This window comes from Styela clava, chromosome 1 (genome assembly GCF_964204865.1).
Source record: "Styela clava chromosome 1, kaStyClav1.hap1.2, whole genome shotgun sequence".
In the NCBI taxonomy this organism is placed as follows: Eukaryota; Metazoa; Chordata; class Ascidiacea; order Stolidobranchia; family Styelidae; genus Styela; species Styela clava.
Window position 1 is genome coordinate 3,469,949 of NC_135250.1, and position 123,893 is coordinate 3,593,841.

At 35.2% G+C, this 123,893-nt stretch overlaps 2 protein-coding genes across 2 annotated transcripts in view; both read right to left on the reverse strand.

The window, feature by feature from the left end:
* Positions 1 to 514: 514 nt before the first annotated feature.
* LOC120340194 (uncharacterized) lies at positions 515 to 63,141 on the reverse strand. Its single transcript, XM_039408490.2, has 9 exons — positions 62,808 to 63,141; positions 33,776 to 33,847; positions 33,019 to 33,213; positions 32,330 to 32,473; positions 8,348 to 8,662; positions 7,406 to 7,750; positions 6,407 to 7,033; positions 3,435 to 3,823; positions 515 to 3,170 (listed from the first exon to the last, which is right to left on the reverse strand). Exons 1-9 carry the CDS (start codon positions 63,028 to 63,030, stop codon positions 2,448 to 2,450), a joined length of 3,033 nt encoding a protein of 1,010 aa, XP_039264424.2. The 5' UTR covers positions 63,031 to 63,141; the 3' UTR covers positions 515 to 2,447.
* A 58,110-nt stretch (positions 63,142 to 121,251) lies between these two features.
* Positions 121,252 to 123,893, reverse strand: part of LOC144425072 (uncharacterized) — a 7,199-nt gene continuing 4,557 nt past the window's right edge. The window contains exons 2-4 of the mRNA XM_078114337.1: positions 122,556 to 122,696; positions 121,752 to 121,853; positions 121,252 to 121,354 (exon numbers count right to left, since the gene is read on the reverse strand). Of these exons, the coding sequence (XP_077970463.1) occupies positions 121,269 to 121,354; positions 121,752 to 121,853; positions 122,556 to 122,696 (329 nt within the window). The 3' untranslated portion in view covers positions 121,252 to 121,268. The remainder of the gene's footprint in view (positions 121,355 to 121,751; positions 121,854 to 122,555; positions 122,697 to 123,893) is intronic.

A 123,893-nucleotide genomic window follows, 5' to 3' on the forward strand; every position in this document is an offset into this window, starting at 1 on the left:
TTGCTACGTTCTTAGGGTCTAGTATAGTTTCTTATCACAAATACTTCTAGTGGGCGTAGCATAAAGATTTTTGCTTATGTTATCCCTAACTTGACTACCCCATCCGAAGATACGTCACAATCACGTCATAGAGCTCGTTAAAGCATAGCCACGATCGCCCGAAATGTCATCCACGCCGACGATAACGAACTCGCGAACGCCAGCGATCTCTCTCATGTCGGGATCGTTACGAGCTTGCTTAATTTCGGTTATTCGCCTGCGCGTTATGAACGACCAGTCGTATACTTTGGAGGGCATTATTACGACGTCACTGTGGCGTATAAGTGACGTGATTTTTGGATGACATATTCAGGTGGGAGGAGGAATGACATATGCGAAAATGCTGAGTCACGCCAACTAGAAGTCACGTGGCATGAAACTACACACACGAAACTACAACAAAACGCTGATGTCATGACTTTCTAAGAACAGGTTCGCAGGAACCCCGAATCCTTTCACTGCATTAGGCCGATACTAAAGTGTATTCATTTTATTTGTCGCAGAATGTACAAAAATGGTGAAGTTAATATACACATTTTCGAGAAAATTAAACAACAAAAAGGAAAAACAAAACAAACACCGATAACCAAAAAAATGAGGCATAAAATAGAAAAAAACTTATTGAAAGTGTATATACAATTTTGATGTCACAATGCCACCAATTTGACAACGTATTGTGACATCAGTGCAAATAAAATAGTGCCTTTCCAAGTTGGCGAATATTTGAAGGCATGGTGAAATCATTATTCGAAATATAAAAAGATTAATTTATTTTAGTAGTTTTTTTACATTTTTTCATGAACTTGGTAAATAAAAAAGAAATAATAATTACAATTTTAAATTAATTATAATTTGACAAAAAATAAGGAAAAATGAATGAATTCAAGTATTCCCCGCGATGTTAATCAATTTTGATTATTAAATAAATTTCAGATTTTGTAATGATTTTTTGTTCAAACAGATAACATTCAAAAATTACATCCAATTGTCCCGACGATTCAAAACAAATTAAGTAGTGCAATGTGTATGAGCGTGTTTGCAATATATTAAAATCCATTTCCTAAGAAGTCTCCAACAAACAATGTTATCAAGGATACTTATTTCATAGATTCAAAATTGGCATTTTATTAAATGCATTTAAAATTTTTTCAATAAAAACTATTTTATAAGAAGTCTCTAACAAACAATGTTATAAGACTACAATATTTCATTGATTCAAAATGGACATTTTTCCAAAAATGCGTTTTGATGAATAATCTATCGCATATGTATAGCGAAATAACCAGATCTTTTCCCCCTTAAGTCTTCAAGAAGACCTTGTTCTGATTTTTATTTGAAAAAATACTATTTTTAGGATCATCTCTAATAGATTGATTAATCAAAGTAGAGTCGCAGATACTCATAATGAGGAACCTATCAACGGGTATCTCCTTTTATGGGTAGCTCGTGCCTGTATTATCCTTCCTATCAGTAATCTCTTTTGAATTATAGGGGGCGATTAAAAGGTTGCATTGTGCTAGGTGGGGAGGGAATAAGGGTGTTGTGTAATTAAAATAGAAAAATTAGGTTCGAATTTTAGTTTTTCATAGATAACTTAAGGGGTCCAATACAATAAAAATGAGAAACAGTAAACAATATATCGAAACTGTTGTGAAATTGTATATATTGGTAAACACTTTTTTTTACAAAAGTTCAAACAGAGACAATTTGTTTATAATAAAAACAAAAAACTAAAGCAGGAAAAATACAGAAAATCCTAGACTTATTGATTTATGTGAATAAAAAAAAACTTCGATCAAGAATAAATGTGTAATAACATCAGAGGTATTAGCGGCTGAGTTGTGTCTATACTTGAAGTAAAATTGCTGGAGAAATCCAGCAGAACAAACGCTTGAAACCCTATTTAGTTTACTAATTTAGTATCTATCCTCTCACGCAAGGCAAAATAGAAAACAGTTACCATTATTAATTCTACATGTATCATGTAACCTCTTGGTTTACCAGGGTTCAAAATTTTCACATCGTTACCTTTAAGTATGAGGGAAGGGAGGGTTACCCAAATCCAATTGTCAGTTAATGTTCACTGATACTAAAAATTCAAGAATTTGATCCCATAATGATATTGCAGACAAGTCTATTTTTATAACACATTTATATAAATTTTTGAACAGAAAAAATCGAACATTGAATGCGCTCGATCAAAAAGCTTTTTATGTTTATACTTTAAATATATATCAAGTTCTCGTATATTTTTCCCACGATACTCGCTACTAGGAGGGTATCAGTTATGGCGACACGAGGGATGCCATATTTCATGTTAGTTTATCGTTTTCTCCTTCTCTTCCGTGTCTTACGAATCGGGACTTGGTGTATTACATCTGGCAACTCTGGCCAAATCGCGGTGTTCACTAGATTGTTACGTCACAATCTCCGTTAGATACGGATGAATACTTTTTACTCTCATTTTTCATTCTCTCTTCTTCCTCTTCATAATTGGAGGTAGCATAACCGCTATCGTAACACGCGCCTGCAGCACCCCCCAGATATCGTGCAGCGACGATTTTTTCGCCTACATTTTCGCTAAACCGTAGTTTTGGTTGCTTACGCGGAGATAATTCGGATTTCTTGGGCTGAATAGAGTCCACGATGCCAGATTCAGCATCGCTAGCCTGGGACAGAAAAGCTTCAGTTTCTGGGCTAGTCTCTTTGTAGTCTTTTTTGGGCAATTTGTGTGGCGTGCTTTTCGGGGTTTGTTTGAGAAGTGACGTTTGTGAATTTGAAGACGTAATCGGTAACGACATCATCGATGACGTCACAGAGGACACTTCGCTTATTGGAGACAAAGGTGGTGCCAGCATCTGTTGTGTACTCGCATTACCTTTACAAGGGCGGAGTGAAAGTCCGCGAGTGTTTTTGTTACCACTAGGTCGCGATGTAGAACCGCTTTGATGGGGTTTTCCGTATTTCCCTTGATTGTGATGTGTTCGACAGGAATCTCCGTGTCTGTGTGCGCGATTGTCTTCCGAACATCCACAGCAATGAGGGCACGGACCAGGCAAGGGGGTTACGTCGTCCGATCGGAGATCATTTCGCCCTCCTTCTGCACCGTAGAAATGAGAACTTGATGGAATCTGAAAGAAAGTTGTTGGATTAGTAACTGTGGGAGAGGGGGGTCAGAAGTGATGACTCTTAATTTGGACAAATGGTTTTGTCAGTTAAATTTGCATTCCAATACAAAAAAGTTGAATGAGGTGGTTTAAAATTAATTATAAATCTGAACCATATTTAAAAAATGTTTCATCTCAAATGCTTCCATCCTACTCAATTTTTATCCTTGCTTGAAACATCCATGTAACAACTGTTACAATAATACAGAATATTTAAGTCGATGATACCTGTTTATATGGATCAGGTTCAACAGGCGGAGAAGTTTGTATTAGTCCAGGCTGACTTTTCAGAAATTCCATCAAATCCTTGATGGTTGTTGGGCTCACTGGTGGCGAACTGGACTGTGGGGGTCGTGGAGAATATTTAGAGTTTTCAGAATCAGTGAGAATGACCGATTCAGCTGTCGAACTTGAGGACACGTCTGAGTTGGATCCTGACTTCTCTTTATCGCCATCTTGAGGACATGTAACGACGAGACCACGAGTGAAGTTTTGTTTTGATTTTTCATTCTTCTTGTTCGATATTCCTCCCCGACGGAAAATTACTAACACCGCAGAAAGGATTAGAATTGTTGTTGTAGTTAAGAGCACAGCCAGAAGTAGTGGAATGGTGAATTCTAAAAGTGAAAAAATAAAGTTGGTTAAAATAATGAATTTCAAAAATATACAGAACACCGTGATTTCTACTGTCAAAAAAGTCCTTTCAAAAATAAATTTTATTTAATAATACGAAGAATAAGCTGGCTGTGAAACTTTTTATTTAGTTGACATTCTATAAATATGTGAATGGATTTTAAAAAATGTGCAACTAAAAGTCCAGGTTAAGTAAACAGTCATATGTCAATAATAAAAGTTTAAGAAAACCAAAAACAAATAACCCGCAAACACGTGTGCATTACATTATGTCATTCAAAAAGTTCAAATTATCTTATCGTGGAGAATTTCACGAATCCTGAAGTATTTATAAGCGCTTTCGATTCGTCCCAGTTTTTCGGCCATCCGTCAAATGCTTTATAATCTACGATCTGCGCTTTTTCAGACCGAAATGGTCAGTAAACGTCATGGTTTTGACATTGAAGATTTTTCTATCCGAATTTTGAGAATTCACATGTGTATGTCACCAAAACTTGCGCCGTAATTTTTTCATCAAACAGTTTACTACGTTAAGGTTGAAAGGTTATAATAGTACAGATAAAGTTCAGTCGGAATGTATTCAGACGCCATGTTCAATATTTCCAATTAAAGATGAAAGTGGTTAAGTATGTTTAGTTCAAGCAAAGAGATTAAACTATACTTGAGATGACGCCTCATTATTTCGTTATCAAGAACAGTAAAGTCTTAGAAAGCAAGATAAACCGTATCTAAATCTCATAAAGTTTGTAGTTTTACATCAATGTCTGGGTTTTATCATTGCAGACATATACTGCCTGGAAAAATTCCTGTTAAATTGGAAATTTAATCCCTTTATCTGGATTTCAAGTTTTGCACTCGTGTAATGAAAATAAATGTCCCCAAATCTAAGCCACATGAGGCCCATATTAGATTGACCACCAAAATAGATAAAGTCTTTTTAAAACCCGGACGACACTATTTTTAGCCAATCGATATTTATTTAATGGATTACCAAACTAGAACAACGTTCAGACCCCTTTAAAACCTAAATTGAAATAAGAAGGGTAATTTTAATCTTTTTGAAATTAAGCGGAAGATTTTGCTAATCCTCGGACATATTTTGCGTGGTATTATTTTTTCTTTTAAGGTTTTAAAAAAATGTCCCGAGAATTAATTTGAAAGGAAGTAAAAATAGTACTGATATAGGATATATCAGCAAAACCTGACGCGTTGTAGTATCTATATGTAAGTAATGAAGGCACAGTTAAGAATAAATGACAAGTTTAGATTTGCCGATGCCCAAAAGTAGTAAACGAGAATTTCTTTACTGTCTTTAATAAAAGTTTGTAAATTTTCGCTGCAACAGTTTCCCCAAACACAAAAAGTGCTGGATAAAGTGGAAAGCATTTTAATTGGATTATGGGTAATTTTGAAAAGGTGAAGAATTACGTCAAAAAGGGGGTAAAAGCGCGCATGCAACAGTCATTACTCGCGGTATTTCAAGCATGGTCATTGAATTAACCCACAATTGTAGGTGGAGTCAAGAGTATACGATGATGGCATATTTTTAAAAGCGAATGTGTGAGGCTTGCGGATCTTGCCCTATACTCTGTTGCAAAGATGTCTGACTCGGCTAAATGATTGATGGGTTCCGAAACATAAAGCTGGGGTCGTGTTTAAATTTTAAATCTGGGTAAAAAAGGCCAGTATTGGGGGTACTGGAAGCTTATTAAAGCGGCAAAATTAACCCACGCAAATTAGCGTGCGAGAACGCGTTACGTATATGGGATTATATTCACTTAAATTCCGTTTTACATAGCACAAAGTAAATGTAATGAGCGCTGCCTATTACAAGCCATTTAGGGAAACCCTTGTTCCGGCTGTACTCAATTACGGTACTAGTCCGATATAAATTTCAAAATTTTTATGAAGTCTTCATGCATGACCGAATTTGTTATATTCGATTTTTAGTTTGAAATTCATATTTTATTTCGTTTGTTAATCGGTATTGTTTCAATCGAATAAATTAGGTACAAATCTGGAAAAGTGTTATTAGCACAAGTAAAGGAAATTTGAAATTGTAAAGTTTGGTTTTGTGCAGTTTTATTACATATTTGACATTATCCTTATACACTTAAAGTCGAGACAAGATAAGTTACTATGCAATTCAAGAGTCCTGCTGCACACTAAAACAAATTTATTTCTGTAACGTTTCGTCTGACCAAAATCAGACTTCCTCAGACAAGCAGTTTACAACAATGACAAGAAAAGAACAATCACGTTGTTTAAATAGGCGGTATGATTGTTCTTTTTCTGTCATTGTTGTAAACTGCTTGTCTGAGTAAGTATGATTTTGGTCAGACGAAACGTTACAGAAATACACTTGTGTTAGTGTGCAGCAGAACTCTTGAATTGCATAGTATGGTATTTTTATTTCTGCTACAGCATCATTGCATTATATGCATTCACTAGCGCAAAGGTATTGAGGAAGGATTGGGAGTTAGTCTCGCGCGACCTCTACTAAGAGCAAGATAAGTTATGTTAGAAATGTTTGAATAATCTTTGATTTTGGAGGGTGACATTCTTACCTGACATTGCTGGTTTCCCTTCCGGCGGTTTCTCACTGGTCGAAGGATTTCCGGGTCTGGGTTCAACAATTACTTCAATTTTGATCGTCGATTTTGACCCTTCACTCCAGTCTGCGTCATCCGGATGATTCGCAATCGCGTCCCTGATCGCTGTTGCGTCTTCTTTTGAGATCTTGAAAAGAGTTTGCCCCAGTCCCATATCGGGGGTAAGAGTGTTTTTAGGGTGAGATTTGTCGTGGCCGTTGTCTGGCTTCCTCGGCTTCTTACGTCTACTGACTTTGTGTCGTCGTGCGCTACCAGTACCTGAATGTTTTCTGGTATTTTTGACGCCATCAGGCACGTTTGCGTCATCGGTTTTCACGTGGTGTACCTCCTCCGGAAAAGTAGCTTCGTACTCCAGTACGAAACGACTCCAGTCGGCGCTTTTTCGTTTACGGCGACTGCTTAGTCCCTGATGATGGTGGTCGAAGGCTGACTGCATTGACGCTATTAGTTCTGCACCACGGCGGAAACGAATTGCGAAGACCCCGCCCTCGATTGATACCATTGGTTCTAAACTATCGGCTGGTATGACGTATCTTGGCCATTGTTGTTTGGCTAGATTTGGAGACCATTGGGGCTTCTCATCTGCAAAAGAAAAAGATGGTGATGAAAAATGGCAAAAACATGATACCCTATTTCGTGCATTTGACATTTATTATATATCTCCTCTTTCCACTCAAATTACAAATACACATTCAAGTATTATTAAATTAGATTAGCAAGAAGATAAATCTCAGAAAGTCTAACTAAACAGATAAACTACAATTCTGTCATTTTTTTTTCATTTTATAATATACAGGTCGTTTAAATAAATTATGGGTGGGTTTGTCAGATTGTGACCCCAATTTTATAAATATCTTAATAATTACCAACCCTTAACAATTACACTACCAACCCCGCAACATACAACAGTAAATTCTGATAAGCCAAATTCAAAAGTGCACACTAAAATTCTACCTGGTTGAAATTCAGTGCTCCCATTTTCCGTTTTGTTGTCAGGAATGACAATATCAATTCCGTGCCTCGATACTGTTGAGTCCGTGATCCAAACTATCGGAGACTTTATTATTATTTTTTCAGGCGTTGATGACGTATCATTTAATGACGTCACGGACTTGGAAGGAACAGTGACGACAACCATGGCGCCTTTTCCAGCTTCGATTTCAAGTACGCCCCCCAATTTGCCTTTCAAATCGATTTTCTTTATTATAGTGTTAATTTGTGAAGCTTGTTTGATGTCTATTTTCCATTCGCAAGAATTTTCAGGCGAAGTTGGCAAATCGCTGCTTGTAGTTGTGTCGCCTGTATAATAAGGATTGTAATAATTAGTGAAAATCGTTGTAAAAATGTTCTGAAAACTGAGTATACAATATTTATCTTGTGTGAAATATTTATCTTGTGTGCCGAATAATCGCAAATGACGAAATGGTTTCAGATCTCATAATTTATGAATTTCCAAGAAGTCGGATATATAAGATTTACCATTATATCAGACTATAGACTGCAAATTAATTTGAAACCATAATTACAGAGTGATAGTCAACCTAATAAGACAGAACTATTTCATTTCAGCCTAATGTGATTTGCATTTGCCAAACATCATTGAGTTTATTTTATTATTTGCCTCAAGCATGGTCCTGCAGTGTATTTGTCCAGCGTGCGTTGTTTGGAGATTCTACATTAATACCAATATCATCACATCTTTATCTGAGTTATAAACATTTTTTCATAGAATATTGTGGATGTATCCTATTATGTTCTCGAAATTTGAGAAGTATAGGAGGCATACAGTTAAATTAACTGATCTAAAGACATGAGGATTCTCATCTTGCTCGCCTTTTACGACGGAGACTTGTAATAATAAGGGATAATGTAACAAAAGTCATGAAATTGACTTACTCTCGCGAGTAAGACCTTGTGCCTTTGCTATCTCATCTTTCAACTGCTGCATCATCGCTTCAGAGGCTTTCAACGATGTCAAAATATCATTGCTTGGACGATCAGGGTAACCCGGAGAGTAGACTGCCCCGGATGGCGTTAGAAGAGGAGTTTTTGTCCCACACGTCCCGATATCTGCTCTGTAAACGTCCACGTAACCATCACCACCACAAGGTTGACTTTTGTTCCCGAAACACTTGGTGGCGCAACGTGTTCCTCGTTCTGAAGACTGACCATAACGACCGTAACCATAGTTACCACAGTAGCAAGCATGACCTGAAATAGAATAAATGACTGTTAGTTATTTTCTGTTTTAAAAGCTTACTGGGAGCAAACAAGCGAGAAAGTGCATGACGAAATGTAGTAAGCAGTTGACCAGTTATTGTGCAAGGGCGCACTCGTTGTGGAGAGACTGACATTTAGCCACTAATCCATATTTCAGTCACAACACATTGGCAAAGAGAATTAATATACAATACACATTTGACGGTGTTATATTTAGTTTTTGAAGAACCCGCTTCAGTATGACATATCCAGAATACACAATCTATGAATATTAAACAGCATATCCAATACAAAAGAAGCTTATTCAAATCTAATCATTCCATTATTTGAAATTGAATTAAAGACTGTAATAATAAAAAATAATGGAATTTCAAGCGACAATATATTGTGGTTTCTGCGGTTTGAGTTCACAATCTGTGACCCATGTCTCGTCAAGGTAAGGGAAGATTTTCAGTCAACCATTAGAAAACAAGCAAACAGAATAAATTGCATTTTTATAGATTGTAGTAAATCATGGCGGCGATGGAGGAAATTAAACGCTTGTTTTGTAACAAAATACTCGAGTGTATGTTATTTTTATTTCCCAATTCTGATTTCTCAAGACAAGGTACGGTGCCATCAACTAAAAGGTGAAAAAATGAATTTGGGTATTTTATTTTCAATTCTTCAGTTTAGGTTCTCAAAACAAAATCGGAATAAAATACTTAAGTACATAAAATTTTTAATCAAAGCAAGACCCCGAACTTTAAACTAAAAGTGGGATGAGTATCATGAACGTAGCCAGCCCAAAATTTTGGGACGCGGCCATTTTTTTGGTATAATGACGTAATGACGTAATACGACGCTTAATCGTGCCTTTTGTTCAGAACGAGGCCAGATCACAATTCCAGTTTTCAGTAAACCGTTCAAAAATAGAGCAAAATAATATTGGGAATGGCGTAAAAATTTATGTCTCACTGCAAATGCCGCCAAATTGCATGGCTCCCAGCACCCTCAAGTTGCGCCTAAGAAGAGTTACAGTCAACTACTGTCTCGAAAAGAACTCTATATTTTTATTTTATAAGTTTCTTCTTGTGGCAGAAACGAGGCAGATTTGAATATACGGTTTTAATCTGTGACTAGCTAAGTTCGACGCTTGAGATCACAAGGCTATCACCGGGTTACGACTAAATTCTCGTTAATTTAACACTTTCGTCCAACTTTTTGTCTAACTATTGAACCCGTTTAGTTTTCCAAAAATTCTTGAGAATCGGCGTTTTCTGTGTTTGTTTTCATAGATGATTATCGCTTTTTAACATCTATTTTCGTTCATTAATCAAATCAATCGTTTTTAGGGCTAATGACAGCAGGAAAGGGCGTGTTAGTTTAGTGTTAATGTCCACTTTTCGGTCATTTTTTGGTTGTCTGAGGAATTGGAATGTTCCCTTTACATTTCGTTGACTTGTGGTAACTTAATCTTGGGACTTGATAGTTTTATTTTGATTTAGTCTGTCTAGAAAGGAAATTAAAAATCGTTATAATAAAATAGTTTGTTTTATGATTTAAAATGATATTTGTACATTAAATTTGCATTTCTTATTTTCATAAATTCTGATTTTGTTTGAAAAATTAATGACTTCGTTAAAAGGATTCCAAAACCATTTCCACGAACGCACACATACAAAAAAAATTCAGCATTTCAAATGATACTTTAGTTTGAAATATTAGTGTATTTAGTCAGAGTGAATTTTCGAATCATCCTAAAACGAAAACAAACTAGTTTGTATCATTTAAAATGACCTTCCGTAGTTGAATTTCCATTTTCAATTTTAGTTACTTTAGCTATTTATTAGCTCCACAATGAAGCAGTCTATAAAATATCTGAATTTTGAAGGGGAAATTAAGATTAGTATCGAATCGGATTTAGATCGCGGAACACGGCATTTTCGTGTTCTTCACACATACGTAATAACAATGTATCGTTTTAATTCCATATGTCCTCCACTTCAGCACGTTCATGTGTCAAGCTATGACTTGTGTTGTCACTGAACCACAAATAGCGACAAGCTGACCGACGCTTTCATCTTTTAAAATAGATTTCGTCTTTGAAGTGGAAAACCGGGCTGGAGGTGTGTTTAAGATTTTTATTTTTTGGTTTGGTCTATTCTGAATTAAACTATGTTTATGTTTTGGTGACCGTACATTTGAACCCATGTACATTTGACCCAATGCGTATATCCACGGGTTCAATCTATATGCGGGTGCTAAAACCCATGGGTTAGGGTGAGTATGGGTTTAACTATCCGTGAAACAAAAAAATTTCCATAGGTGCAATAGCATACAGGTGCAATTGTCATGGGTTCAAATGTACGTGGGTTCAAATGTAATGGAACCTTATGTTTTGAATCATACAAAAAAATGCCAAAAAAGATTGAACATCTAATTACAAGAAAATCCTCTTTTTTAAATCATTACATCAAAGTCGAATAGGGCAGATCCGGATAGTGTTATAAACATGTTCAAAAAGTTGTCATAAACATTGCGCATTCCTGATAAAAAAAATTTTTTTTTTTTCTAACACCTACATCAAAGTCCAGTTGACTGGATTGTCCGGGGAAAACTGGACGTGACAAATTTACTTTTGATTCTCAATGACCTGTAACGATCTTATTGGCCAATCCTACACGGAACTGACAAAAACAACCTGTTGAAAATCTGACCTTCATTCAGAAAAATCTTAGATTTTTTTTAATCTAATTTAATACGACAAGGTAATCCCCTACCAGCCACGTATCCATCCAAATTTCTCACTTATTAAGTATTAACTATTTCCGAGTTTTAATTCTTGTTCAACCATGCAAGCTAATGGTACAGAGTGGCACAGAAACAGAACCCATGTCATTTTGAACGTATTCTAGCGCAGGGGTTCTAAAACTTTTTAAGTCGCGCCCTCCTTTTTAGAATTTGTCAAATCTCGCGCCCACTTAAAAAATAACTGGCTAACAACAAGCTACAAATAACAGATAGTGAGACGAAAGTATGTTTTACTCAAAAACACGTTGAAAATACGTCGATGGAACGTAAATATCCAAAATAAAGCAGGCCAGATCAAATCGAACAACTATTTTTATTCTCCTCAAACAATTACACTCCTCTCGTGGGGCGCGCCCCATCGTTTGAGAACCACTGTTTTAGAGAGAACTTTTGTGCGAAGCGTCGAAGATTACTGAAATTTTTGGGTATAATCATAAACAAACATAAGTTCAAGTGTTGAATAAACTTTCATCGTTTTTGTAATTAAGAATTTTGAGAGTTCTATTTCTGGGTCACCCTGTACATTATATTCAAGGCCGATTCAGGATAAGGTTCGAATTTTTATCATTCAAATAAAATTTACCAACTTCAATGTTAAGTTAGACAAAATAGACGGGCGCGCCTCATTCAAATAACCTTTGCGCTTGAATTCCAAATACAAGACTGGCGAAATTAAGCTGTTTCCGCAGTGGAAAGCGGTTTCCGAATTAATAAACATAACATAAACAGGATATATTCAGGGAAAAGCTATTTCATCAGGTATTTAATCTCGCTTTGAACGTTGATACATTAGTGTTTCCTTTTACTTAGCGTTCTCTCGAACCATGGCCCTGAATGGAGGATGAACATGCTTTATTGGAATGCCATATACACAACATGTTTAATTCACGATACTATAAGCCCAGCCCAGCAGTGAATTCTTATAGCATTTTATATACAGTTTCCACTATTTTCTTGTAGTTGAAGTTAAAAAAGACAGCAGTTTGCCTGTTTTGTGCTGTAAGGAATAACCGAAAAAGCATGACATTATGCTTTATTTCAATTACATGGGCTCAGATAATATTAGGCAAGACATATATGATGCCAACACAGAGAGGTGCCGAACAAACGTATATTTTAAAAAAAATATTTTGATGTCTAATTTTAGAAACGAACACATGGGAAAAAAACTTTGTTACAACAATAATATTTAAATAGCAAAAAACATAAATTCACGAAATTAAATTCACAAATGAGGCGCGAACGTTATTTTGAAATTGAACCCCGATATTTTTTCAGTTTACCTGCTTTCATCTTTTTTTTTCAAGGTATCACCATAAAATTGGATGCGCTGTATTTACAAATTGACTCAAAAACTCAAAGTGGTGTTGAAAGATTTTTATGCAAGTTGGAACCGATATGTTATGTTTTGTAGTTTATGGTGGGAAAAGATTTCACTGTCACAAATCAATTGAAATTAATGATACAAATAGCTCACGTTAACAAGATTTAATGCCCAGTGTGTTCTGTGTAGCCAGTATGTATGGACTTACGACGTTGTGATTTCAAGTAACCTATCCCATTCTTTTTAAACATGTGGTAAATTCTAAAATCACATCAAAAGGCTTTGACGTAAATTTCGTATCACGGGTGAAACACACCCCCTAAACAGCGCGGTCTCGATCACTGACCCACGTATTTGTATCTATGAGCCTTTTCAAAAGCCGTATCGAACTATCTGTCATATATTGATGATATTAGCACGCAATGCAGCGATGAAAACAGATGTGGGATTGAATTTTAGTAAGAATCTTTTTATGATGTGTATTTATACCAGCGCACCTAACAAGACTATGTGCCGGAGTTTCTTAGACCTGGGCCCTCTGTAACAGAAAATTATATCAATTCAATATTTTTTCGTAAACATTAAACGTAAAAAATTTTCTAGGAATATCAAAATACAATATATCAGCAACTCTGTTTACTCCTGCTACAGCATCCTTGCATTATACGCATACGGATCCACCTTAGCAAAGGCATTGGGGAAGGATTGGGAGTTAGTCTCGCGCAACTTCTACTGATAGTTCTAGAATATATTATTTTATTCATAACATTAGGAAATCATGACGTCAAAGTATGTCAAAATATGGTTGTTTTTGTCACCGTTAAACCACAACAATTCTCCGACGTGCTTCAGATTTTATTACCATAAGACGGGAAACGTCATTGTTCAGAATGACCAATCATATTAGTTTATACATATTTCACGTCCTGTTTACTGGTACAACTTCACGGTTGAGTGAAAATTCACGGTTGAGTGAAGATTTACGGTCTAAAGATTCTGCGGTCGTTAATGTCGATTTACTGGTGGTGGAAATGAATAAAAATGAGTCTAGAGTGTGAATTACTTTATAAATTGATAAAAATTGGTGTTTTGAAAAGTTGTTGTTTATTGCAGAGTCGGGTTCAACGCAAGGACTCAACCAAGACTGTATCAAAATAGTTTTATAATAATTCGAACCATGGGAAAACGAAAAATTTATGAGCATTCAGCGGGTTGGACCGAAAGTATCGTATTATTAAACCGAAACGATATTCCACAATTTTATTTTGCAACTAACTACGATTTTTAATAGATTCAAATGAGGCAAATTTTACAAAAAAAGGGGGTATTTTGATTACCTACATTTCTGAAATATCCATCTTCGAACATCATCAATTTCTAAATTCGAAAAATTTCATTCTTTGGACAAGTGCATATAATTTATAATAATTCATAATTTTATATAAAAAAAAAAATTTAGTTTTCATCTGAGGTGATATCTATATATAGATATATAAAAGAGTGTCAGATGACAGTCCATGAAAATATATATATCTTTGTATATCAGATGACAGTCCATGAAAAGATATATCTTTTCATGGACTGTCATCTGACACTCTTTTAATGTAACATTCGCCACGTACAAGCATCTGAAACAAGGATGAAGGGCATAGTGGGCAATCCTGATAATCACACGCTGGACGAGGTGATGGAATTGGATCAAAGTGGAATACAGTTTGATATTATCCTTTTATTATCCTACCATAGACTTTGGAATATTCTTCCATTGATTCTGTTTACGTTAAGGATAAGTTATACAAGGTGGTGCTCCACCCTCTAGCTCAATGGTTCTTAAACGGTGGAGCGTAGACAATTTTCTGAGGGGACATGGAGCTGATTGAAAATAAAATATTTGTTAGATTTGATCTTGTCCGCCTTATTTGTTTTTAAAACTTTATATTTATTTCAATATTTACGTTCCATCCACGTATTTTCAACGCGTTTTCTGAATGAAACATACTTTCGCTTTAATGTCTGTCATTTGTATCTCATTGTTAGCTATTTATTTTTGAGGTGGGCGCGAGACTTGACAAAATCTAAAAAGGGGGCGCGACTTAAAAAGTTTGAGAACCACTGCTCTAACTTATCCTTACCTAATATAAACAAAATCAAAGTTAAAAAATCAGAAAATTAGCGATGGGGAAATCAAAGGATAGAAAGTATGGTTTTCATATTTATCATGAGGAGTAGTGAGGCCGATGAATTATATTTTCTACTTCATCCCGTTATCACAGTCAAGGTAGGGTATGAGGAATATTATTTAACCAGTCAAATTTTTTTAGAAGCAAAAGTCGGGTAATCCGAAGACTGATAAATGACGCCTCCCTACAAGCCGTGATTGAAAACCATTTTTCTCTCATTCAAACCTTCATCCACACCTCGCCGTCACGGTTGACTTAAATTCTGCAAACCGCAGGTATTCTGCGTAAAAATGCAATGATGCGTGTCACCTTTGCCAGCATATTGCGCTGATTGTCATACTCAACAATACAAATACGTGACTAGGTTAGAAAATTTGAATTGAAACACTTCAGCACTTATCCGCGGTGTAACAAATGTGGCATAAGCCAAATCGAAGTTATTCTTCTTTCTTTAGGAAATATATAGGGTGTCCATAAAGTCTTAAAAAAATTTAAATTGCGAAGGAAATTTATCGATACTATATATTGTTTTGGCCCTCACAGATGTATTAAATGAGGGAAAAATAATTGTACGATTACTGATTAAAAAACAACAAACCTGATTAAGATATATTGAGAACTTACTTTATAACAAAATTGAAATCGTAGGGGGATTTTATGGACCCTTCATTCATGTGTGCTAGTTCGACAATTGGAGAAAAACTACTAGATTTAAACTACGGCCAATCCAAATCAAGTCCATTTAAACACGATGAAACAATAAAAATGTGAAATTATTTCAAGTCTAGTGCTGACCGCTATCTATTTACATATCTGTCGGAAAAATAATCTCATAGATGTTAGTGCAGTGGTCGGCAACTTTAGGTACTACTGGGCCAAGTATGCACATTGACGGTAGCGCGCGGGCCACATTAATTTCTGCCTCAAAAAATGGCCGCATCAAACTTCAAATAAGAACGCACTCCTATTTAAGTACCAATTAGAACTAACAGTAATCACGTGCGACAAGTAAACGATTATACGTGAGTTCGTTCGAGGGCCCAAATGATTTGTTTGCGGGCCGCATTTGGCCCGCGTGCCGCAGTTTGTCGACCACTGATAGGTGAATCTGTTATATACCCTTCCCCCAATTTAGAGACTCGGGAAATTGATTCAAACAAATGTTTAAATATATCAAAATACATAGAGTGGTTTAAAAAAAAATACATTTAGGTAGAAATGAGAATTTATTGTCAAATTCGGATTTGACTCGATATTATCAACACATTGAATTTTGCGGTTATAAGATGGCTCGCATCTTCAAAGCACAAGTTGAACGGGAAATGGCCTTCGCAACATTAACGCCTTTCGGGTCTTGTTCGTGAATCTCGAAAACATGCAAAAGTAGGTAAAACCGCCAACAGATATGATTTGCCAAAATAATTATCAACAAAACAAGTAAAAATCGTTGATGAATTGGTCGTTTCATCTCTGAATCGGGCTTGGTTATTGATAATAGTTTTGAAGTCCAAGGTCGAGGCCGTTGTTGAAATTTGATGCCGATTTTTTGAGTGGATTGGGTTGATTTCGCGCGAACCAACAACAATAATTCCATGTGAAAACCTTCTTTATCACGCAAGTATGATTTGGGTGATATAATTCGTCCAAACGAGCTTTTTAGATGTTTTTGAACAAATTTTAAGAGACGTATTTGGTTTCGCTTTTGTCTGACAATGTCGGCGTCGTTTTATAAATGTTTGATTTTGGATTTTTAATGGATTCTAGTTTCAAAGTCATGTCCCAACTATGTAGATTACATGTTTACTCAACAATCACGTCTTGTCAAACGTCTGAAAATTTCATGAGTTGAAGAGATTTCAAATGCTTCGCTATATATAATTAAATGCATAACAAGCGGTGTAAGAATGTTTCTTATTTTTGCGGTAGCTTTGCAAAATCTGGCACAAACAATTGAAATGGTGTAAAATATTTTTACACTCATTTCACTGGAAGTGTCAAAAAGAATCGCTAGCTATTTCGCCCACCCGAACATAATTGGATTGCAAAGTTGGATCAATTCTTCATTAATTCCCAGGATTGGATAAATTGACAATAAACAATACGTTTATTTTGTCGTGCAAGAAATCACAACACAAATTCACAAATAAAAAATGTATGCATTACAATAACAATCATTGCAATTAACAGAAAGTCGCGAAGGACCAGAAATGGTCATCATAAGTCTGCGACAACGAGGTTTGTGTATAAGAAAACAATACTTTTGCTTTTAATTTTTGTCATTTGCATTGGGCGATAGAAAAACCTTCGGGCTTATAGTAGAAACGAAAAAAGGCGAAATTCACTTATAAGAACAACAACATCAGATAAAAGGGCCATCACATATAGAAGAGTACAAACGCACCATGGCAGACTATATATAAAAAAAAATAAAAAAAAATTCTATTTATTTTTATTTCTTTATCTTCAGCCTTATCACAGTGAGTCAAAAATTTCGTGGTGAACCATTACTTCTGAAATTCGATAGTTTCCAGGTGCGAGGGTTATGCAATAAACATTCGACTTTCTAAACAAAAGTCTATTAATGAACCGCAATACAATCGGGAGGGGTCAAAGTTTAAATTTTGTGGTGATCGTGACTTTGTTCCGCAGCATAGAAGAATACCGTTACGGTATATTTTTATTTCAAGTTAAATATCATTGTGAGATACCAGCGGTGGATTTTGGGGCGCTCCAAAAGTATGTGCACCAAGATGGCGCACAACCAGATAACCCCAACCTGGTACACATACTATTAGTCTATTACTATGTTTAAGTTGCGAGCCATCTTGCTGGTGCACACACTTCGGAAGCACCGATTTTGGCATTTTTGAGCTGGAAATTGAAAGGAAGCTACCACATATACGCCTTCACAGTTAGGGGTGCCATCGAAATGCTTGGTTTGGAAATATCTTTATTGGTGATTAAAACACAATCTGAATCAGCACTATTTTACATCAAGATGATTTGACCGCGCGATAGTTATGGCATATTTTTTCTTTAAACTTGGCTTGAAAGTTTGAAAGTGTATTCTGGGAAACTACATATTAAAATTCAGTTTAAATTAAATTTTTTTTTTACATTGAGCTATGCTATTTTGCTGCATAAACAAGTAATTTGAATTATTTTATCCATTTTTCAAAAAAAAATTGTTATCTATTCCAGTTTCACGCAAACATCCCAAGTTCGTATAGACCTTCAACTTGACAATAGAACCGTTTGAAACTATTTTATTTGCTATGCATTTTTTGCCATTATATTTTCACTTTTGAAAGATACAGAAACCTATTGTTTTATACTTCATCCTAACTCAAAAGGTCAAAAATTTATACAGAAACCCCAAACCTATTAACGTTGCATTGAAACAGGCGCAAATTTCATTCTTGTGGTAACAGGCTCAAGTAATACCCTTAAGCGTAAACAACACTGGCTTCCTTAGCCTGAGATTTCAGGCGTCACAGTTGACAGACTGTTTCCTGGCTTAACCAGAACGGTAAACATCAATTTAGAACCAAAACGAAACGATTTTACGGGGCGAAAATTCTACATTTATGACGGAAATTTTAACACAAAGGATTACCATTGGAATGTGCTGTAATTTGAGGTATAAATATGGATTTCCCCGTTCAGAATTATATTAAACAAGATAGAAATGCTCAAAAATATGGACACGAAAGACCAATAACCAACCACAGCAACGAATTTTTCTTGTTGTAGTTGACAAAGTATTAGGGGTCGTCAATTTCATAACTTACCGCTAAAGTAACTGAAGGATTATTTTATAAAACGTCAAGAGCAAGGTATATATTTGACAATACCACATAAATGTTTGCTATGCGTTTTTGACATTTTTTTAGAAATTTATATCGAAGGTTGCAACTCGTATTGTTATAGCTTGCAAAATATTTCATCAGTGATTCACGCGGTTTGTGACGTAACAACGCTGAAAGAAACATCCGCATTAAGAATGTTTGCGGTTATAGAACAAAATTCCGGTTTGTTTCGAGAAAGATTAGATCGAGAATAAATCCGATAGCGAGCAACGAAAATCTAACCCATGGGTTTTAATCGGTACCTCGGTAGTGTGTGTACCAGATTAGAGTTAAGGCATAATTTGATTCCGATTTTCCTTATTTTAGTTGTATTACGAGTTCGGGGACTTTCTGTGTTAGCCAAGTGAATATACCCCCTGCCCATGAGTTTCAGTCCCTTTACACAACTTGATGTAGAGTAGGCGAACAAAATTAGAAACATCCATGTTGGTACACCACTTCTGGAACGCATCATAATCTATATGACAATTTTTTTCGAAAGAGACTAATCGGATGAACATTTGTGATCACATCATTTGTCTATTTCCATATTACGCCTGTTTTTTTTGATTGAGAAATCTATACTAATTCTTATTTATTTGGTTATTGATTTGGGTCATAAGAATGAGGATAAGCAAAGAAGCTCTGAGGTAGTATTCATAATAATGGCGATAAAAATTGTTTTTCACGAAAGTAACGAATTTCAAATAAGAAATTCAGAATATTGTTTTCTCAAATCCCACTGAAATAAAAATAACTATATTTCATTGTTTATTTACACATATATATATAAATAACCGTTTCTTGTGCCAAAAGTAGCACGTTATCCTTTATAAAGCGACATGTTTCTTTCATCATACACGAGGCGTAGAACCAGGTCGTGAAAGTGGATGTGATAGTGGAGCATTCACGCGGATCGAAGAGCAAGTGAATATGCACATTCGAAAGTCAACCGCTATGAAATAACGCTTATGAGTTTACACGCCTAACATGTATAATTCTCGTTTAAAGTGCTCTTAAATGGGCCGAGCGATAGTTTCCCACGATCCCCTTTCACCTATACATATATTAGGTCAAGGTATAATTTAAAGTGAGCGACTTTCTTTGAGTTAAAGTGCGCGACTTTTTATGATTATATTTATATAACACAAGATGGTGCTTCGAATACGCTTCATCGGCGCCAAATTTATTCTGTGTTGTGTGTTTCTTAGATATTAAAGTAAAAAAGCCGAAAGTGGGATTTTACATACACGCAAGGACTTGAGTACATGTGGAGCCTCAATAACCTTACTGCTGAGTATGCCTTGAAAAAACTAAGCATGATTCCGTCTTTATCGGCTTTGAAAACCATTGTCACCAATATACAGAAATTTATGGCCAAATTGCAAAAAACTGCAAACTGCAACTGCAAAAAACTTAATCAGTGACATGAATCCAGTTCTCGTGAAATATTTTATTGTAATATTCGTGATAATTTAATATTGGTATTTTACTGAAAGCATTTGTCTTCATCGGGTTTAAGAAATATTGTGATAAATTTACAATTTCACATATAAATTCCAGTTTTAAAAAAACTTTAAATTCGCTTCAACTTTCATTAAATTTTGAGTGATAAAGGAAAAGATTCAAATACGTAATAGTCAAAAAAAAAATGAATAACTTTCTTCGGATCAACCCATGACCCCGGAAGGAAGTGATTATATTGTTTGTGAAATATTGCAAAATATGTTCTAACAGAAGAAGTTCGAGGTCAATTTCTTGATAAAAAAGCGTCTTTGTTATCTGGGACGGATACGCGGAAAACCTGAAGGGGAAACACAACTAAACACAAATTACCTGAAATTTATCACTTTCGGGTTCAAGATTTTTGTGGGGAGCGATGGTCACGACCTAACGTTGCCCTCCCAGGTTCAATCAAATTTTTTTGCATAATGACGTAACACGACGCTTACTCGTGCTTTTGCTCCGAACAAGGCTGGATAAAAACCAGCCATCTAACAATATTTTAAAAAATCTCTCTACAGACTTACTTTGCTATCGAAGTTATCCAAGATATACAAGCGCGCATTTTCGTCCATTTCGGCTGGTTCATTTGGTGAAAGGATTATTGATAGCAAGCCAGGAAAAATCTCACTTCAAAAGTGAACCCCGCCTGGGTGAATCCTTTTTCCTACTATTTCACTTAGAGCGTAATAAACTGAGCACTGAGCAGGTCAAGCGAACCCGCTTAAGACAAGAATCAGTAGTAATTTCACAGAGCCTTGCATGCGGTAATGATGTGAAAACGTATCAGAATACTACAATTAATATCATAAATGAACATGAGTTTAATTTGTCCAAGTTATAAACAACATTCGTTCAGTGAGGCGAATCAAATTGGTATATCTATGACAACGGTTTCCAAGTCGTGCGTAGGGACGTACTATTTCGTGTCAAATTGAATAAATGAGAATATAATATAAAACACTTTTAATATAAATGAAGTTAAAGCTATTTCTCAATGCGTCGTGATTCGGATTGGAAAAAATCCGCACATGCTATGGTTGGTAAGTTGATAAGTATGTGCACCAAGATGGCGGACATCGGAACGTAGTGTGTGTAGCAGGTTAAGGTTAGGCCATAACTTTATTCCAATTTTCCTTATTTTAGTTCTATTACGGGTTTGGGGACTAGCCAAATGACTCCCGTAGTATTTGTACCTAAAGTTATAGTCTAACCCTAACCTGGTACACATGCTACGTTCCGGTGTCCGCCATCTTGGTTCGCATATTACAGGAGTACGAAAATTTCTGGTCCATGAAAAGCCGAACAATTCGGATATAGACATCCTCAACTCCATATATAAAGGAACACAGTATCATTTCAAAATTCAAGCTTATGAGTTAGTTGTATCATACTTCAAGACCAGTTTTAACCTAATTATTGTGGTTTCCCAATAACGGAAACAACATCAGTCTGTTTGGTGCGATACGGCTTTGTCACGGTACTTTGAAGAGTGTATTGTTTCCTACAGCGCACCCCTTGGTGTTAAGCCAACCAATATCAAGACCAAAATGTGCTATTTTTAGATCAAACCCGTACGAAGCATTAACACTTGTTTCCATCGAAGATTTGAAATCTGGGTTATATCGGGACGATTTCTATATTTTGTGTTTAATGTAATTCTCCTGTTCGCAGTGACATTTACGAACTTCTATGACGATATCCAAAATGACGTCATGATTTTGATGACGTCATAAAACTAAAAAAACGCCTGGTAGTGCAATCAGGTTGGCTAATGCGATCAGGAAATATCCAGATGCAGTAACTCCGTGTGTCTTAATGACAGCTTGTGAAGAGACCTTTTCGAATAGCAGGTGTGATAGAAAGTCTCTGATACATCAAACCTCGAGACTTTAAACTTATAAAAACCAAACAAAGCTTGTTTTCAACCCACATACTTACTCCTTATTAATCGAGAGTGACGTAACGAAATTGTAAATAGCCTGTGGCCACAAGAGTCACGAAGATTTAAATTTTAATTCACGAACATCAAAGGATTTATATCGACGTTTGAGGGACGCACGTAAAGTCGAAATTAAAGTTGACGTGAGATCAAACAATTATTCACTAGAGTACTTACGGCTTTGATGAGGACGGGAAAACGATTTGGGGGATCTTGAGTAAAAATTTATGAAATATGACGTCATAATAGGCAACTTGACGTCATAATACAAGTTATATTGAAATTTACTTAACACGACGTCATAAAAGAAAACATGACATCATTATATAAAATTTTAAAGTTAATTTCACAAAACACGACGTTATAATAGAAAACATGACGTCATAATATAAATTTGAAATACGAATTTCCTAATGGCTTAAGATAAGAATAAGATAGAACTCGATTTCGCCCTGAGCAAAGCACTATACAAAAATCAAATTGTAAAGAGCCTCTATTGTGAGGAAATGCGCTCAGCCAACACTTTTATTTTTATTCAAAAACCAATTTCGTGACCGACTTACAAGCCTTGAACGACGCCGAAAAACCTAAAATTGAAGGATTAATAATAGATGGGCCTCGGCCGCTAACAGTCGCGTGCCTTGTCGTCTGTAAACCGCAGTTCAATTGAAGTAATGCCGGCGGAATTCTTCAAAAGCGCTTTCGATTAAAATTTAATTCACCTCAGACAATTGTTATTGATAATATCTTTCCGGTCCGGAAATTAGTATGGAACCAAGTTTGATGGAATATTGTTAAAGGTTGTGCGACAATATTCTTTTGTAAATCAAGTCTAGTATTGTTTTGCGCAAGGGTGGCCAGGATGATCTACCATTCCTGATGCATTCTACAAATGGTTCCGATCTTACGGGATTCACAAAGGTTCTTACATGACTAAATTCCATCAAAACGGGACGAAAACGAGTGAATTTCTTTCCAATTCTTGCAAGTTTTTGCAGACTTTCGAGTACAATAGTAACACCTTATATATAACAGTTTTAGCATAGACTGTTATCGAGCCAATTTTTAATATGCATTCATTGGTATACAGATGTTTTTACTTTTATACAATTTTGCTCAAAGCAGGGGCCCGGGTCTCCAACCGAAACTGGAACAAGGCCGAATAGGAGAGAGAATAGTACGGGACACAACACCAACTAATACACTAAAAGCTATTGTTGCAAATTGAATGGATTATACCAGAGGTGTGCAACAGGCGGCCCGTCGAAACATTTAGTGTGGCCCTTGTCAACAGTCAGATTTTCCCCATCAAACGTAAAATTCAAAACCAACAGGTTTATGTTTGAAAAGGCGATCACATGAATAAAAATACATGTTAATTCTCTTGTCGCTGCATCTAATCTTACGTCGTTTGCCCGGTGCTTTTATTACTGTAAGGCTAAGCAATAGCCGCATTCTCTTCTCTTGCTATTTTCGCTGAAATTTTTTGTGTGGCCTAGCTATTTCTTGGGTTGGTTATATGACCCACCGACAAGAAATGTTGCACCCATTGATCTAGATTTTCATTCTCAATATTCTATTCAAAAAAGTGTTGCCGAATAGAAGTGATGAAATGGCGAAAGAAAAGCCTCTATGTCATGTTTTTCTCAAAATTTGAGACGTTAAGTTCCCTTGTTTCCGTTTCGTGTCATTTTTATCTTGTTATTTCCAAACCATTCGTAAAAAAGTTATCACAAGAGAAACAACTGGCGCCAAAAACTGTCAAATTCGCGGGAAAAAGTCGATATTTCGTAGAATTTCGGTCAAACAGGTAATGTTTCCAACCCATGAAAAAGTGACTGACGACTCAAACTAGGCGGAAATATAGATAAATGGACACAAAATTAGTTGAAACTTTTAAACCGCGACCAAAAAGTTTTACAAGTCTATAGTACTCGCTCGCTTAACCATAATTTAGAAAAATATTGCATCATAGACTTGGGGTTGCAAAGAACAGCACGTAGTCAGAATAAATCAAATTAGTGTTTGAAAAACACGTCAACATTATCATTTTACTTATTTTGGTGTTTATGATGAAGTAAACGAGATGCAGACATGCAAAAGCAGCCATTCACATTTTAAGAAGTATAGTTCAATTATATTTACCAAGCGCATATATGACATAGTTAACTATAAACTTCTACACACATAATAGTAGGCCTTATTATCAGTGTGTGCTTGAGACGAGCCGTGTTCAGAGAGGAGAAAAACCAGTAAATACTAAATTTTTAAATTGAAAGCTTTATGAACATCATACTCCCGTAGTATGTGTACCAGGTTGAGGTTGGGCCATAATTTTTTTCCGATTTTCCTCATTTTAGTTCTATTACGAGTTTGGGGACTGTCTGTGTTAGTCAAGTGAATATACCCCCTGCCCACAGGTTTCAGTTCCTTGGTGTAGAGTATGCGAACAAAATTAGTTACCTACATAATGGTACACAAACTTCCGGAGCGCCGAAAGGCTTTATTTATGTGTATCATATATATTTAACTTCTCATAATGAATCTCGCATCTGATATATTAAATCAAATCTTGTTGTTTGCAAATGTTTTTGCAAGTTTGCATGCACATTGCACCAAAAAATTAATGCATTATATTAGCTGATGACATATTTATTTTATTTGCATATATCCAAGTTCATATTTTCTTGCAATAAATTCTTAATGAATGACGGTTATATATTGCATTATCGCATTCTCTGACAGAATTATTAAAGAAATTTCCTTGGGCGACAGGCGTATCATTTTTAATCATGTGCTGCCAGCGTGGATAATTTACTATTATATAAATGCAATTTTAAGAAAAGCACATCTGAATATGATATCAAAGATGAGTTCTCAGAATTTTTTTCACTATTGGTTTTTTAGTTTAAAAATTGGAATATAATTGGAAATAATTCTAAAGAGACATGTCTCATGACACACTATCAGATAGGATTTACATAGATTGGTTTTGGAGTAAAATATAGTCGAAAAGGCAAATTTATTCAAGCATTTTTTTAAGAAAACAAACTTTTCAATGTTCACTGCATTTACTCAACATTACCTAAATAATAACCCAATGATTGTATAGCCAACTTGCTAAAAAATGTAAAGCGCATTTTGTTAAGTTTTCTTGCATTACTGCACAAGAACGTCTAAGGTTCAAAACGCTTAAAAGCACGTTTTTTTTTTCTTCAAATTTTATTTTTAAAAAGCTCATAATTACTGGTTGTTTTTGTTGAGTAAACATCGTAAAGCCGGTCTTCCAGTAGCATTTTAGCAAAACAGGCTAACAAGAACTACTTAAAATACACAATATGAAAATTATGAAGAGTATAAACGAAAGACGAACGGAACCCTATAGCTATTAATTAACGTTAACAAGAAGTCAGAGTCAATAAGTTAGCTAATTAGGATACCAAAGAGGGTATGTTTTCGTTGAAAAAAAAAAATGAAGTGAATTCTTCAAACTCCGCAAGAATATTGTGGTAATGACGTTACAAGAATCTTAATGCAGTATATTTGCAAGCTAATCCTTGCATTAGAAACTCATCCTATAATTGTGTCCAGTAGGTTGGAAAAATTTAAACTACAAAGAGCGTTTGTGACGTAGTAATTCTCCATTATGCCGTGAGAATCGCCGGAAAATTTTGCGGAAGACCACCCTATTTTCAACTCGTAGAAATAAAGCCTTGAAATTCAAGAGAAGACAAATATTGTGAGCAACGTTTGGGGTCGTATTGATTAAAAATAGCGCAACCTCTTCTGTTTGATTTGGGATTAGGATTAAATTCAACAACCGTCGAAAGACATTTACCCCGAATCTCGAAATTACCCCACAATTCGGTCGTTTTCGTCTTCACGGTTTATATTTTTGATTTAATTCTTTATTTCTTGCAAAGCGAGAAAACAAATTTTCAAGTTCTTATAAGAAAATCTACGCCATATTTAAAATCCGAAAAACGTTTTTGATAGATCATATATTCCCTTATTGACATATCTACAAAATTTTGATGCATTGGTCATTGAAACTACGTCAAAATGAACTCAAGTGTCCATGTAATCACCCCTATTTAGAAATTAACCTTCACCTTTTAGTTAAACAAATATTACTTTTCGGCCAATAGTCACGGACACATCCTGTTCCTCCACAAAAACAATTCCAAGTCGTTCCGCACAATTTACCTGTCCGTGTTCTACCGATCACTTGTCGACAAAATTCTGCGTTTCAGAAGTATGTGTATCAATATGGAGGTAACTGATTTTGTTCGCCTATTTTACACAAGTTGTGTAAAGGGACTGAAACCTATGGGCAAGGGGTATATTCACTTGGCTAACACAGACAGTCCCCGAACTCGTAATAGAACTAAAATAAGAAAAATCGGAATAAAATTATTGCCTAACCCTGACCTGGTACACATACTACGGGAGTACCTAAAATATGTTCCAGATGACCTGGGTACAGTTTTTTGGGTCCCGCTGCAGATTAAATATTTGCCAACGCTGCAGATCATCTGTAAGTTCTTATATCTGTATACTGTATTTTCACATTTTTGCTTTTAACAAGGAAAACTTCCAAGTTTGAACAAATTAGCGAAACTTTCACCTCAAGTAACCAATTACCAATTATACGGAGTGTTGCCTGATAATTAAAAAAACAATTGCGGCTTCAGAACCATGGGAAAGACTTAGCAAGTGCGTCAGTGAGCGTTAGGTTGGGTAATCCTTAGATTTTAGATAAGGCAGGAATACGATGATTGAGACATTGTTTGTTTAGCACGTCAGTTGGGTGAGTTTCCTTTGCTCATCTGAGACATTCGAAATCATGCATGGACGATAAAATTCCCCATTTCAGTTAAGATATTTGGGAGCTTGCATCGCCAAAAAATGCAACTTTAACAAGACTGAGATGACCTTGGCTTAGTTGAATCCGGACTTGGCTGATACAAAATTTTCTAAATTGACAGAGTCGGTCAAATTTGTTACATCCTTGATGAGGTGAAAAACTCGAAATCTTTTTCCAATGTAAGTTCACTTTACTAACGAATTGGAATACCCCAAGACTATAAATCATTTAGCACTGGCCAATTTAGTCAAAGCTACAGCTTTACTAACGAATCCAAATATTTTTATTTATACTTTATAAACTGAAAGTCAATTAACAGTTATTCCTCAAGTAAAGCTATTTCCTGTTATACCCTCAATTAATATAGGGTGTCCAAATTGCAGAGGGAATTTATTGTATATTGTTTCGGCCCCCACAGATGTATTAAATGAAGTAAAAGTACTTAAACAATTACTGATTAAAAATAACAAATCTGGTTGAGATATATTGAAAACTGACTTCAACACAAAATTAAAACTGTAAAAAGGGACTTTATGGACATCCTGTACTTCCTTTTTGCACACTTTTTAATGGTTACAATTCAAAATACTCTTACTTGTTAATTGATTTGGAAGAAAGTTAACTTAAAGGTCAATTCAAATGTCTATTGCATAATAAGCATTTCTTTATGCATGTAAGGAATTCCACGGAATATTATTCGTCATGCTGAGTTACTGAAGCACCCAGATCCTTTCATCATGTTAGGTTGGTTAACGCCAGGTGTTTTAACGATATTTCGTCAAGTCACATATTTTTGTATATTTTTATATAAGAATAACTAGCATTTGGTGATTGCTGAAAGACAGATTCAATGTAATTTTATTAAAATTTACTTTAGTCTGGCAGAATTGTCGGACGAAAACGAATATTTAAATAAATTAGTGATAAAAATGAATGAAAGGGAATGAAATATAAATTTATATCGATACGAATAGAGGAGTGGTGTTATGCATCCCGCGTACTAGTGTGTATACATGTATTAATTAAATTAAAATAAAACAATAAAACAAAAAAAAATAAAAGTAATAGCCTTCTTGTGACTTTTTCCATAGTTGAGTTTTGAAAGTTTGTAATTAATTGGTTCAAGAATTGTAGAAAGAAGCGATTATTCCCAAAGACAACTCCAGCGAGAATTAAGCAAAATGATCCATAAGCCCACTCCGTGTCCAAAAATAGCTCTTTCTTGCTACACTACATTTAGTACTAAAATTCAAGTTTCAACACTTAGGATCTGATAGCAAACTTCCATAGGTCAAATCCCAGTAAAATATCCCCAAAATCACTGCGTTGAATGATTAGTCAGCTCTGAAACACTTTTACAAACAAAACTTCGTTACCGGCAATGTATTTTTAAGTTTAAGTCCATTAACTGAATAGTATTTTTTCCGCGATTTAAAAAAGGTTAAAGGTTAAGGTCTTATCCTGGATATCGGACACCAGGTCAGCTTCTGTTGTTTGAATTAGCATTGCGATATGGTGATGAGCTTCGGTAACAAAAAATAACGAAATTCTTTCTGATTGAACAAATATGGTGAAAGCTTGACGAGTTTAACTTAATAGGGAATATCATAGTTGATCTACGTGCGATGCTGCCTTTTCAAAAAGTAAATTTCGGACGCAAAAATTTGAGCAAAAATCACGCAAAGCAAACAAACTAGGGTGGACACGATGTCTACAAGCTATTCAAGCGGAAATGGTCGCGTTACGGACGGGCAGCGTTCTTCTACCTAATTGCTTTTACTCAATTTAAAGTGAGAAGATAGACACGCCATCTTCAATGTTTTCATAGCAACTGGGCTTCACAGATATTTTAGAAATACACGTTACAAACTTGTTTTACACTTTCTCATATTCACAAGCACACCGAATCATTAAAGATATAATACAGAAGGTATGACTGTGATTGTGACAACTGGAAAGATTGCAATGATACAAGGCGAGCGGATTTCCGAAACGAAAAATTGGGTCAAAATTTCACTGAAATTACGGTTTCAAATGATGCCGCTTCTATTTATGTTTAATCTTTTCGAGCTTTCGTGAAAACCCTGTAACGGTAATACTCAAAATTGACCAATTTCTTTAATCTTCTACCCATTATATTGGTCGAATTAAACGTACATAACAACAAAATTACGAGATGAAAGACACCGCTGTATATAGGAAACGAAGGGAGATAAGGAGGTAGTAATATACATTATTGCTTCAAATATATTCACTCGTTAAAACTCACAATACAGAGAAGGGGTGAATGAGGTTATATATATAATTATGTGAAAATACGGGCATATTGAAACACGAAATATTGTAAGCTTGGTGTGGCGTGGGTTATTTTCAGATTTCATGGATGTAGGTACAATCTTCAATAAAATAAACTAATTTTTAAATGATGTTACAATATACACGCATGCTGGGATATATAAAACCCATTGCAACACGGCATATCTCAATCCAAATATATAGGGTATATATTTTGAATTCAACAAAACATCGGAGAAACGAAATATGTTAAATTTGCGGCAACCTGCTATCTTATTTGATTTTCTTCTAAATTTTTTTCTCAAACTATTAACTCGACATTTCGAAATCAAATTCAACTTTACAACGCCAAATTAAGATTTGCCATATTTAATAAAGAAAAATAAGGAACAAGGTTTATAAAAGTTAATATAGATGTCATTAAAATCTAAGTTTCGAAAAATCGTATTGGGAGTCGCGTAATAACAAAATGGAAATGTCCACTATTAAAGCATCACTCGCTTAATTGAATTGTGAATTTTCATTAGTCGAGATGTTTTAAACTTTTGAGTTCATTGCAAACAGGTATGTATATATTAAACGAACGATATAAATAAATAAACATATGATCCCTGGCTTTAGAGACGGATATATCGCTTTCGTCAACGAGAGTGTAAGCAACTCCCTAACAATGCGGTAATTGACCCATATTGCGCCCTTTCTTTTCATAAACAACGGCTCATAGTCTTAGGCTGGACTAAGGGCAAAATAAGCATGGATTAGGATATTGTGTGGGGTACTCCATTTATAGGATACTATATGGCGCCGTGCTGACTACCACCCATTTTCTTGTGATATTGGGTTGGACAAATGCTGTTTCATGTTCCATATTCATGTGTTTTAAATGATAAAAATAAATTAGGTGTGTTAAATAAAGTACAAGTGCAATATATCTGTACTTTTCGTTTTTCTTTCGCTATTACATCTATGTTATTGATAATAAAGATTTGTAACCATCAGTGCGACAAATTAAAAAGTATCGGGGCTCAGTTACCTTAGTATATATTTAGGAGTCCATAGTTTGTTAATGGTTTGAATAGGCCCAGATACTCTTTGAGTGCCAATGGACTTGGATTATTCACCCGTAGCCCTGGGACATTTACCGATAACTTTCCTGGTTTAATATGACGTTGAATATATGGCGCTGTGTGTGTACCAATATGGAGTTAACTAATTTTGTTTACTTCACATCAAGTTGTGTAAAGGGACGGAAGCCTGTGGGCAGGGGGTATATTTACTTGGCTAACACAGACATTCCCACAGACACAACTAAAATAAGTGAAATCGGAATCTGTTGCACATACTACGTGAATACTGTATATATTGCCCACTTCGTAACTGGTTTTACATGCATAAATATGATCCCAAATTGAAAGAAGTTTATTTCCATTCACGTTCACAAAACAATCGTGCATTGAGATCAAAGGTAAAACCTCCTTATCTAGCTTTTATAGTTCTAATTCTTTCGCAAATAAAATGATCGTATACCAAATTTATTCTAAAAATAGTTTTTCAAAAAAACAACTTGAGAGTTTCAAGGTTAAAAAATAGCTCGCCGCCACAAAAGGTAATTTAAGTCTAATGTACGCCGCTTGTCAACTTGTATCGATTGTGTACAATTGACCTTCAACCCCAAGTTTTTAATTATCCCGTTTAATATGTATTATACTAGGCGTGAACCTTGACACCGGAAACGGAAGTATTAATTTGATTTGAAAATCATGTGACCACAAAAATGCACTAAAATTGTGATTATTTTGAAACAATACACCAATCATGACGGTAAAAGATTAACTTTTGACCAAATAACCACAATCGTTCACATAAAAACTGATCAATTTATCAAACGACGATAAGGCGAAGTTCCAAGTAGGGAAAAATAACGTTTAAAACGTAAGTAATCAAGTGGGGGTTATATGGTGTTAATTTATGATTTTACGTTCTATAATCATATGCTCTCAAAGATATTAATAAATTTTTTTTTCCTTTTTTTTTAATTTTCTGGAAGCAAGATCACTCACTCAGAGAGAAAGAAACTCTTCTGCTAGCAAATTTACAGGCAAGTGGCAAGAGTTACAAAAATATTTAAAAAATATGGCACTGACCAGTTAACAACCATGACTCAAGAAGTAGTAAATTTCAGAATAATTTAATACGCACTAAAAAAAAGACGCAAAAGTTTATTCGCAAAAGCTAGTAATGAACTTTGACACAGGAACCGGAAGTATTGATATGATTTAGAAAATTCTAAACTACAAAATTGTGACGTACTAAAACACGAGACCTTGAAACTCAAAATCTCCAAAAATTTAATTTCAAATTTTCGCAATTCAGTTTATCAATTATACATCATTGTTTATAAATTCTCTCGGGCACAATGTGATTTCATAAACTTCCTTTTCAAACTCGAAAATTGGGAAATTTATTCATTACTGCCACGCCTTTTGTTTAAGCATTGTAAATTATCCTGTTATTTCTTTTGTGTGAAATGATCCGAGAAATTAATTTCCGTCATTTGTGAAGTCATAATAGAAGAAACCGAAACAGGAAACATTAGCGCGGGATAAGAATGTCAGTAACTTTATTTGTAACACGGTAACCTTTTCGAACTTTTATTGGAAAAGTTCTAATTTCCAAACTTTTTTAAAGTATTTTATCAATTTCTTTAGAGCTGCTATTATACATACTGGACAACACAAATGCTGTAGAGTACTACAAAAGCTGAAATATGCAATGTACTTGGCGTTGGCATATTTTTAATTCGTATAAATTAAATTTTTCACTCTCACTTTTAAAAAAAATTTATTTTGAAATGTATGGTCTTCTTGCTAACTAGTTTTAACATGTCAATGCATGCGTTCGCTCACCTGCTTCTAGTCCTGCGTATTTGTAACCTTGACGTCTGCAGAATTCGAGACAGGACCCAACCGTCATGACTTTGTAGGTAACGTCGACACCGTCCAATGCAGGAGGATTGCCGTGGTCCGGGAAACATCCGAGATACCCAGGCACTAGAGAAAAATTAGGAAACGATTAGGGAAATCGAGAAAAAAACATAGATAATTCACAATTCTACTCAACTGAAATTCAATTTGTTTTATTCTCGTATATTCGATGAAATATTTAAAATAAGAAGGGTCTTATTCGATGGGGGTGAGAATTCAAATAAAAAATTTATTCAAATTGAAAAAGTATTCATCGAAAATGGCAACATGATGGTATTTTTGAAGCAATACCCTTTGTTTATCAATGTTAGATATTCGGAGCAACCATGATTTATACTTAAACATTACATACGTTTAAAAATATAATTCTAGCAATATTTCACAGCATTAAAAAATACATGCTGGAAATTTGCGAAACAACTTGTCAGAAGGTTTGTTCAGGTGTTCATTAAGCTGACTTTCCAAAAAGTTCTAGGACACCCTGGTAGTGTTGACTGTTGGGTCAGGTCTCTCCCCATTCCCTATCTAACAGAATGTTTATGAGAAAGACTATTAAATCGGTTTTATTCACCAGTCCTGCCTCACAGTATCCACAAACTATGGTTAGTTACCTTTGCATGTAGGCAGATGACAATAACCCCATGCTCCGTCGGTTCCTTGAACGCCATCGACTTTGCACCAAGGAAGAATGTCATTATCTGGGTTTCTACAGTAATTGTGATTCCCGATTCCTTTTTCCGGGGCGTTTTTCTTTCGACTTTCTTCTGACTGGTTCCACGGCAAGCAAGCGGCAGACGTAATGAGATCTAAAGACAAATATAAGTATTAGACTACCGGTTCTCAACCAGTGGGCCATAGCCAATTGCTGGGTCACTAGAACATTTTGAGGCGGGCCACTGTCCTATTAACAATTGCTGGTTTTACTTGTGTAACTTATCACTATAGGTTGAGAACTACTGCTCAGGAGTCCTAATGGTTCCATAGATTTCAGCCAATTTTGACAGCTATTCAATATACGACTCCGGATCGGAGTAATTGGACTCCAACTTCGGCAGAATAAAATAAAATTGTCAGATGTTATAACATCCAAAATACCAATATAAGTATCAGTCCAGTTTTATTACACAACTCCGGATAAAATTAATTTGATTACCAAATCCGGTGAAATAACAATAAAATTATCATTTCCAGTCAGACTCGACTCACAATTATTTAAAATACGACTCCTGTTTCGACTCTAATTCCGGGTCGGAGTAATTTGACTCTCAAATCCGGTGTAACAATAATTTGCTAAAATTATTATCACTAATCCCATCATATCAGAAAAAATTAAAAGAAATAATATTTAAATAACAGATATTTTCGTACCTCCGGCCACATCCGGGAGTTCTATTTTATCCTGTTTCCCTCTGTAATCATCGCCAGTTATAGTGTAGCATTCTGTAAAAAAAAATATTCCTAATGAAATTTTTGATACAGTAAGATTTGGTGAGACTTGCAACGCATTGGGCAAATATGCACAAATATCAGTTTTGTCGCACAATTTGGCAATTCATACAAAAATAATTTTTTATAAAATCTATTTACTGCTATATATACACGAAGCAAATGAAGATTCTTTTTCTGTGATTTGAATGATTGCCGCGACACAACATACTACATAATACTCGATCAAATACTGCTAAAGAAGGACTCGACAGAAGCGCTTACGTACATACAAGGGATTATATGACACAGTTCAACCCCAAGTCCTTACAAAAGGTCCTTGTTTTCACATTGTCATTGGACAATGCCGAACACATTTTTGTGTGATATTAGCGTCTTAAAAACCTGACAGGGAGTAATTGTGCGCGACTCAAGTTCAGGGCCAAACTTTTGAAAATGCAGCGAGGCGTCAGAAAGGTAGTAATTTGAGTCGAGTTGTACTTCAAAAAATATGAGGTAAAGCCATTCGGGTACAAAACTAAACGACTGATCCTACCAAACGAAAACACCAAATAAAACAAGGTTACAAACATAGACTGTGTTTGTAGGTGTGTTGGATTTTGTAAAACGATAAAGTTTCGGCCAAGTTTAATCAGAATACGATGAAATTGAGATGGGTACCAGGTTAGCAATGACGTTATTTCTAATGAGGCGCACCTTGCAAAGCACGTTTATCAGAGAGGGTCAAATATATTTCGACCTTATTCGATTTGTGTCATACCAGATTGAATTGTGCAACGAATGCACATGAAAACTAGTAATTTCGTGAACCTTGAAGGTTTTGGTGCGGCTTGCTCCTTGTATAGGAAGTTAGATATTGCAGCGAACCTATAGCGTACTTATTCGGTGTGATCAAAGATACATTGCGGGCATTTATTTTTGCTTTCACACTCTCCGAGCAAGACTTTTAACACGATAAGGTGCAATGCATTGATGTGCTTAAGAAGACATTTTTGTGGGAATTCATTTTTGGTTCGAAACGTTCTCTCAGAACAAGGCTCTGGATACTGTGCTTTACTGGTTATCGGACTAACCGGAATTCGAACCCTCATTTTTGATAGATGATTGGCAAGGACATCTCGTCTGTTACCTAACCGTTGGATAAGAATCTTACGCGGTATTCCCGTAGTATGTGTACCAGAGTTTGTGTAGAGTTTTGCCATAATTTTATTACGATTTTTTCTATTTTAGTTCTATTACGTGTCGAGGACTGTCTGTGTTAGCCACGTGAATATACTCTCTGCGCTTCTGGTTAGCGAACTCAAAGTGGAGTTGAAACTTTTGAGTATGATTTATAACCCCTATTAGACCCGAGCTACGAGAAATCGGATGATTTAAATGACAGTTTGTAAACATTGGAACGTTTCAATAATTTTCGTGCAAATTTCTCGTTGTACAATGAAACGTTTGAATACTTTCTCTCTATACAATTCAGACTTGAAATGAGAAATGTTTTCTAAAGTATAAGAAAATATGATGAAAAGTCAAAACTAACTTTAGGACTTTCTCAGCGTGAAAATCGGATAGTCGGCCAATTAGACCAATGACCGCGATGTGCATATCCGACAAGTCTTTTAGTGACCGTATACGTATCGTTAGCTGCATGTATAACGTCTCCTAGATTTGTGTGTGACATAAATTCCTCAAAAAATCCCGATTTATTACTGCAATGCATTTTGAAATTTCCAAATTGGTTTGATACGATAAGAAAAGTGATACTTGATAGATTGTACAACAATAATTTATAGTAATATTGTTTGATTAAACAAGGCACACTAATTTATTATTCGAAGCCTAGAACCCAACTCTTCGAAACAAACAACCATTTGACGAATATTTCTTCACTGAAATAAATCTCCGCACGTTCTCTCAATGACTCGCGCTCGGTTTGTTCTTTGTAGCAATATTTCACAATAACTTTCAAATTTATAGGCAATGTGACTGGTTAAACATCGATGTAATTACATTAAATATATGACAAAACCAATACACTCGGCAGTTTTGCAATCCCACGCAGATAAAATACGCCATAAAACTGCTTAATGTGGTAAATCTTTTTATTTGATTTAATGGGAACATAATGGTTGTGTCTTTGATGCCAAAATTGGCAATAAATTATGTTAAATTGTATTTTTACCGCTCGCGAAAGAATAGCTCATTTAAGACCGTACAAGTATGGACTAAACTGTTGAACTGGACGTTTATTATGATTCATACTTGACGGAAGAAAACTGATTGTATAAGAGCACTTGTAATACGATATTGTTATTTGTTGGAAAAGACCAAAATGGCGCCAATAGTGTAAAATTAAAATTGTGGCAACGGGGTTTTATTTTACTCTGATAGAAATGATAACAAAATTTTAAAGCTCAAGATATATTGCATTAAAAGTTTTATTCAATTTATCGAATCCTGCCAAACTATTACACACAAGTTTGGCGATGACAATTGGTTGAAACAAACTAAGCAGGGATGGTATCATACCAGCCATTGGCAATAGTGTTAGACATCTCTATGTCCATAACAGTAAATAATGACTTCTCGGAATCTTTAGGAAATGCCATATTCAAGTTATTTGTTTCTTTTATTCATATTTCGAAACCTGTGTTTATCGTTCATCAAAGCCCGAATTTTAATTACTTTCTGATGAGTTATGGGCCTTTTCTATGTCTCTTTTGATGTCAAATCGCGACAATATAAATTGTAGTAACTTGTAACCCAGATACTGTCTATTACTGCCCAGTGACCAGTAAATTTAGATTTTTTAATTGAGACGAATTGATTAAAACTTTATGTAGCCACCTGTTCTTGTTTACATAAGGTGGAAGTCTAATTTGACGAAATCGGGCAATATTAGAGTCAGTTAATTCTGTGATCTTTTGACGAGCTGGCACAAGTAATATTATATCCGCCAATATCGGCCGGTATCCGAAATTTGAAAAACATAACCGCCAAGTGCGAACCGGTACCCAAAATGTGAAAACTATACCCGCCATATTCGACCCATTATAAAAATTGTGGAAAAATATTCCCCCTTCCAGAAGTTTAATTAACAACGTGACATATGTAACCCTGCTTATTGTTCATTTTCATTAGTAAAAAAAATTATTCGAATACAAAACCGAATTTTCCTAGCTCAAAGTAAATATGTATCGTTAACTTGTCAGCGAGAAACACTTGACAGAACCAGGCCTATGCCGATCCATACTTGACAGCGTGTACCTTGGTAATTATATTTGTCTTGGGACATTTGAAAACATGAGAACTGGTTGAAATTTGTTTGCGATGAGAGCGTATAGCACTCCCGGCAACAAGATGTCGGTAAATACTAATCGAAAACTTCAAAGAATATTGAAGAACCTCGCAAAACAATCGGCTTCCACTACTGAAGGAATTACTGTTGGTATAAGGAGGGTAAATTAACCCGTTACTGACATCATACAGGTTCGATTTAGCCTCCAGAAAAACTCTCAAAATTCGCTATTCAATATCACGAAGAACAAGAAGGTAACTTTCAATTTAATTTGATAACAACTAACAAGCGTTTAATGCTATTTTATTTTGCATTTTATGCTTCTTATTCATAGACGAAAAGCAACACTGACAGCCTGCTATCACCGAGAAAAAAGTGGCGAATGCTTTAAAAAACTTGGTGTTATCCGCCTGAATAATTCACATAGAGAGTACCACACCACTTTCTGGTAAAGTCTCACTTTATTCAGACAAAACATAGAAATATATGTGTTAGCGTGCGATAGAACTCCCCAATCTAATGTGACCATTTAATAGGTATACATGCAAGCTTAATAATCGAATTTCACTTTCCAGGGACCTTTTGTTGACGACAGTTGTTGCATACAAATATTCAAGGCCGGATCTTTAGTGAAAGGATAATTAATAATATTGCGCAATTGAAAAATTATATTTAATTACGTCGCAGTAAATTTACTGACAATATCGGCTCCGAGAATCTCAGAAAATGTGAAAGCAATAAAAGTGCATAAAAAGCAATCTTAATATAACGCTGTGGTATGAAACGTAGAATTTCCTATATTTACCCACTTGGACAGATTTGCTGCGCACTCTATACCACCTACCTAGGTTACTGTTTACTGTGGTCAAAAGCAAATAATATGTCGAGAGGAAAGACAGCGATAAACACATTCAAACGTCCAGGCAAATATGATTACATTGCGTTTCAGTTACTCGCTTTCATCTACACCGATGCAGGTCAGAAGCACTAAATCTTCAACGCTAATTTCGAGAAGTGTTTGACTATTTAATCAGGGTAATATGAAAAGTGCCATTTTATTGCGCGAATTGGCATTATTACTTCCCATAAAAGTTCAAAGGTCAAACAGATTTAATGAAAATTTTATTGACTTACTCAATAACGCTTTGTGACGGTGTTTAATAAAATACCTTAATTGCGAACAATTAATTTCCTACTAACTAATACTAACCTCATTAATACCACACATTGAAAAATAGTGATAATTTGGATTTTGACCCTAATATATTTATTAACGCTAAGAATTGAACATTTAAGATAAGGCGAAAACAATATTGTTGAACATCGTGTCAATTGTTATGATTTTTCTGTTTCAAGAATAAATCTGTACATATATAGCACTTGTTTAGCAGTCGATTGCTACTGTTTGGCCAATACATTTTTGACTTTCAGTTAAGAGATCGGGATTTGCTTTGAACAAACATATTTAAAACACATTCTTGTGTGTCAATATCATCAAAAATTCCATTTTATATTTCAGAGATAATAAACACAATAAAACCAACTGTTGAAAATGGTAATTACCATTTTATCAGGTCGGACAATATCTTTCCCGTCTTAAATTATCATTTAATGTCCCTATTAACTCCTATTTTCTCTTTTAGGAGATAAAAAAAACAACTTAAAAGACTGTTTAAATAAATTATTGTTAGTACTTGTCAGGTCCTCAAAGCTTCCAAAAGTATCATTTGACCCCCGGGGTCAAGGTTTACGTTTGTAGAGTGTGTATTCAGAAGACTGCTATCGAACGTGCTATCTCAATAAGTGGTTTATTTAGCAGAGAAATGTTAACCCTGAATTTGCCACGGAGTTTTATTTTCTTTTGAAGTTTTTCGCGAATGACTTTGCTTGCATACCTAATTGAATACAGCACCCAAGTTACAGACACTACAGAGTCAGTTTTCCAGATTTACATAGTGTGGTGAATTGCTCATTCTATCACTTTGCAGTGTTGATAACTACGGACTAGGCAAAGCCAAAATCGAATTAGCGATATCAAGTTTGTGATGAATGATTCTGCTTACATACTGATATGAATACAACACCAGAGCCGCTGGTACTGAAGAACACAAGATTTCTGTACTGTACATAGCGGGATCAATTCATCATATTCCACCACTTTACAGCGTTGATAACAACCAATAGACAAAGCCAAAATCGAAGCCGCGATATGTAACTTTTAAATCATTGCACCTGGATTTTATGTGCATAGATGATACCTTACCACGCTAACAACGAAGTACTGACGCATACCTTGAGCAAAATCATACGTTCCAATTATGACTTGAGTCACTTGGGATGAGAAGTTTTGAAGAGCGGGCACAGGAAATTATTTTGTCTATGTAAAATGACACAAATACCCATAATATTGCATACATTTGTTATTACTCTATGATGCTTATGACCAATTCGACGTAAAAAAAATCTACTGGGTTAAAACGAGTTCCAGTTACATTATAGCCAATTATACGGATCTTAAAGATTTCCTCAACTATTTGGTCAGCTTTTGCGTAATTATGAGCAAACAAATGCCCCAGGAAAAAGGGTCGCGTGATTGGTCAACTCGAAAATTGAGCAAGTCATGCTTTACGATGAGCTGCCACTAGTACAAACAAACATATTCAAACACCGTGTTTCCAATGATAGTAAAGTGAAACCAAATTTATTGTTTGATATTATCTATTTTATATCATGCTGTATATTTTGTGAATCCTAATTCAATTTTCCGAATAGAACCGATAGATGTGTTGAGAAGTCTACTACATGAAACTAGTGCATTACTGGGATCTACATTTTGGAACGACTAGTTCTCAACAGTTGGTAGAGCTTTGACATTCCAAGGGGATTCTTACGTTTTTACATATTCCCATTCAATTTGCCAAATCGAAACCGATTGTCGAGTTGTTTTCATACGTTTATACCAAAAAAGGCCAAATATAGGCAGTCGCCGATATATATATATATATAATGCTTCGGTCATACCAAAATCTAACAGTTTTAAAAGCTCGGCATTCCGTGAGAAATTTTTAAAATTATGCTGATTCAGTCTCGCAAAGATTACGCTTCTTAAGTTACCGCGGTTATTAGCGGATCTGGTATAGAATATCAAAAAGATATGGAGGAATTTTCAAATAATACCAACGATTATGACGTCACAAATTACTACATTACATTTTCTTTTTATAAGAAAAATATGACTGTGACTCAATAAAACTTTACGAAATTGTGATCTATTTGACGAATAGAGGGGAAAATCTGTAATTCGAAGCGAAACCCGGAGCGTTTGAAAATATGGCAATTTTAGCATATCACGACTTTATTCATGGAAAACTATACATGGATTATATCATCTTAATAGCAACTTTTCTCTCGTTATTTCTAGTATTACTCTACTAGAAATAGACGTTTATTTACGCGACGAGCGACATCAAAGTAGCCAAGCCATAAATTCACTTGCTAAGAAATTAATATGTTTGCTTCCAGACGGTTTGACTGTAAATTTCGTTTGAAGTTGGCCCGCGGTTTCCTATCGGTGATGAAATACGAGGTATCTGGAATTGTAACGCTTCGCGGCTGCGTTTCGTTTCTGCTTGCAATACAATATTTAACTTTGCTCAGAATTTAGAGAACTGGGAAATAAAGAAGGAATTTTTTGAAATTTATATTTCCAATGTGGCATATTCGTCGCGAGAATATAGCTATAAAAGTGCGCAGTAATCGCGTGTGTTGTATGTTCTCTATTAATGCTCTTTCTACTTTAAAATTGCCTTGGTATTTTAGAGCAATAATGATTTCATTTTGTAAGTACGAAAATATGAACCAAAAAATAATTTTCAATACTATTAGCGAGGCCTAAGAGCCGATTTTTGAGTAAACATGCCTAGCAAATTGTTGGATTTCTATTATAATTAGTTTTTATAATGTTGTATAAATAAAATTCATCATTATCAAATAATAAGTAATGAATAATTCCTAACGCGGTAATTTTTCTCAAGTTTTATTAGCCTTGCTTTGAGCATAGTGAACATTTTTTCTCTTTTCTGACGTCATTGGTATAACTTGAAAAGCCAGCAAAAAGCTTCTGAAACCCATCATGAAAAAAGTAATGAAATCTTTTTGGCAAAGCATCAAAGATTTTATATCCAGGGTCCCAAAGGTACGCAGCATTCGCCAAATTACTAAACTACCGTTTTCAAGCGACATTATAAGATTGGACCAAAATCCCAGGGGTCAGAACAACGAGTTTCAGGCGTCGAAATGCCTGATCGCAAGGGACGGTTTATAGCGACAGACGCAGCCTTCCGAGTAATTACAACACGTCCGCCAATTCAAAACACTTATATGCCAGAGGAGCACGAAATAAGTGGAACATATAACCATACATGATATGGAAATTGTACCGATGCGAAACGAATTGAATGGCCAAACTAAAATGTGGATGAGGTACTTGAAATAATTTATATTATATTACAAATGCACGACCGGAAATAGTATAACTATTATAGTATACCCCCCCCTAAAACTCCCCCTCCCCCCCACTCCATTTGGAAATTCATGAAACACAAATGGACAACCGTCCTATTGTGTAAATATAACTGTACTCATCCAAGTACTTTGTGAAACTAGAAATAACAAGTTTTAAGTGGTCACGATTATTTCGAGTTCACAATATTAAAAACCAATAATCTTGATCTCCGATACCCATTAGCTGATTTTATCTCCAGGCGGACGAATAAATATTTCTACTATTGGCGAGACGCCGAGCCGACGGAAATAGCTTTCAATGCATTACTCCTTTGTCTGGGTTTCGATTACTATTTATTCCAAGGCCTGGCGAGGTTGATACAATACATGAATAGACAAGTTATACCGGTATTTCATTTTGCATCGGTAATATATGGTATTACGTTACGTTTGTCAACTATCATGGTCGCCAAAGTCGAAGTATACGGAAATTACGGAATTGTACGATAAGCGTTTACGCAGTGTCTATAATCTATTTTGAATTAATCTATTATGTATAGTATATTATGTATATTATAATCTATTATGAATTTTTTCCTCGGTAATACATTTGGGTAAATGCTCGCATTCAAAAAGCTCACAAACAAGGCCATCAGATCAAATGTGCCTTTGATTGAAGAATTTTGACGTACTTTGATATCGGCACTGTTTTTTTGTTTTATTTAGACAAAATAACGCCGAAACGACTGGCTAAAAAGATATTATGTCTCCGAGTTTTATGTGTCTCATACCAGACATTTTATGAATAAACATTTAATAAGTTTATAAATATTGCTATAAGTTGAAATAGGGAGTAATGTGGGTTTTAATCACTCCAAATATCTGGATAATGCCGTGGGAGCGATACATAAGATTTCACCGTGACATTTTCCCACCAAACCAATTACAAATCAAATCGTTTGACTGAATTGCAAAAGGAAGAAAACGAAAAGTCATATGGCAATAGATTATTAAACAAATTGTATTTTGACCTAACCAATTCTCTTAGGGCTGATTCTCGCATAAAACTTTTGGCGTTATAATAAAACTTCTTCGAGGCGAAAAAGCTTCAACATTTATGATGATCTCTAACGAAATGTTTACTTTCCTTTTGGTTTCATTGGGCTTATTTCTTGCGGTGAATCATTTTAAAGATTCCTAACATTATTTTATAATTATCAGCTGTCAAATCGAATCTGAAACATTTATTTTGCATAGGACTGCGACAAACGAAAAATATTTTTTCGAAACCAAACCAAATTACGTTTCATATACTGTTATACCTTCAGCATTTGTCACATTATTTCTGTTACACGCAAGTATTTGAACAATTTCGACAAATGTTCAAAGTTTTTTTGCACGATTTTGGGGCATTTTCGCCATAACGTCGCCGTAAAATTTAGCAAGATTTAAAAAAGATTTCCAGAGATTACAAGTAAATGACATAATTGGAAATTACGAAGAACGAACAAGTAAAAGTAAAACCAAAAACTAACCTAAAATTGTCCAAATAATTGCAAAAAATCACCCAATTTGAGACGTACACCGCGCGGTCAAAAAGTCAAATATTACATGTCATTATTCCGCGTAGTGGAGCAGAACTCATTCGGTGTCCTAACATAGATGTAACGACGTTCGACCACACGCGAAATAATTCTTTTTTTCTTTATGTTACTTAGTTGCCACAAATTATGTGAATAAGAGAAACTTCGCATACTGATTCATATATGTATGCAGGGTAGTGTTTGGTATTTTAATTTGATGGTGATTATTAATTTGAGAAAAAATACAAACACACCCCATGAATAAACAATATATCATTGCATTAGATCACAATGTGTACTTTAATTGCACATTTTCATGCGATCAAAAGACTTCTATAATTTCAACATTGCAATTTGCTTGCAACAGCTTCAGTGCTGGCGTCTAGGATGTTCTGCCCATTACGTATTTATAGGCTGCATTCAAAAAAAAAAATGCTACAAAGTCAAATTATAAGTTGTTTTCGTTTTTAGCGCAACGTAAATATTGTTCAAAGTGCTAAACGTTTGTTTACGGTGTTATAGTGACTCATGTCTTGACACTCAGGGATTTATAACAATTTTATTTATCCCCAAATGACTCAAAAGTCGTTCTTTTTGTGGCTTAAATGACGAAATACATAATCCCTTTGTTGTGAAATTTTTCATATTTATCTCAGTCATACGTTCGACGCCGATATATCAACTTTTTAAATCAAATTAGTAATCTTATTTCCAAAACCTTCTATTGAACAAAACTTAATAATGTATCATAGTCATACTCAGGGCGATGATCCGAAAATGAAAATATTAATTTGGACCATTGGGAATAAATTAAAAAATGCTAAATGCGAATAAAATTTTATTTTCAAACAATGATACCCCACCCAATTTGTACGTTTAGTATTGAAGAAACATTAAAATTTCTAGTATATTGAGTACCGTATATATTGTATTCATAACGTGACTTCGCATCAGATTATCCCAGTTTGGTTAACAACAATTGTAAAATTAATAAAGAAATAAAATCAAAGGTGCAAATAAGAAAGCTAAATAAAGTGCATTCCTAACGCAGTCAACGCCAAAAACTCAAAAGTAGGGATCGAAATTAAAATACGTCCTCTGCCCGTATTATATAGCAGTAAAATATAGACTGCGCTTACCAGAAAGTTGGGCGCTCCACTAGTGTGTGCTGTGTAAAGGGACTGAAACCTACGGGCAGGGGGTAGGTATATTCACTCGGCTAACAAAGACAGTCCCCGAACTCGTAATAGAACTAAAATAAGACAATAGGAATAATATTATGGCCTAACCCACTACGGAAGTATCGAAAACTGTACAAGTTGGATTCAAGTTTAATGATTCAACGTAAAAGTCGTTTGATCGGAACGAAATTAAATGAAAGGCGACGACGTAAAAGATTGATCGTAAATCCTTATATAAATAAACACAAAATCCTCTCGGCATCTGATTTAGAAATTAATATAAGGAGGACTGATACTGTTTATTTATTTAGTGATTTTATCCGTGGAAGTATCAAGTTTTCAATCGAACCGCTAGAGAAGTGCGATAATAAAAGTAACGTGTCAACAACTGTGGGCCGTAATTCAGCTCCACATAAATTACAGTCTTATTCTATGGCCTAATTTGACTTAAATATATCCGTATACAAGTACTTTGATGGAAGACCTATTCTTTTTTTTAGCAACGACGAGAAATATTATTGAATGTACTAAAATATGCTCGACTTATCCGACGCAAACAAATAAATCAACAAAAAACTAAATATATGTTTTCTAAATGTTAGAAAGTAACTTCATTTCTTTCAAAATATCGAGTTTTAAAAATAATGATTATTTGGTTCATCATTTTGGTTCAGAATCATTTAAAAATAATGATTTTTTTTTAACTGATAATCCGTCTCCCATGCTTTTGTACTGATGGATCCGTATGCACATTATGCAAGGATGTTGTAGCAAGAGTGAAGATAACTTTCCTATGTATGTCTGAAGAAGTTTGACCTCGGTCAGATGGAACGTTACAGAAATATATTTGTGTAAGCGTGCAGCAAGACTCTTAAATCACTATAACAATATTGTCGCCCCCTTGCATATCAGTGACCGCATGTTCAGACCCTTCTTTACTAAAGATTTGAAACTGTTTATAAAGAGCTATACATTTATGATTATATGAATTAAGTTTAAAAAAAAGTAGTGTATTAGTGGTAATTTTTTGAATTTCGATATTTTCTCCCCTCAATGATATATGCTCCCGACTCCCCAGCGCTATGACTAGAAATAGAAAAACTATGGCCACGCAAAAATGTTTTAGATTTTCAAAGTACAACAATGTAACCAGTACTCTCACATAGCATATCAAATAACCACCACCCAAAACCACCGGGCCCTAATTGCCCAAAGATAAGATCAATTTCACCAGAAAAATATCTTGAATCGTTCGTGTTATCATACCATGTTCAACTGTCAAATGAATGTAGCCTGGGGGGTAACAAATAATGACTTTGAAAACGTTTGGTGCCAAACGCATTTGTGCCATTTCGTGAAAATTGACAAAATCATGTTCTATATCAAATGGTATACAATAAAACTTGAGCAGAGATACCCATTTAATGGCAAGAAAATTTTAAGTTGGGAAAATGAGTGAATATAGGACCCTCAATTTGAAATCTTTATTGAATAGGGTACTTTGAAGTTCGATATCGAGCTGCCATATGTAGTGAAATGTGTCGCTAATTTTCTGTTGTCACTAATGATTTATTTGAAATTTGAAAATATTGACCACAGACTCTAGTTCTGTGTTATTTTAATTAATGTGGTTATCTACAATTCAAGACGTGCAATATCCATCGATCAAAACTTTACACAGCTTTCACATGTGGTTACGTTTTCGAAACTGATATTTAATAAAAACTAACCACAAATCTCATAACGATATTGACTTTACATTTAGTTTTGAAGTTATTTTCAATTTTGCATTATTAATATTTGGGCAATAATTAAAAAGATTGAAAATATGAATGAAGTTTCTGTTTTCGTTAAATGATTTAAGTATGTTACTTTTTTCTTTTATTCAGGCGTGGTGGTAATACGAATAGTTTAATTGGGAGTGGTACATTTTCCAATAAAATTTATTCATTTCGTAGTTTATGTTTCACCACATCTAAAGGCAACAACACTATTCTAAAATAGTGTATTTATTATTTTAAGCGCTGTATATCTTTCATATGTTATGTGAAAGCAGATACTGATACTTCGTCAGTTACTATTAAAGTTCTGTCATCGTTGACACAAACATATATTTAAGTTTGAATTGTACCTATCGTAAAAAACTTTTAAAATATAGATTTCCAAATTTGGCGACAATTCTTACATAAGGCCTACTTATGAAGGCGATAAATGTGAGAACGGCGAAACTTCGGCGAGAAAAATAACGAAACTTTGACTCATTTCGAATAAAATCTCAAAATAATTGATCTAAATTACCCAATTTAGTTCAATTTATCGCGAAATTTAAATTTAAATATCGGTTTCAGAGTTTCAACTCGAGCCAACATACAAAATTACATATTCCAAGCAAAGAAAACTAGTTTTTACCGCCGGAAACTTGACACCGTTTTTAAGAGTAGAAGTAGAAATTATCAAGAGGCAAAACTATTATATCAGAGTCACCAACAAACCAAAAACTAACCAACATTAGTCTGAAACAAAAAACTAGCATAGTACGATAGTTGTATTAATTTCTAAATTTACCTGGGTCTTCATGGAGGGCGTTGTTCAATCCCTAACCTTCGAAATTGAAAAATTTTGCCGCCCAAACGCAGTATCTATTAATTTGACTCTTTTGTTTTGTTTGGTTGATTTTAGTTTGCGGAATGGTTACTTGAAAACTACGCAATTTGATTTCTTGGAAGCAGGGGTTTCCGCCCAAATAAAGTTTGAACAAGCAATTAAAATTCTGATTCCAAAGGGAAAATTGAAATCATTCATCACCAGCATTTTCAGAAATTTAAAGCTGAGACATTTAAAACACGGCGCTCCCATAGTATGTGCACCAAGATGACGCACAACCTGAATCCTAACCTGGTACACGTGCTATGTTCAAGATGTGCGTCATCTTGGTGCACATACTTCTGGAGCACTCAAAACCCTACGTTAATAAAGACTAATCCAAGATTCAAGTTTATCAAAATTCAACAGAGTACACGTTCCTTAGGCTTTGACCAAGAATCATTGAGAACCAGAAATACCACAAACCATTATATCGTGGGAAAGCCAAACAAAGTTCAACAAATAAATTGCCTGGAATATCGTGAAATAATTTTTTCATTTGATCAGTTGTTTCATAAGTAAACAAATATAGAATTCACTGGTTAAGTGTAGGAAGCATCGAGTAGTTGTAGATATAAAACAAACAAATAGGCAAGTAAAACGAGAATTTTCAAAGCGCATTTTAAATATACAGAAGGTTCAAAAGTCAAAAGAATAATCATATTCTGCTCAATTTCTTATACCGTAAAGAAAGACCCAGCACTCAGGTAACCAAGTTTTATTACCAACTTAAACGTCAAGACCGGCAATAAATCAATAAACTCTATTTTGGAATCATTCCGATTTCTACCATTACCAAGGATTGCATCACAGTTACACACAACTATTATTATTCTGTAACGTTTCAATTGACCAAAGTCTAATATTTCAGACAAGCACTTTGCAACAGAAAAATCGAAAATCATGTGTGATATAGTAGAATTCTTCCTACAAATTAGAAATGGGTACAACATGGCGTTTGACATAGCATAGAAGAAAGTGAAGTTTTTTGACATCTTCTATTATTTGGTGTTTGGCAAAAATAAAACGCTGATGTGAGAATGGTCGTTCGTTCATTTTGTTCAAAAATAATAACGATGACAAAAGAACTGTATTTTACATAAAACGTGTTGTAGTAATACCGTGATGAAATCGTGGTGCGTCTTTGTAACCGAGATATGTCGATCAAGATCTTAACTTGAAGCGATTTGAAAAGTACAAATTAGTTTGAAAGGAAAAAAACAAGGCCGATAAGGTCGCAATGTTATGACCTTTTGAACCCACAAATCTTGTACAATATACAAGCTTGTTGCGCTTTTCTGATCAAACAAATCGAATCGGTAATCGTGATTCACTTATTGTGTAAACATTGTACGAAACACAGTATTTACATGAAATACACACATATTGAGTTAACTACATTGAATATGTACATTTAACGGCGCTCCAGAAGTGTGTGTACTAATATGGAGGTAACTTATTTTGTTCGCCTACTTTACATCAAGTTGTGTAAAGGGAAGTGTGTGTTGTGTAAAGGGACCTGTGGGCAGGGGGTATATTCACTTGGCTAACACAGACAGTCCCCGAACTCGTAATATAACTAATTACTAAAACAAGGAAAATCGGAATAAAATTACGGCCTAATCCTAACCTGGTACACACACTACGAGAGTGAATATATGCTCAACGTCATTTTAAGGTGAATTGCATTTTAGTCGAATACTTTGATATACCGGTACCTGCTGGCACCTACTCACTATATTCTAACTGGCAAAATAAGATATAAACTGAACGAACAGTATAAACAAAGTAATAAATTTAATACGATGACGGTATAAGCTACATAAAGATACGAGTCGCCTGAATTTCGGCATATTTTCTTTGATGTAGATAATATAATACGCCAATAAAGTTGGTCATAAATATTATGAACATTCGGTATCCGTTTCTTTTAATATAAGTGTCTGAGGGGGTTGACTGTAAATCAGGAATTTAGGAATCTATTTTATTATATTATTATTTCTTTTATAATTCTGAAAGTTTTGAAAAATAACTTTATTCAAGTCGCAATTTTATGATATTTTCACTTTTTACTTATGTTTAACAGTCCCACTTCAATAAATGTATGACTAATGTAAATTATAAGTCTAAAAGATCATCTATAGTTGTTTATCCCTTATTTTGTCTGTTTTAAGTTTTTTTTAAATGGTCAACTTACCTATTTCTGAAAATACCACGCCATCATTTTTTGCATTTTCCGTATTTGCCACCTATTTCAAATGAACAACCGATTTACCATTTTTCATTTTCTACAAAAAGCGCCATTAGTCAAAATTATGACCCTAGGTTAGCAAATACTGACATGTTTTCAACCCTTTTAGCAAATTTACAGCAAAGCGCTTCTGAATAAGGATGGGCAGGCAGTATTTACTTTTCAAGAATAACTTATTTAACGTCACGTATTTGTAATAATGCATATTGTGACAAAATAAAAGAGCAGTATTATTCGATAACAATACGGTATGAATTCAATTACGCAAGGGCATCATGATTTTTATTCGATGTAGGAAACAAGATCGACCGCCTTCCAGTAATTTTCTAACGACAACTTCGTCACGGCAAAACAATAAAACCGCACTGAGATCGAATAAATACCGTTTGACCGCATAATTGTCAAAAAATAAACGTTTCTTTTCATCGTCCGCGATCGCAAACAAAGAGTATTATGAACAAATAATGACTATGCTCTAACGGGAGTTATTTCGCAATTTCAATTCAATCAAATATCTCGCTGTGATGGTGGAAGGTACCCGATACCCTTTCGATGTCAAATTAAAGTGATTCACGGACAATACATATTAAAAATATAAGAACTATGAAAATGATAACATTCAACTTCTGGGTATTTATGTTGTTAATCAACGGATCGCTATAATTGTACAATTGTAAATATACAATCATCTTTATTGTCTATATTCTGAAAGAACAGTAATCTTGCAAGTTAAGAATTGGCTACAACATGTGTGAAAGAGCGGGAATGGGGCTGATGCCTAGATTTCTTCCTTGCGACGCCAACATAGCTAAAATCAATGTTTTCACCACTAGGCCATCGAGATTGATTCTCCAAGCTGGCGGTTGAGAGTCCACCACAAGTCCGATTCAGTTTACATATATGGGGTGTGTATAAAGTCCTAAAACTTGCAAAAGAAATTTATCGACACTATATATTATTTTAAATTTAAAAATAATTAAATAAGAACTGATTGAAAAAAAAAAAAATGATTTAGATATATTGAGAACTGCCTTCAAAACAAACTTGAAATTGTAAAGAGACTTTATGGACATCCTGTATATTTATTTATATAATCATTTTATATATGAGTACACACGAGTTTTAGTAAAGACAGACAGACTCACAGTGATTAGGATTTCACTAATACTAAGTCATTGGTAATTTCCTAAATTACACAAGAGTAAGCGTGCAAGAACGCAACTTAAACAAACTATTGAGTTAGAAGTGTGGGAAGTATTTCTTGTTTTGTACATAAGCTTACTACCATGTAAAGAAAACACATAAACATGTTGTCGGTTATACAGCGGTCGCGGTGTTGACTTATTATTTCAATTGTGAGTGACATTCTGATTGAAAGTTGCTGACTATGATTTTAATTATGATTGATGGCGGGATTATCTTGAAATTGTCTTTTCAAACTTGACCACTTTTTACACTTCTTTACTCAGAGCCGAATCGAGGTGATATGTTTTTACGCGTCGGGGAATGATGAAATAAAGTCGTGATATATTTCGATTAAAATAGTTTGAAACCGTTAAAATCACAAACAAAAGTACGAATACTGGATGTAATAAAACAGTTAGTCCTCGGAATGTTTGATTCAACATTGATATTCTAACCAGATTATGCATAATTCAAGATCGTATGATCATTTTCTAGGGTCGCTGCTCTCTCGAATCTTTGAGCTAGCATATTGCGAACAAATTGCAAAAACAAAAACGTGTAAGAGCACCCTAAAAGCACAGGAAAATATCTTTGGTTATAAGTACAATGTTATGGCCAATGCTTAAAAAACAAATATCTTGAACTAAGAAAAAGAATTTGTAATAATGTGTGTTGGGATGTTTCAAACTTGTGTCTGTAACCAAAATAGCAGTTGTAGTTCAAAAATCCTGTAATCCATCAAAGATAGCCCAAATTTGTTAAAATTATCAGAAGCAAATTGGCTATTAGTTGTGGAAGGATTGGTGCAGCACGACAAGTTAATAACGGCTTAAGTCATTACGTTTTGTCTTTGAACATGAATAATTACCACTAATCCCTCTCCTAATGTGTGGGAAAGTATTGACCTGTTCTCGGGTCGTAAGGGAACATGGAAAATTAATCGGTTGTATGAGAACGATGAGAAATGAGTATGTTAGAATTATATCAGGCTTAATTATGACATTCAGATTTAAGATGGTATTTCGTAATTTAATAAAGTGCGATTATGATATTCGGTCAAATTTGATATTTTAGAATTGTTAAGTTGAATAATGATTTTTGGATTTAAATCGAATATTTTGAAACTATATCAAATTGAATGATAAAATTCAGAATGAAATATTTCACCGATAGAAATGTGTTTATAGCAAATATAACACGAATTTATTTACATTTGTGTGACGAAAAATAAAGACAAATATCTCGTGTAATGAAAAAAATCGTTCTGCCTCTTATTCATTTGGTTACATAACGCACACTAATCATCATTTTTTAAAGAAGTCGAAAGAATACAAAATCGCAACAATTACAATTGAATATTGTTTTTAAAAGTAGTAGATGAGCAGTAAATATATAAGGTGTCTATAAAAACTTGAAAAAAATTAAAATTGGAAAAGGAATTTATCGATACCATATATTGTTTTGACCCTCACAGATGTATTAAATGAGGTAAAGTACTCAACAAATACTAATTAAAAAACAACAAACCTGTCTAAGATACATTAAGAACTGACTTTATAACAAAACTGAAATTGTAACATGACGTTATAAACAACCTGTAGTAACAATCGGAAGAACTTATCTGGTTGCCAATCTCAATTATATCAATAAAAAACTATCACACTTGTGTTTATATATTTAGACGTCATGTTTATAAACCCCTACATTAATTATAAACATTAATTTACTCCCCAAATCGTGGGAAACTTGTGACCTATGAGTTGTATGAAGCGAGGATACATGCATGACCAACTTGTTATACGGTTTAATAATATGGTTCTAATTTTGTATTGAATTTGTAAAAAAGGGGTTGAATTATATTCGACATGTTTATATTAATTGCCATTTGGGCACGTATGTAAATATACTAATTAGATGTTTTGGCTCATATGCGACGAATACCGTTGAAGAGTAATTGTACGTACGCTTTATACGACACATTCATCCATCACCTTTTTAGAGACAATTGAAAACATTTGATAAGCAAGTCTTTACATTTCCCACCGCACTTGATTGGTAGTACGTCTTGTATAGCTGCCTGAAAAATCAACCCTACTTTTTATACGTCAGCCGTCAGCCCAGTATGAGATTGGGGCCGTATATTCAACCCTTTTTCTAACTGGTGTCTATATGGAAGTCCGCCCTCTGCGAAAAAGGTTATTCAAATTGAGATCACTTATCCACCCTTCCTTCTTATATGCAAAGGAGACTAAAATTAATAGTAGAACGGTGGGAAATCAATTTCACGAATGCTAACTCAAATACGGATTAAAGGATAATGAATGCAAAATTAAATTTTTTGAAGTAAATGCTTTCGCATCCCTATTCGTGGTTGATATATTTTCTTGGCGAAGAAACCAATTCCATATCTAACATGGACTGGTAACCAGACGAGAGGCCGTGGTTTGCCATATGATCAAGCCGTCTTATCGACTTTCCTCTCCCTCGGGATAAATATGTAAATCCTATCATTTATTGAAATCATGTATGTAAATATTGTCTTAGTGTGCTCTCTGCTTAAAACAGTCAACAACCTTTTCAAAGCTTGAGTTATCACGCCTGAACTGCATAATCTAATTTTGTAGATGATCAAATACCAATTAGCAATGTCAGTTGGGTGACGAAATCTCAACCAAATCTGTCATCAATACCGCTAATATCAAGCGGTTAAGGGTGGTTGTGAGACATTCCACACCAAGCTTGTTATGACTGCAGCCTATATCAAAACCGCCTACACAAATCATTAACAACCTTGGTTAGAGTTATTTTATTGTGGAGAATGTAGAGTTCTTGTATTAAACTGAACATATCATTCTTTCAACATATCGAGCATAGCGTCAGTTACATCCGGAAGATAAAACGATGTTATTGGTTGTGAATACGAATGATCTGAATCAGAAACGTCTGAAGAGTTTGAAAAACAAAAATCGTCCTACTTTAGGAATTACAATCCCTAGAAATTGTTTTCTGTGTGATGGGCCAATATATACATATTTCGATTAAGGGGCCGAGAATGAATCTCAACCGTTTTTCTTTGGTTTATTAGTTTAATTGTACAGTAGATTTATAAAGTGTATATATCAAATTTTTTGTACATAAGACAAAGAGGTTGATTGGTATTGTAGAAAATTCCATTTCAATTTATAAGATGAAGATTTAAATTATTTGAATGTAAGATAGCAGAAATCAAAATAAGTGCATGATAAGATAAAAAGTTTGTCTAAGTTTACGGCAAAGAAATGAACGGTCACAAAACCATATTTCACTCATTAATTTCTCTGATAAAATGCGTTGGAATTTTGTATGTATAAAGTAGACAACATTCGAAAAGTGTTTGTCAAACCTATATCATTTGCTTCTTATTTATAAACCTACTAGGAAAGGGACTGGTGACATCTCTCCACTGTAATAAGAACCCACGCTGGGAAGTTTATTACAAAGTTAATTAACCTTTATTATTTCCTCTTTATAGTAATTGAAAATAATTTATGGCAGAGGGAAACTCATTCATCAAATTCAACGTAATAGGAATTCAAACGCATTTGATTCAAAATTAATATATTATGGAGTAATGATACGTACATGACATAGTAGTTGTAGACGAATATTTTAGTAAACAAACATATTTTGTAAGCTGTAAATACTTTGACGTTTAATATATGGATTTAACCTAGTGTTTAGTATGGCCAAGTAAGGATTTATTTATTCTGATTGCAGTTGAAATTCAGAATAGGAAGGCGGGATTTAATTAATGCAATCCTTATTTAAAACCATTTGTCAAATCCTTAGGATCGCCAGGAATAATGTAATACGAATGTAATGTTGTATTCAATACATATATCTATCTATACATTACATCTAGGCCGCAGAAATGAACAGTTAATTAAAATTTAAAGTTACAGAGCCTTTGCAGAAATATTGCTCTGATTCCCGAGTGAATTGGGTAATATCTTTCTTGAATGACAAGTAACCTAATCAGTTGTAACTTCATATGATGCGTTATTAACAATTCTATCAATCACTCAACTTTACTTTAAGAAAAATTTCAAACTTTAACGGAAATTTCATGGTAAATCACAAACTGTTGAAATATTTAGAGATACTTTCACGGGTTATCTGTGACGTCACTGCACAAGAATAAGAACAGGAAAAGTATATGAAATGTGATATCCACTGACTTGCAAATTACCGTTTCAAATAAGAAGAGGACTTCATTAAAAAAGGTTTCAAAATAAACTTCGATTTCATTGTAAACCAGAAAGTGGCCATATTTGTCAGAGATTCGATCATATGCATCATTATCATCTATGACCAACCTACACAGAGGAAGAACTTCAAAAAACGTGAAAAATGGTCTCCGCTGACTTGCAAATTGTGGTTCCAGTTGAGAAATGGACAGACATGCGACAGACTGTTGCTGTTTGAATCATCAAGGAAACTACCAAAAAGGATGGCAATGTGAAAGAAACCAAGGCAACAGCAAAGTCCAGCAAACAAAGAAACGGAAAAAATGACTGGAAGCATCGAGTGCCCATCAACAGTCTAAACCTAAACCGCAATTTAATTTTTATTCCGAGTTACATTTGTAATCTTATTGAAGCTTTTAAATTTCTTTGCTGCCATTTACTTTCAAATTACGGTTTTCGCGAAGAAGCAAATCATTTTGCAACTAAATACTTTGAGTTATATTTGTTGCCTTTTTATTTTTTAAATTTTCAAAATTGCTAAAAAATACGATTGAGAATTAAAAAAAAAATTGTCTAGTTTGAAGAAACTTTGATCCAATTGAATAGCGCCTCAGGTCTATGGTGCTTGATTATTTGACGTAAAATGCACTCATAAATAGACATAAGGAATGTACTAAATATAGCAATCAAATGACGTGGGTAATTAATAATCATAATTCTTAAAAATTTCAATTAAAAAGTCTTGAACTTTACTTCAGTAAACTCAAAATACAGATACCATGAAGCGGTCGATTATAACCTAATTTATATGCAATAGAATATAAGCTAACGATAACACAATGAGTTATGTTTAGGCAGATTCCGAGACTTTCCATTAATTTCAAAACCTTGATGTAAATGAAATAAAACTGGGGTATATCATGATAAACAATAAGATATAGATCCAATCAGTCGAATATATAATTTATAGTGACATTCTTGAGCATTCAAATAAGATGTGGAAATCAGTTTTTTTTGTAACAAGACAAATTTTTCAATTAATTCACTTTAAGTCAATATATATTGTATCAAGTCGTGCGCAAACGAACATAGATTTTGATAATTTACAGCCAGCACAATGAGTATCAAAATTACCGAGAAAAAATTCTGGCCATGAGAAATCAATAATTATAGGCTTAACATTGAGCAAATAACTGAGTTAAAAAGAAATAAACGCACGTAAAATTGAAAATCACCACCTGGCATTTCCGTGATGGTTAATTGTTAGTTGAATAATAATTATGGACATCGTCTAAGTAAGCCAAAGCTTATTCATTATGTTATTGAGTTGAAAAAATCGTAAAAATGACAATTTTTTTAATGTACTATGTTATTGATTAGAAAGAATCGTTAAAATGACAATTTCTTTTCATACTGTACCAATACATTCCATTTCGACTAGTGACATTGGTAAAGAATGTTGGGTATTTGCTGCTAAATAGCTGAGCTTTGATTATATTTCGAAAATGTCACTGGATTTAAAATACCCTAAAATTCAAGTTAAATTCACTTATTATTTGTCGATGAATAACTATCAACCACTAGCTACTTGGAACCTTCAATTCAAAGTACAATCACTTTCGGAGAACAGTTTCATCTCATACGAAAAACGAAATAAATTGATAGTTTTGAATTAGTTTTTTGAAGAATAAGCAGAGAGATTACCGGTGTGTCATCGTTCACTTTCAATCTTTGAAGTTAATTGAATATCCCGGGATTAACTATCGAAGGATTGGCTATTTATTGCGAGTAATCCACGATGTTTATTATAGGTTATTGTTTATTCCAATGGTAGATACTAAGATGTATATGCTTATTAATTTATATTGTATATAAATTATATGTATATATTGTATAAACGCATTCATTTATTTAATGTATATATTGAATATAATCCGGAAAGTGCGTGGTTGCGATGGTCCAGAGATTATAACCGGTCGGGATAAATTATATTTCTCTCACAACCTAAAACATTTGAATGCAAATCCTAGCCCAAAGTTTAAAAAAATGAGGAAATCTATAATATTTTGCCGTATCTGAAAATATCTGAAAAATTGAAAATCCGTATCTGAAAACCTATATTTCTGAAAAATAGAAGCGTCTCAGTATCCCAGATTACACTTGATTTCTAGCTTTTTTCTGGAGTCGTATGAGACCCACTGGTATATATGACGCACAAACTCTCTATATATGTATATTATATGGATGAGGGGGGAGGGGGGAGGGTTTTTGGACCTGGGGTCAAAACTAAATTTAACCGCAATTTCAACAAATTACTGGAGTAATATTTTAGCTCAAACATCAAAATTTAGTTTTGGTTTGGTTGTGGCAGCATTAGGCGGGCCATATTGAATTACCCAACGGGTCGAATTCGGCCCGCGGGCGGTAATTTGCCCATGTCATATATGGATTCTCGTCGGCCCCATTCAAGACGCAAAGTGGAAAGTTACCGAACGCAAGGTGTAATAAATGAAATGGGGAAAAAATTTAAGGTGAATTACCCTGTTTCTTTTTTACATCAGATAACGTCGCTAATTGTTATGAACAGTAAATGTATATTTTAACCGTCACGCTATTTAAGCGCATTAACGTTTTTTATTCGAAATTAAAAATCTACTAAATGTCCGTGTAAATGTTTATTAGGATCAGCTAAATTGCGTGAAAGATATATAAATTTTATAAACAACATTTTCTTTATTATTTATTATCATTTGCATCTTTTCCCAAAGCAAGTAGAAACTACCGATATACGAGATTCAGGATACCACCACTGACACATTTTAGAGTCTAATTAGTTAAATAGATATGCTTTTGGTACATTTTATTTCATTTTCCCGATGTTTTATTGCAAATGGGGAATAAAGCTACGAAATGAACGCTTTCCGTTGTGTTCTACCTTTAGTTAGATCTCAAGATAACGTAAATATTTAGGCATTGAATACCGGTTGAAGGCCGCACACTGTGGGTGGCATAAGAACAGAGATAACAAGCCCGGGTTTATTTACAAGCTCATAATACACAAATATATAATCATTGAAATTTGTTGACAAAACGATGTTTTGGCCTGTGGGTATTGGAACTAAACAGCCTTGTAATTGATCATGTTTAATCTAAGATAATTTGTTTATTTGGACATAATAATACCGATAAGGTTACACTTCAGTAAAGTCCATATCAGAATAGTTCATTGTTATAAAATTCCGCTTTGCAATTTACTTAGATTTGAATTATTTTGAGAATGAAATTCGTAGGGAAATCGAGAAATATCCAAAAACCCACTTCCCGGCAGTCGAAATGAATCATAAATTTATACAGTATTGAAAACAACATATAAGTATGTCTTAATCCTTGTCGATGTATAAATATAAATTATTTTTATTGTCGCCGGCGATTACAAATACATCCATTTTGAAATAAAAATGACATGAAAACGCGTAAGTAATGTTCGAACATATAAAAAAGAAGGTCAAATGTCAAAAAGTTTCCATGATTTTTGAAGAAAAGTTGGCCTGAGAACAACTTTAAAATAGTAATACCCTAATAAAAACAACAACAACGGAGCACAAACAGGGAACAATGTAACAAAACGATACATATATAGACTTCGCGTCTGATGAAACAATAAATAAAAGATTTTATACGACTCGATTGTTTTAGTTTATATATCGTAATTCAGTTTGTAATACACTGATATAATTTGACCAATATTCCGAGCCGTAATTTCACTCAAAAAAAAGATTCGGAGGTATCATTTCTCCGCAAAGTCACAAATAATTGAAATGAAAAACGTGTTGCAAACGGGTGTTGAATTTAAAAAAGATTTTTTGGGATATCGAATTTGTATATTTCGGATGAAATAACGGTATTGTGGATCGGAGATGAATTTGGTATAAAATATAGCTCGATTGAAACGATCATACTTGACATAGTATGGGGGAGACGTGCAAAATTACGGGAGTCTAATATTGCCGGGTTTACGTATAAAGTACCGGGAAAATGAACTAAATTTAATCCGCAAAAAGTGTTGTATTTCGTTACTTGAGAAGATTTGAACATGACGCAAAATGACTCTAATGTGATTTTGACATTTGGTTTACTCGTATAGCTCTATTTGCCATCTTGTTTGACGTTCTTATGTCTGTACCTGTCATCGGGAATTCGAAAAATAGATTGCAATCGCCTAAAGCTTCGACTGATTTGATTTATCGAGCGGAGAATTACTGAAGATACATCCATACTTTTAGGACATTACTTGGCAAAAAAAAAAACGAGTCCACTCTCTAGGTCAGAAGAAAACGTTTCTTTTTCGTACCGAAGTAGTTATTACAGCAGAAATAAGTTAATTGAATACAGAGTTTAGCATCATGACTGGCTTTAATGATCTGTTCCTACAAAAATTTTAATCGTGTTTAAAAAATAAATTGTTTGCTAAATCCGAACCATATAAACCCCAAAGTTGGGTCAATTTCGGAAGTACCTCTAAGAATAAATATTTAAAATACGCAAATTTTATAACAAAAGGCATTTAGTGTTTCTATTTTTAATTGCGGTGTTGTGAGTATGTGTTCCTTCAAATATTATCTCACTTTGATCTGACTTGTAAATTTGAAAATTTGTTTATGGTTTCGAGATATGTTTCTATGAACAGTATACAAGCCTCAATACACTGATATAATTTCATAAAGCATTCTGGCAAGCCTGGTCAAGTGCAGGATGCGAACTATTGCTTTGGTTAACCAATAAGGCACGATACACGCTAATCCAAGATGAAATATGTGATATGAATATACTGAAAACAATACGTTTCCAGATTACTTACCGGCAACATACGATCATGTCACGTACGTACTTAAATGCACCTATGCTACATTTGGCCTATGTTAAATGGCTTAGCAATGTTTGGCATATGGGATAGAAAATTATCGTAATAGGTCATGTTAGGCTGTCAATCTAAGAGAAGAAAAATTGATAATGGAACTGTTACCTTAGGCAACATTGCTAGCTTATATATGTGGACAAAACGAATATGAAAAATATGTTGCAAGAAAAGAATCGGAATATTATTAGCCCATGTCCGATATTCTATTTGGACTACAATTTGTTTCGTTTGTAAACAAGTGTTCATATTTATGTGATTTACACGAACTTAAAAAATCACGAATTCTACTTTTCGAGAATTTGAAAAAAATCATCAATTTGGCAATTGCTTCAATAAATGGAATAGATATGATATCGATTTTTATTCGAATACAACCAATGTATATCAAAACGAAAAATCTCGAAAAAAAAAACTGTCAAAATCGCAAACGGGCTTCTTAGTTTGGGGTCCTATCTAGCTTAACACAGCACTTAATTCTTACAGTAATTAGTGTAACATACTTTTTCATATAGCACGAGAAACGTACGTCAAACAGCTATTCAGAACTGTCAATCTATTTTACAAGATAACAACTTCAAAAGTTGTTTTCGACTAACAATAATCTTTATTGCGGATGGATCGACCACACTGCTGTAATAGACTTTGTTCCATGTCTATCATTAGATAAGCCGATTGTCGGAGCAAAATTTATTACGAAAATCCGATCTTAAAAACCAAACAAGAGCAATATACTTCACTAGTTTTAATTAACTGAAATGCGTTTTATGAAGTTGTATTTTATTTGTCAAAAAAAACCGACATTGCCATATCATCAGAATTTTACCAGTTATGTATATCCTTACAAAGAGAATAAATCAGTATTGACATTTTTGATAAAACTCGAATAAGTTGAATTAAACACTTCTTCATATAGATTATGTAATTAAGATTTGATCGCCCAAGGATGGGCCAAAACTTCCAAGCAGCAACTGAAAGAGCGAATGGTTTTCTTATATTGAATTCATAAAATTATTATATCGTGTCCGGTAATATGTATGTTACTTGTGTTACCAATACTGATTCGAATATTTAAAAAGCTTTTACATGGTTTCAAAATAGGAGACGTCACACGACTCTTGTTTATTACCGGTATTGGGTTTCATTACAACCACTTAGAGATACAATTAGTACTTTTTCTTCTGTTAAAACAGAAGAAAAGGGTTGACTATGGCCTATGAATAAATGGGAAAACTATATACATTCAAGTAATTTTCCATGCTTGGAGAGTTCGAACTATCAGCGCTCTCCCATTGAACAATGAAACTTGTTTTGAGCTAATTAGCTCAACCGCAACTATTCGTATTAAAGATCATTTTATTAGTGCTATCAGATGTATAGGATGTAGAAATTGCGAAATTAATTGTGTATCGGTATGCTTTCTTACAGTTCTGTGTGCACTGAGGTTGAAATTTGAGATTTAATACCGGTAGATAAATACGATGAACTCGCTTTGTGTGGAATTTTTACAGAGAATTTCAACAACTACAAGTACGCAATCTGATACTAATATGAAGTGATCAGCTATGTTTTGTAAAGGCAGAATATTATTAAAATTTTGGCTAAAACATGCCCATTTTTTTCACATATGAGTAATATGCTCTATTAAATTTATTTTAGTCACCGCGCTCACCAAAGGACGATTATACAAACCAAATATTATGGATGAATGCTGAATTCCATATAATTTGGCTTTAACATTTTCAATAGTTTGAATTGTGACTAATAACAGTTAAAATGATGGAAATATTAACATTATATGAAAATGATAAGATAAAACATAAGAATTCACGAAAGCTGTTCTGGATTAGATAATGTCCAATTTTGACGTTGATGTAAATTGAATCTACTCGATAAAAAGCGCGTCAAATTGAAGATAAACACAACCGGACAGGAAGTCGGGACTAATTATAGCTAATTTTTGTATATACACAATCAAGGCGAGACATCAATGAACAAAAAAATCTTGTACAACCTATTTAGCGTTGAAAAATAGGGATTTACACATATTTCTACTGTTAACTTGTTATAACTTATAACCCAAAAAAACTTGATTTTATTTCCTATAGAAAAGATGAGTGATACCCTCGCTTGGTTTTCATAAACAAAGAAAGTATGTTAAACGGTAGGAATTTTGTCCAATAAAATTTTCCAACCTATTTGACGAGTGAGCAGTTCAAAACGTTCAATATTTCAAACAATTACATTATAAGTTGTACTTCAGCAGCCATTAAAAGCATGTTTTGAGTAGGCGATAGTGTTTTGTTGTTTTCTTATGCGAATAGATAAACATGTTGACAGGTGGGATAGGGAAGATTGATGGGTTATGCAAATGCTATTAACCGTTTTAACGTTATCAGATGAAAACATCTATTGTTGAAATGTTTCTGAGTAATTTCCCCAATAATAGTGTTTTATTGTAAAAGTAATTCTGTTAAAAACTATTACCGTAACTACAACTTTAAAATAAAACATCATATAACAAATACGGAAGCAAATAATTTTGAAGATACAACGTTGCTGCTATTGATAGTTTCAAAGTTATTAAATAATATTAGAAAATGTTTCCTAGTGTTTCCTCAATAAGTGTTTTTGTTGAAAACTACTATCTACAACTTTTATGAAACACCCATTAAATATGGAGAAAAAAACTTTTGAAGATAAAACGTTGCAACATCGGTTCCGAATTCCGATCAACTTAATATTTTGTTTCAATTTGGTCGCACTTATTAGAACTATAAAACACGCGATCAGTACTAATAAACCATACCAATTACATGAGAAAATAATTTCAAAGATAAACGCTGCAATATCGAATCTCAGTAACATAAGAATTTTATGTTTCAATAACGATCAAATATTATACAAGTTAAAAGAACTGAAGAGAGGTCAAATAAGTTTACCAAAGACAAACAGTCCGTCTGGTTTCCGAGAACAGTTGACTAATTATAGACAAAACAGTTGTAAACAAATATTGCGGCGAATAAACTACTTGAGTATTCGGTAGTTTACATGAAATAATTATGTTCACATGTATAATACATATCTCAATATAAACATTTTAAAATAAGATTATATGCATATTCAACATATATTTTGGATTTATATTTGACCTATAAACAAAAAAAAACAATACCTGATCCCAACGAGTCCACTTGAGGCAGGCTGCAGAAGAGTAGAGCAGTGATTACGCACATTGTTGTCAAGGCAACGACAGATTTGATTTTGGGAGTGGTTTGTTGCGTCATAATGGCGTCCTCTTGAAAAACGCAGTATCGTTTGCAGAAATAATCCACCGGGAAAAGCTGGAAAGCTGACAGAATCTCCCTAGTGCAGTGAAGCTTGTCTTTTCGTCTCATTTATTTAACATTTCAGGACAAAGCGAAGGTATGTAAAGCAGTTAGCTATATGCAGGCTACAGCGGAAAGAATTTACCACAACTAAGGGTTCTATATCTGTAAAAATATTCAACGAATGCGTTTGAGTTACGGTGTAAATGTCAAGGATTGCATCATCTGTTGAAGGAATGCAGCATTGGCGAATGGGATATTAATCGGTTCCGCGGTTCGTCGGCACAAGGGGATATATCTCTGTAATGCGTAGAATGCCTTTGAAGGTGCAATATACAAACGGAAAATGATCATTTGCACATTTATGGTTTTGATGAGTACTTTGATTATGTATAATTTAAAAAATGGAATTGTACCAAAACGTTAAGATAGTGGATATGATCATATCGGCAATGTATCTGAAAGCAAAACGGTACTTCCTGCCTTGTTATTGCCACTTATTTTCTAATCTGTTTTATTTAATTCTACTTAGACCAGGATAAGGACTTAACTGTTTATCATATGAGCATTTATAACTTATCCCAACCAGAGATGAACAGAATTAAAGAAAACAGTTCATCCAAGTTGTGTTTGGGCTCTTAGGCTATTTTATTATATTGCAGGACAAATATTAAAATTTATTTGATAAAAATCTTGAACTTGCATAGGACGAGGATTCTTCCAAGATTGAAGTATTTCGATTAGTTTTACACTTTTATATAACCAACAACCATTCGGAAACAATCGGAAATTGATGCTTAGTCTTTGTGACGAAATTTTAAATATTGTTACATAAACAATCAACCACAAATATAAACAAAGGCAGAAGTCAATTTCCACACCAGAGTATCTTAGCTGGTGGCAAGCAGGTGCAACAATTACCAATGACGCCCCGGGCAATAGAGTACACTACAGGTGGACGACGGTGGGGAATTGTCAAAAGTGACAAGCCCTTTACATATTATAGTGGCTGCTTTACAAATGACGGCAAATACATATTAATGATTTGGCTATGTATGATTGACTGGATTATAAACAGAAGTCCTAATGAGAAAAAGACTCAAGTGCTGTAACATCTGCAACAAAACTCAAAATCTCTTATATTTGATAATAATAAACAATGTTAAGCTCAATTATATACATTTCGATTCACATGCACTACAAAGATGCGTTATGAACATTCGAATTAACTCTTCCGGTGACTATCATGACGATGAAAGTGAAAGTATAAAAATAGCGAAAATACGAGATCCAAATCTTTTGAATGTGACACCAAAATCACCAAATCATTGTAATATAATATTTCTATCTATGTCGAAGTTATATTTTTATAACATCTCATACCTCAACGTTTCATGTAATTCAGAAACCAAAGAAATCAGGAAAAATACTCTCAACAACAACATGCAATAATTGACCTGCGTATCCTAAATCTTTCAAGTTTTATTCAAAATATTATTGTTTATTGAATTTAAAATTAATTCTATCATTACGATATTAAGGCTTGTTTATGGATATACATACTCCGAAAAACAGTGGTAATGTATACATCTGTAAATATGTGCAAAGCTATTTTTTGAGTCAATTAGTTGAATCTATTTTTGAACGATGAAACCAATATTCGAATTGGTTCATATACATATATAATAAATATATCCACTCGAAAAAACGAAAGTCGAAATCAATTCCAAAAATATGCGTGAGAATATTCTTGAAAGGTAATTATTCACAACTGTTTTTGCTGAGTAAAACCAAAATGTATAAATTCGACATGACATAAATGAAGATTTCCTATAATATTGGATTGAATTTAATTTTTTTTTGGCGACTTCCCTTCACGAGACTCTGCGGTATAGAGACAGACCGATAAAATAACATTTTAGACATGAAATTTTCTTGTCGCGCGTCACGATAACCTGTCCTAAATTTAATCCAAATCGAAAGTATTTTTCAATTCATTTACTGGTCTCAGTTGTCGATATGACGAACTCGCTGATTGGCACAAAATATCCACAAGCTTTGATCTTATACTACATGAATCATCTTTATATTTTCATGCCGCAAAAATTCCACATAAAAGTGCGTCTTCGATTTCAAAGTACGATGACGGTCAACATTAATGACATTATCAAACAATGAAACGGGATAGCTCGGTCCTGTGATCTGGCAATGCGGGAAGAGAATTATTATCATGGTAATTCCCTTTATGGCCAACAGTGCCGGGATAAAAAGCGGGAAATTGCATTTGTGAGACACGAAATGCGCCCCGGGACGAGTAATATCTCCTTGCCGTTTGAAGTCGTGACTATGAAGGGGATATAATTAAATTTCCCTTGGCAATTGGGATACTTATTTCGCTATTTAGGTGGTTCTTCAGAGGAGTTATCATCGCATATTTATCCAGACTTCAAACCGATTTTAGTCCACAAATGAAATTATTACTCCATTCCAAATTTGGCCTTTGGCACTGCTTGCTTGGTGGCAAATTATAAGAAATGGTCGCGCTTATGGAGCGTCACCGTCACGGTATTATCGAATTTTACGGTCGTCAACGACTCTACAGAAAATAACTAGCGAGGTTGTTCTAATGGAAATATTTGATTCATAACTAGTTAAGTTAGTTTGAACGTATAAATAAACCATTTGACTAGTTTTCGGTAACAAAACAAGATGCCAACGATTGATAACGTTAGTTATATTGAAAACAATCCCGGGTTCAACAACAAAGTTTAAATTTAAATTTGACGAAGTTATCGGGAAAGCTGTAAACACCAAACTATGATACATTTCTACATATAACCTTTAATCAAGGAAAAGTAGTTATCGCCTATTTTCCTAAGAACGTTATACTTTAAAATAACAAATGGAGTAGCGATTTTACTACCATTTTAGATAATACTTTTTAATAACTAGTTTCTTCTGAGTTCATCAGTATAAATACTTGATGTTTCACATTTTCATTCTGAATAAGTAAGCCAGGTTAGGACCACTTATGCTGTAAAAGGACGGAAATCGTTCCTAATTTTTAAGACAAAACCAGAATATACAAAAAATTGAAATATTCAAGGATATGGATTCAAACAGAAACAAATTCTTTCGCGCTAACTCTGGCCATAAAATTATATAAATTAGAATTTTTCCACATGTAGTTTAACAAAATTTTATGTACAACTATCTTCCAATTCACTCACACTAAAAAGCTATCTGAACTCAACAAAGCGTTTTCGACATTTGCAAAGATATCTCACTGGGTAATGGCGATGGCGTGAAAAGTGATTTAACAGCGGGAAGCTGCAACGAAGCGCTCTATTCTTCCACAAGGCGGAAATCCCTCTGCGAGATTTCAAAAGATTTTTCAACGCTATTTATAATTCTGCATATCAATGAGATCGCCCTCTCTTCTGCCTTTTTCACCGAGATCATTTCGTTTTAAGATCTAACATTGGTGGCGAAATGAATGTTTGAAGAGCGGTGAATGTTTCAACTCTGGAATTAAAAAAGGGAAATAGTCCATCGAAACAGTATATATAAATCAAAATACTTCAGCCAACAATAAAATTTCTGGTGATATTTTGTAAATGGTGACAATCAACATCGTGTCGTATCGTTAGGTCGAATTGTGGAGATCGAACGTTTCTAAACCGAACAGCTCGGTGGGTCAGGGTTTACGTCAAATTGGAGGTAAAATTCCCTGAATTAGGCATATTGATAACGCTACTCGGAAACCTGGAGAATTACCCTCGGATGTGGGGAGAGAACTATATAGCGCAAACATTAATGAAGGAAGCTTCGCCCACTTAAAACTACTTCGTTTTTTGCATCTACCAAGAATATCCAATTTCCCGTCTTATTTTCATCTCTACCTAATGGCTGTCTATTGCTGATTATCGAAAACCAACACTGGTTCAAGCGTGTTTCATTGTCTAATATTTTAGCAGTATTTTCTGACCAGTTTACACCCATCGAAAACTGCCATTTTTGCAATTTGCTCTTCTCTGACGTATTCCCCTTGTATCCATATTTTATCATCAATCCTGCGTTACCTATCGCCAGTCGCTAAAATATCAAACGCGTTTTATCGATGTCTAAGCTCGACTGAGTGAGAATTCGGCAATAATTTCTTACCCTTCCCCATCAAGAGGTATTTTCAACATTAACTTAAAATTAGCATTGTGCGAGAGCGATACTCGTCTCATATTTTATGTATAAGTTGGTAACGTAATACCGAGCAACTGAACCAAATGCTACCGCTCCAAGACAGACAGAATTACACCAAACTACTGAATTTGATCACGGTGTGGGTTTTGCAGCTCATTAGGCTTTTTCCGTCCTATGTGTCAGTGTGTATTCCATCCATGTAGGGTTCAAATGACATGTATTGTTCCAAGTTTCGTTCGGATGTAATTGTAATTACAGATGACTATACTATGCTCATATTTAAATTCATTTAAAGTAACGCTAAATGAAAACGGATCAATGTTTATAGTTTCAATAAAATATACGTTACAGCGTGTACACATATCATGAAAATATCTTTTGTTAAGTATAAAACAGTTCACTTCTCGCGTAACGACCCTAATTTGTTACTGACTTATCTAATAATGAGTTAGTTCAGTCTTACACGATCTATAATAAAATAACCTATTATGCGACCAAGTACAGGAGTAAGAAAATAATTCAAATGTTGAAGCTGAGGGCTTTGCCACAAGAATCCAATCATATTTATAGTTCGGAATTAACTCAAGTTATCAATCACATAACATGAATGGAACTGACAGACAAATGAATATGATTATTTATTTTTACTTTTGACATTAACAAGCAACAGTCACTTGTTGCGGATTCGCACAATTATAACCACTACACCTTTTTTAATTATTAGGCAAATTATAAACGCACAAGCGGCAAGCACGATATCATAATTCAAAAATTACTCGAAATTGTTTTAGGCAGGAGCAGAAACAAGCACCTATTCCCATACCTAACCTACACATGGGGCATCGCCCCCAAAACCCAGAATTTCCATGTTTTCAGAAACTTTCTCTCTATTTCAGCAACAAATCACATTATGTCTTAAAATAAACGATAATTATAAAACCTTAACATGTACAGACGCTATTATAACATTCCTTAACATGTCTCTTAAATGATACTTCGACAACTGAAACATCTGAAAATGCAACAAATCCGATTCTTCAAAACAAGCATGGTAAAGGTATTTCAAAAGTTGCCAAAGTACCGTAGTAATGTGCAAACAAACTGCTTGATTTTTAAACTGTTAAGGCCCACACGAATAAATACCACTTTAAAAAGCTCCTACACTCGCTTATGAACATATAACATATTTTAACAAATCTAACTATAATACTGTGGCTCGCCGCGAGAATCGACGAATAATCCAGCGGGTGTTCACGATACCCGTCGGCGGCAAATTATCTTCACAAAGTGGTAGTTAAAACGCGAACCGTCGGAGCGGCGCTTTTCCCTTTTTTCGTCGAAGTAAAAATGAGATAATTGCGAGCCTCGGTCTGTCTTTTGATGGAAGATAACTCGCGTTAACCTGTTGGCTGGTCGTGTTTTATTTCAACAAAAGAAAATGGCCTGCTGTCTGTTGCCTTTTCTTCGCACGAGTTAATAGCTGGAACTCTCACCTCCGTCCCAGTACCCGTCATTTTAAAACAATTACTCCACACGGCCTTTCGTGCCTGCTATTACTTTTCCCCCGAACACTATTATTATATCTCGAGACGATCTCGTTTGCAAAAGTACAAAAAATTGGATTAGGCCAAAAACTTATCCTCGGCCAAAGAAAAAACACCTATAAAATGTTGTTGTTTATCATTGCCGCGATATCAATTCTGACGTCAAAATGGCGAGAATGAATGGTGCGAAATTGATACTTTCAAGTGCAATGCCGTTTGGTCGTCACAATTGAAATTTTGTGAACAATTGTGACGTTGCTAATAAATAAATTATCCCTTTTTCAAATAAACAAATATGATAATCGGGGAAGTGTGACGCAGTACAGCTATAAATACGAGAAAAAATTCTGCAAGAGCGCTTAGGATACAAATTTCGACTTTGAAATAATATAGTAAAACTGTCAAATTTTCCGTACCATATTTACGCAGATGGGGATGTTTAGCCTTAAATAGCATTGTATATTAGAATGGACTCCACTATTCGCTCAATTGAAATGCAACAGAACATTTGTGATAAAATATACATTTCAAAATGAGATTTTCACAATATTTCGGATGAGTTTACATAAATCTGGGATATACGTGAAATTTGAAAGATGACATTCAACCATTTGCCGATGAGTTCAAATGACAAAAACTTTTTGAATATGGCCAGCTTATTCAATAAGCAAGTAAATTAACTAGATTATAAATTCAAACGACGTTTATAAAATGTATCGCTTGAAATGGCGTTGATTAAAATAATAAAATGAATTGAGATAGTACAATCATTTGCAATTGCAGGCTTATTCAATAAATGTATAAAAAGATTGAAAAAGGTGTACATGCTCATAAATTTATATCTCCGAACATTAGGCGAAATCGAATGATGACTAATACTCGAGACCTTAACCTAAGAGAACGTCTATAAAAATTTGATGATCCCAAGTGAGAAAGCGGGTACGACTACGAACAAACATATCTTATCTATATCTTCAGCGATAAATCTATATATACGACAAAACGACATGAAAACCACTAATCCCACTATCGTTATTTCAATTTCCATGAGCGAGAGAGAGTGTGTAATTTGTAAATCGGAAAACACAATGTACTCGTACCGTGTTTTACCGAAAATAGCACAGGGTCTTATTTCAATCTTCTTTCGAAAAATAGCACTAGGGCTTATTTTGGGGGAATGTCTTTCATTTTCAGTTACCAAAAACAAAATTACAAGGTAGAGAATTACGAGATTTTGAAATATAAAAAACACGAAAACCGATATCAATTTACCTATAACGTTTTTATTTAAAAAAAATTCGGGATATCGACTAGGTATTATTCTTAGGGGAGTGTTTATAATGAAATAATTTCTTAAAATTTAGGCCAGGTCTCATTTTCGGGGAAACAGGGTATATGACGAATGGATTAATATAAAAGCAAAACATTTTGGTTAAATGACTGAGCAGTTGCGATACGACCGTCAAAGGGTCACCAGAGTTAGCTACTACCCAATACAATTGCATAAACAATAAATAAAAGCACAGGTTCAATGCTGTATTGAATTTAATTAATAACATTGAATTTCTTGAAATTAATCCAAATTCTAGAATTGGTACGAAATGTGAAGACAAGAACACAGAATCGTCATTTTAATTTTCAAACTGCCAATTTCTACCAAACTAATAATGTATATTACATTCCACAAAAATTTATACTATTCGATCATATCTACTTCAAATAGTTTAGGTTCAAGAGTACAAAGTGGTTTTGGATGATCAAACGCCCGGAATTGCTATGGTGCAATAACTAAGACATTAGAAGATGTCTATCATTTCGACGTGAGAGAAATTTTTGTTTGAATACGTCGCTCAAGTGGGTTACAGGTACCGCAAATACTAAAAAATGCAAAAATCACCAAATTTCTACGTAAAATGTCTTAAAAAAACAAGAGTTATCGGGAAATCTAACTATCAGTAGAGGTCTCAATGCCATTGCGCTAGTGGATCCGTATTTGAATAATGCAAGGATATTCTAGCAGAAATAAAAATACCATAATATGCAATTCAACAGTCCTGTTGCACACCAACACAAATATATTTTTGTAACGTATCGTATGAACTATGAACAACTGCTTGTCTGAAAAAGTCTGATTTTGGTCTAACGAAACGTTACAGAAATATATTTGTGTTAGGGTGCAGCAAGACTCTTGAATTGCATATTATCGAGAAATCGTTGGCCAAAAAATATTCATAAATGGTCTCAAAGTATATTTAAATAAATTTGAGTTTTAAGTGGTTGTAAAAAATGATCATAAATTGAAATTGAATTGGCCTAAAAACGGTGTTTTATCGATTGTCTTTCTTTAAAAGTTCGAATTGTCAATTTGAACCTAAAACCTAGGCAAAATCTGAAAAAAAAGTTACTGGCAAATATCATATGCAATAATTTATTTCTTCGTCTTATCTTATCTTCATTTTATACGAAGAATAATAAATACATTGGTTTTACGCAGACCACATTACACTAGACGAGAACGTTGACGGTGTGTGACATGACGATCTATATGTTTATGCAATTATGTGTGTTCCATAAAAATAATCATGCACATAAATCATATCATAAATTTTTTCAAATTGCACAGGACATTTATCGATATACTATATATTGTTTTGGCCTTCACTGCTGAAGTAAAAATACTTAAACGATTACTGATTATAAACCAACAAACCTGTTTTTTAGGACATATATTTTAAAGGGACTTCATGGACTCCCGTATTAATATATGTTTTGTGCTTATGAATATCATGGGCTAATGGGAGAGTTTATTGGAGCAGGATAGGGATTTCCGAGAAAAACAGTTCAAACGAAGTTCGAAATTAGTGGTATCCTTAGAAAAGTTTTTTAATTTCAGGTAATCGAAATCAATACTTACCGATTTACAATATTTGTATTGGATTGTGAAGTAAAATTTTACAATTATAAAATATTTCGAAGCAGTTCTTTTTTGTGTGTTACCATGTAAATTAAACGGACTTAAAACACAAAGCTGATATCATTCATCAGGGTGGAATTAAACATCAATCAAACTATTAGATAAATAATAATAAAGGCATTGTTAATGTTGTCGCCGTCATCAACTATCGTTTCGCGCAAATGAAACCTAAGATATGAAAACGCTATCGATAGAAACGAATCGGATAGAAATCCGAGTTCTCATTTGGGTCAATATAAAACGATCTCATTAAAAGACATCCACTTCATTCTTTTTTTTTCCCGAAAAGGGTATCTAAGCTATAAAAATACCATCGATTTACATAGAAAGGAATTGGATAGAAATCCACTTCATTTCTATCGCGTAGTTCTTATTTGCGTAAATATAAAACGATCTCATTAAAGACACCCACTTCATTAAATTTTCTATTCGCGCAAATGGTATTTTGGCCATGAAAGGCGGTACTCCCGAAGTATGTGAACCAAGATGGCGAACACCGGAACGTAGTATGTGTAACAGGTGAAGGTTAGGCCATAATTTCAAATACAAATACTACGGAAGTCACTTGGGTGCTCCCGAAGTATGCGAACCAAGATGGCGGACATCGGAACGTAACATGGGTAACAAGTTAGGGTTAGGCGATAAATTTTTTCCAATTTTCCTTATTTTAGTCCTATTATCAGTTCGAAGACTAGCCAAGAGCCTCCCGTAGTATTTATAGCTAAAATTATGGCCTAACCCTAACCTAGTACACATATTACATTCCGATGTCCGCCATCTTGGTTCGCATACTTCGGGAGCCCCGTCACTTGGCTAGTCCCCGAACTCGTAATAGCACTAAAATAAGGAAAATTGGAATAAAATTAACCGGTTCCGATGTCCGCCATCTTGGTTCACATATTACGGTAGTACCTTTTTTTTTCGCGCAAATAGTATCTGAACTATGAAAAGTCCATGTAGGTGCGTAAAATGAAAATTCTCGACGACCTTCGTAGAACCACGTAGGCCAGGCGTCGGCAACCTTTTGTCGCTCGCGGGCCATAATTAAGGGTTTCAAGTCATTGCCGGGCCGCACATATTTTTAGAAAGTTGAAACCGAACGTATGATACTTTTTATAATCAAAACCAAGCAGTGATACATCTCTCGAATAGAATATAGATTTATTTCCTCCTTGCATTCGTCTCAAAAAATTCCATTTGATACTTTCGGCGCCTTTGAACCATTTGCACTTAGTATCAACTTTTCTGCGTTTTGTTGCCATTTGTCTAATTATAAAACGAGCAATTGTGAATTATATACTCGTTAGGTTATGATAAATTTTGTTACGTAAAGGATAGGTTACTATAAATTCTGTTACGTGAAGAATATTATCGTCAAAACAGCTGTTTTGTTACAATAATTTAGTGAAGCGTCACGGGCCGCATTAGACTACTCCGCGCGCCGTAGGTTGCCGACCCCTGACGTAGGCGGATATTTGCATTCATTACAAGCCACGTCAGTATGACAATGCTATATATACATTTCCAAAATCCAAACTCAAAAAGTTTGATTTAATTATTGTACTCAATCCTAATGAATCTTCGTTTTTTATTGGAATCGTGTTAAAATGAGCCGTAATTAACGCCGCCAAATATTTTCCACTTGAATTAGAAACTTCGATTATAATTTTCGTTCTCAAAATTACATTCCGCAGGACAACTACAAGCACGATTTTCGCTAATTACAAGGACAAGATACAGGCTAATTAGTTTCAGTGATGTCACAATGTACTTCAAAGTTGGCATTGTGCTCTCATACTCTACAGTTTTCCACAATAAAAGAAACCCTTTCACTACAAACAAGGCTCTGGACAATGACAAAAAACGGCGATGTCACAATGTACTTCAAGCTGGCATTGTTCGTATTGTTTTGATACACGCTAAGGCATAATTTCTCACAAAGTGATACACCTAGGGGCTATTCGTTTACTTATTAAAATACTAACTAGAACAATTTTTCAACTGTCCGAAGAAGCAATAACTGCATTATTGAAATTTAACAATGGTTGCGTCGAAATGTCACCGCCTCGTTTTAATTTACCCAGGAACCTAAGAGTAAGTAACAATGTTTTATTTTTTTATAACTTGGTCTCTTTAAGTAATAGTCAACATTCCAACGAGCTCCATGGCACCAAAGGTTTGAGGACGCATACCCCAAGGTAAAACTTTCACTCCGAAAAAGGCTGTAAACAAGGACAAAAACTTTCTCCTTGTTTAAGGTCATAATGCACTTCAAAGATGGCATTGTACTCATAATATTCGATATTCTGCATGAGCTTGCTAACGGTTAGAAACACCTTTGACACAAGGATCAAGAAACTGCTGTTTTCTAGGAAGCTACTATAATATTTCAGAATATTTTTGAAATCGCAAACAGTTCGCCATTTTATTGTACCTTTCGCGAAGAAATGAACATTGAGAGTTGAGACATGTTCATTTCCTCACGCAGGGTGGATTCATTTTTTGAACCTGGAGTTACGGAGAACCAACTTTCTGAACCATGCAGAAATAAGTATTGAACCGAGCTCAAAATAGCACCATTAATTAACACACTAAGTGAAACCGAATGCGTGTTCTGATGCGGTCGAGAAAGGTTCCTAGAACAATATCACTAAAGCCGATAGTTAAATTCACTATACCGGTTACAGTCGTAATTTGAATGATCACTTTACCCAGATAATTAATAACTGAATGACTTGATAGTTTGAGGATCTGAAGTGGGCTAAGAAGAGACGGGCAGTTCTTGCAATAGATATATTTTACGCGGCCTCTTTGAAATCAAAATACCAAGTTGAGAGGGATTAGACCATCATTACTTATTGGTAAAGTACTAGGTCATATCATCACGTATATGGCTATTTTTATCTTCAAGGCACTTATGCACAACCGAGTTTAATTAGAAGGTTCTGAAAATCAAAAGCTTTAGTAATGATAAAAATATTCCAGCGTCATTTTATTGTACTTTAGTCATTCTTCAGATAGAAATATCGGTGACCGTACATTTGAACCCATGTACATTTGAACCCATGCGTATATCCACGGGTTCAATCTATATGCGGGTGCTAAAACCCATGGGTTAGGGTTAGTATGGGTTTAACCATCCGTGAAACAAAAAAAATTCCATAGGTGCAATAGCATACAGGTGCAATTGTCATGGGTTCAAATGTACGTGGGTTCAAATGTAATGGAACCAGAAATATCATATATGACAGTGGTTCTCAAAACAACTAGCTTACAATAAGCTACAAACAAGTGTTAGAAAGGCGAAAGCATGTTTTATTCAAAAAACACGTTGTAAATACGAAGATGGAACTTAAATAAAGAAATAAATGTTCAAAAACTTTGTTTCAAAATTTGTTTTTATTCTTATTGGTGCAGTTGTATTTGGCTGACAAAACAAAAAATGCACATATCCAAAACAAGGCGGGCACGATCAAATCTAACAGATTTTATTTAGCGTCACGCCCCATCGTTTGAGAACCAATGGGATAGAAAGAGAATATATGAGATAGAAAGAGATTGGAGCTGTAAATGGGTTGCAATAGTGAATTCCAGAACAGACCGGCAAATAATTCATTTGAACATCGTGATCGTGACAACAATAAAGCATAAATTACTGGAATCAGGTTATTTATTTTGTCGAAACAACAAAAAACCAAGGCCAAATTCTCCTTTGTGGTGAAGTTATTCTTTGCTGAGAACCCGCTATAAAACAACAAAATTTGAAAATTGCTTCACTTAGTTCGAATGTAGAATGAAATTGAAACTGATGGCATCTTGACCTCCGTAGAAACTGATCGTCAAATGCAATTTTGTATAATCATGTTTGCAAGTTGATTTCGAAATTACACACCACGTAAAGGTAATTGTCCAGAAAACATAGGAGGGCTAATTTTGTACGTTCAATAAAAGGTCAACTTTTTATGTTAGAGGCGATATTACAAATCACGCAAGTTGGGGAAAAAGGGAAAGCAAATGTAATTGAAGCGAAAATTTATAAAAACGAAACTTTATAACACAAATAGGTGACGTTATACTCCACAGTCCACAGAGGCACGAAATAAATATATATATACCCCGATGCTGGTTCGATAGTTCCTAATTAGCATTCGTACTTAACTTGATCGTTCACTGGAATCAAAAAACCAGTAAACACATGAAAATGGAGAATCTTATTTTATTATTAAAATACTCCATGTTTGTCCTCACGGAATCCATTTCAGGCGCGAAATCTATAGAAAAAGCACCAATTTCGAAATTCTTTGCTCTAAAGCGAAATTTACAACAGTTAAATAAAATATTCACCGGGCTTTTTGAGCAGAATAATTATGGCATTGGTCAACAACCTAAAATGGTTTTCTTCAAAATCAATCTTATCTCAAATTCTATTTGAGGCGCGAAGCTAACCATAAAATAACCCCAAACTGGACATTCTTTACCCCAAAGCGACATTTAAAAATTTACAACAGTTTGATAAAATATGTCAAAGGTCAACTACCTAAAATGATTTTTTTCTAATCAAACTCATTTAAAACTCGGATGAAAAAGCCCGACTCTAATTGCAAATCTCATCTTGTTTTGCTCATAAACCTTTCACCCTTGCACTGTGGTAAAAATAAAACAACATTCCAAAAGGTAGGGTTCTCAGAAAGAGCGTTGGGTGGCGTCATATGGGATTTGTGGTGGATATGAGCGATTGGGGTTTGTTTACAATAGTAATATTGGGTTGAGGTGACAGGGCGCACGAGGATATTGGGATTATCCTTCATTTCAATGAAATTGGTGCGGTCTAAAATTAAAGTAAGACTTGAAAATCCGGGTGGTCTAACAGAAACACGTAATCATGTGATACTTTTACACCAGTCGTTCACAAACTTTTTAATATTGTTACCCTTCAAATAGAAAAAGCTCAATTATCTTTTTTTTATAAAATACTGTAGTCATATCGTCATCAATTGTTTTTGGCCAAAAATTGCGCCAATACTACTGTCTGTATGACGAAGTATGACGTATATAACCATTTGCGGGGGGTAATTACCCCCAGTTTGGAACCACTGTTTTACACCCTCGCTACAAACAGGAATCAGAACAAAAACCCTCCATTGGGGGGGTGAATTGTTCCGATTCGGCATTGCCGGCCTAATTTTACTCTGTGTAAGGTGGTGGATATGGGTCTTGAATCCGAGATTTTCAGCTTGCCACACATCCTTAGTCAGGCCACAATGAACACAAAGATTCAAAAACTATTTTTATTCTTCTTTTTTTAACGGATATACGCCACACATGTTAATATATACAAAATAAACTAATTCCCGTCCCATGCAAATAGTAGTTTTTAAGGTAGTGAATAATGAAATAGACAAGTCAAATTTCACCAAATAATATTGATTTTCTGAGTGATTCGAGAATCTTGCTGCACACTAACAACAAATATATTTCTGAGACTTTTCGTCTGACCAAGGCCAGACTTCCTCAGACACTATATACAAACGGATTCATCGGCGCATAACATAGAAGAAGTATGAATAGTTGAAACCCCAATCGACCATATGTTGCTCTCATCTGATTCACTCGCTCATAATGCAATGATTTCAATGCTCCAAATTTTTCTTCCATACCTGCTGGCCATCCATAATACAAAGCCCATACTTCACCTTCGCAAGTCAACGAACTCTGCTTGTTGAAAACCTCAACACGATATAAAACCGATTAATCTTTTATCTGCAAACATGCCAATCTTGCCCACCTTCAATATAAAATACTACGCGTACATGGTGGAACACACGTAATGGTATTACGATATACTGAAATAATGATACGATTATGATTACGAGCCTGAGGTTTTACATGACTCATAACGCAGAACACGCACTTTAGGTTTTTGCGAGCTCAAGTTTTGGACACAAATACCGACCCAAAAATTATTTTTTCGAAGCATTAACTCTAGAGCGGATCAAAAAATATTTCATTTGATAAAATATAGATCATTATCTTCGGCACAATATGTATGACTTGTTTCGGCAACCAAGTATAGTGTTACAAGCAATAATAAGTATGAAGCTGACGAGAAAAAACGGCTGCAGAATTCCAAAGTGACACCAAGTTCCCACGTGGCTTAAATGGAACCATGTAACACAACTTTGGATGATTAATAAAGAAATCGAGGTGAAATAACGGACATTTTTACTACGATTGAGGGGGAAATAAATGATAAATGGCAGGTAACTTTACGCATTTTAACAATTTAGCATGCACCTATGTACGTTGCCCTTTACCAATTCAACAAACAGTCGAATGAAATTTAACACTGCGTTCCTATGTTAAAGAGCTATCTTTGATCTTTTATTGATTCGAAGTGAATTAGGGTAGACGAAAAATTGGTTTGAACAAGCCTTTTATAATGAAATCTTTACGATACAGTATTTACATAATTCTTTCAGTGTTGGCGAGTACCTAGTGTCATCTAAATGCAACAACTCGGATTGGTACAACTAACCAACCACCAATGCAAAAGCATAACTCTGCGATTGAATCGACCTAACACTGATTGATTGGAAACTCGGTAATATAATTTTAGACGATTTCATCTAATATAATGATTCTCCAATAATTTTTCATTCAGAAATTCCAACTTCATTTTTCTAAACAATCTGTTTATTATAAAAGAAAAATCTGTGATGTGTAATGTAATTAACGGGTATAAACACACCTAGGCGCAAAATTGATTTCCAGTGATAAAAGGCGAATTTTTTTGATGGAATTAATTTCGGAAACGATAACTGCTTTCAAAATACGCGGTAAATTCACGTAATTTGTCAAATATGAATCCACATTTCACCTTTGACAAATTGAAGCTCGTATCCTGCTATATTATTTAGTTTCTGAAAACCCCAATATAATAAAATATGCCGACTGTCCGGATAACTAATAATGAACGCGTTTGATGTCGTTCCAACCGTTTTGCATCATTTCTATTTTATTACGTTTTATATTTATTGCACGTTTCGGCGGAGTCCGCTTTCATCTTTGCATTGCCCTTTGTTCACCATTCTTTATTTCTATTGTGTCACAATGCACATGCTTGTATTTCATGATGTCATATTGGTTTTCGTGAATTTGTGAAGAGCGATAAAAGATAATAAAGAGTGTAAATAGGGGTTTTACTTGTGTACATATCACATAAACGGAAATTTGATTTGATGTGGAATTACATGATAAGCATAAAATAATGGGCGGATAATAAAATGACTACGAGTTGGAACATCAGATATAACACCCTATTTATTAGAAATAATAAATTCGAACAGTGATTCACATTGAACCCGGAACAAATCCGTGTATACAATTAGGGACTCGGATTAAGCCGAGTGATGATGAATTTCGAATTTTCGGCTAAACGCGTGTTTATTCTAAAATTATATACATTTAGAATATTTGAACATAGAATTGCAGATTTCCAAATTATTCCGATAAAAACATTCATACTTTACATGATTGTTCACTTGACTGCAAAGAAGCATCTGAATCTGACACACGAGAACAATTCATTTGGTCGCTCCACTAAGTAATAACTAACTGAAAATTTTCCCATAATTATTCCAATACCTATTTAACACATTTAACAAATCGCTGCTTTGCAAATCCATTCACAATGAAGACAATGGTTACGATATTGTTGACGATATTCACACAACAATGGTGTTTTTATTTCGTCACAAACAAAAGTGGATTAGCAGATTGAGCGTAACCACGTTTTGTCGTTTTGTTTGTTCGCGCATAATTACTGAATCAACATAAAGATTATGACGTCTCAATCCGTCAATATAATATTCTCACTCGGCCAGAGATAGCACAAAGTTTAGTTTCACCCACGTTTGGCGCACGATACTGTGAGGATTCACTTCACTATAACTAAACCTGATCTAGTGTTGCCATATTTTGTCATTAACAATTACGGATTTAAGAGAATTGGCGTACTTTATTGCCACGTGTTTACGAGAAGTATGCTATTTGTTAATAAAAATAATTGCCGTATTTTATGTTTATCACGTATTCAATAGAATCAGAAACAACATTTTAATTAAAAATCTGGTTTTACTAAAATTGATATATGCGGCAGTACAGCTCCCATCAGAATAGATAAGCTTTTTAAAAATCTTCACTCCTGTTCATATCTAGTTGATATATTCTGGAACAGGCGTGTGCAACATTTTTGTTGGCGGGTCATATAACCAACTTCAGACACTTGGCTGGGTCACAAAAAAGAAGAGAATGCGACTATCGCTCATCCTTGCAAAATGGCGAAAGTTTCACGCAGCTAAAAGAGCAAAAAAACAGTATGCATTCTAATTCATGTGAGCGACTTTTTTAAAAATAAACCGTTTGGGATTCTATGCTCGATGGGGAAAAATGATGGAAAATCTGAGTGTTGACAAGGGCCACACTAAATGGTCCGGCGGGCCGGATTGTGGCCCGCTTTTTGCACACCCTGTTCTAAAGCAATCAGAAGCAAAACAAAATCCTGGAATATACAAAGATAATTGCTGCACTTATAAGTGCCTAATCATGATACATATATCAACAGTTGCATTCGTAGTTTCTTTTGGATCTAATACCTGAACTGTCTATTACAATCTCACACAATAATCAGTATAGCAATGTTTCTAATCCTCTATGCAAGCACTTTTATTTAAAAACCCAATATAGATATTGGGATTTCCTATAAAATATGTTCATTGAATCGTAATTGTCAGCATTGGAAACCACTGGGATTGAGTAAAATTATTCTGCCCAGTCACGAATCATTGATTTCTAATATCAATAGCAAGCCTGGTTTTACAAGCCGCGGGAAAGATATGTCACACCGTTCATCATTAGAACTGATCTAATGTACCAAATTGCGCAAAGAGTTTTTGATTAGTTTGTAATTTTGAATATTTGAGGGTGAATTCGAGAGAAAAAACATAAAACTAAACGGATGTGGACATTCCTGATGTGATGTAAGAAGGAATAGTAAAAAATATTTACCGTCCATTTATATTAGGTATAAAACCTACTCAAATGAGATTTACAAGTTTTTTTTACTACGCCTGACTGACGCCCGCTTTTGTTGACAAATATCCCAAGAGGTCAGCAAGTGCGAATTCATTCCGAAACGGTCAATCCAGGTGGAGTTTTATATAAATGAACATGATTTTTCCTTGGTTACGAAAGTAGTGCACACTTCGTTTAAAATGTACTAACAATGACAGAAGCGAATGTAAGGAATTATTGGTCAAGCAAGAATACAAATTTGTCACAATGCCCCTTTTATTGCACTCCTGGTTCCTTCATGTTAAATTTCGGATGTAACATGGCTAGGTATATTCTTTCGATTTCAAAGTTCTTCTATATAAAACTAAAAATTGCTCTCCCGCCGAGTATAAACTGGTAAAAGGGCGAGGGAAATGGTTTGTCACCTAAAATTGTCGTTACTTTGACTCCTCTGGGAAGAAAATATTTATTTTGTAATATATTTCACATGTAATATATTTGCCCCATATATTGTATTTATCTTTGGAACTATTGGAAGTTAATTGCAATTTGGTCGATGAAAAAAAAACCGTCTTCGCTCACCACAAATCTCATTTTATATGATAACTCATACCATTTACCTGATGTTTTATATCCATCCCAATCATGAACGTATTATTATTATACGTAGCTTTATTTAGCCGATCTTTTATATTAATTTAAATATATCAATTCCTATAAACGAGTTCAGTAAATGATGCTAACATTTTATTCAATCTATATTATTTGGGTACTCCCGAAGTACGTGAACCAAGATGGCGGACACCGGAACGCAGTAAGCGTACCAGGTTGAGCCATAATTCCAGATACAAATACTACGGGAGTCACTTGACTAGTCCCCGAACTCGTAATAGATCTGAAATAAGGAAATTTGGAATAAAATTATGGCCTAACCCTAACCTTGTACACATACTACGTTCCGATGTCCGCCATCTTGATTTACATACTACGGGTGCTCCCTTTATTTAGCCGATCTTGTACTCTAATTTAAATATATCAATTCCCATAAACGAGTTCTATTCCGTTTAATCGATTTTATTTGTACATCTCTTACTATCGTGTAACATTGGTACCTTAATCCCTACCACAACATCGACCTTTAGTACTCAGTTTCTTCGTTCACAAATATTTGTTTTACGTCGTAAATACTTCGCGCACGACTAACTTTCTTCCACACAACAATTATGATAGAAGACTCAATTGCTACCTCACAATTTCAGTGAAGCTTTGAGCAAAATTGCTGAAATAGTACTTAAGTTTAGTAAAGTTTGTAAAACTTTACAAAAACTGGCGAATACATTTATAATTTTGAATAAATTGCAATTTCTTGTGTTTGTACCATTCAAACCCAAGCAAATGCGTTCATCTTAGGTAAATGTTTAGCGGACGTCGAGTATAACATAACATATATACATAATTTGGTACCGTAGGATGTGTACAAGGTTAGGGTTATACCATAATTTCATTCCGATTTTCCTTAATTTAGTTATATTACGAGTTTGGGGACAGTCTGTGTTTGCCAAGTAAGTATACATCCTGCCCATAGGTTTCAATCCCTTTACACATCTTGATATAAAGTAGGCGAACAAAATTAGTTACCTCCATATTGGTACACATACTTCTGGAGCGTTCATCATTTGCTACAGCATCTTAGCATTACACACATACCGATCCATCGTTGCAAAAGCATAGTAATAGGATGAGTGGCATCATTTAGAAAATCGATTAAAGTAAATCCAAAGCTTTCATGCACGTGACATCAAGATATGCAGTCGATTTCTTATTTTCATATTCCCAAACTCGTATTTATACATATCCAAATATGAGCTGAAAACCTCCCAATCTATCCAAATAATACACTTTTATAGCCAGTTTAATAACGATCTCATTAAACGGTTTCGAAACGTCGGTTTCCGTTGTCGTCTAAATGTGGAATCAACATATAAAACTGTCAAGTCGAAAAAATCATTTTCCATTTATATCTGATCTTATTTGCATATTGCAATCTTAATTCGGGGCTCCCGAAGTATGCGAACCAAGATGGCGGACATCGGAATGTAATATGTGTACTAGGTTAGGGTTAGGCCATAATTTTAGCTATAAATATTACGGGAGGCTCTTGGCTAGCTTTCGAACTGATAATAGGACTAAAATAAGAAAAATTAGAAAAAAATTATCGCCTAACCGTAACCTGTTACGTTCCGATGTCCGCCATCTTGGTTCGCATACTTCGGGAGCACCCTTAATTCAATCTGTACTTTTATTCCGAAATACCGCAATCAATACTGAAAGAACTGAGAACGCATTGAGCGGGCCAAAGACGTCAAATTGAAATCAGAAAGCATTGTAGAAACATTTCAGTCTCAACCCAGGACAAATTACACAGACAGGGGAAAAACACTATGGGCGGAAGCATAAAGCTTGTAGATAAATAGCATTTAATGATAAATTATGACAAGTACAAAACCTCAGGTTGGCCTGAGCTTCAAAATATAGCGTATTCATAAAGTCTTGAAATTTTTTAAAATTGTAAAGGGAATTTATCGACATTGTTTTGGCCATCACAAATGTATTAAATGAAGTAGAAATATTTAAACAATTACTGACTAAAAACAGCAAACCTGGTAAAGTTATATGGAGAACTGAATTCATAACAAAATGGAACTCGTAGATGAACTTTATGAACACCCTGTTTAACTTGTGTCACAATTTGTAGTTTCCTATCGAAAAAAAAAAATTAACGCAGACAAGTCATTCAGATGAATACAGAAAAAAAAGTCAAGAAAAACTAGCTTTCGCTTTCCTTCTCCTTTAAACAATATCTGACTATAAGACCAATCTTTCCCTATCAACCTGTATCTACGCCGGTCCTATTTATCAGCCCTCTCACGCGAAGTTGACATAAGGCAGGCCTCCATTGATAGTTCCATTGAAAATATATGACGCATCATAAATGCCGCTTCGAGATAAAGTCAACCAGGCCAACACGCAAAATGGCCAAAACAAAAGTGGAATTAAACAAAAAAATTCTTTTGAAAGTGATTTGATGCCTAAAATTAATAGAATTTGCTTCAATGAAAAGGAGTGAGAAAACTGGACCTAGAAATATTGGCGTTACTAAGATTGTGTTGCCGGAATTGTAGTAGCATTGGAGTCACAACCGGAGATAATATTTACAAATTTTCCCGGAGTTGGAGTCAACTAGTAAACTACACGTAGTCGGAACTTTGAACTTTCCGGAGTCAAAATTTTGAATTGATCGACCTCGCGATCGGAATTAGAAACTTCTGAAAGTTGAGAAGTCGACATAGAAATTTTCTACATGATTTAACAATAATGCTAATTCGATATTGCAATCGAGCATTGAAAACCAGAGTCAAAATTTTCGTAAACTGCAGTATCGGTGCCAGATTTGAATATTCCGAATTTGAAATCTTCTTCGACTCCACACCACGACCCTAAGTGTAGCTACGTCCTAATATCGGAGTTTTACTGTAAAAACAGTTTTTGCAACAGAAGTTCATCGGAAGTCATTTCGAGATGCTGTTTTTATAAGGAGTAGATTTGTTTGAAAAAGTTCGAGTGGCGATCAATGTTTATTACTTCATTAGCTATTACGATTCCATTTTATCTGCCATCCTAGTTTTGTCCGCAGTTATAATTCCAGCCAACAAATTAATACTACATTCGGTTTTCGAAAATTACAAATGAAATTAAGGTACTCCGGTAGTGTGTGTGCCTGTCTAGAGTTGGGCCATAATTTTATTCCGATGTTAGTTCTATTGCGAATTCGGGGACTGTCTGTGTTAGCCAAGTGAATATACCCCCTGCCCATAAGTTTACATTTTTTTTTACCCAATATGATGTAAGTAGGCGAACAAAGTTAGATACCTCCATATTGGTACACACACTTCTGGGGCGTCCAACCAACAACTTAATACTACATTCGGTTTTTGAACATTTCAAATGAAATTAATGCCCAAAATCGAAGAATTGTTGGAAATATTCCATGATAATAAAGAAAGCAAAAAGTGACGTAAACCAATGCACGTTGACAACATTGACGAGTGATACTAGTAATGTTTTCACCCACAATCCCACTAGCAATAATGCACCAGCAAAACCCATTTTTATTAAATAGGTTACTCATGCTGCAGTACTAAACAAATGTTACATGGCGGAGTAACTCTGTACAACTATACAAATCTAGGTATAGTGTAATCACGCACAAGTATTTCGTTTCACAACAATAACAGCTAGATGGGCCGCAGCAATTTTATCTTTATCATACTGTGTACAAACCACTGCACTCCTGTTTACACAGTCATCAACACGCTATCGTGTGTTGTGTACCATGGTCATTTATAATATGTTGGATTTGTACCTACTTGTGTAATTAACACATACAATCCTTGAATGAAGCCTTTGACAAACCGTACAAGGCTTCCCCTTGAGAATCACATATAAGAATTGAGTGAATTTAACTAACATATTATAGACTTGGTCAGATATGTCTATAGATCTGCAGTCATTTTTGATGATCTATTTAAACATATTTCAATTTTCTAAAAGTTCGGAAAAGATAGACATAGGCATACCGAAAATTCCGATTTTCCAAAATGTCAGTCAGTCAACTTGGCAAAGAATTGACAGTGACCAATCATTGCCAAAATTCCTTGTCCTCCAATGTACAATGCAACCACATACATACGATGAGCCAAACCCCTAATTTGTTTATCCTTAAGGGCGTGAAGAATTATAACGTACAAATCAAATAATTAATGTATCATCACCATAGTAGTGTTTCTATTTCGACCAGAAAAATCTCAGGGTATATTTGTAACTGCCACTTTTATGTGAACGCTCACATTTCGATATTGCTTTGAACGGCCATAAGACTTACCAGAAAATCTTGCATTGTTATTCTGATAGCATTGACTCTCTTTCAAAACGATTTTTTATTAGTCAAATAGCGCATTCTGAATTACTTCCAAGCCAACAAAAACTAGGTCAATTGAACAAACGTATTAGCTAACCACCAAACACCCGAGAGACACGGGAATCGTGCGATCAAAAAGGAGCATTGTGACATAATAGAACAAATTCTATAAGTCAGTAAGTGTCGTCTTCTTGTGGTTTGTCTTAACTTTCAATAAGGCTCTCGCGGCTAAGTTTTTGGCACATACAGACATAGTCGCATTTTTAAAATGATCGACGGCCATAAACGACTACTAAAGTGTGTACATACGGCTATAATCTGATAATGCAGTAATGCTTGTTCAGGTATTACAGTCACTCTTTTCTGCCCTAAATCTGATGTTAAACGTCACGTTTTTGATACCTATCCCGGTTTCACAACGCAAAGGCTAGCATAAAGCGCTTGCTAACAATCCATGGTACTATATTTTTACATATCATTGACACTCTTTCCTGCACTGGGCCTAGAATAAGCTTCGATATACAGCAATGAAACTGGCAAGTGCTTTTACTCGAAGCCCGGCACATTCTCGAGCTGTCTTGGTCTGTTTTCATAGCGGAGTTAACGGACCAAAACGAAACGCTCTCTCTCCCTTTTCAGGTTTTATTTGCTTTCCGATGACGCTTAGTTATTTTCATTATAACGGGTCTATTTGAGAGCTCACCGCAGAGAGAGATCTTCAAAAGAACCGACATAGAATACGAACGCTTTCATCCGCGCTATGAAGCAGAAATAAATTTCACCGGACTCATAGGTAATTAGCGCGAACACGATCTTGTTGTTAGCACAGATTTTACAGAGTATTTTTATTGCTAGTTTCACATTTTCGTTTTGAAGGGGCTTTGCGTACGGAGCTAACTAAGGTTTGGAATATGAACTTATAATGTTATGAGCTACTAAAGTATGAACTTTTCCGATTCGACAGATAGACTTCAAGATTTCGACAGCTAATCAAAAAATTCAAATGATTAAACGCCATGTTATACGCATATGGGTGAACCAGTGAAAAATCAAAGAAGGACAAGTAGTTGATTCCGCAGAAACACAAGTGATGCCAAAACAAAAGATGAGTTAATATAATATTGGTCCGCCAAGATGCGAGCGAGGGGGAAGTTTTTTGATTAACGCACCTTAGAAATTTACCCACATTAGGCTAAAGAGAGTATTTATATTTCAAACATATATTCACGTAACCGCTGGTCGGTTACGGCTTCCTGCATCATCAAGTCCATGCGTGCGAAAACAAATATCTGACTAACTAATTCCATATCCGATAAGGACTGGTAACCAGACGAGAGGCCGTGGTTCGCCATATGATTAAGCCGTCGTATCGGCTTTACTCTCCCCCGGGTAAAATATGTATATCCTATCCTTTAATGGTAATTAATTAATATCATAATGTAATACACTGCATCCGGAGACCCAAAAGTGATGTTCCTTACTATTCCAATTATGCTCTTTCTAATTACATTTATATTATCTTTACTTTATGTGACATTCATGTGCATATTGCAAGTAATAGGTCCTATGTTAAATTACAGTTGTCAGAAACAACCATTGTACATTCAATGAAACGTATGCGAGTCGCTAATTATAATTTACATCGCATGCTTGCATTTAAAAAAGTTTTTAGTTTTATTGTTGTGTCTATAGAACGAAATATTAAAACTTAATTATTACTTATCGATTTTAATCGGTAAGTATGTTGATAGGTATTTGTCTGTTTGTCTGTTAGATGCACGCGATATCTCACGAAAACGAGATTGAATCTGCTCAAGATTTTGCATGTGCATTCATGATATGTCGTACCAGAAGCCTATTGATTTTGGATAAATTATGTCGTATAATTAGCGAGTTATTAATTAATTAGTGATGAGACACAAGGTGTCACTATGGAGTAAGAGCGCTGTTTTGGGGGATCCCCTAACTTTCGATCGATAAGTCTTCGGTCTCTGACCGATATTCTCGTTTATTATTTTGTTAAATCATTAATTTTACTGGGATATGCAAGGACTCGGGATCAGTACAAAAACGTTGTGTAGATTCTTCGGTCTTTAACACTGTTTTTCAGCCGTTTTAATGGAGCGGAATCTTAATAAAACATACAACATGCTTGAGAAACCCTTGTGCAATAGTTTAATTGCCTTTTATCGTCTGAATTGTATAACGTCCAAATATCTCTCTATAAGCGACTCTAATATTGGCAAAAATTTAAGTTGTTTAATAATGTTTGAATATATTATATGACATTATTAACATACATTAATATAGACTGATTTAAATGGGAACTTGCAAAATACCTGAACTGAACGGGTGTAACGCTGGGTGCCACGGAACCCCGGTTGAAAGCACTGTCTAGAACAGGGATGTGCGACATTTTTGTCGGTGGGCTATATAACCAATTTCAGACATCCAGCCGGGCACACAAAAAATAGTTTTTCCATGTTCACAACAAAATAAAAAAGCCCGCTGCAACGAAATACATTAGTCACAACCATAGCCCCACTGGAAAGGCAAGAGAAGGTAATATGGCTATCGCTTAGCTTTACAGTAATAAAGGCACCTGGCAAAACGGCAAATAATTTAACAACATGTATTTGTACCCATGTGATCGCCTTTCAAACATAAATAGTCGGATTGGGATTTTATGCTGGATGGGGAAAAAGGGCCACTTTAAATGGCATTGCGGGCCTGGTTGTGGCGCGCGGGCTACCTGTTGTACACCCCTAATCTACTCTAAAAGGATAGAAAATTATGTTAACCGAAAGATGAATTGCTTGTTCACGCTATGGGAAGAATAGCCTGCGTGTTTGATGGGATTTATATTTCTGGAAGTGTAAAACGCCCGACCTACTGAAGATAAACAGGGTATAAAACTATTGAAGAATATGAAATTTCAATAGAAAATCGGTGTAAATTCTACACGAGAAATCAGTTGAATGTCTATGTACACAGGCTTATGGAAAAGGTAGCCTGCGTGTTTGAAGGGATTTGTATGCGTGGAAGTATAACATGCCCAGCCTTTTGATGATAAACAGAGATATAACTATTAAAAGATATGCAAATTCGATGAGAAATTGGTGTAAATTATACACGAGAAATTAGCGTAATGTCGATGTATGGATCATAAATATATAACACATGGTGGGGTGAAGTTTTTGATGTGATGTTTGCAACCCCTCAGTAATAACAAGGCTCTAGTCAAGCAGTTACCAATAAATAAGATGCTGATGTAATTGTAAGAAACGAAATCTTTGAAGTTATACATTCATTCATCAAGTTTATTTCACCCAGTAAGAAGTGGTGGGTATGGGATTTGAATCAAAACTTTAATCTGTGTCCCAAGTTTCCTAATTTAACGCGCTATATAAAAGTCAAGGGGTTTATCAACTCGAATAACTTCAAAATGCGGATATATTTTGTACGTTTTTATAAGCGCGAGGTACAAAGAATTTATATTGAAGTGTGACGAAAGGTCGGTATTTGATCGGTAAAACCCTTGATGAAGTGATACTATTTATGATCGAGGTCGTGACTTGCCGTAAAGAAAGCAGTGGGCTTAGTTAGTGGTGACTAAGCTTTTTTTTTAAATCATATTTATACAACGATTGGGTTTAATGCGTGCGTGTTTACTTGATGTTCAATAGAAAACTTTTGCAATTTTTCTGCATTACATTTGAGTAATTTTTTAAAAAAATTAGCATAAAATGCTATTTTGCCATGGGCTTTATATTTCCATGATAAAAAAATTGGTATCCTCGTAGTATTTGCACCAGGTTAGGGTTATAATTGTATTCCGATTTTCCTTATTTTAGTTCTATTACGAGTTCGAGGACTGACTGTGTTAGTCAAGTGCATATACCCCCTATCCGTATGTTTCAGTCCCTTTACACAACTCGATGCAAAGTAAGCGGACAAAATTAGTTACCTCCATATTGGTAAACACACTAGTGGAGCGCCAAAAATGATAATAAATTTCTCGAAACTGCACCTCCGAAGATTCTCTCAAATGTGGAGTAATAATATGATATTACCGACCGCATTTTATAATATTGACAAATGTATATTGGCAATATACATTCAAGTACTCCAAATATCTCACATTATGACATTCCCGCATATACAGTTTGACCACAAAACGAGTAAACAATCTTGTAGTTATGCACGATGGAATGCTTCTCGGACTATCTTTGCTCACATACGGAACGATAAAAAAAAGTATTTAATTTTTAGGCGTCCATGTGTCGGCCAATCATTACTACACACACGATTTGAAAATCGGTAAACATTCATTATACCCTATCCTCAGATACGCAACGGTGACTTGCAAACAATAATTTTCCACTTTTTGAGCGCGTTGAAGGGTGCTACAACCTTCCTGAAGACCGAACACCTCTTAATTTGAAGGCTCTCAAGCAGCGGTTTTCGTTTGTAGGACTATTTATGAACCTAATACCCCGCTCGGTATGTCAAGAGGGGATAGTAATAGGAAAACTACAATAATGTATTAAAAACAATTGCGGAGTGACTAGGGAGAATTGACAAGAAATTATGAGTGATGACTTTCTTGAGGCGTGAGGCTTTAGAATGAACTCTCCGCCACCCTAAACGCGTAATTGGGAAAATGCAAACACAAATAAGTAAACCTTAAGAGCCATATGTACCTAACTACTTTCCTTTCTTCCTTTTTGTGAATTTTTGCAAACCAAGTTGAGCGAGCTCCAACATAAAAGCTAACATGTTACTGATAGAGTCAGACCTTTACATTGACCCCCTGGTGACAAAGAAGACAAGATATTCATGTTGGCATTGAAAGCTTATCTAGTCAACACTGCCTGGTAAATAAGTCGGTTCAGTTCATAACTTTAGTAGGTTTCCCCGTACTTTGGTACACGAAGAGTTCATAGTCAACATTGTCCGGTAAATAGTTTTGTTGCGTGTCCGGGCTGTTTTCGGGCGTCCAAGACTTTGACTCTTCTAGTCAACACTGTCTGGTAAAGTCGGTTCAGTTTAAAACTTTGTAGGTTTCCCTAGACTTTGGTACAGGAAGAGTGTATGGTCAGCATTGTCCGGTAGAAAGTTTTGTTGAGGGCCTTGTGCCTTTAGTAGTCCAAGCCTTTGGTGATGGTCAGTAGACATATTCTGGAAAAAGAAAATTGGTATTTGCTGACGTCATACCACCCGATGACCTCATTTACTTGAAGCAATTTCCAAATTGTTTCAATAAATCGCATTCTCGATATTTATGAAAATAGGATCCCATCTCTAAAGCATTGCAGAGAATGCCTGTATTTGTCTATGTGATATATATATTTTTTATCTTTTAAGTGAGAATTTACAATACGACGTATGCTACAAGTTCATTTTATTTATTTCATTCATAAAACTATTGGAAAATCGCTGACGCTAGCCCGTCTTCTGTGCAATAAGTCTGGGATACTAATCTTTACTTTATATGCAGAGCAGTGGCCAAGGCTCGTGGATAGAATACAAATCTCAAAAAGGCAGATGTTTTTACCACATTCAGTTTATCCTCACAAACGCGGTACAGCGAACCACTCTTAAATGGCAACTGTTAAACACATATGTTACATGTGTGCGGCATATTAAACAAATACAGCTTACTATCATTAAACTATATCGAAGGTAAGTTATTACACTCGGAAGTAAAAATTTCGCAATTCATAAAAACTGTTTTTATATGTTTAGTCGTGTCCATAAATGCTTTATATTTTTTTTTATAGCTTATATGAGATTCATATTTGGTCTGTGATAACGTGCTTGAAAAAAATATTATATATTTTATGACATAACAGTTGCTTTCGAGAGGGTTTGTAAGTGTGTTAAGTGGAGCTTGCTACAATAACCAGCCGGCCCTTAGAAATAGCGCAGTGAAAGTGTTATGATGTGGCTATTTGAGTATTTGCTTGGTAGTGTATATTGACACCATGCATGAAACATACCTACATATAGTACATAGAATACCTTATGATCATAGGAAGGCTAACTAACCAAGGTTGACAAAAAACATTTTACTACCCACATTATTCAGGAGTTAAATATGGCGTGTTCTTATCTAAATTGGGTATAAAAGTGCACGTTGTTGAACGTATATAATTACTTTCCTGTAAAAATAAAGATGTTCTTTGCTGTCTGTGAAAACATCCTTATGAATGTATATTGAGTGGTGAAGTGCGGAAACATTTCCGGCTTCGATGATTGCAACATGAAAGTGTTTGATCAGTCGCTTCAGAATAGATTTGAATAAAAATATGAAGTGCTACATACGACGAATGTACGAACTCTTCGCGGCTTCCGTTTAGAACAGTGGTTCCCAGCCCTTTTATGATACTCCTCTTTTCGCTTTCTCTCTATTCCTCCAACAAACAACTTTATTTGTTGAATCTATAATGAAAATTTAGCTGATGTTAGGCGAAAGTCGCACTCCAACTTTTGTACAGTTGAAGTCGTTTTTGAGGTGTGCTTAAATAGGAACGGTATTATAGTAATAACAAAAAATATTAGTTGCAGCAAATAAAAAGCAAAACTACCCCTCCAAGAACAACAAAGACAAAATTCGTCACTGGGCAGGATTTCCTCCCCTTTTGGGAAACGTGTGTTTACTTTTTCTTCATGGCGTTATGTTGTCTATCGATAGATTGGGACATAAAGCAAAAGTGTCTTTGATTGTAATTATCAATATTCAATACCAATAACTTTTGACGAGGGGTTATGCTGTGCAAATGAAGCGAAATGATTGAAATTCGTTAAAATTGAGTTTATTTTCAACCATGGCAACAATTATGAGAGAAAGGGGTCCCCCTTTTAGATTTGACTGTTTATTTCGAATTCGCTTTGATTAGTTTTACTAGTACAAATGTTGAATTTCTTTTTCGGTAGTTTTGGCTGTATCTGTATATAACTTCGTCTGGTCGGATGCCTACTTCTGACTTCTTGAATCGAGTGATGAAAGCTTCGGGAGCCGACAATATTTGCTGGCCACGGTAGTCATCGGCTCAATTATTGTTTATCAACTTAGTTCAATATTTGATTCGACAGTGTAAGATGTACTTTTTTTTGGGCCGATTCTCATGGCCGTCATCTGCACAAACTTTCGAAAGAAATTGCGAGTTTTCAGCGTTTTTGCGTGTTTGTACTTGCTCGAAGCTTCTTCAAAAATTCTAAAAATCAAGGATCATGTCGTCCAACTTTAAAAGAATTAAACAGTAATCGAAACAAGACTAAACTAGGTGGAAATAAACGGGAATAAACATCAGAATAACACGTCATGATCGGGATACGTTCAGCATGCATGTCAATCTCATTTTACCGCTTCATAATGAAGCTCACCTGCGACAACTAGTGATTTCCACAAATTTATATTTATGTGCGACCGAAATCATTTGGAACGAGTTTAAGAAAAAACTTTGTAAAATTTGACGAAAAAACAGTAACTCCAATAAAAAAAGAAAGAACTGCTATGGGATTGATTGATTATAATTACCAGTGGGTGTTAGGTGCATTGGAAAACTAAAATGCAGGGTTGGAGACAGCCGATGACTCCTGATTTCTAACTTCCCGTTATGGGCATAAAATACAGCAAATTGTATTATCCATTATAACAGATAAATAGTGAACAGCTTGATGACTCCCCGATCTTATTTACTTTTTTGTAGCTTAAAACGATTTTTAGAATCTCACGACTCCTGAAAACCCATATTTTAATTTAAATTATTCAAGATTGAAATAATGGTTTGGAAATTAAAATCTTAGAATACTAAGCGATTTGAATGTGAAGAAATAATATGCTCAGCGATGTGCAAATTCCGCAGTTGCAACGTTTCTTCAGTGCAGATAATTCACCGACAAAAAATCCCCGAAATCAATAAAGATCCAACGGAAACACAATACACACTTTACGGCATCTAATCCAACGTGTCAGAATATCCCGGCAAGGTACTCGAAATATATGATTGATGGGCAATGTGGCTTTTGTTATGTATTGCTCGTTTTATCATCGCTGTGTCAATAGGTAGAAATTGTCAAGTGGAACTCATAAAAACTTCATAAAAACTATGTGAAAATAATTTGAGAAATATGATCAATTATATTGATATTACAGTAAACTTTTTGTCTCGGGCAAGATAACTATGCCTGCGAGAACATATAACAAGTTTGGCATTGTGGCATATGTATATATCGTTGAGATATTGCGACCAGTATAGTAAGAGCGTATTAGTTGGCTTTTAATATACAGGTGTCCATAAACCCCTTCACAATTTTAATTTTGTTATATATCTTAACCAGGTTTGTTGTATTTGTACAGTAATTGTTCAAGTATTTTTACTTCATTTAATAATATGTGAAGGCCAAAACAATATACGGTATCGTATCGTATTCCCTATACAATTTGATAAAAATTAGAACTCTATGGACACCCTGTACACGTACAGTGTATGATAACTGAAGAATGGTTCAAAAGATATTTCTAATGACTTTTTTACTTTTGCACAGCGGCAGTTACAACAGAAGTAGATCTAAGTTTGGGAACTCCTTATAACATGGCCGCATGCTTCGCCGTTCTTTAATCTTTTAATAAAAGTGGTATTTTTATGCGACCAGTTGACTTGAAGCGTTTTATTTCGAGCATATACGAGTGAATTTGTAAGTTGCTGGCAGATTTAACATTCCAGCAAAATAGTTAGATCGAGAATATGAACAAGTATTTGTGGTGAACCGATAGAATCTGCCATGTTCGAATGGACTATTTTCCACACCAACGAAAAGGGACTTCGTTGTAACCAAGACCCATTTAACTTTTTGTGTTTATGCAGTCCTATTATCAAGAAATAGGCACACTACAAGGGATCTCTTTTCCAGAACAGTAAAGTCAGTGAGCCAGCTTGTAGACAATAAATCCAAAGTTGATAACAGGGCATCTGTCATCACAAACTCATTCGCCTTCTACACGCTTTCCCTCTACGTGTTACATTGCACATGAACCTTCCAATGAAGCGTGAAAAGGTCAACTTTAGCAATTTCATTGCGATACTTTGGCAAATCCTTCCCGTGACCGAATCAATTTATTTGTTTTCATACAACCAGTGACACGGGGACTCGGGATCAGATGATAAGAATTATCTACAAATATATTGGTTGATGATTTAGATGGCTAATAAATTGGCCGTGTTTTTATTGACACGAAGTGAATATATGGATCGTTTTGTTATTACTTATCGATCTTGATCAGTAAGTATGTTGATAGATATTCGTATGTTTGTTTGTCTGTTAGATACACGCGATATCTCACGAAAGCGAGGTTGAATCTGCTCCAAATTTTGCATGTGCATTCATCATATCTCGAAACAGAAGCCTATTGATTTTTCGGATGAATTATGTCGTATAATTAGAGAGTTAATTTTTAATTTTATAATTAGCGAGTTATTAATTAATTTTGTTTTTGCGGAAGATCGATAAGTCGGTGGTCTCCCGTCGATATCTCGTTACTTATCGATCTTAAGATCGGTAAGTGTATTGATAGGTATTTGTCTGTATGTATGTCTGTGTGTGTGTCTGTTAGATGAACGCGATATCTCGCGAACGCGTGGTTGAATCTCCAAATTTTGCATGTGCATGTATCTTACCTCGGACTAGAAGCATATAGATTTTGGGTTGATTATGTCCCATAATTAGCGAGTTATTAACTAATTACCGATATAAGATCGATAAGTCTTCGGTCTCCGACCGATATTCTCGTTATTCTGTTGTTAGAACTTTTTTCCTATCACTTTGAAAAAATTGCCTATCTCTTTAATTACTGGATCAATTGCTTTAAAATTTTCAATGATTAACGTTTGCTCAAATAGAGCAATGATTCCAAGGCGATAGTGATTAGTAGACAACTATGACATAATCAATGTACAAGAATTTTGCATTTTTCTGCACTTATTTACTGACTCAGAAGAATCCCGAAGAAAGTCGCATTTACATAAGGTGAACAACAGCCTATTCACCCAGATTCGATTTACCCCTATACATAAAAAATATTTTACTATCGCGGTAAGTTTATTCCAGGTTTAGGAACATTGGGCTAGAATTTTCATCGCACAAGGACTGCGCCGGGATTATTCACGTTTCCCAAACCTGACCAATCACAGAAGATTTGATGTACATTGTCCTCATTTAGCCAATCATAGAACAATTAAAATATATATTATGACGTAAGAATTGGATATTACGCTCAAAAACTCTCCTGTCATCTCCGAGTTTGGGTAGGTACTGTAGCTCAGGGTTGCCATACTGGCTTTTTTAACGTCAAATTTGCCATTTTTGGCTTTTTTCAAACGCGTTTGGCGTCAGAATTTCCGTTTGGCTTTCTTCAAGTCTATTCTAGTGTCTATTATTAAAATCATATGGAATACAATATTTAGTGTGTAACAACTGAACAATAGCCTATTACCTGTACTTAGCTACTTAACATTGGTCCTGGAGTATCGATTTCCTTGTTTGTTACATTAACTCTCAACCATACCCAATAAGAAATAATTGCAGTTTCTGCAGCCGCTCAGACAAATGTTCAAGCAGGGTTGTAAAGATTGCCTCGTTTTTATAGTTTTGCGTGTTATTTGTCAGTTTTACGTTCTGTTTCCAAAAAATAGTTATATATCTTGATTTTCATTATGCCTGATATGATTTATGTGAGCTTTAGTTCGATTCTGCATATGCAGTAACGATGTGATTAACTATACGCTGAAATTACTGAATTAGATATCAGTGGTCCACCTGTGAGCGGCGCGTCACAAGGTATAGTTACGATCGTCCGAAATGGCATCTGTGCAGCAATTCATCTCTTATCGGTTTCGTTTTGACGACAATAAATAGCTTGTTTGACTTTGAATGATTGTCTGCGCAACCATCCGTATACTTTGGAGCGTCGTATTACATGATTGCGACTTCGCAGTGATGTAATTTTTGGAAGACGTAGTCATGTGGGGGTTAGAAATTGGGATATGCAAAAACTGTTGAGTCAGGCCAACTAGAAGTACTTGCGGCGCATACTTCAGGAGACCCGATAAATTTTTAATAAAATTGATTGTTTATAAATTTTAAAAGTTCAAAAGTCGAATAATGGGGCTTTTGTACTTAGTAAATTTGTTGGTTTTTTCGGGGTTTTTTATGTCTTGATTTGGCTTGTTTTGATCGCTGGGGTCTGGCAACCCTGCCGTAGCTACTCGGTAGCCAATTTACCATGGGTATTTTCAGAAAAAGAGATGGGCAGTTATACAAAATTATGTTCATGCGGCTTACGGAAGATCACGAATAGAATTGCAGGTACTGTATACTGTAACCACCGCTGTGATTGAATACTTGACAATGCAACGAATGCCGTAGCTCAGCGCCATCTTGGCAGAAATACTTCGAGAGCACCTGTTTGCATTAGTGGCGAGGGCTTTCTACAGAAGATCCGTCAACCGCGGAGCACAGTTGTAAGTAGGGCTGTCCAAAATCGAATAATTTTTTGATTCGAATCGAATATTTTTGCCGAATCGAATCGAATATTATTGTGCAATCCTAAATCTATCTCTATTATACAATAAACGCCTGCCCTTCGATGTTGTGGTAACGTATGTGCAGTTACATCTTACTTACTGCTGGTATTTTGTAATACAATGTTTTCAGATTTATGAAAGGAGATCACACGCTTGAGTGAACTGGTCAAAAAAATTGGAAGATCCCAAAACTTGGGTCTCGAAAACTAAGAGTAAATATTGCACAATTCAAAATTGCAATCTCAATTCTAATGGATTCAGCCTGTAGATGCTATTCTAATCCTATTCATTAGTCTCATGTTTTTTGTGTAATTTTCAGCAAAATAATAACAACCATTAATATAGATAAAACTGTTGCTCAAATTTAAAATTGCATTTAACAAATTCGAAGCTAGTTTGATGACAATATTATTTGATGACTATAATATTGTTAGTGTACAACAGTCATCAAAATTCAAGAGTGCAATTATTTGTCTTGGTATATAGATGGATAATACAGTATTGCCATCATAGGAAATTACAAATTTCATTGAAAGAAGTTATTGCCATCATAAGGATCCCAAAACACCTGTTTCAGCTTTGAGCTGCCTGTACCATGTTCCTATGATAACTAACTCAACAGCTTCAAATCGATTCTATTTATAGAGCTATCATTTTTGAATTGCCTTTTTCTCCTTGTTCTCTCTCAAAACGTCATTACCGATTATAACTTTTAAGTTATGATGACCATGCATGAAATGGCTAATCACGTGCCATCGGGCGGGCATTAGGAATGACATGTTTATCACAAAATGAAGGCGAGACAGGGCATTAGGAATGACATGTTTATCACAAAATAAAGGCAAGAGAAATATCGGGAAACCAATTAAGCCGGGAGCGAGAGTGGTCTAAGCTCGAAGCGCCGCCACTTGTCCAACGAAAAACGTCCTGCAAAAGTCGTTTTCGTATTCTGTACATAATTTTAGCGATTCGGAAATTAGCCGAAAAACGATTCGAATAATTTGCGATTCGATTCGATTTCGAATATTTGGTTCGCTTGGACAGCCCTAGTTGTAAGCGGACTAATTTTTCCAGACTAAGACTCATCGCGATCGATAAATATAATACCGAACCCCCAAATTAATCGAAATATAATACTGTGTACGCATATACAGAAAGGCTCTGGATACGAAAAATCCAACTTACTAAAATTTTTTTCGTAGAAAATATTGCCTCGACTAACGCAAAAAAGGCATGTAGTGATATTGGATTATTTTAGGTTAATTTGATGCAGCGTTGTCTAATTCAAATTTTATATTCGAATATCGCGACCTTCGAATATGTTTTTTTTTGTGTTTATTAGAATACCGTACATGGCGTCGTCCTCGTTTTGATTTAAAAACATCTTTTTTTGTGTGTTCATAGAATACCGTACATGGCGTCGTCCTCGTTTTTATTTAAAAACATCTTACAAATGTTACAATTATTTCATTTTTCATCGCAACCCAAGGCGCGATGATAAATTACGTAAACCATAATCGATGATAAAGGTACATAAACCAACGGTATCGTTCGTATTTATGCACTTTTATTCGTTCTTTGTTACGGGTTTTAACACAATTACAATTTATACAAATATTATGTCCGAGTTATATGTGGGCTGGAAACGAATTAGGGCATTTACAGGTATGATGCGTACCTTTTTTTAATTTTTACCTTTTTGAATTTTTCACTTACAAACCGGCCTCGGGAACGAATTAATTTCGGAGGTAAAGTTCCTACTGTATGTCACGTTGACGCAATGGCCAAAAAGCTCGAAACAACCACAGTTTTATCTATGATACTACTACTGTGAAGCAAAAAAGCCTTTAATTTCAAAACTAAATTGCACAGTACTAGCTGCACGCAACATTGGTGGCTACATGATTTTACTCAAAGTGCAATGACATTCACTGCGACTACTGAGGTGATAGTTACTGCTACTCCCCGGTCCACCCCCGCGATCGCGGGAGGGCCCACAGCGCAAAGCGGTTAGGGATTTAGAAATTTAAGAAGCAACCCAAAAGCTGCAGTGCAAAACAAGTAATGCACATCTTATAACGTTTATGTTAGTTCTGCTCAAATCGTTTTGTTACGTAACAATGCCAGGAAGTCGTCGATTTGCACGAGAGTCTTGCTACGCCACTGTCCCCGGTATAGTAAAATCATCTCCAAATTCGTGAAGATTAGTCGTTATTATTGCATGTAGTGAATATGTTACCGCAGTACTTTATACAGTTCAAATAAAAAGTTTGAAGTCAATAATGAAGAAGAATTAAAGTGTATAACAGTGTTGATTTATGAATATTACAAACAAAGAAAATCAGAATTTAAGATATTACATTCAACTTTTGCTTGAATACTTATAATTCAGCACATTCATATTTGAGATTGTTTTACACATCAGTATTCGAAATTAATTCACTCTGTTCACTGTCGGTGGAAATTGTTGCTCGGTGGTGACTAAATTAACTTGAAGTGAATTTAAGAAGAGATCAAGACAAACTCAAGAAAAACCTTGAACAGAGCATTTTTTTTGTTAGTCATGCACACAGAATTTTTCCAAATAAAATACATGAAATAAACAAACATTTTTTGGATTTGTTGTTGTTCCGGTCCGCGACGCAAGCGGAGGATATAGAAATACAAACGCTTCTGGTTTGCATTACAAGTTTTAAGCAATGAACAAATTATCCCACATTGAATAAACAGACTTATGGTCAAAAAGTAGCTGCATAACCTGATTTGGGAGAGTGTGGATGGGCTACAATATATCGTCACTTTTTTCGACAGTAGGGCACGAGGTATCAAGTTTTTCTCAGAAGTTGGGCATTCAACTCTTTCGAAAAATTCGGTATTGAAATAAGCCATGTAACCAGATGAAGCCAGAAGTAATACGGTAGTGACGAGCAAGCAAATGATTCGACCTAGATACCAATTTTTTATAGTAATAGGACTTTTGTAATTCTGAAACAAATGGCATATCATATCCACCTTTCTTTCTTCCATGTTCTGTGGGGCCACAGTTTCTGTTCTCCGAGATAACATTCTCTCTAGTTCTTCAGGTTTTAGAGTTAGTTTGCCAATAATATCATCTATTTCCAGGAAAGTTACTAGCGAAGCAACGATTTTGGGATGGTAAGTCCAGCCTTCAAAACAAATCCACATAAAAGCTCCTATAACGACGGCGAGTATTCCATAAATTTGTAAGTAATTGGTAGGATGTCGCCCGTTGCACAGGTTGTTGATGAATTCAGCTTGGGGTTTTGTAAATGCAGAATTAAAAGTAGAATTGAGTACGTCAAATTTGACCCAGTTCCCAGCTCCATTAGGCGCCCAATAAAACGGTAAACAGTGCATCTCCGGTTTTGGAAATATCATTAGAAGTATTATAAATACAAGTAATGTGTCCACGATCAAACAAAAATGGATCAAAGTCTCTTTCGAGGGTCGCAGATTTTCGATTCTTGGTATTTTACTATGAACTCCATTCTCTTTTCTGCTGACTGGCATGATTAAAGCTAATATCTAGATATAGGAATAATTAAAGCAGTTTAACCATCAATTTATAGACGTAAAATACAATACTAAGTGTTTCGGAATTTTCATTGCACAGTGACTTGAATATATTTCAGTACCGTTTTGCGTGAACAAAATCAGACTTCTCTTTATATAATTCAAACGCGATAAATAATTAAAAAAAAATCGTCGCGTAGTATTTTTAAAGTTCATATACATACATGTCCTACGTTCAATAAAAATGATTGCGTCAAATATGCAGAACGCAAAGGAACCATCATCAATACTTCGGTATTGCAAGAAATAATTAGGGCTTGGCATTTCAGAATTGAATCGAATATTTTTTTCGAGTCGAATCTCGAATACTTGGGAAATACAAAATTGTATGTCACATTCTTACTGTATTAAGTCCTCCAGACACTTAAATTACTGAAAACACTGAATACATCACTCAGACAAATTGCTGAGCGTTCACACACTCTAGAAAACACGTTTTAATCAAAAAAGCACTACAGAAAAGAGTCATATGTCAGAACTGCGTTGAAAAAATAAAAATAAATGAGGGCTCCCGGAGTATGCGAACCAAGATGGCGGACATCGGAATGCAATATGTGTACTAGGTTAGGGTTAGGCCATAATGTTAGGTATAAATACTACGAGAGGCTCTTGGCTAGTCTTCGAACTGATAATAGGACTAAAATAAAGAAAATTGGAAAAAAATTATCGCCTAACCCTAACCTGTTACCCATGTTACGTTCCGATGTCCGCCATCTTGGTTCGATACTTCGGGAGCACCAAAAAATGGGAAAGAAAAAAAACAAGATGGCGGCGATTTGAAATTTTGCTCTAAGCCGATTCGAATGATTTACTATTTAATTCGAAATGCCCAGCCGTAGAAATAATGCAGCAACAATTGTGAAACAAATATCTAACATGAATGCATGAATTTAAAAAAAACAGTTTCTTCGTAATATCTGACTCCAAAAAAATTAGGGCTGAGAAAAATCATCTTCAATACTTGATTGCTCTTCTAAGACATACGAAATAAAATCAGAAAAATTGTGCGCACTGCTAGGGCGGGAGTTCTCCAGTAGCGTTACCAATATTGCAGAGCGAGTGCCATTCTTAGATCTAATTTTCCAAGCTCCTATGCCAACGCAGACAATATGTAGAATAGTCAAACTGAGATGGATAACGAACAATTGAACCATTGAAAAATGTCCAAAGTCATACGAGCACCCCAAAATATTCTGGTTGTTGGAAGTCGTGTATATCTGTGTGCAAAGTAATACTTCGTTATCTCTTACCAAAGCCCACAAAACAATAAAAGTGAAAGAAACTACAATTGAATAAGCATACACTACTATTTGCCAGTGTGTTACACAGTATATTTTACATATGTGTGGGGAACAACCGGTTTTCAGTATTTGCTGTGCTTCCTTTATCTGCTTCAAGTCCAATTTGTTACGTTCATGCTGTAGATGTGAATTATCTTCCGTTTGGTTGCTAGAATGTAGGTCGCTGTCTAAAAGTTGAATAACTTTGTCCATTGGCAAATGTAAACTTCTGATAATTTTTTCTGCTTTCGTGAACGCGCGACACGTCGCGCGCATTTCAGGATGATCAAAACATTGGAGCATCTGAACTATTTGAAATGCTGGATTTATCAATACAAACATTCCCAGAGCGCACCAACCTGTAGCTATACCCATAGCCCCAGTGCAGGAACTATTCACAAATTCGGATTGTTCTTCGGTGAATTCGGCGGGTTTCGATGTTTTGTCAAACTCATCGTATAAAGGCAAGCAATATAGCTTCGGCTTGGGAAACACATTTTTTAAAACCACCAAAGCTATAGCGATATTTGCCGTGATGCAGTACCAACGGATCTTGTCCCACCATGGTTTCAAGTTCGACGCATCAAGAGCGTCGTAAAATACAGATGCAAAAGAAGAAAAGTCCATCATCCTCTCGGTTAATGATGACAAAGATACAATGTATATGTCTAAATATTTCAAAGGCCTACGCGTTTTGAGCAATTTTGTTCACATATACAGGGTGGTCGCTAGAAAAGCAAAAAATTTAATTAATAATGGTCAGATGAGACCACGAATAAAATGCGTGCTTTCTTTCTAAAATGCGTCATTTCTTAGACTTCTAGTTTAATAATAAGACACTACTCTGAGGTGCATGGACGACATTTTGAGTAATATGAGTGTAATACAACATAAAAAGCTTTTGTCGTAGTTATTCTTTGTAAAAATAAATGTTTGACAAATTTTCTGTTTTTCTAACGACCACCCTGTATTTATAATCGCAGTTATCACTGTGGTACTTCGAAGGCAAGATTGAGATGATCTGGATTTGAAACTTCACAAAATGAATTTTATGGAAAATGGTTTGCATTGAATGCCAATCAAACTAATAATATCCCAATGTAAAATTTTGTTAGAAATGCATTTCACTTAAAATAGATTAAACCTCTCAGCTACATTAACCCTAAGTTAGGGTTAGAAAGGATTTGGAAATTTGAATTCCCAGCGCAATTTGTATTCCAAGCCCTAACTGGATAATTGGTAATTTTAATGTTTTTAGTGTTGGTGGGGCTTTGTACAAAAGATCCCTTTTTGTCGGTAACTTACATGCATTTTTTTATTAACGACCTTTGCACTGAAAAGCGCCACACACTTGCGTAGAAATATTCACACGATTCCCTTATGGGGCACTTTGTTTCTAACTCAGACCTTCTCACTGCGGCGAGGTATGTATGAGTTCTGTTACGTACGCCCGCCCTATCCACTGTTCTTTGGTAACGGATTTAATTTCCTGACTTCGTGCGTTCGACACGGTTAAAGTTCTCGTTGACTTCTGTGATGTCTTAACGCCAGTCAAGTGTTTAACATTATAATTTACTGGCATACGCGAGTTAAATATATTAATCAGTAAACAATTTCTGCAACGTTCACCAACAAATAAGTCAAACAACCTTATGCAAGAAACGATAATTTGTTTGCAAATGACAAACTGATAACGTGCACAAATAAAGTCGTACAAGACACCATCACGTAATTAGCCCTGTTTATTACTTATAAATCAACAAAATACACTCTCTGAATATTGAACTTTGCACCTTGCAACCGCTTAACTAGCAGATCATTTTGAACCCGTTGAATATTTTTCTAACAAGTTCGATGCTTTGGGTACGCCAGTAGTATGTGTGCCAGGTTAGGGTTAGGCCATAATTGCAAGTTCGGGACCGTCTGAGTTAGCCAAGTGCCCCACCCCTTCCCATATGTTTCAGTACCTTTACACAACTTGATGTAAAATAGGCGAACAAAATTAGTTCCCTCAATATTGGTACACACACTTCTGGGGCGCCCCATTTTGGGTTAATTCAACCATATTCACGTGGAACAACCTTATAATATTAAACTATAATATTTTTTTCAACTTCTGGAAATATTCTCCAATGCCTTGCCATTGCGATATTTTTATGTTGAATTTAAAATGGTTTGGTTCGGATTCAAACAAAATCACTATTTTGTTTCGAACTTCTCAGACGTGTATGTGTTCCTTGAAAGAAAACTTCATCCGCGACCAACCAAAAATAAACTGCACTAATCCCAAAAGATAAAAAACAGTTTTACCGAATCCGCCGCGGACCAAAACTAGTTAACTACAGCCAAGAAAATCGGAGATTTTACTTTGGCACTACTGTTATTGTTGGTGACGGTGGATAAGTTTTTGCAAGTTAACCAAACAACATCGCTTTTTGAGAATATAAAATTATAAGAAATTATATTAAAGAGCTATCGGATCGCCTAATGAGGTATTCCCCACTGCTCTTGACTTTATAAGTGTGCTCGGACCAGCCTGTCTGTGTGTTTAGCTGTAGCGCCTAAACGGCTAAGCTGGCCTGGTTGAAATTTCTTACCCGGTTTATACTGTCACCTCAGGATTGGTGTTTCGTTTCTATGGCACCAGAGAAAAAACGCGCCGATCGTTCGGAAATTTCCAGTTTTATCACCATTTTTCGTTTCTATTTTGAAAATTAAAATTGCGAGAACACTACCTTTCTCGGAAGGAAATGCTTGTTCGAACAAGCGATTGTTCATCTCTACAATCTTTAAACGGAGTAAGACTTATGATTTAAGTGAACATATTTTTTAAGTATTAGCCACAGCAAACCGCTCACTTGAGGCGCTCGAGGATAACGGCGAGCTGCGCAGCACTCAAAACAAACTGGTAGTTTCGGTAACACAGTAACTGCAGTGCGCTGTTGTAATAGCATATTCTACTGAATGTAGTTCGCTCACGACCGGTTCGCTACGTATGAGTGATGCGTTTCTACGTCATCAGTTTGCTATATTTTCAAGCTCACGGAAGAGTATTTTCGTTTGAATTTATTCGCGTATTTGGAAGGGTTTTGTTGGTTGAAATAAATGAAAATATATACTGAGGCATTAGGATAAAGTGGGGGGTCGTGGCATTTGCCACGACGAGCGTTACCGGTCTCGTGTGATTACACTTGTGTTTTCTCCCAAAGAGCCCTCAAAAGCCTTTGCGGCAAAATCAAACACCGTAATCTCAGCTTGAATAACCAGGAAGCGAAGACGGCGTTATTGCACCATTTTATTATGGGTACCGACTGCCATCTTACAGGCAATTTTCCGATTGCAACAATCCTAATTTTTTGTAATAGTGAAACACTCTTTATTTCAAATTAAATGACTTTTCTAGTTCTCGCGGAAAATGCTGAGTAACCGACGTTGGACGATAAAACATTATTTGCGATTAATTTTGATAAAATTTTAATTTTCACTACACCCCGTTTCCGAAAATACGAAGTTATAACGCAGAACAATGCGTTTTGTTACATTAATTTTGCGCTCCCAATAAAATACATATATCTTGGATTTCGAGTCGCTGATAAAACCGTTCCTGTCGCCCAAGTACGATACACGCCTGGTCGAGTGTCGGGCGGTATTTTAGTCGACGATAAATTGAAATAGTTAGCATACGTGGAATGTATAACGATGATGACTGAAAAAAAAAAATTTGGTAACAGAAATGAATTTGTCTCAAGATGTTATTTTATAAGTTTTGCTCGCAGAAGCAATCGATTTCTGTCAAAAGCACAAGACATTCAAACAATATATAACGATATCATATCCGTCCGATAACCTAAATCCCCATTAAACATCGGCTACAGCCAGATAGCTGAGGACTACACGCGTCACAATATCGCGTCGAGAGAATACCATGACGCATCACTCAAGCGTAACGAGAGACCTGTGTAACATGAATAAACAAAGACGAAAACAGCGTGAGCGAACTATATTAAGTTAACTATGGTAATAGGTACAGTTTTACGCGCATGGTAGCGTATTATAGATGGAGTGCGGACGACTTGAATAGACGGAGATTCTAGGCGCCTATCGGCTTGTTCTGATTCTAACGACTCATCATCAAATCCAACTCACATGATGCAGGTGTTATACTTCAGACTAGCTCCGCTCGCCCGCTTTGTTGAATGATTTCAATTAAATCCGATTCGCAAATTTGACATCTAAACACAAATATATTTACCTCTCGAGGTAAATTGTCCCCAGGTTCAGAAACGCTGAACTAAAAATTTTCATCGGACTAGGACTGCGCCGGATTTAAGTATGTTTTCCAAGCCCAACCAATCACAGAAGATGTGATGTATATTGTTCTAAATTAGCCAATCATAAAACACGTAAAAATAAATATTATGACGTAAGAATTGAATATTGCGCATAAAAGCCATACTGTAATCAGCTGATTCCGAGTCTCCTGTTCGTGAATAAACGATGAAGTAGCAGGGCTTTGTTTTTATTCCTGTATTGCGAACGGAACAACAGGTTCTGTAGCTGCTCCGGTGCAAACATGCTATGAAATCACGCCCATGCAGTTTACAGAAAGAAGATGACGATGATGAAGATGGCATTATCAAGGTATAGTAGTACCCACCCCATGTTAAGTTTTTCTCGCAGAGTAGTAGATGGCTGAGATGGTATAATGTATTTTCTAGGACTGAGTATAAAGTTGCTGTGTATGATACCAGTCGTAACGTTTCTGCACAACTTCTCTGAAGCCGCCTTATCAACTAAATCAAATCTAATGTTCCACTATGAGCTGAACTGGGATGATTAAGGGTAGGTGGGTAGACGGGTATAACTATTCTAGCGAACGTCACAGTAAAATAACAAAGGAAAACAACAGCATTAAGGCTTTCGTCCGCATATATGTTCCGATAAGGTCATTAAAAGATTGAACAAAAATCGGAAAAGAGTTTTCTACGCATTTTGAGAAAGGAATACAGAGATTGCATTGAAAATGGGAGAATATACTAAATGGATGGGGTACTGCTGAATAAATTACCGATAATAAAAAGCAATATCGGCACTGCGCAAAGCAATACTGTTTTGTTCAATGAAATGTTTTGCAATCAAAAAATGTTGTTATCTCATTATAATATCAGGTATGTCATTTGGAGAAAATACAAAAATTTTGTTACAGTATGTGATATCGTCAATTCAAGTTTATTTTTCCAACCAGTATAAATCAATCAAATTTGTGAAATAAATAAAAGTAATAGCCTTTTAGCGAAAAAGAACATTGAAAAGTTCAAAGCAAATTGGTCCAGTAATTGATTTTTTCGTAACAACAAGAACATGAAAAGGAATTCTAACAACAACGTAATACCAAAACGATCCATATGTACATTTTGTGTTCGATAACCGTAATTAAAACATAGCCCTTTACTTTTATATGTAATGATTGCCAACTTACCCGAAACTGGAATAAATATCAGCAAAAGAGCTATGCTCATATATATTGACACAAAGGCCTATATTTTACCATCAATTCCCGGAAAATCCTATGCGGTGGCTTATCTCTTATGGCTCCAGTATCTTATGGACATGATTGTAGATCCTATGTTGTTTTGTTTGATACATTTTCACACATATGGAGTAGTTTTTTCTCCTCAAAATATCAGTATGAGTACTTCTCTTTTGATCTAGAGTTAAAAATCTTGAACTGCTTATTCAGAGGTCAAAAGTCGGGTGAACATCCGATATCAATTGCTGCGCAAATAAAAGCTTGTCATACCGTTATCAATGCATGATATTGTTTTTGTATTTTTTCAACGACGCAATTAAAGTTTTGTTTGCATAGTTAGAATATCATTTTTATAATGAACGGACCCGGGTAAATTAATAAGTTTTGTGGATACTCCCGAAGTATGAGTACCAGGTTAGGGTTAGGCCATAATATGATTTTCCTTGTTTTAGTCTGGTAGGATAACGGGGACTGTCAGCCAGATCCGGGCCACGAAAAAATATAATCCGGCCCGCGACGCTTCACTGAATTATAGTAACAAAACAACTGTATTTACGATTATATTCTTTACGTAACAGAATTTATTTTGGGACTCTAAATTATATCATAACCTAACAAGTATATAATTCACAATCACTCGTTTAATGAGCCTATAAAGTGATTATAATTAGACAAATGGCAACAGAACGTAAAATAGTTGATGCTGAGTGCAAATGGTTTTATGGCGCAGAAAATATTCAAATGATCAGTCTTCGCGCGTTGCTTGAAATTTAACTGAAATCTATCTGATTTATTGGCCATTCCCTCGGTTTTTAATTTTCTAAAAATATGTGCGGCTCACCAATGACTTGCAACTATTATTTTGGCCCGCGAACGACAAAAATTTGCCGACCCCTGCTTTACACAAATTGACTTAAAATAGGCGAACAAAATTAGTTACCTCCATATTGTTACTCATACTTCAGTGGCGCCGTTTTGGGTACGGACCTTTGGCGTCGAGTTGAGTAGCCCCGGCCTAAGATTATTTGTGTGTTTCAGTAACCAACAACATTGCGTGCAAACAGTTATAACTTTGTTTGTGCATAATATTTGCTTGTTGGATTTCTTCGAACAACTCGTCACTCGTCAAATCACGGAAGAAACTTGGTACACGCGATATAAAGATAAGAAAAATAACATTTTATTAACGACAACCGTCAGAGAAGCCAGAACTGTAACTGAGTACTGCAATCGCAGAAATCCATCGCTGATATAAATCACATATGGATCATAAACTGTCTAAGAGAACGATAGATAGGCGTTCGTAGCAGAATTTTGACAATACTCGATGTTGTGAGTTCTTGATTAGAAATGAAGAGAAGTAGAGTATGAATTCCAGTGGGCACCCCATATCTATTTTTATGGGGCACTCATAAAAAAAAACTAATTCAGACTTGCTTTGAACAAGACATCGTTGGCTGGGCAAGGTTGTCAGATTACTTTATAGACTACACATTATCGAAGTCACAAGCTGACGTATAAATTTATTGTGCAAACGACGTCAAAGCAATCTTTTGCAAAATATTTTTTTGTTTTTTATGTCTTTGCCAAGTTTCGACTCAGATTTTTATTTTGACCTTCACGTACATTGCGACAATCACAATTGTAAATTTATTTTAAACATTATTTGAATATCACAGGCTGATGAAATATTTAGTAATTCCTTTATTTAAATTTTGGATTTTGTATTGAACGTCCAAGATAATGATAGACTTATCTTATGTTGGTTCGATATTTCATGACGCTCTGGATGAATCTAACCTAAAGCCATGGTGGGACAAGGCGTGTTGGTACTGCGTCTTGGCTAATACTGTTGCCGCTTTGGCAGTTCTACATAATTTATTTCCTACCCCAGGACTACATTGCTTGCCCTTGTACGATGAGTTTGACGAAGCACTGGAACCCATCGATGTCACAGACGAACAAGTTGAGTTTATAAATAGCTACTGTGCTGGAGATCCCACAGTTACAGTTTGGTGTTTTTTTGGAATGTTCGCCCTGATCAATCCAATCACGATGATGGCTGGAATGTACCAGTGCTATGGAGATCCCCTAATGTTTACGGCATGTCGCGCATTCATGAAAGCAGAAAATATTATCAAAAATTTACATTTGCCAATTAATAGCGTAATTGAACTATTGGACAGCGGCTCACGTTGTAACAGCCAAGCGGGTTCTTCGCACCAACAAGATGAACGTGACGAAAGTGACTTGAAGAAGATAAAGGAAGCAGAACAAATCTTGCATACTGGGTGTTCCCCGGACATATGTAGAATATATGCAATATCGAAGAGTCAAATCTTCTTATGCATTTATTCGCCTGTATATTCCATCATTCTCTTGTGGTATTCCGCTGACGATAATGAGTTATTATCCTGTACATATGGATTCACCGCTTCTGCGGAACAAAATATTTCGGTTTCTGTGTGGTGCTCCTTCGACTTTGGTAATTCAATGGTTCCATTGACCGTTATCCATTTGATTTTGATTATTCTGCATCTTGCTTGCATTGCCATAAAATATGGGATAATTAGATATAAATCGAAAGATTATACTTGTTCGGCATTGTTGATAACGTTACTCGAGAATTCTCGCCCTAGCAGTTCGCACAAATTTTCTGAGTTTATTTCACATGTGTTGGATGAGTAATCAAGAATTGGAGGCGATTTTTAAAACCCCTATTTAAGATTCGCATATAATGAAGTCACTGTATTTTCAATCCATGCCTAAGCTTAAATATTTGTTTTATCGCTTATATTTGCACTACTTATCACAATACCATTGTAATGTGCAGTGCATGTCTGAGATTAACCAGCATTTCCTTTTGACGCGATCATTTTTCTTTAATTGGGGAGTTTACAAATATTTCCTTTTGACGCGATCATTTTTCTTTAATTGGGGAGTTTACAAATACTTTATGAATATTCAATCTTATTTTAGCTAGTGTGTGTAGCAATATTTTCGGCGCTCCCGTAGTATGTGTACCAAGATGGCGGACACCAGAACGTAGTATGTATACTAGAGTTGTACCGATGTATCGGTATCGGCAGTATCGGCCATTTTTTCAGTATCGGTTAGATTGAGGCCGATATTTCCGATATATTTATCTTTTTGATATGGCCCAGAATGTTTTAAAAGATTAGTTGGAATACTACTTTTTAATTTATTTTTTGTCTGGAGAAATCGTGAGCTATGAGCCATACATGTCCCCACCCACGCGAGAGAATAGGATTGTTTTTAGCTATTTATCAGCCAAACTAGCTCACCTAATTTGGCTATTTTCGTTGTCAAATTTTTATATTGACATTTTTAATATTACATAGTAATAATGAAGAAATATATCAACACAGCATATAACAAAAGCAACTAGGCGCCCAGTTTTAAATCATACAGTGGAATTCGGGTGCTTATTAACGGCACATAGACTTTTGGCACGGGTATAAATTCTGACTGTTTGTCGTCAAGTACGAGTGTCATTTAGTCTGTCGACATCGATAAACTAAATTCCGACACAATAATTCCTCTACGCAGGTATTATTTTTAATTTTGTTTAACTACACAATTTCTTTATAGATAGGTTGACATGACCGCCTAGCCCTAGACTGTCTCAAAATATATGATAGCAATTGTTAAATATTATAAAATAGTGAAGTAAAAAAACATCCTCGACGGTTAAAAGTAAGCCTTCTTTTTGTCGGTGCTGATTGATATTCTTTCATGTTGGCTTTGACTTATTGCGTCGACGATTACGATTAGCCACGAAATAAAATATTTGTAAAATGCCTTTAATTTGAACGTAGGACGGCGGCTCTAGAATGTGTGGGTGGTATTCGTTATTCTTTTAAACACGAATAACGATATTCGAAGGTCGCGATATTAACATTAAATTCAAATTGGACATCCCGGCTTATGAGTTTTCTACTTGAACACCGAGATTATTAGCGTTACTGTACAATTTATCTTAATCAGTTGAAGCAAACACCAAACATTAATTTCATATTATGTGATATATCTTTTTTTCGATCTGAAATAATGTGTACTCAGAACAACGCTCAAAGACCATTGTTTTAACCCGTCTGCCCTACACAGCACCCTTAATTAAGTAATAATTACATAGTATCGGAATATCGGTAATATCGGCCTTTCTGTAGTATCGGCGTATCGGTATCGGCGTTTTTAGTTGGTATCGGTATCGGCGACAAAAGCGGTAACGGTACATCTCTAATGTATACCAGGTCAGGACATAATATTATTCTAATTTTCTTTATTTTAGTTATGTTACGAGTTCGGAGACCAGCCAAGTAACCCCCGTAGTATTTGTACCTGAAATATGGCCCAACTCTATCCACCATCTTAGTTTACATACTACATGAGTACCATATTTTCGATTCACTTTTGTATTGTATGTGTATGAACGAATAATTAATCTGATTACATATGTTTGACATTATTATTAAGTACAGATATTAGCTTTAACCATTGTTAGCTATTGAAATGGAAATTGTGGTCGATAGTAAGATACCAACACTTGAAAAGCTGAGACCCCTGCATGAGAGATACGTTCACTTTTTGTTGGTAGTCAACACAGCACTTGTAATTATAATACTTCTCATGATATTTCCAAAGCCGGATATTAGCTGTTTACCGTTTTATCGGATAGATAATGAAACGGGACAATTCGAAGAACTGGATAATACGACCACATTCACTAAACCCCAAGCTGAATTCATCAACAACCTATGTAGCGGGCGACCTCCTTACGTCAACTTGCAATATTATGCTATAGCTATGGTCGGTATAGAAACTTTTCTGTGGATTCTTTTTGAAGGATGGACCTACCATCCCAAAATCGTTGCTTCGCTAGTAACTTTCCTGGAAATAGATGATATTATTGGAAAACTTACTCTCAAACCTGAAGAACTAAAAGGAATGTTGTATCGGAGATTAGCGATTGTGGCCCCACAAAACACGGAAGAAAGAAAGGTGGATATGATATGGCATTTGTTCCAGAATTATAACAGTCCTATAAATATAGAGACTTGGTATTTCTATCGAAATGTTTGCATGTTCATTGCCAACGCATTACTTCTGGGGTTATCCGGCTATATGGCTTACTTCAATCAGGGTGTTTTAAATATAACTGAATGCCCAATTTATGAGAACGACTATATACCTCGCATCTTCATGTCTGAAAACGTGACGATATATTGTATCCCCTCTACAATCTCCCAGATTAGGTTATGTAGCTATTATTTGTTCATAACTTTGTGTGGCCCAATTATGGTAAATGCTTGGATGCTTGTAAAAAATGTAATAAATTTTTTTCCATGCAACTCGGAACAACCTCAAAAAGTGTTCGCTAATTTTATGTATCCAATGTGGGCAAGCTCGGTTTATATGACTAACGAAAAAAAAAATTTGCTCCGTGTTTTTATGGCTTTTGTGAACATATATTTCTTGGATTGACGTGATTCAAATTCGGATACTTCAAATCCAGGCGACAGTAATTAGAGAGACCGTTTTGAAGAATAATATGTGTCTTATACGTGAATAGAAATGTACTGAATTTCCAGTATTCAAGCAATAGTTTAATGAGAAATCTGACTTTTTGATTTTTCTTTCAATGATAATGATCAATACTTTCACATTCACTTTAATTTTCCATTATTTGCTTCAAGATTTTGCTCATTTAAATAGAATATATAGTTGTGACGTAATTATGCTTGCAATAAAATATTCATGGTATTGTATTTTGTATCGTATATTATGCGCTCAGCGTATTCTAAGTACCCGTTCACAATTTAGTAGTGTGTTCCGTCTGTTTCTGATGTTCTTTATCTTAATGGTAGGTTTCACGCAGATCATGTGACGGGGGTTGACGTCGACGCGAACCAGTTGTGGCCGCAACCGTGCATTCAGTGATGCTGTTATTTAATCAGACTGTTCCTTGTTGGTACATATTTAGCATTTATTCGGAATCATTGGGCAAGCAAGTTTAATATATACTGTGTGATCAATAAACAAAAACGGAGATTTCGGATTGTCCTCTTTGCTTGGTCTTTATTTTAATTTAGGGGTGTATAATGTCGACTAGGATTTACGTATTAATCGTTTTGTTATTTATTTTATGATAGAAATGTTCAAATCTATTTAGCGAGTACTTCGAATTTTACCATTAACGCAAATATTTGTCTGTGTATTTTGCTCTTCGATGCACAGCCGTTGCCACAGTAATTTTTAAAGCTTCGAGATTCTATACTTATTACTGGGCGACTCGAATTCCCAAGCGACGCAAATATTTGATAACAACTCAATAAAAGTTTTGCTTTGTGCCCATACTCAAATACTGAATGAGTATATCGTATTTTGCGCATGTACAGTACTGTATTCGTACTGTTTTAAAACACACAACAGGCGCTGCATAAAACCCGTTCAAGACAAGTACTTCACTCAACATCAGACGTGATCGACTACTCGAAACGTGAAGATCGCCTTGTTGGCCATTCCTGCCGTGTACGACAGTAATTTTATAGCTTCGTTCAACGAAAAGCATATTGCAACTTGTCGCTCTTAATATTTTTTTTTCTTCAAATTGTACAATGATAAATAAAGTATATTGGACTTCATTGAGGAACTCAAATTCCTTGAGAACGTAAATATTTGACTCATAAATTCAGCGCTCCTGAAGTATGCGGACCAAAATGGCGGAAACCGGAACGTAGTATGTGTACCAGGTTAGGGTTAGGCCATAATTTCAGGTACAAATAATACGGGAGTCACTTGGCTAGTCCACGAACTTGTAATAGAACTGAAATAAAAAAAAATTGAAATAAAATTATGGTCTCACTCTAACCTGGTACACATAATACGTTTCGATGTCGGCCATCTTGGTACACATACTTCAAGAAGACCTATAAATTCTGCGAATTGAAATGAATGAAACATTTGTGTGTTTGTCTCAAGAGATAACATTTATGCTTAACATTAAGCTTCGCGCTTGCTATCAGCTAACAAAGTTTTATTTAGACATATTCGTCCCTCGAGAAGCGCGAACCGTTGGTCTGTGTATAAATACCGTTCTCATGGTGGTTCCGTTCTAATGATGTTGCTTTGACACGCGAGATTTTATATTTTATTTCTGGGCGACTCGAATTACCAAGCAACGCAAATATTTAATAACAAATCAATAAAAATTCATATAAAATTAAATTGTTGGTCGTAACAATCAGTTCGATGCAGTACCTTTGCTGCCTCATCAATAATTTTCTGTTTCTCCGATACTGTTTATCTTAGATTAGTTGAGGTTATTGCTAAACAATCTAATCTGGGAAAAGTAGAATAAAAAAAGAGATCAGACTAATGATAGTGGGGCTATATTAGGTACAGATTGCATATCCGTCAAAATAAGTTGAACATCATTTTTTAACCTGGGGTATTTTACCCCTGGGGGTAGATTTCTTCATTCTTAGGGTAAATTTCGTTATTGTGGGAAAAATTTTGAATACCAAAAGCTCATCTATTTACTTGTTTTGTTGCGTGAAACTTCGTGTAATTCTCCTCTCCCCCTCTGCCGCCATTCTTACCCCACCGAACCCCACTCTCCCATTTTCTTTTCGCGCCGCACTGAAGCGGCATTGACGAATTTCTGATAAATGATCACCAATGGCTGTATTGAGGGTAAATCTTGTAATTTTGTTTGATAAAGGGATAAAATAGGCTAAAAGGTGAAGAACCACTGAGTTAACAACCTATAATGGCCTTGGAATTATTTTCAATCATACAGCTTTCTAGTGTCCAGGAAGCTTATGAGAGGTAAAAGTGACGTAACGTAAAGAACAGCAATTCTGTACTCATGAGAATAAAAAAATAACAATGACGTCACGCTATGACGCCACACTTTCAATCCCCCCAAACAATTCATTTCTAGCAGAAGTTGTAATTTCTGATTAATTTTCAGGTAACGCCATTAAATGTTACAACAGCTTCGACTGCGACACCGTTGACAGCACTACTCCAACTATAACTCGTACTGTTCCTCAAACTGCCCCTAGTAATGCGAAGGTTGCTTGCTATAAAGAAACGGGAAAAGTGAACGGTGTTCTTTTATAACTTGAATCTATGTTTCAAAGTGGAAATCAGAGCTACGAGATCGGGAAAATGTTACAATCGACATCAGAAAATTTTTACTCCAGCTCAAGTTCTAAACTCCCAGAAAATTAAATTGCGTAAACAAAAACTTAGACGAGTGTGCGCTGGATCTTTAGTACAAAGCGCAGTAAGCAATAAGCGCAGTGAGTTTAGTAAGGAATCAGGTAATATCCAATTAGAGTTCGGGCTAGGAAAGCTTTGAAAATGTGAATTTCCACGGGAAGTCTGCTTTCCCAAACCCAACCCAACTGGATAATTACTAATTTTATTGGTTTGAGCGTTGGCGGGGGATTTGTACAAAAGATCTTGTGCGCCTTCATCAATAGACTATTAACAACGCGCTATTGAGTTGATTAATATTTGGTATTTGTGAACTATGTTGACTTTTCAATAACAAATAAAAATCCGACTCCTCAGATGCAGAATATCGACACTGACTCCCGCCAATGGAGAGCTTGGACTATGACCTCAACCGCAGTAAAAATATTCGAGTTTTCGAACAACTGGGATCTTTTCGATTGCGTAATCAGGTTATTACGCCGTAGATGAGAGGGTGGCCACTGGAATTCAACCCCAGATTTTTACTTGCAGTGCCAACATAATTATATCCGACGCATTAACTACTAGGCTATCGTGCCCACTTTATCATAATCAGAAAATTCTAACTGTTACAGGCGTTCAAACAATAAGTCGAGGATGCGGTTGGTCTACAGCTGAATTCTGTAAGCAAGAAACTCATATCGTGTTTAGCGGAGAATATTGTTATTGCAACAAAGGTTGCAATTGAAGCTTTCTGTCGTTTTAAACTTAAATTTAAGATTTTTTTTTGTTATTCAGGCAACGCCTGTATGATCCGCTAATACAGTAGTTCACAAGTTTTTTTCTGTCGAGGCCCACTTTTATTGCACAGAAAAGTTTGTGGCCCATCAACTTTCCATCAGGGAAAAATTACAAGAAAAACACGCCCACACTTTGATAATTAAAATAGGAATTACTACTCAGTAGCAAAAACCAGGCATCATCATTCATTGCTTTACCTTAATAAAATCTAAATAACTTATCAATAACTCTAGCAATTTATAATAGGATTTGTGGCTCATAGAAAATGTTTGTGTGGCCCAGAAGTGGGCCATGGCCCACTAGTTGAGAACCGTGCGGTAATACATATCATTCATTACAGATCTCTGCAACGAAGCATCCATTGTAAAATTGAACGTCGTTCTGATGATATTTCTGGCCGGAATTCTTGCAAAAATCTACGCTTGAAAGCAAAAATAATGTCAACTTGATAATTTTTCTATCAATTCCATTTTATGGTTATTTTTTCTACCCGGACTTACGTTATCGCTCTCACAAATGAAAACATATCACGCATTTACCAGCTTGGCTGACTTTTGCATGATTCTAAAACCAGATATTACGTTTCCGTTGAAGTATATTGATAATTTCTCATTTGCTCGTATGTATTCACCTGTATTTGTACGCAGATGTTGGCTGTGTTTGGAAACAAATAATCTATGCTCAAATATATGGACACAAAAATCAAATGATCAAAATTTGATGCCAGAGAAATTCTTGCGTATTGTCAGTGGTTCTCAAACTTTTAAAGTTGCGCCCGTACGTTGAAAATGCGTAAATGGAAAAATGACAATAAGGGCATTTTAGCAATTCCTGCCATCTTCAAGTCATGACAATTTGAGATCTATAGTCCACCAGAGTTATTATATCACCATTAAGTTATGTCATCAATTACACTAAACATCAGACGCGATTAAGTTGTCTGCAGTTTCGACTTTCAGGATTCGGACTCTGTCGAGTTTAAAAACACGCCTCCGGCTATCCGCTCTGAAAATCCGACCCCAATGAAAACACGATGAACTCCGACCCTGCAGCCTAGCTGTGACAATAACAATGAATCTAACCTGAATCTGTCTAGTATGGTTGTCGCTAGATGGCATACGTTAGCTTGCTAAATTAAAAACAATAAAATGATATTGGAAATGAGACGTGTGTCTTGATATGTTCTATGATTGCTTAGAGCTTTACATCATCGGCAGTTTTATATTTCTTGGTTGGGAAATCCCAAATAGTGTGGATAAGGACGGCAGTGGTATATTTCAATGACAGTTTGCCGTCGAGAGTTTTGAAACTGTGACATTTAATTCAATGGAACGCTAGGAATGTTACAGTGTCCCTAATTTTAATTCAATTTCATGTAAAATAGCAAAGCAAGACAGAAAAAAAGATTAAAGTTTTTTCAAGACAACTTGTTGACTTCCTGGGTCTAGGTGACTGATTTACTACCGCCTTGTTTGGAATGTAAACATCTTACAAAAACGACCATGATACAGCTCCAATTCTTATCATAAGTGCACAACCCAGTGAGATATTAACCTTATGTCATCTTTTGTGCGCGCTTGTAACGTAATAAAATGATGGATAAAAAATGCAGCTGTATATAAATGGCACAGTTGGCGTTTAGTGCATGACACCATAAAGACCTAGCAGAGAATACAGATATTGAACCAAGAGCTTCGCTCAGATAAGAGAAGAACTTTTCCAATGTTTGCCGAATTAAATGATCGAAAATGTGAGGAGATATAAAGATAAAGGCGTGGCACTGTGAATACTAAAATATACATATTGAATCAAGATCATTAGATTAGATCAGTGGTACTCAACCTGTGGTACGCGTACCACTAGTGGTACGTGGAAGCTTCTCAAGTGGTACGCGAGCAGATTTAAATTATTGCAACACTTAACCTTTCAGTTGGCTTAAATATGTCGGCAACGCATTATCTTCCTTACTGTATGTATTCACTGAACAGCGTTTATGGATGTTTACCCGAGCATCAGTTTACTTGTTTAGTTCCGTAACCATGACAAATCAGCAATAAGTCAATAATGACGCAACACGTAACAATTGCAATTTCTGCACCCAGCCGCCCAGACACTTCTGTCGCCCAAAGAGATATTAAAGCACGGATGCAAACATTGCCTCGTTTTTGTAGTTTTGAGTGATATTTGTCAGTTTTTAGTTGTGTTTTAGGAAAATAGTTGTGAATTAAATAATTGTAATTGTGTCTTCCGTGGAGCTTTACCTTTGTATATATATCAGTACCTGCAAACGGCACATGGTTGATTAATTTCAATAAAAATGATGGTTTCAAACACGTAAACCAGTTTTCATGCGCCAACACTTTAAAACACTCTCAGAATAAGCATAAAGTTTGCAATAGTAAAGTATAGGGGTAATTTTTCGGGGTCAATGGTCGAGGAATCGCCCATGACGCTGGTGCGCTATCAGTATTTGTCTTTAGAGATCGCCCTCGCCCGCTATTGCCCACCTTAAATGAATCGATATGGGCATGTTTTTGTCCGTTTTGCGTGTTACGCCACGAGGGATGTAGTGCCACATTATAAAATACTCCCATTGTCCGTTTCTTGTGTCTTTTTCCTAAACCCAAATAAGGCGCTTTGTTGGTGGTACGCGGCAAGTTTATAAAACAGTAAAGAGGTACGCGGTCAGTACCACTGGATTAGATCATACAGATTTGGTTTCTATGGATTGGCATCACGCTTCTTAGAGTCGTGCCCAGATAAAACACCTAGTTATAGAATTAGTGAAACTTTGTAAAAACTCCGTGAAATTCTTTCATTTTTTCTTATATGAAGGTACATTATATTCCTAAGATAATTACACTTTATTGTATCTTCGACGTTTTACTTGTAACAATGAGAAACCTTGGTATCGTTTGTGCTATTCTGGCCGTAGTGTTCACTACAGGTAAGAAAAAAGCTTTTGAATTATACCCAAGATACGTTGGATTGATCTATTTTCTTTTAATGCTAAGTTGAGTTTTGATTTTCAGAATAGGGTTTTCATATTTTGAGTATTTAAGATGAAAATTACCGCTAGTTAAGATTTAATTTCGTTGCCCGATTCTGCTGTTTTTCATAGGGAAAGGGCACATTTTAATATGACATTCGGTACAACTTTTTTGAAATTTCACATACCATTGTGGGTTGCCATATAAATCATTCGAACTAGAGTTCATATATCTCAACATTACTTTTTTGTTTTTCATTATATATATTATATATACGCTGTAATTGTACGCACAGGATGGCTGTGTTTGATAACAAGTAAGTAATGCTCAAATATTCGGACACAAAATTCAAATGACCAAAATTTGATGTCTGGAAATTCCTGCTAAAGGTTCAGGTCATTGGTTCTCACACTTTTGAGGTTGCGCCCCTTTTTAGAATCTGTCAAGTCTCACTTGCACTTATGATGAGAATTGGAGCTGTATCACCGTCGTTTTTGTAAGATGTTTACATTCCAAACAAGGCGGTAGTAAATCAGTCACCTAGACCCAGGAAGTCAACAAGTTGTCTTGAAAAAACTTGAATCTTTTTTTTTGTCTTGCTTTGTTATTTTACATGAAATTGAATTAAAGTTAGGGACACTGTAACATTCCTAGCGTTCCATTGAATTATATGTCACAGTTTCAAAACTCTCGACGGCAAACTGTCATTGAAATATACCACTGCCATCCTTATCCCCATTATTTGGAATTTCCCAGCCAAGAAATATAAAACTGCCGATGATATAAAGCTCTCAGCAATCCTAAAACAAATCAAGACACACGTCTCATTTCCAATATCATTTTATTACTTTTATTTTAGCAAGCTAACGTATGTCACCTAGCGACAACCATACTAGACAGATTCAGTTTAGATTCATTGTTATTGTAGGGTTGCGGGGTCGGAGTTCATCGTGTTTTCATTGGGGTCGGATTTTCAGAGCGAATAGCCGGAGTCGTGTTTTTAAACTCGACAGAATCCTAATTCTGAAAGTCGAAACTGCAGACAACTTAATCGCGTCTGATGTTTACTGTTTAGTGTAATTGATGACATAACTTAATGGTGATACAATAACTCTGATGGACAATAGATCTCAAATTTTCATGACTTGAAGATGACAGAAATTGCTAAAATGCTCCTATTGTTATTTTTTCATTCACGCATTTTCAACGTGCGGGCGCAACTTTAAAAGTTTGAGAACCACTGACAATACGCAAGAATTGCTCTGGCATCAACATAGATTATTTGTTTCTAAACACAGCCATCTTGTGCGTACAAACACAGGTAAATACATACGAGCAAATGAGAAATTATCAATATACTTTAACGGAATCGTAATATCTGGTTTTATGATCATGCAAAAGTCAGTCAAACTGTTGAACCATCATGCGTGAAAAGTTTTCATGTGTGACAGCGATAACGTAAGACCAGGTAAAAAATTACCATAAAACTGAGTTAATAGAAAAATTAATAAGTTGGTTGACAGTTTGTTGCTTTCAAGCGTAGATTTTTGCAAGAATTCCCGCCAGAAATATCATCAGAACGACGTTCAATTTCACAATGGAAGCATCGTTGCATAGATCTGTAATGTATGATATGTATTAGCACACCGGTTCTCAACTAGTGGGCCATGGCCCACTTCTGGGCCACACAAACATTTTCTATGAGCCACAAACCTATTATAAACTGCTAGAGTTACGGATAAGTTATTAAAGTTTTATTGTGGTAAAGCAATGAATAATAATGCCTGGTTTTTGATACTGAGTAGTAATTCTCATTCTAATTATCAAAGCGGAAGTGTGTTTTTCTTTCAGTTCTTCCCTGCTGCAAAAGTTCATGGGCCACAAAATTTTTTGTACAACAAAAGTGGGTCTCGACTGAAAAACTTGTGATCCACTGTATTAGCGGAACATACAAGCGTTGCATGAATACTAAAAAGTTCTGAATCAAAATATTAAACAATGAAAAGCTTCAATTACCTTTGTTGCAATAACAATATTCTCCGCTCAACACGATATGAGTTTCTTGCTTACAAAATTCAGCATTAGACCAACCACATCCTCGAGTTATTGTTTGAACGCCTGTAAGAGTTATTTTTTTCTAATTAGACTAGAAAAAGGGAACACGATAGCCTAGCCTGTTCTTGCTCGGTTTATTTTGGATATTTACACTCCATCCGCGTATTTTCAACGTGTTTTTGAATAAATTATACTTTCACCTTACTATCTGTTATTTGTAGCTTATTGTTAGCTAGTTATTTTTGAGGTGGGTTGCGAGACCTGGCAAATTCTAAAAAATTGGATTCGGATCAAAACGTTTGAGAACCGCTGGACTTTAGTAGTTTATACGTCGGATATATTTATGCTAGCACTGATAGCACAGGCGCACAAGATCTTTTGTACAAATCCCCCGCCAACGCTCCAACCAATAAAATTAGTAATTATCCAGTTGGGTTATTTGGGAGAGCAGACTTTCCATGGAAATTCAAATTTTCAAAGCTTTTCTAGCCCTAACCCTAGTTGGATATTAACTGATTCCTTATTTAAAACATAACGTTTCCCCCCAAATTTCACACCTTTGCATGTGGCGGGGGCTTTGTACTAAAGATCCAGCGCACACTCGTCAAAGTGTTTGTTTACGCAATTTGATTTTCTAGGAGTTTAGAACTTGAGCTGGAGTGAGGTAAAAATTTTCTGATGTCGATTGTAAAATTTCCCCGATCGAACAGCTCTGATTTCCCATTTAAAACATAGATTCAAGATATAAAAGAACATTTGCCTCACCGTTCACTTTTCCCGTTCCTTTATAGCAAGCACCCTTTGCATTACTAGGGGCAATTTGTGGAGGAGCATCACAAGTTAAGGTTGGGGTGGTGCTGTCAACGGTGTCGCAGTCGAAGCAGTCGTAACATCTAATGGAGTTTCCTGAAAATTAAGTGTGAAAGTGTGGCGTCATAGCGTGACGTCATTGTTATTTTTCTATTCTCATGACTACAGAATTGCTGTTCTTTACGTTACGTCACTTAAGCTTCCTGGACACTAGAAAGCTGTATGACTGAAAATAATCCCAAGGCATTATAGGTTGTTAACTCAGTGGTTCTTCAACATTTAGCCTATTTTACCTCTTTATCAAACAAAATTACAAGATTTACCTCCAATACAGCCATTGGTGATCATTTATCAGAAATTCGTCAATGAAATTATAAAAAGCTCTGACTTTAGAAGCGAAGTCTCTCCCTTTTACCCTTTCCCTTAGTTTCAGTGCGGCGTGAAAAAACATGGGAAAGTGGGGTTCGGTGGGGAAAGAATGGCGGCGGAGGGGGAGGAGTGGGATAACACAAATTTCTCGCAGCAAAACAAGTAAATAGATGTGCTTTTGTTATTCAAAAATTTTTCGCAATAACGAAATTTACCCTGAGAAAGAACAAATCTACCCCCAGGGGTAAAATACCCCAGGTTAAAAAATGCCGTTTACCTCATATGCAATCTGTACCTAATATAGCCCCACTAGTATTAGTCTGATCTCTGTTTTTATTATTTTTACCCCCAGATTAGATTAGTGATTGTTTAGCAATAATCTCATCTAATCTAAGATCGGAGGAAACAGAAAATTATTGATGAGACAGCAAAGGTACAGCATCGATCTGATTGTTACGACCAATAATTTAATTTTATATGAACTTTTATTGATTTATTATCAAATATTTGCGTTGCTTGGTTATTCGAGTTGCCTAGTAATAAAATATAAATTCTCGCGTGTCAAAACAATATGGGACCACCATAAGAACGGTATTTATACACAGACCAACGGTTCGCGCGTTTCGAGGGACGTATATGTATAAATAAAACTTTGTTAGCTGATAGCAAGCGCGAAGCTTAATGTTAAGCATAAATGTTATCTCTTGAGACAAACACACAAATGTTTAATTCATTTCAATTCGCAGAATTTATAGATCTTCCTGAAGTATGTGTACCAAGATGGCGGACATCGAAACGTATTATGTGTAGCAGGTTAGGGTTAGGCCATAATTTCATTCTAGTTTTACTTATTTTAGTTCTATTACGTGTTAGAGGACTAGCCGAATGACTCCCGTAGTATTTGCACCTAAAATTATGGCCTAA

Bases quoted from the DNA above. Each gene is read 5' to 3' on its own strand.
- LOC120340194 (XM_039408490.2), bottom strand. From the start codon at position 63,030: ATGAGACGAAAAGACAAGCTTCACTGCACTAGGGAGATTCTGTCAGCT. The intron at 33,848-62,807 runs GTATTGTTTTTT...TTTTTTTTACAG, and splicing joins AGTGGACTCGTTGGGATCAG to AATGCTACACTATAACTGGC. The intron at 33,214-33,775 runs GTACGAAAATAT...ATTTGTCTTTAG, and splicing joins ACTCCCGGATGTGGCCGGAG to ATCTCATTACGTCTGCCGCT.